Source organism: Emys orbicularis, chromosome 2 (genome assembly GCF_028017835.1).
Source record: "Emys orbicularis isolate rEmyOrb1 chromosome 2, rEmyOrb1.hap1, whole genome shotgun sequence".
NCBI lineage: Eukaryota > Metazoa > Chordata > Testudines > Emydidae > Emys > Emys orbicularis.
This window is the reverse complement of record NC_088684.1, coordinates 289,242,090-289,386,268: the sequence shown is the minus strand read 5'-3', so window position 1 is coordinate 289,386,268 and position 144,179 is coordinate 289,242,090. Positions and strand designations below refer to the sequence as shown.

Genomic DNA, 144,179 nt, shown 5'->3' with positions numbered 1-144,179 from the left:
TACAAAGTGCAAGCTGGTCTCCATATTGGAAGAGAAGGTTCGAGGTCTGGAGAAACAAGTATCGACCCTGCGTTGCATACGAGAAAATGAAGATTTCCTGGACAGACGTCAGGATATGCTTCTACGGGCACAACGTTCTGAGGAATCGGAGCAGGTTGCGCAGAGGGGACTGAGGGACGGTGAAGAAAATTGGCAGCATGTGACCTCCAGAAGAAGAAAGAGGAGCGTCCATGTACCAGCAATGGAGATACAGGTGAGCAACCGTTTTCATTTTCTCTCCACAGGTACTAATGCGGAGAGTGGAGTAGATGATACATCTGAGGGAAGGGAGCAGAAGGAGACTCCACCGATTGGAAGGCATGAGATGCACTGTCCTAGGGATGGGGGTTCCACGACCACCGCTCCCAAGAGAAGGAGGAGGGTGGTGGTGGTCGGGGACTCCCTCCTCAGGGGGACTGAGTCATCTATCTGCTGCCCCGACCGAGAAAACCGAGAGGTCTGCTGCTTGCCAGGAGCTAGGATTCACGATGTGACGGAGAGACTGCCGAGACTCATCAAGCCGTCAGATCGCTACCCCTTCCTGCTTCTCCACGTGGGCACCAATGATACTGCCAAGAATGACCTTGAGCGGATCACTGCAGACTATGTGGCTCTGGGAAGAAGGATAAAGGAGTTTGAGGCGCAAGTGGTGTTCTCATCCATCCTCTCTGTGCAGGGAAAAGGCCTGGATAGAGACCGTCGAATTGTGGAAGTCAACGAATGGCTACGCAGGTGGTGTCAGAGAGAAGGCTTTGGATTCTTCGACCATGGGATGGTGTTCCAAGAAGGAGGAGTGCTAGGCAGAGACGGGCTCCACCTAATAAAGAGAGGGAAGAACATCTTTGCAGGCAGGCTGGCTAACCTAGTGAGGAGGGCTTTAAACTAGGTTCACCAGGGGAAGGAGACCAAAGCCCTGAGGTAAGTGGGGATATGGGATACTGGGAGGAAGCATGAGCAGGAGAGTGCAAGAGGGGAGGACTCCTGTCTCAGACTGAGAAAGCGGGACAATCAGCGAGTTATCTTAAGTGCCTATACACAAATGCAAGAAGCCTGGGAAACAAGCAGGGAGAACTGGAAGTCCTGGCACAGTCAAGGAACTATGATGTCATTGGAATAACAGAGACTTGGTGGGATAACTCACCTGACTGGAGTACTGTCATGGATGGATATAAACTGTTCAGGAAGGACAGACAGGGCAGAAAAGGTGGGGGAGTTGCATTGTATGTAAGAGAGGAGTATGACTGCTCAGAACTCTGGTATGAAACTGCAGAAAAACCTGAGAGTCTCTGGATTAAGTTTAGAAGTGTGAGCAAGAAGGGTGATGTTGTGGTGGGAGTCTGCTATAGACCACCAGACCAGGGGGATGAGGTGGACCAGGCTTTCTTCCGGCAACTAGCAGAAGTTACTAAATCGCAGGCCCTGGTTCTCATGGGAGACTTTAATCACCCTGATATCTGCTGGGAGAGCAATACAGCGGTGCACAGACAATCCAGGAAGTTTTTGGAAAGTGTAGGGGACAATTTCCTGGTGCAAGTGCTGGAGGAACCAACTAGGGGCAGAGCTCTTCTTGACCTGCTGCTCACAAAGCAGGAAGAATTAGTAAGGGAAGCAAAAGTGGATGGGAACCTGGGAGGCAGTGACCATGAGATGGTCGAGTTCAGGATCCTGACACAAGGAAGAAAGGAGAGCAGCAGAATACGGACCCTGGACTTCAGAAAAGCAGACTTTGACTCCCTCAGGGAACTGATGGGCAGGATCCCCTGGGAGAATAACATGAGGGGGAAAGGAGTCCAGGAGAGCTGGTTGTATTTTAAAGAATCCTTATTGAGGTTGCAGGAAAAAACCATCCCAATGTGTAGAAAGAATAGTAAATATGGCAGGCGACCAGCTTGGCTTAACAGTAAAATCCTTGCTGACCTTAAACGCAAAAAAGAAGCTTACAAGAAGTGGAAGATTGGACAAATGACCAGGGAGGAGTATAAAAATATTGCTCAGGCATGCAGGAGTGAAATCAGGAAGGCCAAATCACACTTGGAGTTGCAGCTAGCAAGAGATGTTAAGCACAACAAGAAGGGTTTCTTCAGGTATGTTAGCAACAAGAAGAAAGTCAAGGAAAGTGTGGGCCCCTTACTGAATGAGGGAGGCAACCTAGTAACAGAGGATGTGGAAAAAGCTAATGTACTCAATGATTTTTTTGCCTCTGTCTTCACGAACAAGGTCAGCTCCCAGACTGCTGCACTGGGCAGCACAGTATGGGGAGAAGGTGACCAGCCCTCTGTGGAAAAAGAAGTGGTTCGAGACTATTTAGAAAAACTGGACGAGCACAAGTCCATGGGGCCGGATGCGCTGCATCCGAGGGTGCTAAAGGAGTTGGCGGATGTGATTGCAGAGCCATTGGCCATTATCTTTGAAAACTCATAGACTCATAGACTCATAGACTCATAGGCACAGGAGCCGGCAAACAGGGCTGCTAACAGGGGAGTTTGAGTGGGAGTTTACAGGGGGAGGTGGAAGGGGAGGCAGGAGGGCGCGGTGTCCCGTGTGTTGTGTTCCCCCAGGTGCGGAGGGCACAGGTGAGCTGGCGGGCTCAGACAACAGCAGCCATGAGCCAAGCAGCAGGGGACACAATGCACATGATTGCATGTGGCAGCTGCGGTATGTACATGGTCCTAGCGGGGGTGACTGAACAGAGGTATGTCTGCATGAAGTGCCGCCTAATAGAGCTGCTAGAAGAAAAGATCCGAGGGTTGGAGATGCAGGTAGATACCCTGGTAGAGTTTAGAAGGGGGTTCGAGCAGCTGATGGAGCAAAGGCAAGGAGTGGCTGAAGGGGAATGCTCAGGGGTACAGGTGGAAGCAGGGGCAAAGGCCTGTGAGGGGGGAATGCCGGGGGGAGAACAAGGGCAGTGGAAGCATGTGACCATGAGAAGCAGGCCAAGGAAAAGGAGGGCCAGTGAAGGGGAAATAGAGCTCAGGAACAGGTTTGGGAGTTTGGAAAACGAGGAAGGGGTACAGCAGGTGGTAACTGAAGGGGGGAGGGTGAGGAAGAAGAGAAGAGCAGCTAGTCCCATAGAAAGAGGGGAGGAGTTGATGGAGACAGCACCAAATCTGGGCCCCGGGAGGATACAGGATGGCATAAGGGGGATTATAAGGGAAAATAGGAATGGACAGGGGTTGCAACTAGAGGGAACAGGGGATAGATTAGTAGATCGCACTGTCACCAGGCAAAGGCATATTTACGTGATTGGGGACTCCTTACTGAGGAGGTTAGACAGGCCTGTGACCAGGGCGGACCCAGAGAACAGAAGGGTGTGCTGTCTACCGGGCGCTAAGATACGGGATGTGGACCTGCGGTTGAAAAGGATCCTAAAAGGAGCAGGTAAGAACCCCTTGATCATCCTTCACGTAGGAACAAATGACACGGCTAGGTTCTCGCTGGAGAGAATCAAGGGAGATTATGCCAGGCTGGGGAAGACACTTAAGGAAATCGAGGCTCAGATCATCTTCAGTGGGATTCTGCCTGTTCCTAGAGAAGGGCAGGAAAGGGGTGACAGGATTGTGATGATAAATAGTTGGCTAAGGGAGTGGTGCTATAAAGAGGGCTTTGGGATGTATGGCCACTGGGAGGCTTTTGGGGACAGAAAACTGTTCTCACAGGACGGACTTCACCTAAGTAGGGAAGGAAATAGACTTCTGGGAGGGAGGCTGGCTCATCTCATCAAAAGGGCTTTAAACTAGGAATCTGGGGGAGACGGTTGGGAGATGTCCAGTTAATCTCCACACCAGATTATAACATTGAGAGGGAGGTCAATGAGATAAGAACAGTTACAGTCGGGGGGAAGAGATTGGACATAAGGAGAAGGGGGGGGATGGATACTAGACTAATAGGTCATACTGGAGGTACGGTGTCCATACCAAATTGGATAACAAATGTGAAAGAGGCCAAACGGCATAAATCAAGATGTTTATACACCAATGCGAGAAGTCTAGGTAACAAAATGGAGGAATTGGAGCTCCTGGTCCGAGAAATGAAACCGGATATCATAGGAATAACCGAAACGTGGTGGAATGGTAGTCATGACTGGAGTAGAGGTATGGAGGGGTATGTGCTGTTTAGGAAAGACCGGAACAAAGGTAAGGGTGGGGGAGTAGCATTGTATGTCAACAATGAGATAAACTGTAAAGAAATAATAAGTGATGGAATGTATAAGACGGAGTCTGTCTGGGCAATACTCACACTGGGTAAAAGAACTACTAGAACCTCCCCTGGGATAGTGCTTGGGGTGTGCTATAGACCGCCGGGATCTAGCCTGGATATGGACAGAGAACTCTTTAATGTTTTTAGGGAAGTAAATACTAATAGGAACTGTGTAATCATGGGAGACTTTAACTTCCCAGATATAGATTGGGGAACAAATGCTAGTAACAATAATAGGGCTCAGATTTTCCTAGACGTGATAGCTGATGAATTCCTTCATCAAGTAGTTGCTGAACCGACGAGGGGGGATGCCATTTTAGATTTGGGTTTGGTGAGTAGTGAGGACCTCGTTGAGGAAATGGTTGTAGGGGACAACCTTGGCTCGAGTGATCATGAGCTAATTCGGTTTAAACTAAATGGAAGGATTAACAAAATTAAATTGGAGACAAAGGTTTACGATTTCAAAAGGGCTAACTTTAATAAATTAAGGCGACTAGTTAGGGAAGTAGATTGGACCAACATATTTATGGATCTAAAGGCGGAAGGCGCCTGGGATTATTTCAAGTTGAAGTTGCAGGAGCTGTCGGAGGCCTGTATCCCGAGAAAGGGAAAACGGTTCGTAGGCAGGAGATTTAGACCGAGCTGGATGAGCGAGCGTCTCAGACGGGTGATTAAGAAAAAACAGAAAGCGTACAAGGAGTGGAAGATGGGAGGGATCAGCAAAGAAACCTACCTTATTGAGGTCAGAGCATGTAGAGATGGAGTGAGAAAGGCCAAAAGCCGTGTAGAGTTGGACCTTGCGAGGGGAATTAAAACCAATAGTAAGAGGTTTTATAGCCATATAAATAGGAAGAAAACAAAGAAAGAAGAAGTGGGACCGCTTAAGACTGTAGATGGAGTGGAGATTAAGGATAATCTAGGCATGGCACAATATCTAAACGAATATTTTGCATCGGTCTTTAATGAGGCTAATGAAGGACTCAGGAATAGTGGCAGCGTGACGGATGGGAATAAAGGAGGGGGGGTTGACATTACCGTATCCGAGCTAGAAGCCAAACTCGAACAGCTTAACGGGACTAAATCGGGCGGACCGGATGATCTTCATCCGAGAATATTAAAGGAACTGGCGCGAGAAATTGCAAACCCGTTCGCGATTATTTTTAATGAATCTGTAAACTCGGGGGTGGTACCGTTGGACTGGAGAATAGCCCATGTGGTTCCTATTTTCAAGAAGGGGGAAAAAAGTGACTCGGGTAACTACAGGCCTGTTAGTTTAACATCTGTAATATGCAAGGTCTTGGAAAATTTTTTGAAGGAGAAAGTAGTTAAGGACCTTGAGGTCAATGGCAATTGGGACAAATTACAACACGGTTTTACAAAAGGTAGATCGTGCCAAACCAACCTGATCTCCTTCTTTGAGAAAGTAACAGATTTTTTAGATAAAGGAAATGCGGTGGATCTAATATACCTCGATTTCAGTAAAGCGTTTGATACGGTACCGCATGAGGAGTTATTGGTTAAATTGGAAAAGATGGGGATCGATATGAAAATCCAGAGGTGGATAAAGAACTGGTTAAAGGGGAGACTTCAGCGGGTCGTACTGAAAGGTGAACTGTCAGGTTGGAGAGAGGTTACCAGTGGAGTTCCTCAAGGTTCGGTTTTGGGTCTGATTTTATTTAATCTATTTATTACTGACCTCGGACCCGAATGTAGGAGTGGGCTGATAAAGTTTGCGGATGATACAAAGTTGGGAGGTATTGCCAATTCGGAGAAGGATCGGGATATCCTGCAGGGAGATTTGGATGACCTTGTAAACTGGAGTAATAGTAATAGGATGAAATTTAACAGTGAGAAGTGTAAGGTGATGCATTTAGGGATGACTAACAAGAATTTTAGTTATAAGCTGGGGACGCATCGGTTGGAAGTAACGGAAGAGGAGAAGGACCTCGGAGTCCTGGTTGATCGCAGGATGACTATGAGTCGGCAATGTGACGTGGCCGTGAAAAAAGCTAATGCAGTCCTGGGATTCATTAGGCGAGGTATTTCTAGTAGGGATAAGGAGGTGCTAGTTCCGTTATACAAGGCACTGGTGAGACCTCATTTGGAGTACTGTGTGCAATTCTGGTCTCCCATGTTTAAAAGGGATGAATACAAACTGGAACGGGTACAGAGAAGGGCCACTAGGATGATCCGAGGAATGGAAAACCTGTCGTATGAAAGGAGACTCGAGGAGCTCGGTTTGTTTACCCTAACCAAAAGAAGGCTGAGGGGGCATATGATTGCTCTCTTTAAATATATCAGAGGGATAAATACCAGGGAGGGAGAGGAATTATTTCAGCTCAGTACTAATGTGGACACGAGAACAAATGGATATAAACTGGCCGTCGGGAAGTTTAGGCTTGAAATTAGACGAAGGTTTCTAACCATCAGAGGGGTGAAGTTCTGGAACAGCCTTCCGAGGGAAACAGTGGGGGCGAAAGACCTCTCTGGCTTTAAGATTAAGCTTGATAAGTTTATGGAGGGGATGGTTTGATGGGATAACGTGATTTTAGTCAATAGGTCAATAACGTGCCATCGCTGGTAATTAGTAACAATGGTCAATGATGGGATATTAAAAGTTACTACAGAGAACTTTTTTCCGGAGGGTCTGGCTGGAGAATCTTGCTTGCATGCTCGGGGTTCAGCTGATCGCCATATTTGGGGTCGGGAAGGAATTGTCCTCCAGGGTAGATTGGCAGAGGCCCTGGAGGTTTTTCGCCTTCCTCCGCAGCATGGGGCAGGGGTCGCTGGCTGGAGGATTCTCTGCGACTTGAAGTCTTTAAATCATGATTTGGGGACTTCAACAGCTGAGTCAAGGGAGAGAATTATTCCAAGAGTGGGTGGGTCAGCTTTTGTGGCCTGCATCATGCGGGAGGTCAGACTAGATGATCATAATGGTCCCCTCTGACCTTAAAGTCTATGAGTCTATGAGTATCTCAGAAATTTTCATGGGCTAGAAAACCATTTCCTGCCCTGTACTGCTTGTGTTCTGGGGGCAATGGCTGTCATGTATTAATGCATCAGAGTTACAGGGAGAGCTAAATCATAGAAGCATTTTATATCCAGTGTGCAGTCTCTGTCCACTCAGGCTGACCAGTGCTATCAGACAAACAGGATGTGAGGTCAGGCTCTGGTTTATCTTCAAGCCAGTTGCTCATGAAGCTCTCTGCATGCTCTAGCTAACCCACCCCTATCACTCAGGGAACACTAGTGGTAGCATTCTGCCTGAATTCTGCCTATGTGCTTCCATTTTCTGTCAGTGCCTGAGACCTGCCCAGGTCTACACTCAGACAAGAATCTGTCAGTGCCTAGTGTTAGATAATCCAAAACCAGCAGCTTGCAGATTAGGTTGCCTGATACCATAGCACTTCCCCTGCTGAATCTACACTGAAAAGGCTTTTAATCTATGCCAGCTAAAAGCATCACTGCCATGTAGAAAGATTTGCAATGTGTGGGAGAAAATAATTATAATGCACATCTGCAGAAAGTATGTTTTACCCCAGTGGGTTTATAACAGATCTCTGTTATAGATGTCCACTGTTAGGGGTCTAAATCCATATTTAGATTCTGCATTTTAAATTAGCCTGTGTTTTCAATAGAGCTGTGTGAATAACGGATATTTTGGTTTGTAGCAATTTTAAAAAGTCAGAAAAAAATCATTTGAGGTCATGCTGAAAAGGAATTTATTTATTTGAAATTTTCAGCAAATCTTAAAGTAAAAAATATATATATATCTCAGGGTCAAACAGAATGGGATTTTAACCTGAAACAAAATGTTTTGTTTTCCTTTTGAACATTTTAAAATGTTTAATAAAAAAATAACGAAAGGAAATGTTGGAACTACAAGTCATGTCAAACTAAAAAGATTTTGGTGTTGCTGAATCTGCATTTCTCCTGGGGAAAAAAAATGCAATTGAAATTTTTTTCCAGTTCTAGTTTTCAAAGGTGATGAGTACAAGAGCTCCCAGTGATGTCCGTGGGATCAGGAACAGAAAAGCAGGGCTAGTGAATGAACTCTAGACCATTCACTGGTCTCTCTATATATTCACTGACTTCCCTTTTCATACGGAACACTACCTTTTTTTGTTGCCTCTGACTGTATAGGCTATCAGGTTGGAAGCACTTTAATACACAGTATGTGCTAATTCTCAGCATGACAAAGCCTTATCTGTAGTGGACAGTGTGAGTGTAATGCAAACAGTGCATTCCCTAGGATTGTCCCCTGATGTATTCCCACTGCCTCGGGTTGGTACAATATTTCATGAGGGAAGTCAGAATGAGTGTGAAGGATCCACTCTTGGTCCTTTCTTGGCTCCTGTTTAATTGTACATTTCACTTTTCCCCTGTAAAGGAGATCATGGTTGGAAGAAATGGCGGAGGGAAATCACACCGTGGTTACAGACTTCATTTTCCAGGGATTCATGGATCATCCGGAGCTTCAGGTCCCCCTCTTTGTGTCGTTCCTAATGATCTATGTTATCACCCTGGTGGGGAATCTAGGGATGATCATGTTGATCAGGTTCAACTCCCGATTCCACACCCCCATGTACTATTTCCTCAGCAATTTGTCTCTTGCCGATGTTGGTAATTCCTCAGTTGTTGCTCCCCGGTTGCTGATGACTTTTGTGGTTCAGGCCAAACCCATTTCTCTCGCTGCATGCGCAACACAGTTTTTCTTTGTCTGTAACTTTCTGACCAATGAAGCTTGCCTGTTGGCGGTAATGGCATCTGATCGCTTCATAGCCATCTGTAACCCCTTGCTCTATAGCTTCGTCATGTCAAAGAGACTTTGTGTATTACTAGTGGTTGCCTCGTACATATGCGGCTTTGTGCATTCAGTTGTTCAGACTCCATTTATATTTACCCTGTCCTTCTGTGACTCCAATGTCATCAACCATTTCTTCTGTGACATCCCCTTAATCCTTAATCTGTCCTGCTCCGACACCCACAACGCTAACATGGTGCATTTCACCTTGTCCAGTATAGTGGTCATGACTACTATTCTCATTGTACTATTCTCCTACATGTACATCCTCGTTGCCATCCTGAAGATCCACTCTGCCAAGGGCAGATGCAAAACCTTCTCCACCTGCGCCTCCCACCTGACAGCCGTCACAATTTTCTATGGGACTGTGATCTTCATGTATTTACGACCCAGTTCCGGCTACACCACAGACCCAGACAAGATCATCTCTGTGTTTTATATACTCATAATTCCCATGCTGAACCCCCTGATCTACAGCCTAAGAAGGACGCCTTTAGAAGGACAATAAACAAGAAGGTTTTTTCATAGTTAATATAATGATTGGGATTTGTGCTTATCAATAAACAATTGGTGAATAAATAGTGAATTCTCTGTGTCATAGCTCTGATTTCCTTTGTTTTAACTGTATTCTGTGGCTTGTTCCAAAAAAAAAAAAAAAAATGGAATCCAAGCCTGTTCATCTTGGAAATTCAGGTTCCCAGGTTCAGGAATGACCGTGAGGCTGCAAAGAATACATTATCGAAAGGGAGCATTTGTCACAGATCCCCTTCAGCTCCCCTTGCTGGATACCCATCAGCTTATGTTGAGGGGAATCCCAGCTTGGATCCCCAGATGTTTTAAGCTGCCAGAGACTGAATGGAGCCAGTCACTGATGCAGTCTCGGGGTTCCTAGGCACACAATGAGGGTGCAGGCCCTCTGCCTAGCGCCCTTTCTGGAGAGCTAGAACCTGATATCTAGCTGCCTAGTCCCTGGGCTCAGGGGTGACTGTTCAGACTCTGCCGTAGCTTAAACACCCCTGTCCTAGAATGCCACCGAGCAGCGTGAGCCTTCTGGGTTACAGCTGAACTCTCCCATAGGGCTACACAATATGTGTAAAGAATGTAACACAGAGAGAGACACTCTGAACCGGAATCTAACACTGTAGAGCTAATACTTCACCAATAAAGCACAAGCTCATTTAGAAAAAGACACACATCCTAACTTCAATGGGCCTCACTAGCTCATCCTTTCCTTGGGAGTCCCCTGGGGTATCCATCTGTGTTCAGAAAGTCTGCTCCTCCCACTCCTCATCTAGCTCCTACATGCAGCTCCTCTCAGATCTAGCAGGTCAAACATGGCCAGGTAGAACCCAAATAGAGCAGTTTCTATCCTTTTATAACCATCTTACTCTCTGTCAGGTGACCTCATGATCAGCCTCTTCCAATGACCAGATACCAGGCAACCACTCCTTTTCTTCCCCATCAACAGAAAGTTTAGATGGAAATTTTTCAACCAACCCCAACAAGAAACAGATCCCAAGCACATTGAAGCCAATGAAAAGACTCCGATTGAGTTCAGTCAATAGTGGTTCAGACTGCAGGAGTTTAAGTGGGGATATTCAAAAGGCACCAAACTCCCATTCCAGGGAGTTGTCCAGGGAACTGGATGTCTAAATGCTCATTGAAAATGTGTATTTGCTCATGGGCAGTTGTAGATTGCACTATGGGGTTTCCAATCCTGTATTAAAGTGTTGAAAGGAAAATAGCAGTGGAAGCAAAATGACTTTGGCCCACACACATATTCCCAGTTTAAGAACATCACGATGTTAATCAATAGAGTAACTTTGACGTCCTTGTATGTTATGGCACTATAGCGCCATTCCATTTTGCACATACATGGAAAAATCATAAGCAGTATTCCTAGGAGCACAAGAAGAGGATTTAAGTGATCGATGATTCAGACAAAATTTCCCTGGACTAACCAGAGCATATCCAGTATGAATATTCAAATGTCACCGTGTGTGAGCAAGCTTGCTAGTGCTCTGAATATCGATAGCCCCATCACACTAGTACTTCATAATGTGTACTAGTACATCACAATCATACAGCTTTATAAATTGATTGGACTACATTCGTTCTTGATCTGTCCCCATATCATTCTCTCAACTCAAGGGAGTTACTTCAGGGATGAACTTGTCTCAATGTTTACAAAGTCCAAAGAAAGCCAAACAAAGCAGACCATTGATATAATTTCAGGATTGCCAGAGAAACTCTTTCATAGGTTGGAGAGAAGATAAATCAATAAAAGCCCTACAGAAAACGGCAACAGTTTTCAATGAGTAAAACCAGTGGTTCTCAACATTCTCTGGCCTGTGACCCCATGTTAAACAGAAAAAAAGGTTTGAGATCCTGTAGCGGGGTGGCTACCCCGCTCCTGCCTGAGGGGTTTAAAACAGCCCTGGCAGAGGGCTGGGGCAAAGGGAAAAGCTACTGGGCTGATTGGGGGAAGTGGCTGCAGCTGGGCCACGCCCCAATCAGGCCCCAGCTGGCCCTATATAAGAGGCTGGGAGCCAAGCAGCTCAGCAGTCTCTCTCTGCCCTCAGAGAGAGAAGGGCCTGGCTGCAGGGAGCTAGACAGGTTACCTGTAGTGGAGCAGGGCTGGGGAAAGGCTGAGGAGCTGGGGAGCTCTAGCCTGGATAGCCCCAGGCTGCGGCCTGGTAATAGGCCAAGGGGTACTGGGGGTTGCAGAGGGCAGCCCAGGACTAGGCCAAGGCAGCAGGTCCAAACCCCCCTTGCCAGTGATGAATGGCCTATACTGCAGTCTGCCCCAGGGTGCGGGGGCTAGATGGTGACTGGCAGTGGCCTGGTGCTGAGGCAAGGTGGGGATAGTGGGTGGGGGTTCCCCAGGGAGGGGAGACCCAGATCTGTGGGGTACTGCCAGGGGGCAGCATCCCAGTAATAGGGGCACCGGGTCCTGGGAGGGACACAGGTGCCAGCAGAGGACAAGGCAGATCACCAGCCTGCAGAGGGTGCTCCAGAGGCTGGTGAGCTAATTCCCTGGACGACCAGTAGGTGGCGCTGCAGGGGTGAGTCCGGACCCTCTTACAGATCCCTATTAAGTTTTGGGATGCTCCCTTTCCATCTAACCATGAAGACAGGGAGGCTGGTTGTGATGACTGGAAACAACCTCCTATGTTGAGAACTCAAGAGTAAAACAACATCCTCTTAATGTCGGCATGATGCAGCGGTGAGAGAAGATGCTCTGATTTGGTGCAGGCTAGCTCTGCGTGGTAAAGGTCAACTCTGCATTATTCAGACTAAGTCCCTAAGCTCACCGGAGAGGACTTTTCTGGGGAATTTATCATTACACATTCCGATAACATGACCTATCTACCTAAGCTGAGCTTTAATAATCGTTACCTCAGTTTTGGTTGCTTTTATTCTGTATGTTTAACAGTGCCCTCCACTGGATGAAATCTCAGAACTGATGAAGGATACATACAATCTTCTCATCCTCTCACCTGAACTCCAACCTGGCCTAAAACATAACAGGCAACAGCAATTGTCCTTTAAGCCAAATGTCAGAGCACCTTGCTGATTCTACATAGTGTCACAGACCCTCATTCATGGATCTTAAAAACACCAATTTCTAATATTGTATTTGACTGGGTTCCATTATATGATTTTTCTGTACATCACATGGAGTGGCTGAGTCATAGAAATAAGGACAATGATACAGACAGCTCACTCTTATTCCATCTACTGTTTATTGGTTAAAATATCATGATTATAATGACCAAGAAAAATTCTTCCTGTATATCACCCTTTTAAAGGCATCATTTACCTCCTTGTTTCTCAGGCTGTAGATCAGGGGGTTCAACACGGGGATCACAAGGGCATAAAACACAGAGGTAACCTTGTCTTGGTCCATCAAGTAGCTAGACCTGGGTCTTAAATATATACATATCAGCGTCCCATAAAACATAGTGACGACTGTCAGGTGGGAGGCGCAGGTGGAAAAGGTTTTGCGTCTCCCCTTGGCAGAACGGATCCTGAGAATGGCCACAAGGATGCACATGTACGAGATTAGGACACCCAGGAAAGTAGTCGTGACAATTACAGTAGAGAAAGTGAAAAGTACAAGTTCAGTGACATGGGTGTCGGAGCAGGACAGCTTCAGCATGGGGGGCACATCACAGAAGAAATGGTTGACAACATTGGAGCTGCAGAAGGACAGGCTGAATATAAATAGAGTTTGCACAACTGAATTCACAGAGCCACATACATATGTACAGCCACAAACAGGACACTGTCTCTTGGACATAATGGCTCTGTATAGCAGAGGATTACAGACAGCTTTGAAGCGGTCATACGCAATCACAGCCAGGAGGCAACATTCATTGGTCACAAAGAAACAGACGAAGAATAGCTGTGCCACACACTCAATTAAAGGAATGGTTCTAGTCTCTGCTAGAAAGATCATTAGCAACCTGGGAGCTATGGCCGTGGAATATCCAATATCTACAATGGACATCTAGCTTAGGAAAAAGTACATGGGGGTATGAAGTCAGGTTTCAACCATGATTAACGCTATCATCCCAAGATTCCCCATCAGGCTGACCACATACATCACTAGGAACAACATAAAGAGGGGGATCTGTAGATCTGGATGATCTGTGAATCCTACAAAAATGAACTCGGTTACCGTGGTGTGGTTTCTCTCTGCCATTCATTCCAGAAACGCTCTCCTCTGCTGGTGGAAAAAAAAAAAGATTACAATTAATCATGGGCCAATAAAGTAATGAGTACAGATCCCTCATAATCCCTGTGATTGTTCCTGTGAAACAGTGTATAAACATAATACAGCTGAAATACATCAAAGGACACTCCTAGGGAATGTTCTCTTTGGGGGAGGGATAGCTCAGTGGTTTGAGCATTGGCCTGCTAAACCCAGGGTTGTGAGTTCAATCCTTGAGGAGGCCACTTGGGGATCTGGGGCAAAATCAGTACTTGGTCCTGCTAGTGAAGGCAGGGGGCTGGACTCGATGACCTTTCAAGGTCCCTTCCAGTTCTAGGAGATGGGATATCTCCATTAATTTCTATTTCTATTCCCCACATGCTTTCCATTAGAGATAGGACATGTTCCAGCTGCAGAAATATTGTGTACTCTGTGTTAGGGTGACCAGATGTCCCGATTTTATAGGGACAGTCCCAATTTTGGGGGCTTTTTCTTATATAGGCACCTATTACCCCCCACCCCCATCCCAATTTTTCACACTTGCCCTCTGGTCACCCTACTCTGTGTTAATATGCATGAAACCATCCAGTGGGTCAAATCTTCTATAAAATAAGAGATATATAGATTGGAAGTGTTTAGTTTAGAAGGGAGGCAAATAATCTCCTATCAATGCATGCAAATAATCAATGCTATAGAGTTTATTCATAGTCATTGGTTTTCTCTTCCTAATTCAAATGACCTCAAAGGGCACAAGGGATGCACAGTGCCCCTTTTATAGAGGTGCCTAAATATAGATTTAGGTGCCTAATATGAGGCAGCCCCGGTGGAAACATTTGGTATCACTGTCTGTGTAGCTTAAAGTGTCAGTGTTCTATTGGAGTCAGTGTATGTTTTACAGACATTCTTTGTAACCACATGCATTATTTTTCCTCCCTGTTACAAATCCTCCTAGAGGTAATAACACTTGTAGGTGGTGTGGACTGTAACTGATTCTATGATTACTTTTGACTTATAGAGTCACAGAGCCTAGAAATGAGAAAATGCATCTCCTAGGGATAAATACTAAGTTAACCTGTGGAACTCCTTGCCAGAGGATGTTGTGAAGGCCAAGACTATAGTGGGGTTTACAAAAGAACTAGATAAATTCATGAAGGATAGGTCCATCAACAGCTATTAGCCAGGATGGGCAGGATGGTGTCCCTAGCCTCTGTTTGCCAGAAGCTGGGAATGGGTGACAGGGGATGGATCACTTGATGATTACCTGTTCTGTTCATTCCTTCTGGAGCACCTGACTTTGGCCACTGTTGGAAGACAGGATACTGGGCTAGATGGACCTTTGGTCTGACTCAGTATGGCCATTATGTTTCTATGGAATTTCACTGCCACATGCACAAAGAGATGCTCAAAAGAGAATAATAATTGCATTTCTTACCAGTCATGGTGTAGGTGTACACTCAGTAAATTCCATTGTGGTTTGCATTTTGTGGAGGAAGATATGGGCTGGTTTGACTCCTCATTAACCAGTTGACTTCAACTGAGCTACTCTACATTCACACTAGTGTGACTGAGATCAGAATCTGGCCAGTGACACGGTAACACAATGTGAGATGTGTGCTGATAGGAGCAAAGCATCTCATGTCCGTTTGCAATCTTTAGGATAGAAAGAAAATGAGGTGGAGATAATTTAGGAGTTTCCTAGTTACTGGAAAAACACAGGTCTCTGGATTCTGCATATTCCCTCTGTCTTTACACCTGTGCTAGACAAGTAAAAAGAAATGAAATTATTTTTAGTAAATATAGGGAACATAGGAATTTCCATACCAGATCAGACAAATGATGCATCTAATTGAGTATTGTCTATGCATTGGCAGTCTTTGCAGTGTGCTTCAGATAAAGGGGCAAAGACCTCACAGTAGGAAGTTGTTCAATAACATGCCTATAGGGGTATTTTCACCCTACATCCAGGCAATTAGTGGTTGCCTCGTGCTCTGAAGCATGAAGGTTTACATCCCTTGCAAATGTCTGTGTCATACCTAATGTAACGGTTCTTAATATTTATACTATGAATCAACCTCTCCTCTCCCCCCCCCCCCCGAAATAAAACATACAAAAAACCCTGCTCAAAAGACTTTAGTTAGGTTGAAAAATTCCACAATTGAAAATTAGGAAATGCCAGATTTGTGGTTGCCATGCAATCTTAATTCTGCCCTCTTAGGTGTTTGCATTATGATAGTCTTTAATTACATTATCACATGCTGTTTTTTCTTAGAACCACTGGATCCCTGCCTTATTCAATGTATAGAACAGACTAACTTTTGGGTGACTGAGTAGACAACCTAAATGATGTTCTGCTAATATAGTTTTGCATATGTAATTTCCTGGGTTTTAAAAAAGGCAAAACTCAATTCTGTCACAACACCTCCATTCTGCATCCTCTTGGTTTGCACCTGTAACCACCTGCAGTGCATTACAGACTTCTACCACTTGCGCTACAGGCCTTTGCAAGAACAGGCTGTTTTCCTATAGCTGACCGGGGAGATGTGTAGGATCTGTGGGGAGGCTGGCCAAGTATTCTGCCTCTCTCTTCCTCTGGGGAAGCTAGGGGAGAACCTGCCCACATAAAATCCCTAGAGAAGGGAATGAATCATTGGGCCATGTAGGTAATGCAGAGGTGGCTCTCTCCTGCCCAAATCAACTCTGGTTGAGCAGGTCCAGAAGCAGTCACTATTCCAGGTGCAACATTGTCAACATCTGCTGCTTTTTTTGGTGGTAACACAGGCCCATCTGTTTAGAATACAGGTATTATACTGGCAGAAAGCTCAAATTTTGCTCACAACTGAAGCAAGAAAGGGGTGACAGTGGTTGTCAAAAGCTATAACTCAGCTAAACCTGAATAGAATTTCACGGGGAAAAAACAAAAAACAACAAAAACAAAAAATGCTCTTCTCAAGTCTGAGGGCTTTCTCCCAACTGAATTTCAAAAACCCATTCTGCAAACAATAGAGGTGTTTTAGCTTCTCAGAAACAAGAATGCAAGAAGCTGTTAGAATGGAAAGTGCTCAGTAACCTAATACAGGGAACACGACCAGCTTCTCCAGTAGTAAGTGCAGGATTCTTTTTTTGATTATTAAATATACAGCTGATAAAGCTTGATTGTGTAACCTAAGCTCACACTCCATAGTTCTCTGTCCCCCTCCAGAGGCTGGACCACACACAGCTAACAAAAACAGACATTTTAAATCAGGTAGTTCATTTTTTTAGATCCCGAGGTCCTGGGCTTGATCCCCAGTGTCAGTGACAGAACCAAGAGTATTGTGTTACAAGTGATATTAAGCTGAGGCAGAAATATTATGTTCCTCCCCAGAACAGGCACACAACCAGGTGTGTGACAGAAAGTTTTCTGAGGACTCTGTGTCTGGTCCTCTTACCTGCTGGTGTGCATCAGCCTTGCCCTGCAGACTGTCAGGAGGAGATGTAGTATTGTAGACTGGAATCTTGAGTTGCCTTTAATTTATGCTGTACCCATTCTGTGTGTAAATAGAGAATTTCAGTTCTTCAAATTGTCACTCCAGCACCAGATCTGCTCTAGAATTTTTGAGCTAGCACCACAATTCATCATGCAAAAGAACACATTTGAGACTAAATAAATGAGATGACAAAATAAGACATAAGAAAAGAAGAGATTATATTTTATGGTTTTCCCTGTCTGCTATTTATCTTACACTATTTGATTTTTCTGCAAATAGATACTGTCAACATAAGCAATCCTGTAGCATTATGTACCTTTTTCCACTGTGTTTTATTCTGAAGCAGAAAAGCCAAAAATAAATATCAAGTCAAAATATCTGAAAAGCTAATGACAGGGAATCTAATTTAAAGTCCAAAAGCAAAAGATTGAGAGAATATTTATTCCTATTCTGTCAAAAATGAGTGGATTAAGCCTACCTGTGGAGAAAGAGGTATGTTATCACTGATCCCAGTAGAATGGTGTGTGGCTGACACAAGTGATTCTTATTTGGTTCAGTGGCAACTAGGGACAATATCCCTGAAGCAGCATGAACCTCAGAAGAGAGAGTTAAAATGTCTTATGTCTCCTGGAGGTTGGGGATAATAAATCAGAGAGTCCAAAGTAGAACAAAGTCCAACAGGAGAGACTGAGGGAGAACCACACCAGAATATCCCATACTACAGCGGCTAGAGTGCCCACAGGAGAGGTGGGAGACCCCTGGTCAAATCTCTTCTCCTGTGAGGTGGAAGGGCCAGGCATCTCGATGCTCAGAAAGAAGTAGCCGTGTGCATACTCAGAGGCTGAAACAGGCACAAAGGAGCTTTTACTGCAAAAATGTAGGTGCCAAGTGAGTTTAGGCACCTATAGGGTTTGGCCTCAGCGGAGTGGGGATTTCAGGAATAGCAATGGGGCCTGGTTCTGGATTTAGATGCCCAAAGTGGCAATTAGATTTAGGAGTACAGGTTTCATCTCTGCCACGTGCCAAAACTTAGATCTGGCATACAGCTGAAAGATGTAGAGGTATTGCTAGATCTGCTAGGGATGTGCTTGTCTACTGATATAGTTATACTGGTATAAGCATCAGTGTGGATGAAGTTATAGCAGTGTAAAGGTGCCATATACTGGAATAGGTCCATAGATTATAGGCCAGAGAGGACCATTGTAACCAGCTAGTCTGACGTCCTGTGTAATACAGGCCATAAAGGAAATGTTGAAAGGCTTGATTCAGGTGAACCCCCAATCTTTGCATCACCATCCCCTTTAGCAGGGATCATGGACTAGCCATTGCACCACAAAGCTCCCTATCACATTGCATGAGTGCTTTTGCCCTCTTGCTACCCTAGAATAAAACACCTTTACCCTGCTGTAACTGAGGCTATGCTACAGGGTAGAGCAGTGTGAAATTCAGCATTTCAATGCCATGGGAAAAACTGACTTTTCAACATTTGTTTGCATCCCAAATCAAGGCAAAAACTTAAAATATTAACATTTTGAATGGAATGGAAATTCTGAAAAATGTCCATTTGGAATTGTCAAACTGTTTTGTTTTGAAACTTTTGATCAACATGAAACACTTGGACATTCCAAAATTGAAATGTTTCATGTCGGTGTCTTGACCTGACTTAAAATGCTGCTGCCTGAATTGATTGAAATGTATTTATTTGGAAAATTTCAGCCTGGTTTGCCATTTCTGAGACTGAAGCTAGGGGGAAAAAAGACATTGTTTTGCCCACATTAAATAAATATATATATATATATATATATATATATATAGCTGATGCCTTTTCCTCTGAGAAGCTCTGGTGACCCCCAGCTTTGCAGCAGTGACTTGAAATTTGATAGGGCCGTGCCTTATGCAATTCCCATGAAAACCAGCCCAAATTTGACTATTTGAAAAATGGCTGTTCACACAGGATCAGTAGAGATTTGCTAGAGCTTCCCAGTTTAATCCCCTCAAGATCCCATCTGCCCTGGGCAGGCAACATCCCAGGGGCTGAGCAGGATTTTCCCAGCCATTCCAGTTCTGGGCTGTGGCAGGGTCTCAAATTAGGCACCCAAAATTAGTGGCAAGTTTTGACTTCAATTTCTCTGTGCCTCAGTTCCTTACCTCACAGGGGTATTTGAAAATAAATCCAGACACTATAGTGATAAACACCATGGAAAAGCACACAAACAAATGATAAATTCTGTCTTCAGAGCAGGGTTGGAATCGTTTAAATAAGACCTGGTATAGCACAGCCTTCTTGGCTCCTGCTGGGCTGACAGCGTCACTCAGAGACCCTGAGGTTCAGTAACCACTGGTGTCATTCATTTACAGGGTCTGTTCCCACCACCTTTTTGCCATACACAGCTTGGGGTCTCATATCTGCACCCAGAAGAACTGTACTATCTCTACCACCACTCCTTAGCCTCCCCCACTTTTGCCTGCCTTCCTCACAGCCTTTTCTATAGCTCCAGGCTAATTGAGTGGGTAACTGTCTCCCACTCACCAATTAGGTGCAGGTTTTTCTAGCCAGCTCCCCTTTGCTTCCCTTCATGGGAGCTGGCTTGACCGAGGGCTGAGTCAGCAGCTCTTGCCTAGTCTCCTGTCACACCTGGGCCCACACATTGACTGATGAGGCTAAAACAAAATCCTGAACAGCTGCTCACAAAGTGGGCCCTGTCCATTCTCTGCACTCAAGCTGGCTGGGAACTTTTTAATAAAATGGATTTTCCACCAAATGAAATGTTTTAGTTGGAATGTCTCCGTTTTGACTGAACATTTCTCCGGTTCAGGATGGAATTTCTGGTTAATCTCCAGAGACATAGAGAGAGTGACCTCAGAATAGCCAAATCCCAGCTATCAGGGCACTCACCTGGGATGTGGGAGACCCCTAGTCAAGTCCCTTCTCTGCCTAATTAAGAGCAGGAAAATAGAGTTATATTTCCAATATCACAGGTGAGTGCCCTAACGTCTGACCTATTTTCCATTCTATGGTGCATCTCTGTCTCTCAATCTCTCCTGTTGGAGCTGTTCCACTTTGTATGAATAATAAAGGATTCATTGGGACAAAGAGAGAGAAAGTCTATCTTGATAGCCCAGTGGTTGTAAGCCTGATCTGGGACGTGAGACCCAGGTCCAAGTGCCTGATTTGGAACGGGGTTTTGAATCTGAATCTCCTTCATGTGACAGTATGAACCACATGGGGGAACAACAACAACAAAAAAATAGAAGCCAAGCAGCTGACTCTAATTATCTACTCCTTCCAGTGGCTGTTGTGAGTGGAGGAGTCTGGGGATTATATAAGCCAGACCTAACTCAGTCCAGAAGAGTGAGGAGTAGAGGCAATGCCTAAGTAGACTGAAGGAATGCTAAGGAGGGAAAAATAAAACAGCTCTCGAAAGGGGAAGAAAGAGTTGTGATCGCCTGAGGGGAGAATATTGAGTTTGGGGAGTGTTGGGCATGGCCTCAGGACCAGTGTCCACAAGAATGCGTGGGTTTGCCTAGAGGGAAGAGAGCTATGGGGAATGGCACTGCAGATGATGGACATAGAATCATAGAAGATTGGAGTTGGAAGAGACCTCAGGAGATCAGTGAGTCCAACCCCCCTGCTTGAACCCCAACTAAATCATCCCAGCCAGGGCTTTGTCAAGCCGGGCCTTAAAAACCTCTAAGGAAGGAGATTCCACCACCTCCCTAGGTAACCCATTCCAGTGCTTCACCACCCTCCTAGTGAAATAGTGTTTCCTAATATCCAACCTAAACCTCCCGCACTGCAACTTGAGACCATTGCTCCTTGTTCTGTCATCTGCCACCACTGAGAACAACCGAGCTCCATCCTCTTTGGACATGGATGGTGACAAACCGTTGCACCCCTTTGTATAAGTGTTACTACATTCTCCCCAGTATCCTTTCTCCCCCAACCTTTTCTGTGGTGGTCAAGTCATCCTGACCCACCAGGCAATTGCTTGGTGGCATTTTGAGTGGTGGTATCTGAGGCTTAACTGGAGGGCCAAGTCACATTAGTGATGGTCAGCTGGTCTCCCTGAAGCTGTTGAAAATCCACCAGTTCATCCCTTATCCTAGATGAGTGCTGTAACCACTGGGCTCCTGACTATTCGTGGGTTGGGCTTCTCTATCTTTCATTTTCTGTGAAGTTTTTCCCAAAGACCAGGTTTCATCCCAATATAGAATGGGAAAATATTTTGAAATCTTGAAAATGTTCAGGGGATGGGAAAAGGTTTTCCCATCTATGTCTACTCTGTATCCACTGCCATAGGGATTGAGGAATATCCAAGCTGAAATCACACCTTGGAATGGCGCGTAGATATACCCAATCAGAGAAAAAAACTATTTTTAGAACCTGTTATGTTCCTTATGTTAGCTATCACTTATGGTCACCTAAATGTATGATTGCCCTTTGATGCCAGTGACTCTCTAAAGTTGAGCAGATCTTTCCATTTAATATCTAGCCTTCAGGAAGACAAAAGACATTCAGTGACATGAATGTCTCTACAGGTACATACTATCCCTGCAACATCTTTCTGCTGGGGATTCCCAGCGTTGGACACACATCCTTCATAGGACCCTTTCTCTGAGTTTCAGTGGTGCAAAGTGCCATCAACTCCCACTGCCATTGTTGGAAGCCGGAAGAGAAAACCAGTGTAAATGAAAACATCCTACACCATTCATTATTGTCTATACATTTACAAGAGATGATTTCCCTCCTTTCCAAACTAATCTGACTTAACAACAGAGAGGGTGTGTGGAAGAGACAGGGATGGCAAAGCCCTGTGCCCTAAGGGACTTTTCTGTCATGGGAAGGATTCAGATTTGGACAATCTCTCATATTGTGGCAGAATCTCTGCACGTATTTAATTGAATGCAAAACAATGCACAGTGTGCTGTGTTTCTGTGAGGAGACAGTGCACTAGCTCCGGGGGGAAGTGTGTGCATAACCCACAGTACATTCCCCAAGACACACTATTTCATGGGAGCAGTCAGAGTTGTTACAAGGTATCCACACATGGTCCCTTTTTGGCTCCTGTTTACTTGCAAATTTTGCTTTCCCCCCTTCATACCAATGTGACAGAGTTGATTTTCCTGGGATTCATGGACCACCCAGAGCTGCAGGTCCCCTTCTTCATGATGCTCCTACTGAGCTACATTATCATCCTGGTAGGGAATCTTGGGATGATTCTTTTAATCAGGATTGACTCTCAACTTCACACCCCCATGCGCTTCTTCCTCTGTAATCTGTCCATTGTAGCTCTTGCTTATTCCTCTGTCATTGCACCTAGGATGCGCATCAGTTCTGTCGCAGAGTAATAGAATAATTTCATTCACTGAGTGTGCTGTGCAATTTTTCTTTGTGTCTTTGTGACCAATGAATGATGCCTCCTGGCCACCATGGCCCCTGACCACTTCAGTCCTCTGTAACCCATTGCTCTAGAGAGTCATTGTGTCCAGGAAACTCTCTGTGCTGCAGGTAGTTGTGTCTTTGTCAACTGCCCAAACAAACTGCCCATCCTTAACCTGTCCTGCTTGGACATACACAGCACAGATGTTATTCATTTCACCTTGTCGACTCTATTTGTCATTATTACTATCCTAGTTGTTCTAGTCTCTTATATGTACATCCTCATCCCCATCTGTGGTCAGATGTTGGCTGGTTGTGTGTTCTTTCAGTGTGCTGTCCCCCAGCTCTGTGCAGATAGTGGAAATAGCAGACCTCAATTAAACAGCCCAATAAATCCACAGACTCGATTTTCAGCGAAGGCACCCAGCCAGGTTTACTGTCAACAAAGCAGGGTAGTAGCATCTGGATGGAGAGTAAAACATGTATGCTCGTGACAATGGACGCAGCTCAGTCAGTGGCAGGACTTTCCACTGCTCTCTAGGATGGCCAAAGACACTCCCTCTGAGATACAACTTTATACACCAATCCAAACAAGTTACGTATTGCCCCTGACGTATCAGAGTGACACCCTCTGTCGTATTAGGGTGCCACCCACTGACGGATCCAAGGGCTGCCCATTACCTTGTACATGTTGGTTTGATTAAAACGTCTCTATCCATCATGCTGTCATCCTGACCTTATCCTTACGATGGGCCAGCGTGCTCCTGTTATCTCTGGGGAAGGTGTTTGGTATCAAGGTGTTCTGGTGCCATCTTTCTGGGATGTGTTGGCGTATGTATTCCTGTGCCTAGCATAACTTAAGCATGTGTGTTTCTGCAATATCAGCCCTGTTCTTGCCAGATTCTGTGAAAGGGGCCTGCCTCTTGCACACAGCTTGGCTTTGCTTTATATCTGCAAAGTTTTGACTACTTTAGCTCAGGCCTCACACCAGGCCTGTGATACACAGCCTTATGTTTCAGGCCGTCTTCTTACTACATCATCCTGAAGATCCACTCTGTTAAGGGAGACTCAAACCCTTCTGTACCTGTGCCTCTCACCTGACAGCTGTCACTACCTTCTACGGTACTCTGATTTTATGTGTTTATAACCCAGTTCTGGTTACACCTTGGACCAAGACAACGTCTTCTGTGTTCCCTATGTTGAACCCTCTGAGCTACAGCCTGAGAAACAAGGTGGTGAAGGACGCCGATAGAAGCATGATATACAGGAAGATATTTTCTCAATAAATGTAATAAACAGCTGTGAGAGAGGGGCAAGTTCTCTGTGTCACCATCCTGATTTCTCTGATTGCACCATTTCTTTGATTTGCACAAAATGATTGTGCATAACGAGGGCTCTTTAATATTGGCAATCCCAATAGGAAAATAGGACTGGAAGTGCACCCCCCTCCCCGGGTCATTGAGTCCAGTCTACTGCTGTTGCAGGCAGCAACATGATAAAATCCCATTCATAAACTTATTCAGCTCCACTTTAAATCTAGTTAGGTTGTATAACTCCACTGACTCTAGTGGGAGGTTGTTCTTGAATGTCACTCCTCTGATGGTTAGAAACCTTCTTCCACTTTCCAGACTAAATTTATTCATGGCCATTTTATACCCATAAATAAGAAACAGGCCAGGGCTAGCTGACCCTGGTTTCAATCCACCGACCACTGGGTTATGATGGGAGTAGCACACTTCCAGCGTTCTACTTAGAGGTTGTCTGCAGTTTGTTGTAATCAATAAGGCCAGACCTCAAGAAATTCTGTTTGTAAATCACAGGCCTCTTATACTTGATGTAAAGGTGAATTGCAGTTATCATTAGTGCTTTAGGTTGGGTGCCCTTTGTAGATTGAAACTCAGGTAAAAGGATGCTGACATAAAAGGGGTCTGAAGACCACCTGCATAGCTTTTCCATTCTGTAACCCCTCAAAAGCAGAAAAAGGCAACAAAAATGATTAGGGGTATAGAACAGATACCATATGAGGAGAGATTAATAAGACTGGGACTTTTCAGCTTGGAAAAGAGACGACTAATGGAGGATATGATAGATATCTATAAAATCATGACTTGTGTGGAGAAAATAAGTTAGTGTTATTTACTATTCATAACACAAGAATGAGGGGTCACCAAATGAAATTAATAGGCAGCAGATTTAAAACAAACAAAAGGAAGCATTTTGTCACACAGTCAACCTGTGAAACTCTTTGCCAGAGGATGTTGTGAAGGCCAAAACTGTAACAGGGTTTTTAAAAGAACTTGATAAGTTCATAGAGGATAGGTCCATCAACGGCTAATAGCCAAGATGGGCGGGGATGGTGTCCCTAGCCTCTGTTTGCCAGAAGCTGGGAATGGGCAACAGAGGATGGATCACTTGATGATGATGATCTGAAATCATACAAATACCTGAGCTGTTCTGAAACTGCAACTCAATAGAGGACACTGTTAAATATACAGGCCCATACATTTTATATTCTCTCTCGTTAGACTATGCTCAGCTCCCAGTGTGCTAAGATCACAGAATCTCAATTCCAGCACAACTGTTACAGAATTTTAAGGAGGCCAGGACTGCAGAGAACAGTACATCTCAATCATGTGGGATCAGAGAGAGAGAACTCAGGGCCTGGTATGCGGAAAATATTTCCATAAACTCATAGATCATGTGAAATTCACTCTGATTCCAGTGCAGACTCAGATATGGACCTATAAAAAGTCAGGGACAGTTATGGAGAAAGTTGACAATGCAGGTGATTCTTAGGGAGATTAAACAACGTCAGAATAACCACTGAATAGGCCTCTGATAAAATGCCAAGATGGAAACAGACCATCACCTAATATACCATTGTTTTCATTCTCCAGCTGGTGGAGACTGAATTGTCTATAGCAGGTAGATCAAGAATGTCTCCTCTCCGGTCTCATAACACAAGAAACGGAGAAAAATCAATCAAATTAAAAGTTAGGAAATTCAAAATCAAGACAAGGAAGTCAATTTTCACAAAATGTATGGTTTTTCTAGGGAACTCATTGCCACAAGAAGTAATTGTGGTCAAGAATTTAGTGAGGTTCAAAAAGCGATAGGATATTTATAAGCATATGCAGAATATTGTCACCGAAATATCGGGTCCGCCTAGCTGAGAGCCAATAACAGCCAGACAGGGAGAAGGAAAGGTTGCTTTATTCTGCAGAAGAAAGGAGAGCTTTGCACCTTGGTACAAAAAACTCTGTCTTAAACACATTTTACAGATCCTTTATACACATTCAGACAAAGGCCCTTGCTGTGTTAACACTTGATTGGTGGTTGCCAGACCCATGCTTCTGTTATCTGGTCAGTGAAAACCAGTTTGGGACCAGCTCCAACTACCTCAAGGCCTTGAAAGGGAAGACAGTTGAAAAGTTCAGGCTACTGTGTACTTGAGGTGTCTGCTTCCCCCTAATGGCCGCTGGCTGCCATAACGGCTGCTAGCTATTAAGCGGGGGAGTCGCTGCTGACTGTCACAGTCCCCCCTTCGGGCCTGACAAACCCAAATTGTCAGGCCCATTACGCAATTTGCGATCAAGCTGGAGGGAAAGATACTGTGTTTTCCCACGGGCGGCAGAGCCCTTAGTAACAGCACTACACAAACATCTTGCACATTGAAACATTACCCAAATAACACATAGAAAGAAAAGAAGAAAAATAATCCACTTGACAATTTTTCGGAAGAGCCCCGTGAACCATGACCCAAGGTCTGGGAGGAAGTTCTCAAAACTAAAGGTGTGATCAAGAGATACAGCCTGGAAAAAAAAAGCAGCATTCTTAATGGCTTGTAAATCCTGCTCAATTAAGCCGGAATGATTAACATAGAGACAACATTTTTCCCCGATGCGAGCACAAGCCCCCCCTAATTCAGCATTCATGGCATCTAACACACACTTATTTTGCAGCATTATTTCTGCTATTTCATCGATTTCTCGTTGTAACTTCTGGAAAGCGTCTAAAGAGGCATTAGCTGCCTTTTCAAGCTCAGCAGAAATATTTACTACCGCCCTTTTCAACTCTGCTACTCCCAGCCCAGGGATAAGCGCACGAACAAAGGAATGAAATCCCGTTTGCCTGACTACTAGGGGGTTTTCGGCTCGTTTAATTCGAGCTCCTTTCAAGGGGGTGAAGAGCTTATGAGAATAGGTTCCCAGGTTGAGGATTTGGCGTGAGTCTAGCATGGTGTTTACAACCATTCTTAAGGGGCAAAAGGTTCCATTCCTAACACTAAACCGAAGGATTTGATTACAGGCTTCTAGGGGGAGGTAACCCATTTCCCTCCTGGTTCCTTTAGCATTCTCCAAACAAAGGGGCAGGTTATACCCGATCCCAAGAACTTCAAAAAGAGGGACCCCCTTAGCTGCCCAGTAATAATGCCAAACTTCAGACCTCCTCCCATATTTGTCATATTGATATTCCCCAACCCATGCCCATTCCGTTTTCTGTACTACCTGTAAGGAGAGTACTTCAGAGAGATTTGCAGGTACAGCCCACAACCCTATTCCTTCCTCAGAGCGGGTTTTGTGACACAGCCAACAATCAGACAAGTGTCCCAAGGTGGCCATTCGCTGAAGAGGTTTAGCGGCTGGGTGTGGGTTAGCTTGTACAAGGGGCAGACCCAAAAGTAATAGCCACTGCAGCACCGTCTGAGAACCCATAGTTATAAAGTCTTAGGACTTTGTTCGCCGGAACAGAAGCTTTAGTCCCTCGAGAGGTTCAGCTTTCCAGGTATCGTCTGCTTCTGGCTCTTCTGGGTCGCGGTGGGAAGAGCTCCCTCGAGGTCCGAAGTCGTCTGCTTCTGGCCCCGTCCTACGGCTAGCTTGACTCGGGTGTGGTGTATCCAAGTGTCTCGCTCTTTCACTCGAATGGCAGTGTGAGAGGTAAGAAGGACTTGGAAGGGGCCCGCCCACCGGGGTTGGAGAGGTTCATGTTTCCACTCTTGCACATAGACCCAGCCCCCTGGCTTGATCCGGTGAGCAGGTACCTCAGCAGGTAGGGTCTGAAACTGAGCTGCATACCTGTGGAGAGATTTGAGAGTGGTTTGGAGGGAGTGGTTAGCTCCTCGTCACCCCAAAATCAGTGGCTAAATCAGTTACAGATCCTGGATCAGCAAATCCGGTGTATGGCCTGCCAAATAAAAGTTCAAAGGGTGAGAGACGGAGCCGGCCCCTAGGGGCAGTTCGAACTGCCAAGAGGGCCGAAGGTAGAGCCTGAAGCCACTTTAACCCATTCTGTGCACACAATTTGGAGAGCTTAAGCTTTAAAGTTTGGTTCATTCTTTCCACTTGTCCAGAAGATGGTGGTCTCCAAGGGGTATGTAGAAGCCAGGTAATACCTAGGGCCTTAACAATGTGTTGAATAACCTGGGCGGTAAAATGAGTCCCTTGATCAGAATCAATAGACCTAGGAGGGCCAAACCTAGGGATGACATGGTTTAATAAGGTCTTTCCTACTTCCAAGGCGGTTGCTCGTCTAGTCGGGAATGCTTCGGTCCAGCTAGTCAGTTGGCATACAATTACAAGAAGGTACTTGTAGCCTTGGTACTTAGGCATTTCTGAGTAGTCAATTTGAAGTCGCTTGAAGGGTGTGTATGCCCATAACCTGGCTCCGGGGGGGCCTTTAGGTTCCCCCCTTGGATTGAATTTTGCACAGATGTCACAAGTAGCAAGGACTCGTTTGGCTTCCTGGAATACCCCAGGGGCATACCAAAGTCTAGTCACAGTAGCTGCCCTGGCCTTTGCTCCACCGTATGTTTCCTGGTGTAGTTTAAATAGGGCAGGTCACAGAGCAGCTCGGAGCAGGGCTCTTCTCTCGTCAGGTAGTTGCCATTCCCCCTCTGGCATCTTGGTGGCCCCCATGCTTTCCCAACGCTCGACCTCTAATGGCTCAGGGGTAAAAGGGGCTGGGACTGGAGTTGGTGGGGTGGAGGATGTGAGTACCATCTGGTTGGTGACATAAGTCTGTAGGGAGGCTGCTTTTGAAGCTGAATCAGCCAGCCGGTTCCCACAGACGGTGGGATCGTTTCCCTTCTGATGGGCCCGAACATGTATGATGGCAATCTCGGATGGCAGGTGTTTGGCTTCCAATAATTCCAGGATCAAGGGCCCATGTGCTATATTAGTGCCACTGGAGGTAATAAACCCACGCTCTGCCCAGAGTTGGCCCGTGGCATGGCAAACGCCAAAGGCATATTTCGAGTCAGTATATATATTTACAGACTGACCTGCTGCCAGCTCACATGCTCGGGTGAGGGCTATCAATTCTGCCACCTGGGCTGAGGTGGAAGGTCCCAGGGGAGCAGACTGTAATACATCAAACTGAGTAGTTACTGCAAACCCAGATACCCGTTGGCCCTCCACGACCCATGCCGAGCCATCTGTATACAGCTCCTGTCATAACTATAAAGGGAAGGGTAACAGCTCTCCTGTGTACAGTACTATAAAATCCCTCCTGGCCAGAGACTCCAAAATCCTTTTACCTGTAAAGGGTTAAGAAGCTCAGGTAACCTGGCTGACACCTGACCCAAAGGACCAATAAGGGGACAAGATACTTTCAAATCTTGGGGGGGGGGGGGAAGGCTTTTGTTTGTGCTCTTTGTTTTGGGGGTTGTTCGCTCTTGGGACTAAGAGGGACCAGACATCAATCCAGGCTCTCCACATCTTTCTGAACAAGCCTCTCATATTTCAAACTTGTAAGTAAACAGCTAGGCAAGGCGTGTTAGTTTACCTTTGTTTTCTCAACTTGTAAATGTACCTTTTACTAGAGTGTTTATCTCTGTTTGCTGTACTTTGAACCTAAGGCTAGAGGGGGGTCCTCTGAGCTCTTTAAGTTTGATTACCCTGTAAAGTTATTTTCCATCCTGATTTTACAGAGATGATTTTTACCTTTTTCTTTAATTAAAAGCCTTCTTTTTAAGAACCTGATTGATTTTTCCTTGTTTTTAGATCCAAGGGGGTTGGATCTTGATCCACCAGGAGTTGGTGGGAGGAAGGAGAGGGGATGGTTAATTTCTCCTTGTTTTAAGATCCAAGGGGTTTGGATCTGTATTCACCAGGGAATTGGTGAAGAGTTTCTCAAGGCTTCCCAGGGAAGGGAATTAGCTTTGGGAATGGTGGCAGCGGACCAGATCTAAGCTGGTAGTTAAGCTTAGAAGTTTTCATGCAGGCCCCCACATTTGTACCCTAAAGTTCAGAGTGGGGAAGCAGCCTTGACAGCTCCAGTTCAGCATTTGGAATGGGCACATCTGAAAGATCTGGTCGAGGTTTTTCTTGATGATGCACTACTTGAAGACCATTTAACAAGGGAATAGTGTCTGTTTCGCATGTTACATATCCTTGCGGTAGCCGAGTCCAGGTCAGTTGTTCTGCTCTCCCAGTTTCTGGGTCCGTTCATGTAAATGCAAAGATATTCCAGCTGTTCTTATTTAGAGGAATACTAAAAAAACCATTACACAAGTCTATTACCGAATAACAAGCAGTACCTGTTGGAATGGCAGTCAGGATTGTGTGGGGGTTAGGTACCACATTGTGTCTAGCTTGAACAACCTTATTTACTGCACGTAAGTCCTGGACAAATCGGTATACCGGTTTTCCCTCTGAGTCCATGTCAGGTTTTCTGACTGGCAGAATGGGAGTATTGAAAGGAGACTTGGTGTGAACCAGCACTCCCAACCGCAGGAATGTGGTGATAAGACTCCGGAGGCCAAACAGAGCTTCTCGGGGGATGGGATACTGACGAATTCGAGGAATGTCAATGCCTGGCCTCGGGGTTATTCGTACCGGCTCTGTCTGGAGAGTGCCCAAGTCTGCTTTTGAAGTGCCCCATAGGGAGGCTTGTACATCCTGTCTGACTCGCTCGGGTAGGATCAGGCCCGCAGGCAGGATCGAGTCCTCTGAATCCTGGGTCAATACAGCACACAGCTGGGGAAGTTGGTTTTGAGGTAACCGGAGGACGATCCTGTTGTCGGGGACTCTAACCCGGACGGCACGGTTCGTTGTCTGACCGCAAAGAGACAGGCAACACCAGCAAGGTCCAAACACAAGCTCTTTATTGAGGAGTGCACACAACAATAGAGAGCGGCCCGTCTCCAGAGAGAACCAGCCACGGTTTTAACAACTAGTAGGGTTATATAGACAGTTCCGTCGCGTCATAGTTAAAACAACCCAACCCCCCTTTATTAGTTAGAAAGCTTCTAATATTCATGCATATCTATCTTCTTTGACACTACAAACAATTCGTGATGCCTCAGCAACTTCTTATCAGCTTTGTTGTCATGCACCAGAAACTAGGAGAAAGGAGGGAGTTAAGAACAGATGAAGAACAGAAACAAGGAGTGGAGACTGCAAGTATCCATATGTCCAAACAAACTGTTCCTAGCACATTTGGTACAAGAATGCGGCCCCCCCTCTTATCTCGTTCTCTGCAGCTCAAGCAAGCATGTCCTCAGGTTTCACAGAGAGACAGGAATGGCCCAGCAACTACTGTTAGCCTAACTTTGGCTAAGCTGGCCAAACAATGTTCTATACTCCATATTTTTGGGCCTAACAATCCCCCCTTTGTCCCTGGAGTGCCTTGGAGGGACTCCTGGGACAACTAGCTGCTATGAGTGGTGAGCTTGGAGTTGATTCCTTTTGGATGGAACACAGCTTGGTACCCATCCAACATCCAACCTTTATCATAACATACAAAGCTAGCAGGCCACATATAATTACAACGGCACTTTGGAGTACATTATGGAGCCAACCACCTATGTTTGGAATCCAATTGAACAGGTTACTCCCCCAGGATTCAACCCGCTCCCCTCCATGGTCCTTTGCTACTTGTCTGAGGTGGTTTGCTCTGTCCCAGGTGGCATTATAAACATCAGGAACATATACGCAGCATTCTTGCCCAATTAGTGCACATGTTCCTCCCTGAGAGGCCAGTAAGAGATCTAGAGCCAAGCGGTTCTGAAGAACCATCTGCCTTAGTTTTCTCTGTGCGGTTGCCAAGTCCACCAGGGCATTGGCGGTAGTCTAATTTCCCAGATGTCTCGGTGAATTACCCAATCCCACATGCATCCTCCCCATGGACCCGGCAGGATTCGGTATGTGGGAGCCCACACCCCCCCAACCGGTCCATATGCTTGGAAGGATCATTGAGAACGTCCGCACTTCCACCCAGAAAGTCTCCAAGTATGTCTCATGGCCACAGATCAGATGGTACTCCTGATGTGTCTGTAAGGGCAGTGGGCCAAGCCTGAACATGCTAGAGCCCACTGCAATGCCTTCCCAGCCTCAGTGATATTCAATACCATCTCTGTCAGCAACTTCTGGGTCATAGAACTAAGGGCAGAGATAACATGTAACTCACCAATTCCAGCCTGTACCTGGGTTAGCTGTGCCCCAGAAATAAGGCTTGTGGCCTTCTTTAGTTGCCCCAATTTCTTATCATGTTTTTGGTTCTTAAAAATATTTCAAACTGCTGCTGTACTATTGGCCCCATCCCATAGGGATCCGGTCAAGTCTCTCTTCTTTCTAGAGGAAATAACCCAAGCCCTCTGTTGTGCTAATCTAATAGCAGCCCCTTTTGAACAATTTGGGTATGTAGAGGTGATCTGGAAACTGGATAAGGGCAATGAAAATTTAACAGTCCCTAGTGTAGTGTTAATCACAGTCCATCGATATCCTAATACATTTTTTTTTTTTGGTGTAGTACTATACCACATTTGTTGGTTGAACACCTTTATGTATTTCCAGGAGGCATTGATATTAATGGCATAAGAAGGGGTGTATTGCAATAAGGTACAGGTAACATTATTAGTCACTGGAATAATTTCTATGCAGGTAACATTTTCAGTGGCAGAACAAACTCTTTGGGTATTCGTTTGATTATTTACTAATTGGGTGACCAAATACCAATAAGGGCCTCTCTCATTTAACACAGTGCAAATTCCAGGAACAGCCATCATATCTACTTCACTACAGAACCCATTAATTTCCATTAAAAATTCTTGGGGTTCACTTTTAGTGATATCATGTATTTTTATCTCCACTGATCCATTCTTTTTCATTCAATTGTTCGCTTATATGGGATATCCTGAACCTTAAAAATAATTTTTTCAAACAATATTTAAATAAATTACTAAAGTTTGAAGGCCTTGGCCATTGGTTTTATCAAATATATGGCATTGTCTGTATTTGGATGTGTTACAGGGGTAATAGTGTAATGGAGGAGATAGCAGGGACAGTGGCAACAAGGTGCCTTTGGTACTTGTCATTTAAAATCCAATTAGGGAGGGCAATACATGCTGAAGGACTTATCCAAAACACAGGGCGCAGCCTGTAGAATAAACCCCAAAATCCAATCAATACCACATTCCTAAGCATGGGTCCCACAAGTTTCTTCCTGCCAGTGTATAATTCTTTGTTTCTTTACCAGGGTCAGTTCTTAATGTTTTTTGTAGTCAGGAATCCCTGGACTTTGGTGGTTTCAATGGAGCAAGTGTTCCTTCTTCTCTTTTTCTGAAACAGTGTGGTTCAGCATCATACAGGGGAGAGGTTACTAGCACATCACCCTGTAATGGTTTTGCTTCTTCCAGAAAAATCCAAAGGCACAGTAGGTCTGTCAGTGGACAAGGGAGAGGTTACTAGCACTTCACCTTGTCTTTTTTTTCTTTTTCCTGCTGTCCAGAAGGCACAGCAGAGCTAGAAGGAGGAATAGGCTGATCATCAGTCGGAGAGTCCTCCCGAGGTGGAGGGGTCTTTTTTGCAGTGAGAAGCATGGGTCCAGGTAGGCAGTCCTTGGCACTTCACAGCAGTGTTGGTGGTTAACAGGACTTGGAAAGGGCCTTTCCAGCATGGAGTCAAAGCAGTCTTTCGTTGATGGACTTTATGTAGACTCAGTCTCCTGGTTTCAATGAATGGCAGGGCTGCTAGGGTCTTTGAGTAGTGCTTCTTTACCTGTGAGAAAAGAAACCTAACACATTTTATTAATGCCTGGCAGTGTTTTGCAGATCTCATAGTTGCTTGGGCACATTCAGGCCCCCCTTTTCTTGGCTGTCAGCCAAGTCTTAGCTGTGAGCAGTGTCATTGGATGGAGCCAGCATCTTATCTTTGGACTGAGCTTGCTAGCTATTTTTTTTTTTCAGATAACTCGTTCTGTTCTTTTTCCTTCTCCCCTTTTTGGCTTCTTTTAACCTACAAAGTAAACTTCCACTCTTCACTCATACACCTTTTCCCAACAATGAACACATACACATTGCCATTATACAGTACATTAGTCTTATTATTCAATGTATGCCATATACACCCTTCCAGTAAAATAACTTATATACGGAGCTTTGGAGCAACAGACCAGGACAAGCACTCCCACTTTTGAGGAGTCCACTTGGTACAACCTCTGGTGTCCAATAGCTTTTCTCCCTCCCCAGCCCTCTGGCTAGAAATCTGAGGTAGCCAGAAGGATCCCATGTGCAATATGGGGAGTGGGTTAACCTTCCATGTCCTTGCTTCCAAAGACTGTTGATATGCAAATTTTAACAACATTTTTTTTTCAATTAAAAGATCTGACCAATGAAGTTTCTTTTTTTTACTTAAGCAAATGTATTAGACTTTAGTATATCACATTTTTCCTGATTTATCCAAACACTTTGTATTTCAAGTTGAGTAAAACAAGTATCTGCTTTTTTATTTAACCCTTTTATTTAATTTTGAACTAGACTGTCTTATGAAAATATTAAACACAACAATTCTGGCCACAAGACAAACACCACAAGACAGGACATAGAACACAAAAATAATTCCTATTGTACCAGTAAATGCATGGTACATTGAATGCTTTTCAGCTGGCATCCGTTTTCTCTGATGATTTGAAAGACATTATTTACTTAAAATATTTCCTTTATATACACATACTCTTGTTGATTTTAGGCAAAACAGAGGAATTACCCCATATTTCCTTGTATTTGTTTTATAGGCAGCCCAGGTTTCAGTGGCTTTTACCTTATTAGTTAGATAATTTGCATTAATACAGATGCTTTCTGGCTTGCTTCCAGATCCAAAGCTATCCACAGCTTAAAGATTCTTACTTTAAAAAAAGGACACAATTAACTTTCCCAGACTTTTGATTGCCTTTTACTTCTAACTCCTGCTTTCAAACGCACAGTGATCTGAAAAAGACAACACAACCTATATTGGTAGGTTTGCATTTCTTTTACCTCTGCTACAATATACACTGCACATGTTCTGGGGAAAATGCACATCCTCTCCACAATTCAATTTCCACAATTCAATTTCCACAACGCTAGCCACATTAATTTCTACACAAGGTGTATCTGTTTCTTTTATGCTTACAAAATCTCCATGCACCCACAGCAAAGTGACAGCTCGACCACACAGAGCCTGGGGCACTGTCCTTCTCTCTCTTTACCAGATCTTTTATCTGCTATTTTGTTACCCAAAACCAAATTTAAATCTTTTATTCTCCTGGCTTTGACTACCCTGCTGCAGCCACAACCTTTGGTCTTTATTTAAAACATTTTAAATCTTGTAGCACTAAGTCATCTTAAGGATTAAATGCTAAATACCTTAAACAACACTAGTTTCCTGTGCCTGGCAAAAGTATTCTTGGTTTTGCAACTTTAAACAATACCAATTCAGCTCAAACTTATAAAATACAGATTGTACACAGCAGGAGTGTTCTTCAGCAAATTCGACTAAATTATTCATAGTCGAATAATTCCACTTAAATAACCTCTTGCCTGGATTACTTACAGACATTCTTACCAAGTTTCACTGCTTAATTCCCTCTAGCAACTATAGAGTTAACTTCTCACTCTCTCTTTTTTTTTTTTAAAAATCACTTGCTTGTCTCCCAAAACGACACCCAATCAACTCAGATTTTACCATTCCAATTATTGTCCTGGGGATTTGAAATCGCCATGCTTATAATTACTTACTCCTTTTCTTCCACTATGCCCTTAAAGTTTCCAACATGTTTTCTAATCTATCTGTTGACTGCCCACTTGGGCCCGATCCTGCTTTTCTCGCTGAACCGTCCCTTCCATGAGCACCGGCTTGTTCCACTATCAATTTAGCTAGGAAGGTGGGCTTCTCAACTAGCCCCCACCCTTCCTGGTCTCTTCCCTTAAACATTCTTATTCACAAGGCTACCGGAGTCCTCCCTCGTGAGGCTTGCCACTTGGGCAAAAACTCATGGCCCATTGGCGTTTAACTATTCAATTTTTTTTTGTGTGGCAAACACACTGCTGTTACAGCATATGCAAACACAAATGGTTAAATTCTGACAAGTCCCTGAAGGACCGGTACTTGCTTAGCCAGTGCTTCCTTTTCTGCGTGGAAGTCCTGTCTCAAGGCTTGCAACTTGCCCTGGGCGTAGGTTTGAGTTGCTGCCTGGTTCATGATCTATGCTCTTAATTGCTTAATTCTAGTTATCAAGTACACAACTCTTCCCTTTTCTCCAACTTCTGTATTGCCCAGTCCTGCTACGACTGGGGTAGATCCACCTGACACCTTTCCCAGTCAACCGAGGTGGAGAAAGGAATGCTTAACCCCTCTCCGGTTCTCAGACTTACTGCGGCTGAGAGTGGGCACACTTTCATACTCACACACGTACGTCCAGACTGGCCACGTCTTTGTATAACGTCCAGAGAAGGGGGAAAGGTGGACGGGAGATTATCCTGTATACAGCTTGTCCAGAATCTCTGACTTGCTTCCACTCTTGGGAGGGCTGTTCTTTTACACCCTGGGGTCTCCTGCGGCATCTCTTTCAGAGATTCCAGTCCAGGCCGGCTGCCTGTGGCTTCTTCACAGCGTCCCCAAACCACGTCAGCTCCAGGGTCTCAAAGGCAGACTGTTGGATCTCACTGGACAGTTAAGCTTTGCAAATGTAATCTCAGCACTGTAACTTGTATTGCCTTTGGTTTGCCTCTGTCTATATTTTTTCACAGCCAGCTGGGGCCGAAAGCAGTTTTTCTTTTGGTTTATAGTTATACCATACAAATAAATAATCCATTTGTCCCGGTCTAAGGTCAACCAGAATATCCCTGAGGGAATTCATCCTGTCTGCAGAAAAGGTTCCGCAACTCGGCCAGTCCTTAGTGGGGGACAAATGAGTAGTAAAGGAGGGCCATTGAATTTGGCATAAATTTCGCATCTTAGATTTAGTCAAAACGGTTGTTCCAGAGATTTCCTTCCAATCTCTGAGTACCAGAGACAACGGGGCGTCCCCCGGGCATTTACTGCCAAATTGTCCCATTTAGACTGTAGGGCCTCTAACCCCAACCTGGGGCCTCTAACCCCTATCTGGGGCCTCTAACCCCTACCTCTCAATACCTGGCGATCACTTACCTTATCCAGGGACTCGAACCCCGAAGACCTGGATCCTACTCAACGGGTAGGCGGACGTTGCTGGGTTTCTACAGGCTTCAGCTGGTTCACAGGACTTGCCTTATCGCCAACGCAGGGATCAGGTTACCGGGCAAGGCTCCTCGAAGCTGGAGGATGCACGCTGCGTTGCTTCGGAGTCTGATCCCGCACCGGAGAGTCAGACGAGTCCCGGCGGAGTCGCCAAATTTGTCAGGGACTCTAACCCGGACTGCACGGTTCGTTGTCTGACTGCAAAGAGACAGGCAACACCAGCAAGGTCCAAACACAAGCTCTTTATTGAGGAGTGCACACAACAATAGAGAGCGGCCCGTCTCCAGAGAGAACCAGTCACGGTTTTAACAACTAGTAGGGTTATATAGACAGTTCCGTCGCATCATAGTTAAAACAACCCAACCCCCCTTTATTAGTTAGAAAGCTTCTAATATTCATGCATATCTATCTTCTTTGACACTACAAACAATTCGTGATGCCTCAGCAACTTCTTATCAGCTTTGTTGTCATGCACCAGAAACTAGGAGAAAGGAGGGAGTTAAGAACGGATGAAGAACAGAAACAGGGAGTGGAGACTGCAAGTCTCCATATGTCCAAACAAACTGTTCCTAGCACATTTGGTACAAGAATGGGGCCCCCCCTCTTATCTCGTTCTCTGCAGCTCAAGCAAGCATGTCCTCAGGTTTCACAGAGAGACAGGAATGGCCCAGCAACTACTGTTAGCCTAACTTTGGCTAAGCTGGCCAAACAATGTCCTATACTCCATATTTTTGGGCCTAACACTGTCATCTGAAAAGAAAATCTGAGCACGCAGTTTACACAACAGGTCTCTGCCCAAGAGATTAACTGGGGAATCAGGAGCTAGCAGAAAGGCATGGGAGGCAGAGACACCAGAGATCTCTACAGTAGCTTCCTGTAACACAGAACAGTCAAATGGCTTTCCGCCTATACCCATTACCGGAATACTTTTAAACACTGGGTAAAGGCCATTTACTTAACATATAATTCAAAGGGCTATCCTTAGAGGGTTTTACCAGAGACCCACCCATCTGCCTGCTGACACTCTAACAGAGAATTACACAGAGAACAGAGGGAATTATGGCCTAATAGGATCCTATTACAGGAATTTCTACTAATACTGACCGCTACAGGGGACGGGACAGAAGGATCCCAGTTCGACCTCAGAGCTTCATCGCACGCAATGGCTTCCACTCTGAGGAATTACGAATGAGAGGCTCAGTTCCGTTCACACACCTAACGCCCAAATGTATAAGACAGAAATTCATTAACCAGTTAACCAGACCAGAACCAGAACCAGATAGTGTCTCCTTATCCTATTAGGACTCACCTTATTGGAGCACGAACCCCAAGGGCTGCGGTGAAGCAGTGAAAAGGGGCAAAACACCCTGTTGGCGCCGTTCCCAGTTCGCCGCAGCCGTCTGGAGTCCAATGTCCGAGCTAGGAGAGTCTTGGCGGAGTCGCCAGAAACTGTCACCGAAATATCGGGTCTGCCTAGCTGAGAGCGAATAACAGCCAGACAGGGAGAAGGAAAGGTTGCTTTATTCTGCAGAATAAAGGAGAGCTTTGCACCTTGGTACAAAAAACTCTGTCTTACACACATTTTACAGATCCTTTATACACATTCAGACAAAGGCCCTTGCCGTGTTAACACTTGATTGGTGGTTGCCAGACCCGTGCTTCTGCTATCTGGTCAGTGAAAACCAGTTTGGGACCAGCTCCAACTACCTCAAGGCCTTGAAAGGGAAGACAGTTGAAAAGTTCAGGCTACTGTGTACTTGAGGTGTCTGCTTCCCCCTAATGGCCGCTGGCTGCGATAACGGCTGCTAGCTATTAAGCGGGGGGGTCGCTGCTGACTGTCACAATATCAAGAGTTATAATTAAAGAAAAAAATTGGGAGAGAGATTATATCTCATGCTTGAAGGTTTAAACTAATCTCTAACTATTGGAGATTAGGAGGAGACCTAATGTTGGGGGCAGATTCTCCCACATCTGCCTACTGTGAGGTTCTTACACTTTCCTTAGAAGCATTTGGTATAAGCCACTGTCATAGACAGGCTATTGGACTAGATAGACCTTGTGTCTGATCCTGTCTGGCAATCCCTATGTTTCTGTGACAAAGGGGAACTGGTAGCTTCTACAGGTTAGTTCAGTCATGGAACAAGAGTCTGCCCCAGAGCTTTTCAAACTCTGCAGGGTTATGGTTATGGCTAAGGTTGGGCAGCTGTGAACACAAGACAGTTCACACTTGCCCCTGTGGATAGATAATTTGATGTGCATCTGTAACACTAACAGACCTCGGTAGGCAGGATTGAACCTAGGACTTCTGCAGCTTAGTGCATGAGCCTCTACCACATGAGCTAAAAGCCACATGGCTCTAAAGTAACTAAGGCTGTAGGGCACACTCATTAATATCTCTCTCTAAGTGGTCTCAGTGCCACCAGGTGGGACAGAGCACCACACCCAGGAGGTGTGTGGGTTATATATCTACACCAGGTTACAAGTTAAGGACATGATCTGCCAATTGGGTATAACGAGCCAGACCACTGCCCCAATAAGGGGCTTGTGCCCCTAAGTCATTTATGTGCTTTGGGAAATCCTATGAGCATAAGGGCCAGATCCTCCTCTTGTATAAATGTACGAAGCCCCACTGACTTCAGTGGAATGACACCAATTTTGACCAGTTATGGTTCTGGTCCAATGACTTCAGTAGAGCTCCACCTATTTACTAAAGCTGGGGGTCTCACCCATTAGCGCCAATGGAGCTAATGCTGATTTCCACCCGCTGGGGATCTGGTCCCATTGATTGCAATGTAGTGATGCTAGCTTACACCAGCTGGAGTGCAATTGATTTCAGTGGAGCAAAGATGATTTACACCCGCTGGAGATACAGCCACATCGATTTAAGTGGCACTCTGAGTTACATTAGCTGGGGTTTCTGGCCCATTAACATCAGTGGAGCGATGCTGATTTACACTGGCCAATTGTGTTTCACGTAACCATCAGCTTCACACTGATTTATATTAATGTTGCATTGATGTAAAACACTCAGGATTGCACTGTTTTTTCCAGATAAATAGGAGATTCTGGTTATTTCCCTAACATAGTTTTTTGGCTTTTTAATAGCAGATTTTGATACCCTTACCCACACTTTTTCAGCAGGTAGTCCTGTAGAAGTCACTAAGACCAATCTCAGAGTAAGAGGCTATTCAGTGTAAGGACATCAGAATCGAGCCTATAGTTTTGAGATGCCCTAACATATTGTTATGTATCGGATAAAGCCCCTTCTTGTCTTTCTTGTGTGCATTAAAATTCTTCTTAGTTTATTTGGAACCTAAGCCTATCTTGCTTTACTTGCTCTGAGTAGTACTTGAGCTCAATGAGGCTACTGGTATGAGTAAGTACTAGTCAATGTGAGCAAGGATCATAGACCCATGCCCGCAGTGACCTGGTTTGATTTGTCATGACTTTGGACACAATGGGCCAAATGTTGCCCTGGCATAAAAGAATGATGCCAGAGATGAATTTGGCCAGAAAGTGAAGATATTGAAAGGAAAAAAGGGAAAGAGAGTAAATGCTATTGTCCAGCACTGGTTATGCCAGTAATGTTCATGTTGACATAATTCCCCAAAGTTAGGAGAACTTTGTAGAAAGCATCCATTATTATAGATTATAATAAGCTGCTGTGGGCCTCATTAAAACATTGTTTTTTGAGCAATTCTGTCATTATCTAATTAGGCAAGAAAACATATTGGGAATAGTTAGGAAAACAACATATGACTCATTACACAGAAATAATGTCAGTATTAACTCTTGCTCTGCCAGAGTAATGAATAAGTAAACATATTTGTAGTTTAACTGAAGTTAAGAAATTAGCTGAGACAGTTTGTACAAGGGCACCTTCTCCCGGAGAACAGCTTTGTATAAAAAATAGCTGTCCCTTCTCATTAAAATCAATCTGAAAAAACTACCAGCCCCCTTGTCATTCATTAAGGGCCCTAGCATTGACCATTGGACTCTTTCCATGGACTCCAGGGCATATTAGTTCAGTACCATAGATCCCAGTCCTGGGCATTCTTATGTGAGTGCTTCAATTTACGCATGTGAGTAATTCCTTTGACGTCAATTGGACTACTCGCATGAGTAAAATTAAGCACATGCACATGTGTTTGCAGGATTAGGGAACTTGGAAAGCACAAACAAGGTGGTCAACACAAATGCTTCAAAGACAACCTAAAACAGAATCTCAACTCATGCAACATAAATATAGATAAGTTTGAAGACACAGCCAAGGAGAGACCTGAAAGGACAACAACTATCAAACAGTTTGAGAAAGACGCACAAGAAAAACTGATTGAAAAAACAGTCAAGCATCATGCCAAGTCTTCATCGGGAGCCTGCATATTTCTAAGTGACATCCATTAAAATCTTGCTCCTTGCAAATTGGGCTTTACAGCCACGAGGGAGCATACGAGATGCCATGATGTCATTGCTGGATACAATGGATGGCCATACATTCTTTCCCCAGATGTGTTCAAAGCTAATGTCTGATGTTCAGAGAAATTTTAAGACATTTCAGCTAGATCCACAAAGGCACTTTAGGTAACTAATTGCCATTTGAGACGTATAAGTCCAACATTTAGGTGCTACTGAGGCTCAAAGGCACAAAAGGGCTGTTAGATACCTAGTTCCCACAGATGCTCATTGGCAGCTGAGTACTTATCTAACCTTTGTGCTTTTGGAATACCCCTCCTTTGGCTATGTCTACACTTGTATGCATACTTGGATAGTTGGCTGTGTACATGCTCCTGCATATTCCTCAGACCTGCTTGTAGTGTCCACATATTCTGTGCTGGAGAGAGGTAAATCCCTGTGTAGACGGATATACCTGCATCTACACTGCCACTTTTGTTATGCCAGAGCAGTGCTACCACTTCAGAGGCAGTATCCCAGGGTTCTGTGCCTCACAGGAGACACTCTATGAACTGCCTTTCTGAGTGCAGTTGCCATGGCCCATCCCTTTTACACATTTGCCCATGGCAGTACCAGCTCATCTCTCCTTCTGGCCACACTAGGTGGAAGACATGGAAGGATGGTGGTTCTGCTCCTGCTCCTCGTTAGCAGGCTTTCCCTTCACCCTCTCACTCCCCCGGTTCTCGTTATACAGACAGAAAGCTGACCAGAAGTCCGAAGTGCAGATAATGCAATGTTTATTGGGTTTAGTTTCCAGAAAACATGTCCCATAACTCTGAGGTCACTGAGCCTTGTTTTCCAGTGTCCTGTTCCCCACCTCCTCAGTAGGCATAATTATACCTGAAATGCACACCCACAGTCCCACCCCTTACAACTTATGGTCATGCTCCATTTTAGGGGGTCATGGGTCTGGGATCTACATCCCACCCCTTTTGTGCCCCAAGGGAGGGGTAAAGAGTGAGGTTATGCTACATTCAGGGACAGACATTTCTCTGGCCTTTTAGTGTTTTGCCTTCCCCAAAACCCCCTTTGCCCCTCCCGACTGGTTGCTTGACCTTGCCTCAATTCCTATCTCAAGGCAGTCTTCAAGTGTGTGCTCATATATTACACACCCACCATGCCCAGGACCACTTTTACTGCTCTTATCTGTTCCCATTATACTAACAAACCCATCTGGCTTAGGTAAAAGCAGCATACACAGTGTCTGCCTTTATCCTTAGTAAGGGTCCCTTTATTCACACATATTAGTAAGAATGTGTGTGCGTGTGTGTGTGTGTATAATATCTATCTATCTATCTATATAAATCAAACAGGCAAGCAAAATTTAAAATACTATCTCAGGCGAAATTACAAGCCAGGATCCTACATTGGCATTTGCACTCCTAATACCCCTTCTTGAGGGACAAGTGTTCATGCGGTGGGGTGGGCAATTGGCAAGATGCTGGGTGGAATCTGGACAGAACTTTCTGACATGACGAAGATGGCTGACCATGATGGGTGACTGACAAGCTCCTCTGGTTCCATGGAACAGATATGGTGACTGCCAGTATTGCCAAGGTATGCCCATGGATGGACTTCCACTTCTGGTCCAGGAGAACCAGCATGGTGTCGTGAGATTGCATAATTTTGGAAAACTGGGATGACGAACGGTTGCTTCAGAACTTCAGAATGTGTGATGAGATCACCCCAACCCTCGAGTGCCACAAGCCTCGATTTAGGAAAGCCATGCCAGTGCCAAAGCAAATAGTTATTGCCCTGTTTTCAGAGTAGCAGCCGTGTTAGTCTGTATCCGCAAAAATAACAGGAGTACTTGTGGCACCTTAGAGACTAACAAATTTATTAGAGCATAAGCTTTCGTGGGCTACAACCCACTTCTTCGGATGAGGAAGCTGGCGATACCTGACCAGCTCAGACAACTTTTTCAGTTCCGAGGAAGGACTGGAGGCTAATAATGGTAAGATCCAGGTAGTACTGGTTTTTTTAATATAAATATTTACATTGCCTCCTGGGGGTGGTGGGAAAGGGGTTTGGTTTCTTCCAGGGGCTGAGAAAACCATATGTACGCTCAAAAGCTGGTCTCTCTCTCACCAACAGAAGTTGGTCCAACAAAAGACATTACCTCACCCACCTTGTCTCTCTCTCAAGTTGAGAACTGGAAGCCTGCAAGGTGTACGAGTACTTTACATTCATAAGTGAAAAATCAGTTATTGGCTCGGCTCTACTTATATGGCCCCATCACCAGAGTATCTCAGAAGCTTTAATATATTTATCCTCACGACATGCTTATGAGGTAGGGAAGCATTAATATCCCCAATTTGCAGGAACAGAAAGACTAAGTGGTTTGCCCTATGTCACACAGGAAGACTGTGATGGAGAAAGGAAATGACCGTGTCTCCTGAGTGTCAGGCTAGTGTTCCAGCCACCGGAGGGATTGTTCAGGTTTCCTGCCTGAGAAAAATAGCTGGTTCACTTTGAAAAAAAGAGATAAAAGAATCACCAGGGAGTTTGCACAGGTTTTGTAGGCAACACAATTATGTGCGGTTATTCCCAGGGGACATGAAAGATGGTCTAATAATCCCACCTGTGCCTGGCCTCATGTTCAGATTCGGCAGCACTCCAAGGATTCTGTCCCAATATGCCACCAAAACAAATATGAACAAACCCTCCGACCTCCAAAAACAATCCTATTTGGGATCAAGAACATCAGACATCTCCCTCTTGTAGAGTATCAGAGGGGTAGCCGTGTTAGTCTGAATCTGTAAAAAGCAACAGAGGGTCCTGTGGCACCTTTGAGACTAACAGAAGTATTGGGAGCATAAGCTTTCGGGGGTAAGAACCTCACTTGCATCTGAAGAAGTGAGGTTCTTACCCCCGAAAGCTTATGCTCCCAATACTTCTGTTAGTCTCAAAGGTGCCACAGGACCCTCTGTTGCTTCTCCCTCTTGTAGGTTTGTCGTTTAAGCTCCGAAGGAGATGGTATAAATTTTCTCCTTTGGTTCCGACATGTGGATACAATTGTCATTTAGAGCTAATTCATGTGGAGATCAGACTCACTGAACTCAGAGTCCTGATTATCTGAACAGCACATTTATATTGTTTTTTCTGTTGCAGAATAAGCACAGTGACAAGGGAAATGATGCCCATGCCTCTCGCATTCTGAGAAAGGGAAGCGATTACTTAGGTAAGAATAACATATTGCAAAATAGGCATCTCAGAGTATTAAAAGTTTTATTTCTATTTTTTTTTAAAATGTATTTTGATTGTAAAGAAATGTGTCCAGTCGGCATATTTGCCACGTGTCTGGAGATCAAGGATGTGGATTGTTTCATTAATTTTGTACAGTGATGAGGTGCAGGTGATTCACTCTTCTGGAGGTAGATATTCTAAGAACACTAGATCCTTAGCTGGTGTCAGCTCCAATGTAGCTCCCATTCATGCTAGATAAAGATCTGGCTCCACACTCTTTATCCACAGCTGAGTCAGCAACCTCCCACTCTACCCTGTCCATTTCCTAGATTTATATTCTCTAGATGTGGGACTAATCACACTAGCAGACTGCTGAAAAAGAGGAGCAGTGTTTTAGGGAAACCTTCCATTCTCACAGCCAGTGCATGTTCTGGTGCATGGCGTAGGAGATGCACTTTCAAAAGCCATCAGTCTAACTTTGTCCCTGTTGTTTTTCAGGATGTATATCAATCTTTAGAAACATCAAAACTAGAGATGGTCAAAACAATTTTGATGGAGCAATTCTGTCAGAAAATGCAAATTTGACAAAAAAATAACATTTTGCAGGAATAAGTTGATTTTGATTAAATTTTGGATGGGAACGTGTCTAACGGGTCTTACTTTCTCATTTTGGTTTGATAATGTCAAAATGTTTTGCTATGATAAGGTAAAAATGTTTCATTTTGAGTTTATCGTATTGTTTTATTTCATATTTACTTTTATATTATATTAAAACTTTAATTTAATCATCTATATTATATTAAATATCTTACATTACATTATCGTTTTAAAATTACTGAAAAAAATCAATATTATCAAAAATATCTTTTCGATGTTTCTGAACTGAAATTCTTGTTCGGAATTTCCATTCCTGAGTAAAGTTTGAAACCTCAACATTTCATTCTTATTTGGAATTTCAAAATTTGGATTTACCCATGGAATGGAAATTTCCTTTTCTAATGAGCTCTAATTTAAACCAATAAAGAAAATGTGTAAGGCCAGATTCACCAAGGGACTTAGGCTTTGGAATGCTCAGTGTTATACTGCCTAACTTTTAGGTCCCTAGAAAATTTTCAGGATTCACAAAACCTGAGTTAGGACCCTGGGTCCCCTATGCCATGAGGGGGGGAGAGAAAGCTGACTAGGAATGGGGTCCACAAAAGCCAGCATGCTGACTGGGGAGCTCGCCAATGGGAGAATGTCCTAAGCGCTGTCCCTCAGGAGTTCAGCACCTAAGTCCCGACTGCTTGTGATCGATGACCAGGAGGAGGGTCCCATAGACCGGCACCTAAGATGTTTCTTTTGAGAAATGCTAGGGAAGGAAGCGTTGGTGCTCATGCTGGCATCGCCAACCTTCTAACTTTTATTCTGGTGGTAAGAGCAGTCATCCAAGGTGTGGGAGACCCAAGTTCAATACCCCGCCCCCAGCTTTGTGGGAGAAAACATTTAAACGTTGGTCTCTCATCTCTCTAGAGAGTGCCCTAACCACTGGGCTATGGGGTATTCTGATGAGGGCTCCTTCAGTCTGTCCGAATGAAGCTGTTCCACTGCGTACAAATACTTAAATAGACAATTAGCCAAAAGAGTGTGAGAATGATTCTATAGCTTGATAGGTTGGGCCCCCGGTATAAGGAGTGGAACAGGAGAAATAGGGTAAAATTTTAGGAGGGAGTTAATTGTGTGTGACATCAGAAACTCTGAAGTACAAACAAGGGGCCAGGCTACTTGTACACATACTCTAGAAGCTCATTGTGGCAACTCAGTGTGGTGAATACGGATCCCTTTCCTACAACTCTGCTTGCCTGACACATACCTTATTGTATGAAACAACTAGCCTGGCCCCATAAAAGGAAGTGGACAAGCACCTATGGCCTATATCCTCACCTTAATAGCTTGCTGTACAAAGAGTACCACTGACCAGGGGTGGAATTAATAAACCTGGGTAACTGTATTTGAATCTAGTCATAATAAATTATATTGTAATGAGACAGCACTGGGTGAGCTCTTGGCAGTAAGCACTGAATTTGGGACTTCTATCTAGTCGAATGATTTCAGAGCCTCCAGTCTCTCGCGTAACTTTAAAACATACTGCAGTATATTTTCAGCTCAGTATGCCTGGCTTTCCCAGGTTTCCCATACCAGGTCAAGTACACCACTTGGCTGTTGTCCATATAGCAGTTTAAAGGGTGAAAACCCAGTTGAGGGTGTCTTCTTCAGGCTCCTGTGTTAGGGTCTGGAGACCTGCATATTGTTAGTTCTGTGGAGAGTTGTTAAGGCTGCTAAGTTGTTACTGATGCCAACGTTGGTGATTTTGGAGCTTTGATGTTAGCTGTATTGGCAGACCGTGCAGCATGTTAATTAAGGAGACGTTGATGTTACTTATAAAGAAAGACCCCAGGGTCAGTCCGGTGGTGATGACGCTTAGCCAAGTTTTATTGTTAGCAAAGCACAGTACTAGTGCGTTGTCTAATGCATCACAGGGACAGTAACACATGTATGCCCGTGACAAGGTAAAGGCTTACATGACAAGGTAAAGGCATACAACCAGGACACCAGGTTGCTTTCCCCTCAACAAGTACAAAGATGCTTTTTTGATTATTTTTTTTTAAATACATTGACATAAACAAGTTACATACTACACTGCAGACGTTGTTAGTTACTATTTTTATTTCTGTATATGCTAGATTGAGTAAACTATTTTGATTATTTTGTTATTTTTTATTTTATGAACAGTCGATGTGTTTCTATACTATTTTTTAAGAATGTTTTTCTGTAGTTACTTGAGAGATTTGTTTTTTTTGTTTGGTTGGTCGGTTTTGGTCAGGAATGTGCTTACTTGGTTAGCCAATATGTGGTGTGTTACTGTTTTGCCAAGACCAGGCCTACTCTGGTTCACAGCCTTTGGTTTACACGGTTAGTTATGCCTATGGCTCCAGCAAGGCTTACATTGCATACTCTCATGTGGTCTTGGTTCCCATCAACAGTCAGTCTTATTGTCGTGCTGGGATACCATAAAATATCTCCATGGATGCATTTAATAGGGATTTCCCCTTTCTCACATTTCCCTACTCTTCGACTGTCTGTTCGTGGACACATGTCTGGTCACATTCCAAGTCCCCAAGGGCCAGTGTCTTCTGACTATGCACCTGAATTGTGAGTTTCCGTGGGCTTTTTTTCTGGGCCCTATTCTCTCCTGTCCAGACCTGTCTGAAGTTACACTCCATGTAGGGGCAGTCATGAAATCTATGCTCCTGTTGTCCACAAGAATAACAGTCTATCACATCTGTCCCTTGTTTTACAGTGACTGGGTCACCCTCTTTCTGAGATTCACTGGGTCCTTGTTCCTGAGTAGACATGGGGCAAGAATCTTGTGGGGGCACTTAAAGTCGTGAGCCTACTGTCTTGAGGAAATCTTACCCATGGACCTTGAAGTGCTTGCCTACCCCCATCCTTCCATCAACCAGTCAGCTGCTTGCGTTTGCTTGGGATTTACCCACGAGGGGCCACCACCCTTGTCTCCCTGGTCCATTTCCTTCTGCAGTGTATATGGAGCCATTACTTCCTTAGCAGAGGGTCACCGAATGCTTGAGTGGTCATATTGTCCTCCATGAGGTGTGTGGCCTCAGCTAGGCTTAACGGTCGGTGTCTTCAAACCCAGTACTAGTTCTGCCATGCAACAACTGCTGCCATCTGTTCAAACAACTGTTGTTGTTGTGCTTGCAAGCCAGCCAGTCATTGCAGCAGCTGATTCACCTCCATAGTTCTCTTGTATGTATAGGAGGGAAAAAAAGGAAGGAATGGGTTATTTTGTTTGTTTTATCAGGCTTCTCTTTTCTGCCGAGATGGTTAAATGTAACCCCACTTCTGGTACCACGTAGTCATCACCTCTCAGTATATGGTCTTTCTATGGGTCTCAGCATCTGTCCCCTGGTTGCTTTCTTGGAGACAGCCTGGTGTAGAGCTGCCACCCCTTTGATCTCTCCGGTCTTTCTGCCTCCCTTTCCCCTTTATAGCACGTCTTTTTTTCTCTAGTGGTCGCAGCTGTGGGTGCCTGTCTCAAGAACTGGCAATTCTGATAGGTGCGTGGGGGTTGTGATCAAGCTGCTTGCCTGTAAGCAGGAGAAATTCTCCTCTCCTTTCTGCCTATGCTCAGTATGGGGTTTGTAAACCTCATTACAGGGCCCTTCTGGTCTTAAACTCAATGAAACTATTTCAATTAGCCTGAAAGAGCTGGACAATACTGCAGAACTTTCCCCACAAACGCTATTTGAAAGTTTTTGTAATTAATTTGATTTAACTGTGCTCACTACCCCCTTTTGCCTTTACTTTCCACAAATACATTTCCGGGGCGGGGGAGGAGGCAGGGAATTCACTGTTTTGACAAATGTTTCAAGTGATTCTTTCACAATATTCACAAATTTTGAATTCATAATGGCAAGTATCCACACCAGAAATCTATTAAAAGGAACCATGCTCGTCCAATCAGAGCATACGATGCTCATCCAATCAGAAGCATGCCATGTGACCTGTGTCCAATCTGAAGCTTTTGAATTTCAGATGCTTGCAATGGTTTGTTCATGAACAAGCTGCAGGCCAAAAATTATCCACCGGTGACTAATTCGAAATAATGAAGTAAAGTTATAAAAGAGTGATCTTGTCTCCGTAGACAGCATTGGTAGGACCACTCCTAGGATACTGTGTTTTAGTCTGATGTCCAGTATTTTCATATCCTTCTTGAAGTGTGCAGTTCAAAAATGAGAGCTTGTCATAACTATAAAGGGAAGGGTAACAGCCCTCCTGTGTACAATACTATAAAATCCCTCCTGGCCAGAGACTCCAAAATCCTTTTACCTGTAAAGGGTTAAGAAGCTCAGGTAACCTGGCTGACACCTGACCCAAAGGACCAATAAGGGGACAAGATACTTTTGAATCTTGGTGGGGGGAAGGCTTTTGTTTGTGCTCTTTGTTTTGGGGGTTGTTCGCTCTTGGGACTAAGAGGGACCAGACATCAATCCATGCTCTCCAAATCTTCTGAACAAGTCTCTCATATTTCAAACTTGTAAGTACAGCCAGGCAAGGCGTGTTAGGTTTATCTTTGTTTTCTCAACTTGTAAATGTTCCTTTTGCTAGAGCGTTTACCTCTGTTTGCTGTAACTTTAAACATAAGGCTAGAGGGGGTTTCTCTGGGCTCTTTGAATCTGATTACCCTGTAAAGTTATTTTCCATCCTGATTTTACAGAGATGATTTTTAACTTTCTTTCTTTAATTAAAAGCCTTCTTTTTAAGAACCTGATTGATTTTTCCTTGTTTTAAGATCCAAGGGGGTTGGATCTGGACTCACCAGGAAATTGGTGGAGAAGTCTCTCAAGGCTACCCAGGGAAGGGAGTTAGTACTTGGGAGTGGTGGCAGCAAAACCAGATCTAAGCTGGTAATTCAGTTTAGGGGTTCACATGCAGGTCCCCATATCTGTACTCTAAAGTTCAGAGTGGGAAAGGAACCTTGACAGAGCTACAAAAATGTCCCAGGGGCTGGAAAACAAGCCTTACAATATAAGTTTTAAGCAGCTCATTCTCTTCAGAATATCAAAGAGAAGGTTGTCAAGTATCAGGGAGTAGCCGTGTTAGTCTGTATCCACAAAAACAACAAGGAGTCCAGTGGCACCTTAAAGACTAACAGATTTATTTGGGCATAAGCTTTCATGGTAAAAAAACCTCACTTCTTCAGATGCATGAAGAAGTGAGGTTTTTTTACCCATGAAAGCTTATTCCCAAATAAATCTGTTAGTCTTTAAGGTGCCACCGGACTCCTTGTTGTTTTAAAGAGAAGGTTGAGAGCTAACTTGATCACTGAGTATAGATACCTGCACATGAAAAAGTTACCCAATAGTGTGCAAAGGTTTTTACATTTTGCAGGCAAAGGCATAGCAAGATCCAATATTTAGAAGTTGGACAAATTCAACCTTGTAATAAGACTCAATTTCCTAGTAAAAATAACAGGAGTACTTGTGGCACCTTAGAGACTAACAAATTTATTAGAGCATAAGCTTTCGTGGGCTACAACCCACTTCTTCGGATGCATATAGAGTGAATCATATATTGAGGAGATATATATACACACACATACAGAGAGCATGAACAGGTGGGAGTTGTCTTACCAACTCTGAGAGGCCAATTAAGTAAGAGAAAAAAAACTTTTGAAGTGATAATCAAGATGGCTCAGTACAGACAGTTTGATAAGAAGCAAGTGTGAAAATACTTACAAGGGGAGATAGATTCAATGTTTGTAATGGCTCAGCCATTCCCAATCCCTATTTAGCCCTGAGTTGATTGTGTCTAGTTTGCATATCAATTCCAGCTCAGCAGTCTCTCGTTGGAGTCTGTTTTTGAAGTTTTTCTGTTTTAAGATAGCCACCCGCAGGTCTGTCAAAGAATGGCCAGACAGGTTAAAGTGTTCTCCCACTGGTTTTTGAGTATTATGATTCCTGATGTCAGATTTGTGTCCATTAATTCTTTTGCGTAGAGACTGTCCGGTTTGGCCAATGTACATGGCAGAGGGGCATTGCTGGCACATGATGGCATATATCACATTGGTAGATGTGCAGGTGAACGAGCCCCTGATGGTATAGCTGATGTGATTAGGCCCTATGATGGTGTATGCTCTAATAAATTTGTTAGTCTCTAAGGTGCCACAAGTACTCAACATCACTTGCCCCATAACCTCAGCCATGCTGACCTCAATATATGATTCACTCTATATGCATCCGAAGAAGTGGGTTGTAGCCCACGAAAGCTTATGCTCTAATAAATTTGTTAGTCTCTAAGGTGCCACAAGTACTCAACATCACTTGCCCCATAACCTCAGCCATGCTGACCTCAATATATGATTCACTCTATATGCATCCGAAGAAGTGGGTTGTAGCCCACGAAAGCTTATGCTCTAATAAATTTGTTAGTCTCTAAGGTGCCACAAGTACTCAACATCACTTGCCCCATAACCTCAGCCATGCTGACCTCAATATATGATTCACTCTATATGCATCCGAAGAAGTGGGTTGTAGCCCACGAAAGCTTATGCTCTAATAAATTTGTTAGTCTCTAAGGTGCCACAAGTACTCAACATCACTTGCCCCATAACCTCAGCCATGCTGAACACAACGCCATCTACAGCCTCAGAAACAACCCTGACATCATTATCAAAAAGGCTGACAAAGGAGGTGCTGTCGTCATCATGAATAAATTGGAATATGACCAAGAGGCTGCTAGACAGCTCTCTAACACCACATTCTACAGGCCATTATCCTCTGATCCCACTGAGGATTACCTAAAGAAACTACACCATCTGCTAAAAAAACTCCCTGACAAAGCACAGGAACAAATCTGTACAGACACATGCCTAGAACCCCGACCAGGGACATTCTATTTGCTACCCAAGATCCATAAACCTGGAAATCCTGGACGCCCCATCATCTCAGGCATTGGCACCCTAACATCAGGCTTGTCTGGTTATGTGGACTCTCTCCTCAGACCCTACGCTACCAGCACTCCTAGCTATCTTCGAGATACTACTGACTTCCTGAGGAAACTAGAATCCATCGGTGATCTTCCAGAAAACACCATCCTGGCCACTATGGACGTAGAAGCCCTCTACACCAATATTCCACACACAGATGGACTACAAGCTATCAGGAACAGTATCCCCGATAATGTCACAGCTAACCTGGTGGCTGAACTCTGTGACTTTGTCCTCACCCACAACTATTTCACATTTGGGGACAATATATACCTTCAAGTCAGCGGCACTGCTATGGGTACCCGCATGGCCCCGCAGTATGCCAACATTTTTATGGCTGACTTAGAACAACGCTTCCTTAGCTCTCGTCCCCTAACGCCCCTACTCTACTTGCGCTACATTGATGACATCTTCATCATCTGGACCCATGGAAAAGAAGCCCTTGAGGAATTCCACCATGATTTCAATAATTTCCATCCCACCATCAACCTCAGCCTAGATCAATCCACACAAGCGGTCCATTTCCTGGACACTACTGTGCTAATAAGCGATGGTCACATAAATACCACCCTGTACCGGAAACCTACTGACCGCTACACTTACCTACATGCCTCCAGCTTCCATCCAGGACACACCACACGATCCATTGTCTACAGCCAAGCTCTAAGATATAACCGCATTTGCTCCAATCCCTCAGATAGAGACAAGCACCTACAAGATCTCTATCAAGCATTCTTAAAACTACAATACCCACCTGCTGAAGTGAAAAAACAGATTGACAGAGCCAGACGAGTACCCAGAAGTCACCTCCTACAAGACAGGGCCAACAAAGAAAATAACAGAACACCACTAGCTGTCACCTTCAGCCCCCAACTAAAACCTCTCCAGCGCATCATCAGAGATCTACAACCTATCCTGAAAGATGATCCTTTACTCTCACAGATCTTGGGAGACAGACCTGTCCTCGCTTACAGACAACCCCCCAACCTAAAGCAAATACTCACCAGCAACCACACATCACTGAACAAAAACACTGACCCAGGAACCTATCCTTGTAACAAAGCCCGATGCCAACTCTGTCCACATATCTATTCAAGTGACACCATCATAGGGCCTAATCACATCAGCTATACCATCAGGGGCTCGTTCACCTGCACATCTACCAATGTGATATATGCCATCATGTGCCAGCAATGCCCCTCTGCCATGTACATTGGCCAAACCGGACAGTCTCTACGCAAAAGAATTAATGGACACAAATCTGACATCAGGAATCATAATACTCAAAAACCAGTGGGAGAACACTTTAACCTGTCTGGCCATTCTTTGACAGACCTGCGGGTGGCTATCTTAAAACAGAAAAACTTCAAAAACAGACTCCAACGAGAGACTGCTGAGCTGGAATTGATATGCAAACTAGACACAATCAACTCAGGGCTAAATAGGGATTGGGAATGGCTGAGCCATTACAAACATTGAATCTATCTCCCCTTGTAAGTATTTTCACACTTGCTTCTTATCAAACTGTCTGTACTGAGCCATCTTGATTATCACTTCAAAAGTTTTTTTTCTCTTACTTAATTGGCCTCTCAGAGTTGGTAAGACAACTCCCACCTGTTCATGCTCTCTGTATGTGTGTGTATATATATCTCCTCAATATATGATTCACTCTATATGCATCCGAAGAAGTGGGTTGTAGCCCACGAAAGCTTATGCTCTAATAAATTTGTTAGTCTCTAAGGTGCCACAAGTACTCCTGTTATTTTTGCGGATACAGACTAACACGGCTGCTACTCTGAAAAATTTCCTAGTAGTGATGGTAAATAAACATTGCAACAGCTTACCTGGAGAGATGATGGACTCACCATTGCTTGATGTCTTTAAGACATGATTAGACATTAGACATGCTTTCATCCAGCTTCTGGGGAAAATTCTACTGCCTGTGTATACCAGAGGTCAGACTAGATGATCCAGGTGGTCCTGTGACAGGGTGCTGACAGCGGCTACAAATACAGCCCTTGGGAGGTCAGCACCCTGGTCACTTAGACCATCCAGGACATCAGGTGTGTTTAGAGTGGGAGGAAGTCTGGTTGCTTGATTGGGTTTGGAAAGGTAAAAGGGATCACTTACACCTGTAGGGAGCCTGATAAGCTAATGAGGTAATTAGCTCACCAGCTGGGGAACCCAGGGAAGAAAGCAAGCAGTATAAAAGGAGCAGGAAGGGGCCTCCATCCACCTGTTCCTATACTGTGTTGTACCTGGAGCTTAAGGAAGAAACAATAATAAACACACTTGGTGAAAGAAACCGGGGGGTGATGAGTGAAGTATATTTCACCAGGAGGGTTTATTAGCCTGGGTTTGCTGGAGGTGAAGCAGGAGCCTGTTCACAGGTTTCTTCTGGCCTGAGAGTTTGAATCTTTTAATCAGCTAAAGAAAATCATATGGACTATTTGCAAACAGGAAAAGAAGTGAAATTTACTGAATAAATTGGAAATTGTTCACCTAGCTCTAGTCTTTAATAATGTCCATTGAAGGTACAAACAGAATAACTCCAGTTCAAGCAACTTAATGGTACTTTTGGGCAGCCTGACAGTTTTAAGTTCTTTAAACCAAATACTATAGGTCTGGACTTGTTTCCTGATTTTGATTGCATGTTTTTTTAAGGGTTTATTATTTAAAAAAAAAAGGGAAATGAAATGCAAATAAATTTTCAAACTCTCCATTACATTAAAACTATTTAAGAGCTCCCAAGTTATGTAATTCCAAAATGTTAGGCTTCTCAGCTACATCACCAAATTGCATATATACGATCCTTCATATTCCTGTTGTCCTTGTTATATATAAACTCCAGTGCATTCTTTTTATATAACACAAATATTTGCATCTCATCAAGTTAACGTTGTGTGAGAAACCTTAATTTTCAGAATTTAATGTTGCAGTAACACTTTTTTTTGCAGTTAATTGTAATAAACTTAAGGCTGGATTTGCACATACTTCCTAACAAGGAAGGACAAGTGATTTAAGAATATTTTCCTCCCACAGTTGATTTGTTATATAGAATTATATCTAGTAACATAGTCTGAGTTATATAATTGAAACATATGGGACTGTGCTCACACTGTTCCTTTTTTAATAAAACATATTGTGTAAGTATATTTAGCTCTCAGAATGGCACTAGCTTATGCTCCATATGTTGTACTGGAATGTTTCTGCAAATATTTTTAATAACAAAAATGTATAGAGGGCAGAACAATAAAATACATGATCTGATCTTGTGAAATGTACAAAAATAAGACAACAGGGTTACAATGATCTAGTCTGGGCAGTTTGGCCCAGTGTATCAATACTGCGCCTATTGATCCATTTTTGGAATACTGTCATGTTTAAATCTTAAGATCTTGGTGGATACCCCAAAACTTTGGGTTATCAGGGGCTAGTAATGGAGCTGTGCCCATTAATCCTGAGCAAAGGGTTTGGTTTGTAATGATATGGTTACCTACAGTTATATTATTCAACTACCATTGTATCGGCGTTCTGTACAACATTCCAAATAGGGCATGGTCACTGGTAAACAAAGGACACAGAGCTGGAACTCAAGCTGTGTGGAACCCTTTTTGTGTGTGTCCTGAGTTTGTAGCTTTCTATTATAATAAATGCCTCCTCTTTAAGACTTTGATTCTATATATCTTGACAGAATTCAAAACTAGGGGTCACCAAATGAAATTAATAGGCAGCAGGTTTAAAACAAATAAAAGGAAGTTCTTCTTCACACAGCGCACAGTCAACTTGTGGAACTCCTTACCTGAGGAGGTCGTGAAGGCTAGGACTATAACAGTGTTTAAAAGAGAACTGGATAAATTCATGGAGGGTAAGTCCATTAATGGCTATTAGCCAGGATGGGTAAGGAATGGTGTCCCTAGCCTCTGTTTGTCAGAGGGTGGAGATGGATGGCAGGAGAGAGATCACTTGATCATTACCCGTTAGGTTCACTCCCTCTGGGGCACCTGGCATTGGCCACTGTTGGTAGGCAGGATACTGGGCTAGATGGACCTTTGGTCTGACCCAGTACGGCCGTTCTTATGTTCTTATGTTCTTATGTTAACTACCTGAAAGGGGGTTCCAAAGAGGATGGATCTAGACTGTTCTCAGTGGTACCAGATGACAGAACAAGGAGTAATGGTCTCAAGTTGCAGTGGGGGAGGTTTAGGTTGGATATTAGGAAAAACTTTTTCACTAGAAGGGTGGTGAAGCACTGGAATGGGTTACCTAGGGAGGTGGTGGAATCTCCTTCCTTAGGGTATGTCTACACCCAGCCGCTAGTTCGGCGGCTGGGAATCGAAGTTCTGGGTTCGACTTATCGCGTCTTGTCTGGACGCGATAAGTCGAACCAGGAAGTGATCGCTGTCGACTGCGGTACTCCAGCTAGACGAGAGGAGTACCGCGGCGTCGACAGGGGAACCGCGGCGTCGACGGGGGAGCCTGCCTGCCGCGTGTGGACCGAGGTAAGTTCGAACTAAGGTACTTCGAACTTCAGCTACGTTATTCACGTAGCTGAAGTTGCGTACCTTAGTTCGAATTGGGGGGTAAGTGTAGACCAAGCCTTAGAGGTTTTTAAGGTCAGGCTTGACAAAGCCCTGGCTGGGATGATTTAGTTGGGGATTTGTCCTGCTTTGAGCAGGGGGTTGGACTAGATGACCTCCTGAGGTCTCTTCCAACCCTGATATTCTATGATTCTATGACTGAACTTCTCCAAGGTCCATTGCCTCAGCGAGGAAAGGTAACTATGCTTAGGGCTCTGAGAATCAGAGCATGATGAAGACAGGATATCCCAGAAATGGAGGGATAAGAAACCTTGAGTGATATAAATGAACTTTGGTTCCCAGATGTTTCATTTATTTTGAATTCGGACTGCATGGGAATTGCTTCATCCTAAAACAGCCCAGATATTGCTCTAATAGGGGATTTTGGAGGGGGGGGTTGCATTTTAAGTTTTTGTTAGTAAGTTGTTTAGCGCGCGCGCACACACACACACACACACACACACACACAGGGAAAGGATAAATTCCAGTATATTTGGCTTCCACAAAGTGGAGTCAAATGTAAATGAGACCATGCTCAGCTGTATACACATGCTCTTGCATGCACGCAAACAACTGGGAAAACATCATACCTAGTGGCACTGTCATGCTCCCATTTAAGTCAATGGGAAAATGCCTATTGACTTTAGTGGGAGAAGTATCAAGCCCTAAGTGTGCATCTACATGGGTAAGGAGGACAGTGCACCAGGGAAAGTAATGCATGATCCTTTCCATTACAAGCAGAGTTTTACAGTAACCAGAGCCTGCTTTTTCCCCCAGCTCCAATCTTCAGCAGCTTCTGTTCAGTCTCAGCTCCCAGGGCTGCTAGGCAGCTGTACAAACGTATGATGATACTGTCCCTCCCCTGAATAATTTAAAATCTAGGAGCTAATCCAAAAGTCCACTGAATTCAATAGAAAGATTTCTATTGACGTCAGTTGGTTTTGTACCCAACACTAACTTCTTCAAGATATTAAAAGGTCACCAGGAGGATTCAGGAATAAATCCTGTCTTTCCCAGTCTAACGTACTGAACAATTAGTTGTTTAATGCCTTCTACTGCTGGCCACTGGCTGAGACAGTATTCTGGTTTAGGCCCCAATCCTGCAAACACTTAGGCCTGGTCTACACTACATGGTTAGGTTGACGTAAGCTGCCTTGTGTTGACCTCGATGTGGAAAAGTGTTCACTTAAATTTGGCTCCCAGCAACGTAAGTGCCTCTCTATACCGATTTAGTAACACCACTTCCCCAAGTGGTGTAGCGTCCAGGTCGATGTAAAGAGGTCGATGCAGTGTCAGTGGAGATACTGCGTTGCCTACGTCAACTGGAACTGGCTTTCAGGAGCTGTCCCACAGTGACAATACAATCGATACAAGCACTTGTGGTGAGGGCGCACACCGCCGACGTGAGCAAAGTGTAGACACGCACCAGTGATTTAATAACTGCGATGGCTGTATGCTGATGTAAGTTAGGTCGACCTAATTTGGTAGTGTAGACACGGCCTTGGATGCTTACCTTGAAGCATGTGAGTCGTCTCATTCAAGTTAATGGGATTATTCACATACTTAAGGTGATGTATAATTGTTTGCAGGATAAGAGCACTAGATGTTCACAGTTCCTGCAACAGTTCCTGGGTCTCTGGTTCCTTTGCTGCCCGCTGAGCATGTGATTCAGGGACATGGCTCGGAGGGCGAGGGAATGCCCATGTGTCATCGCCACAGCTGTGTCAACATAAAGTGTGAGCATAGCAAATTCCATATTACACAAAGGGTGGCTTTTCCATAATGAGTCCCTCAGTAATTAGCAATGGACCTATTTGTTGTTTATCTGCTTCGGCTAAGACTTTAGCTGGAAGTGTTATTTGAATAATACATACCCTGATCTTTTCATTCAGTGTGACTAAAAGGACACTCTCAGAAGCTGTTAGTCGGCTATACAATTTTCTTTTGTATTTAATCTCGGCTGGAAACTAATTTTCACTGATGCTAAAATCATCCCTTCCCCCCACTCCACAAAAAGAGTGTCTCTGACATCCTAGTTTTCATGATCACAGATGGATTTTTATACTGGTTTTATTTTTGAGACTCTATTATACTGCAGAACTTCCATGAAATTCTGCAGCTTGCTGAAAGTGCTAGTGCATTATTACTACTTAGCTGTGTTATGGTAGCACTTAGAGGCCTCAAATGATATCTAAGCTCCACTGTGCAAACACATAGTAAGGGACAGTCCAGGTCCTGAAAAGCTAAATCCACAAGACAAAGATTAGGGAAAAGGGAGTATTGTTATCCCCATTTTACAGATGGGGAACTGAGCGATGTAGAGACTAAGGGTAAATTTTTCCAGTGTCTCTATATGATTCAAGAAACTCATTGGACTTAGGTTTCTAAAGCACTAAGGCCTGGTCTACGCTAATGCTGTAAGTTGATCTAAGTTATGCTAGTTAAGTTACGTAAATAACGTAACTTCAGTCAACATACATTAGACCGACATACAGCGGTGTCCACACTATGCTGTGTCGATGGCAGACACTCTCTGGGCAACATAGCTTCTGCCTCTCATTGAGGTGGATTACAGACATCGACGGGAGAGCGCTCTCCCATCAACTTAGCACATCTTCACCAAACCCGCCCAATTGACGCCACTGCATCGATCTGAGTGGTGCCGATTTAGCTGCATAGTGTAGACATGACCTTAGATGCTTTTGAAACCTGTACCCTTGATCTTTGGCTCTCAGTTCCCTCTCTGTAAAATGGGGATAATTAACACTCCCTCGGTCCCATCTCTCCCACATTACCTCGGCGCTTTTGGAAACATTACATGTGGGGTAGGTCTTACAGCCTGCAGCTGGGATCCTCCACACCCGGGTTGACAAGCTCGCGGGGCTCACGCTACCACACTAAAAATAGCCCCACAGAGTCGCGGCTCAGGCTGGAGCTCAGGCTCTGGAGTTTAGGGAGGGGGCAGGCTTCAGAGCCCAAGCTGCAACTTACAAGTGCTGTGTCTATACAGTAGCGTGAGGCCCACAAGCCTATGTCTGTTGACCTGGGCTTAGAGGCTCGCTGCCGTGAGCTGTCATTGGCTGTGTAGACGTACCCTTAGTGACTTATCCAGTCTTACACAAGAAATCTGCAGAGGGGCCAGGAATTGAGTCTCAGTCCAATGCCTTAGCTAGCATCCTTCCTTTAAATTTAAAATTTAAGACCGCCTATAAAGAACCTGGTTTTGTTACAGCAACATTCAAAAATTATGAGACTGACGTTGCTAACGTTGGTCACCCTGAAAAAAGCAGTAATTTTATCTGTTTAACAGCTGGCATTCATCCTTCCCTACGGGTTTTCAGATGGGTTAGGTGGATGCCAGAAATGTAGTCCATCAAACTACTTTGCTGGGGTAGTCTGTATTCAGGCCCCTTATTCGAGAAATCATCTCTACTCAGGTAAGCATTTAAGCATGTGCTTTGCCGAACCAGGACTTTCTCTAGGAGACCTGTGAGAAAAACCTACTTGCTTCAGGAAGTGATACTGACATGTCGGTGGAAGACACTTCCAAGAATTCAAAGGCCCTGAGTGCTCACGGCTACGCTGGAGAATGCTGGCCCTAGTAGTCCACCCGGAGGCTTGAGGATCAGAAAAGGTTATGATTCCTGCTTTGATTTCGGTTGTAGTTTTCTTTATCTCTAGTTTTCACGTGTTGAAATGATGGCCCCTGGACTGATTGGGTCATTTACAGCTTACCTCTCTCTTTCACTAGCTTTTCCGGGGGCTGGTCCAAAGCCTGCCAAAGCCAATAGACCTGAAGAAGAGCTCTGTGTAACTTGAAATCTAGTCTCTTTCACCAACAGAAGTTGGTTCAATAAAAGATATTTCCTCACCCAGCTTGTCTCTCTAAAGTCAATGGGAGTCTTTCCAGTCACTTCAATGGGCTTTGGGTTGGGTCTTTCAGATGCCTATGGCACATGTTAAAGTTAAACCAGCTTTTCTGCTGCTGCCTGTACCCATCAGGGCCATTTTATATGACTACCTTTAGGGGGAGATTTTCAAAGGCACAAGGAGAGTTATAATTAATGGAGATATCCTATCTCCTAGAGCTGGAAGGGACCTTGAAAGGTCATCGAGTCCAGCCCCCTGCCTTCACTAGCAGGACCAAGTACTGATTTTGCCCCAGATCCCTAAGTGGCCCCCTCAAGGATTGAACTCACAACCCTGGGTTTAGCAGGCCAATACTCAAACCACTGAGCTATCCCTCAGTTGAGCACCCAACTCTCAATGGGCACAGCATACCTAACTGCTTTGTACCTCTGGAAATCTTCCCCTTCTGTTGTAGTACCTAGAGGTCTCAGCCAGGCCAGAACCGCATGGTGCTAGGCACTGTACAGTCATACAGTAACCGACAGGCCCTGCCCAAATGGCTTGCAGCCTGGAAAATTCATAGATTCTAAGGCCAGAAGGGACCATTGTGATCACCGGGTCTGACCTCCTGTATAACATAGGCCTTAGGGTGTCTCCAAAACAATTCTTAAAGCAGCTCTTTTAGAAAAACACCCAATCTGGATTTTAAAATTGTCAGTGATGGAGAAGCTCCATCACTGAAATTGTTCCAAGGGGTGATTACCTCGCTGTCAAACATTTATGCCTTATTTCCAGTCTGACAAAAGAAGACATAACAGGTGGATGAGACCAACAAATGGATGGAGGGAAGATAAGGACAGCATAGCAAAAATCAACAGGATGTCTTAGCACAGATTGGCTAAGAATTGGGCCCAGAGGAGCCAATCAATAACAATAAGAACAACTTGCCACCTGCTCAGCCAATACCTTGTCTTCCATATATGATCCGGTATCTGGTTAAGGAATCACTTGATTCCTCAAACTCATAGGTTGGGGTTTTAAGTCACTCACATGCATCGTCTGACTTACATTCCCTTGGATGATGAAGGAAAATAAATGTCTCTCAGAAGTAACATTTTTTTCCCTGCACATTCCTGCTCATTCACCTGCACGTCCACCAATGTTATATATGCCATCATGTGCCAGCAATGCCCCTCTGCTATGTACATTGGCCAAACTGGACAGTCACTACGCAAGAGGATAAATGGACACAAGTCAGATATCAGGAATGGCAATATACAAAAACCTGTAGGAGAACACTTTAACCTCCCTGGCCACACAATAGCAGATGTTAAGGTAGCCATCTTACAGCAAAAAAACTTCAGGACCCGACTCCAAAGAGAAACTGCTGAGCTCCAGTTCATTTGCAAATTTGACACCATCAGATCAGGATTAAACAAAGACTGTGAATGGCTAGCCAACTACAGAAGCAGTTTCTCCTCCCTTGGTGTTCACACCTCAACTGCTAGCAGAGCACCTCACCCTCCCTGATTGAACTAACCTCGTTATCTCCACACTGATTTATACCTGCCTCTGGAGATTTCCATTACTTGCATCTGAAGAAGTGAGGTTCTTACCCACGAAAGCTTATGCTCCCAATACTTCTGTTAGTCTTAAAGGTGCCACAGGACCCTCTGTTATTTTTTTTCCTGGGCATTATCGCATTACATCTTACAAGTATCACATCTTTTCATCGTCCTCTTTTTCCCATGAATATATACTGGTGTAACCCTCTGGTGAGTGTGTGGCTGACATTAGCCCATACACTTGTAACTGTGCTGGCTTCACAAGGCAGCGGCTGCCTTTTAGCTACTTTCTCTGCTGCCTCAGTGCCATTTTGTAGACAAGATTTCCGTACACGTGCAGTGAAATCGGAGGCAGGAATTGCTTTATCTCCTGTTCCATCTCATTTCACTGAGGTAAATGGAGCAGGTAAAGGTGAGTGTCTGCCCTTACAGCTGCTACGGTTTTGGCTGGGAATAGCTAGAGAATATCAGGGTTGGAAGGGACCTCAGGAGGTCATCTAGTCCAACAACCTGCTCAAAGCAGGACCAATCCCCAGACAGATTTTTGCCCCAGATCCCTAAATGGTCCCCTCAAGGATTGAACTCACAACCCTGGGTCTAGCAGACCAGTGCTCAAACCACTGAGCTATCCCTCCCCCTTATTTGCAAAGCTGGGCTAACAGGGTGGCACTAATAGCTCTGGACCTGATCCAGAGCTCATGGCGGTCTTTCCATTGGCTTCGGATCAGGCTGCGTGGGACTATCTTCACAGCCAGAGGTGAAAGTGGACCAGTATGGCGTAGTGGTAAGAAGTGGCCACCGGTACGGGTCTGCCCGCAGCCGACATTAAAGTGCTGCCACGGCAGCGCTTTGAGGACCCTCTAACATCACTGCCCCTTTTGCCCCCCTGTCACCCTTCTAACCCATCTAACATAGTGAATGTCAATGAAAATGAGGTAGGATCAGAGGCTAAAATAGAGAAAGAACAAGTTAAAATGTACTTAGACAAGTTAGATGTCTTCAAATCACCAGGGCCTGATGAAATGCATCCTAGAATACTTAGGGAGCTGACTGAAGATATATCTGAGCCATTAGCGATTATATTTGAAAAGTCATAGAAGACAGAAGAGATTCCAGAAGACTGGAAAAGGGCAAATATAGTGCCCATCTATAAAAAGGGAAATAAGGACAACCCAGGTAATTATAGACCAGTCACCTTAACTTCTGTACCTGGAAAGATAATGGAGCAAATAATTAAGCAATCAATTTGAAAACATCTAGAAGATAATAACATGATAAGTAACAGTCAGCATGGATTTGTCAAGAATAAATCATGTCAAACCAACCTGATAGTTTTCTTTCACAGGGTAGCAAGCCTTGTGGATGGAGGGAAGCAGTAGATGTGGTATATCTTGACTTTAGTAAAGCTTTTAATACTGTCTCACATGACCTCCTCATAAACAAACTAGGGAAATGCAACCTAGCTGGAGTTACTATAAGGTGGGTGCATAACTGGTTGGAATACCATTCCCAGACAGTAGTTATCAGTGGTTCACAGTCATGCTGGAAGCAGGGCCAGCTCTAACTTTTTTGCCGCCCCAGGCAAAAAAAAAGAGCGCCGCCCTGCCGTAACCCCCACCCCGAGCGCCGCGCCGCCGAAACCCCCCGCCCCCCCTAGCGCCGGGCCACGCCGCCGAAACCCCCACCTGCCCCCCCCGAGCACCGGGCTGAGCCGCCGAAACCCCCATCCCCTCCCCGAGCGCCGTGCCGCCCAAACCCCCACCCCACCCCCGAGCGCCGCGCCGGCCTGCCCAAACCCTGAGCACCAGGCCGGGCCGCCCAAACCACCGGCCCCCCGGGTGCCGGGCCGCACTGCGGCAGGCCACCCAAACCCTAAGCGCCGGGGCCGCGCCGGGCCGCCCAACCCCCCCCCCGAGCGCCAGGCCTCGCTGGGCCGCCCAAATCCCGAGCGCTGGGCCGCGCCGGGCTGCCCAAACCCCAGTCCCCCCCCCCCCCGAGTGCCGGGCCGCCCAAACTCTGCCCCCCCCCGAGCGCCAGGCCTCGCTGGGCCGCCCAAATCCCGAGCGCCGGGCCGCACCGGGCCGCCCAAACCCCCGCCCCCTCCCGAGCACCAGGCCTCGCCAGGCCGCCCAAACCCCGAGCGCTGCGCCGCGCCAGCCCCCGCCGCTCCCCAGTGCTGCGCCGCTGAAACAAAAACAAACAAACAAAAAACCTCGAGCGCCGCCCCACCGAACCAAAAAAACAAAAAACCCCGAGCGCCACCTGCCACCCCAAGATTGGCCGCCCCTTCCAAGGTGCCGCCCCAAGCACGTGCTTGTTCGGTTGGTGCCTGGAGCCAGCCCTGGCTGGAAGGGCATATTGAGTGGGGTCCTGCAGGGATCAGTTCTGGGTCCGGTTCTGTTCAATGCCTTCATCAATGATTTAGATAATGGCATAGAGAGTACACTTATAAAGTTTGCGGATGATACCAAGCTGGGAGGGGTTGTAAGTGCTTTGGAGGATAGGATTATAATTCAAAATGGTCTGGACAAACTGGAGAAATGGTCTGAAGTAAATAAGATGAAATTCAATAAGGACAAATGAAAAGTACTCCACTTAGGAAGGAACAATCAGTTGCACACATACAAAATGGGAAATGACTGCCTAGGAAGAAGTACTGCAGAAAGAGATCTGGGGGTCATAGTGGACCACAAGCTAAATGTGAGTAAACAGTGTAATACTGTTGCAAAAAAGCAAACCTCATTCTGGGATGTATTAGCAGTTGCAAGCAAGACACAAGAAGTAATTCTTCCACTCTACTCTGCGTTGATTAGGCCTCAACTGGAGTATTGTGTCCAGTTCAGGCACCACATTTCAGGAAAGATGTGGACAAATTGGAGAAAGTCCAGAGAAGAGCAACAAAAGTGATTAAAGGTCTAGAATACATGACCTATGAGGGAAGATTGAAAAAAATGGGTTTATTTAGTCTGGAAAAGAGAAGACTGAGGGGGACATGATAACAGTTTTCAAGTACATAAAAGGTTGTTACAAGGAGGAGGGAGAAAAACTGTTCTTCTTAAGCTATGAGGATAGGACAAGAAGCAATGGGCTTAAATTGCAGCCAGGGAGGTTTAGGTTGGACATCCTGACTGTCAGGGTGGTTAAGCACTGGAATAAATTGCCTAGGGAGGTTGTGGAATCTCCATCATTGGAGATTTGTAAGAGGATTAGACAAACACCTGTCAGGGATGGTCTAGACAATACTTAGTCCTGCCATGAGTGCAGGGGACTGGACTAGATGACTTCTCGAGGTCCCTTCCAGTCCTATGATTCTATCAATTCTTGGTGCTATTTATTCCGTTCATTTCCTTTTATCTTCCACCACACTCAAGGATACAAGTACTAAGAGGGAAGGATAAAGTGTTGCAGACCTCACAGGGATATGTGTAAAAAGCAACAGAGGGTCCTGTGGCACCTTTAAGACTAACAGAAGTATTGGGAGCATAAGCTTTCGTGGGTAAGAACCTCACTTCTTCAGATGCGTTTCCAAGAGAGACTTAAAGGGGCATAGGATGGAGGGATGGCAGACCAATGTACAAGCTGGTTCCAGGCACAAAGAGCTGTGAGGAAGAAGGCCTGGAGATGAGTAGAAGAAGATGATTAGGGGTTTATTAGCTTAAAGATGGGGGTACTGGAAGGGACCAAGAGAGGTGAAGCAGGAGGGGGTACATTGGGCAGGATTCTGAAGGTGATACAGAAGGTGAAGGAATATGAGTAGGAGCTGGACCTGTTCAGAGCAGCTGGCAAGACAGATGAGCTTTTCAGCTATATTCTGGATGGATTGAAGGGGGAAATGTTGGGTTGCCCTGCCTATGGTGCCAATTTATCTCTAACCTGCTTGCCTAGGTGTCTGTGATAACATCTGCTAGTACCATGCTTGCCACATCTTTATCCATGGGACACCACTAACCTTTTTGTTTGTTTGGGGCTATAGTTCTCCCAGCACAAAAAGAAACAGAACAAAAAAAAAATTACTGTTAGGAGGAAGAGAATAGCAAAGCACCAGATGCTCAGGAGAGAACCTGACCCAAAGCCTTCAAGACTGTGATTTGCTTAGGAGACTAAGGGAGTTAGGCAGCCACATACCTTGTTGAATTACAATGAGAGCTGAGCAACTACCTCTCTTAGGCTTCCTTGAAAATCCCAGACTGACCCCATCAAACTGCCTCTCCCTGACATGCTAAGCATCGATCATAGGCAGCGTTTGCAAACACAAGTGCAGTGACATCTGCATGAAGGAACCCACTTCCAATAGGAAACCCCCAGTCTTAAGCAGCCCATTTATAGCTTTCCCAACAATCACATTCAACCTTTTGTTGAAGACACAGCTCTGCGAGGCATTTGTAGCTGGCTCCATGGGTAACTGCTTACGACTAGTCTCACTATTTTCCCAATAATTTTTTTTTAATTATCTTTGGACTGAAGAGGTTACAGTCAATGATTTCCTTAAACAGAAGCATATGCACACACACACACACACACAGAGAGTTCAGCTTCCTCTACCTTTAATAACCAAGTGAAAGCACATTTTATTGTGAAGCATATCATGCAAGGCAAAAATATCCGTAAGTGGGTGAATTAAGCCTCTGATTTGTTTAAAGCTATAAATGAACTCATATTAATAGTAACCTCTGAAAAAAGATTTCGAACATCATTCAATGCGTTATTTACTTTGCTCAAATGGGAGGTATTGCTGCATATGCGTAATGCAAATGTTAACATAATGCATTAAGCCGACTTGAAAGAGAGTTTCTGAGGTGTGGGTGGTCAGGGGCCTGTTCTGTGTTCCACAGCAGTGGGTGATTTGGTATCTAGTTAGCAGCGTTGTGCTTTCTGAGCACTGCCTGGCATTGGGCGGAGGGCACTGTGTCCCAGAAGAGGCACAGTACCTCCAGGAGTGCCCCTCCACATGGAGCACTGAAACTGCAACCCCTGCTGATGCCGCTGCCTCCCATGTTGTCCTTTGCCTTTACAAGGAGGCGGTGTCATCCAAACCCACCGAAAGGGACAGTCCTTGCCATGAGCGATATGCACAGAAGAGTTGCTCGTTCTGAACGCTGTACTGTGAATGGGGGTGAAAGTAACATAAAAGACTTACTGGTACGGGGCCTCGGGTGGAAGGGGTGAGGCCTCGGGCGGAAGGGGCGGGGTTGGGGAGTCAGCCTCCCACAGCCAGCCCTTCCACCCTGCCCGCCCTGCCCCACCCAGGGCTCCGGCGGCAATTTAAAGGGCCCTGGGTTCTGGCCGCTGCCGTGGTAGTGGGAGCCCTGGCCCTTTTAAATTGCCAGGCCCCCGGGGCAGCTGCCCCTTTTGCCTCCCCCCACTGGTGGCAACATAGTTTTGCTCTCCCCCTCCGCCCCGTCACCCTTGTGCAAAAGAGTAGCATAAGGTCTGTCCATTGTTTAGATCCTCCTGACACCCTATTTTGAAGACTTAACCAGGACTTAAGAGGGGCATAAGCCTCAGGCTGGCACTCACTACAGGAGTAAATGTCACTCTTAGGGCTAGATTTCAGTTGGTTCAAATCAGTGTAGCTCCATTGACTTCTCAAAGCCAATTTTGATTGACACACAATTAGGGGAAAACACCAGGCTGGCTGAATAATATGATGCATGGAAAAAAATATTTCTGAGCACAGGAACAGTTGGCTGCCAGCTCTCTGGAGGCTATTATTAGGTATTGAAGATTGTACCAAGAGTCACTGGAAAAAAGCAACTTCTCTCAGATTTGTAGGAAGGGTGAAAAGGATGCAGAAGAAATATAAGGGCTCGTAGGCAGCTGAGAAAAATGAGACAGACTGAGAAGATTAGAGCCTTTTGCTTTAGAAAGGGGTCAGAAAAGAGGGGCTGTGGCAAGATCTAAGGAATTTTTTTCCAAAGCTTCTAAGGGTATTTTCACATTCACTTACAGCGGTGTATTGACTCCCTACACTGCCCGGCCCCCCTAACGTGGGTATAAATATTAGTATAAACAGTGAGGGGCTGCTTAGGTGAGTAGAGTAAAGACACCCCAGAACCTTAGGGTCTATATACACTATACCCTACATGGCTCTCTACACGCCCAAGCATGGCCTCCCCCATCTACACTGCTATTGTTAGCAGTGTAGTGTCCCGTTGCCTCCCTGCTGCTGGATTCGGAGCTTTTGCCCACTGCAGGGAGCTGCTGGAGCCTTTCCCCACTGCTTCCCCCTTGCCAGAGCCTTTCACTGCAGCATGTAGCTACCTGTACCCTATGCGCCACCAGTGTAGACAAGGCCTTTGTGTCTTAGGCATCTAACTCCCAGTTTTAAAAGTGACTTGGGCACTTAGCAGCCTACATCTCATTGATAATATGTCTTGGGCTTCTAAGGGCCAGATATTCAAAAGTATTTAGGTGCTTAAAAATACTGCTTGATGTCTCATGGGATAAGCAGGTTCGGTGCATATCTTTGATTTCAATGGGAGTTAGCTGCATCTTTAGGCCTCTAAATGCCACTGGAAAACTGGCCCTAAGTCACTTTTGAAAATGGGACTTAGGCTTCTAAATGACTTAGGCCTGGTCCACACTAACCCCCCACTTCGGACTAAGGTACGCAAATTCAGCTACGTTAATAACGTAGCTGAATTCGAAGTACCTTAGTCCGAACTTACCGCGGGTCCAGACGCGGCAGGCAGGCTCCCCCGTCGATGCCGCGTACTCCTCTCGCCGAGCTGGAGTACCGGCGTCGACGGCGAGCACTTCCGGGATCGATTTATCGCGTCTAGACAAGACACGATAAATCGATCCCAGAAGATCGATTGCCTGCCGCCGAATCAGGAAGTAAGTGTAGACGTACCCTAGGGTCTGTCTACGCTGCAATCATCAGGTGTGACGGCAGCCTGTGTGGACATACCAAGCTAGCTTTAATGTAGCTAGCTCAGCTAACAATAGCAGTGAAGGCACAGCCGCAAAGGGGCTGTATCAAGGAGATTAACCAACACAGTGATTGCACAAAGGTGCTGCTGTAACACACTCTGGAGGGGATGGGTCTTTGTCCTCCCACATAAGAGGTTAATGAGCCTACCAGAGTTAGCAGCTATGGGACTTAGTATTAGCCCATGAATGAGTGGCCCTTTCTTTTAACTCTATAAGCCCCAGGATTCAAACCCCACTGTTGGCCCAAGTGAGTTTGGTTATATTTATTCTTTGTAATACTGTAGTGCTTAGGAGCCCTTATCATGAACTAGGGTAACCAGACAGCAAGTGTGAAAAATCGGGATGGGGGTGGGGGGGTAATAGGAGCCTATATAAGAAAAAGTCCCAAAAATCGGGACTGTCCCTATAAAATCGGGACATCTGGTCACCCTATTATGAACCAAGACCTCATTGTGCTAGGCACTGTACACACGCAGGACAAAAGGACAGTTCCCACCCCAAAGAACTTCCAAACAAAGTAGAAGACAGACAACAGACAGATACAGACAGATGGCGGAACACAAGGAAACAATGAAGCAATACTGGGCATCATGATTGATGGTGGTCACAACATACCAGCAGCCTAGCCATTGGTACAGTGGCACACAATGGAACTGGTCTTCATTTAAACTCCTGTGAAGTTGGTGCTGAAGGTGAGTTTGGGGACAGGCCAGGGAAGGGTTTCTGGAGCACTGTCTATGTGGATTCAGTGACCCCACTACACTGGAGGGAAGGGGCTGCGGATGCTACTCCAGCTCATAAAATAGCATAACAACCACGAGGAGATACTTGTCCAGAAGTCCCCTGTGCTGTCATTGCGGGGGTGGGAATTCCACTTCCCTACATTGAGCCCAAATATGCAGGTGGAGTCAATTTCCCCCAGACAGACTAAGAAGTGCATCACATAGTTGCCGTGGTTGCAGGGCTAGCTGCACCTCGGTCCCCTTTCAGGTCTCTCTGAGTGCAACCCCTCAAGCCTCGTGCCTTTACTTTTCTGGGGACGGAAATCACGATCCTTCCACTTTTAGACCAGACTCTGGGCTGCAGTACCCCGTGTATCCACCATGCTCACCCAGCAAGTCCAACTGGGTTCAGCACCTGTGGTTCTTCCCTTCAAGAGGCTGTGACTAGTGGTATATACCGAGACCCACAATGGAGATTGAACATAGGATCCGTTGCGCCAGCATATCCTTCAGAAAGTTGCTCCGTCATGTCGTTATTGACCGAGATCTGCAGATGGAAACTAAGACCCTGGTCTACAATGTAGGGGTCATCCCCACTCTTCTTTATGGTTGCGAGACATGAGTGACATACCAAAGCCATCGTAAGCATCTGGAGTGGTACCACCAGCGCTGCCTTAAGAAGATTCTCCATATCAGATGGGAAGATCATCGCACCAATGGCAGCATTCTCTCTGCAACTAACATCACCAGTGTTGAGGCAAAGATTATGAAACATCAACTACGCTGGGCTATCCATTGCATGAGGGTGGCTGGTACTTGTCTTCCGAAGCAAGTCCTCTTTTCTCAACTTAGTCATGATAAGAGGACCCATGGGAGACAGAGGAAATTCTACAAGGACACTCTGAAAGTATATCTTAAGAAGGGAGGCATTGACCCCACGAATTAGGAAGAGCTGGCTGGCCATACACTGCAATGGCGTCACATCATACACCAAGCCTCTCCCCGTTTTGAAGAGAATCGCCTTGCTCAAGAGGCTGAGAAACGGCAAAGGAGGAAGGAAAGGATACAGCGTCCCGGCCAGCAGTTGTGCTCTCTCCAAGCAATTATCTATCACATATGCAGAAAAACCTGTAAAGCACGAACTGGACTCCTCGGCCATCTTAAGCCTCATCAATGTCTTTTCCCCCTGGCAGACATCATCCTCATATTGAGTGGTAGCTGCTGCTGCCACCGACAATACAGAGCCACCTTACAGCCTCCAAGTGTTTGCTGAGGGGAGGGCTTAGCTGAAACCCTTCTTTGCCCTTCCAGCTTTTTCCTTACAGCCCCTAGTAAACTAACCCACCACATATGTAGAGTAAACATAGATGTATAGACGCATAGACTTTAAGGCCAGAAGGGACCATCATGATCATCTAGTCTGACCTACTGCACATGGCAGACCTCAGAACCTCACCCACCCACTCCTGTAATTGACCCAGAACCTCTGGCTGAGTTACTGACGTCCCCAAATCTTCATTTAAAGACTTCAAGTGCAGTGGGGGCAAAAAACCTAACTGGCTTCAAGACTGAGCTTGATAAGCTTATGGAGGGGGTGGTATGATGAGACTGCCTACAATGGCATGTAGCCGAGCTGCGACTGCTAGCAGCAAATATCTTCAATGGCTGGCGATGGGACACTAGTTGAGGAGGCTCTAAGTTACTACAACGAATTCTTCCCCAGGTGTCTGGCTGGTGGGACCTGCCCACATGCTCACGGTCTAACTGACCATCCCAGTAACCAGGACAACACATAGCATTCATAAATTATCACAGGGCAGCTGCACTTCCATTGCAACACAGCAAAGCTCATTGAATAGATTATCCTTGCCCAGCTCTGAGTGTTCCTCTTTCTGTGCAGAATTCCATAACTACTGTGAACAAATCTACAGCAGCATGTTTCTCCAGCTGCCTTCACTTCTTCCTTCCTCCCCTCCCCAGCCCAAAGGGAGCACCAACAGATGTAGAGTTTAAATTCTTTTTATACACCTTTCATTGACTTATTTTTAAAATACCATGAAACATTGTCTTTAATTATAGCTGCACTATGTTGGTCGGTAAATTTCACATTCTGTCTAAGCATCGCATTAGGCGCACCCAGTAATTGCAGCCTTTCTTCCATCCTTTCCGTTTTTTTAATTTCAAACCCATCAAAACACTGGTTAGCAAAGTCACTTGTATTCAACTGATTCACCTTCATGGATTCGCTAGCTTCTAGGTCGCATTGCAGCACCGTTATGGAGTGTCACGCTCCTCCTTTTGAAGCTCTGTAAATACGCGTGAGGGGAAACAGTTACATTGCTGAGGATTTTTGTTATGGAAAAGTCAAATTAAAATAGAATGAGTTCCAGATAATTTCAAAGAAAGCAGGTCGGCTCTTATTAACATTCAGGGGAGCTGTGTAAATGTCAAGACATTTTAATTAAATCAGCACTGATACACTCAGAACTTCTGGGATATGTGTTAGCAACAGTCCCAAGACATCGGCATTGACTGAGATTCACACATTCAGAGGGGTCACTTACTTGCACTAATAAGACATTTCTACCCACTTCTGTGTAAGCTTGCAGGGGGGGTGGGAGGACTATCAAGCCATAAGAAAATTGAGTCAGTCCTTATCTCAGATGTGTTATTCTGTAATTGCTGCAGAAGGGATTGCTTAGTTACAGTCAGTATCAAAGGCAGAACTATGTATTTTTGACAAGCGCTAGCACAATCACTAAGGGCAGGTATTACATGATTAACCCTACGCTTAGTTCCCCACCTTTGTTGATGGGTGTATTTTGGGCACCTAGAGAAAAACAGAAAGGACTGGAAGCAGGACCAAAGGTCCCATGGAGGAAGGCAGATAGTATGGTTAAAGTACTGGACCAGGACTCAAGAGGTCTGCCACAGCCTTCCTGTGTGACCTTAGGCAGGTTGTTTAGTCTGTTGTGTCTCACTTCCCCCTCTGTACAATGGGGATAATGACATTCTGATACTTGTTGTCTATTTTTCCCATTCAGACTGTAAGCTCTTTGGGACAGGGACTGTCTCTGTCTGATTGTAGAGCACCTAGCGCCATGGCCAGATTCACAGTTATGTTGACACAAAGCAGCCATACCGCTGGCTTATGCTGCTATTCATGTTTCTCTCTGTGCACCACTTCACAACTCTTCTGATTAACCAAGGCCTCAGTAGGAAGTAACTCTCACTCACCAATTTTACGGGTACGATAATAGAGAGTTTGCATGAAGTCACTTCAGGTAGAGCTGGGGATAGACCTCAGGTTTCTAACAGAACAGAGCTGAGTCTCCGCCATTTTGGTATGCTACCTTTCAGGAAGGATGTGCGAAGTTATGTATTTGTGTAACCCACACTAAAATAGTGTGGCTCTCTGTCATTTTTTACGGGCTAGACCATAGGTGGTGGTTTACTATGGGTCCGATAATGGCTCTCTACTAACAGAGCTGGTTCTTTAGCTCAAAGGGAAGCAGGTTGTGCGTTTACACCCAGAAGTCACAGCCTCTGTTCTGCAGATGACCAAAACAAAGGTGGTATTACACTTGGCTATGTTTTATCTGTAATTACTAACGCACACTCTGCTCCCACAGCCAGGAAGAGAAATCAGGAATCCTGATGTCATCCAAGATGAAACTCCCCATGGGAACTGTTAAAGATGACATGCAGTAACTACTCCCAGAGAGTCATTAAGGGTATCCTCTAGCCCTTTCTGAGCTTCTTTTCCCTTGCAAAGGCACTGCACAAAAAGAGGATAGTCCCACAGGTCATGTAGTGGGTTTAGATGAGGTGTTTTCAGCTAGAACGTTTTTCCCAGATGGAACAAGGCCTGTGGGTTAAGCAATCAGTTTGGGGGTGAGTCTAATGTGAGATGGTGGAGAAAGACAGAGGCAAGAGAGTTGCACCTGGGAAAAGGGCGGTGGTCATAGAAGATTAGGGTTGGAAGAGACCTCAGGAGGTCATCTAGTCCAACCCCCTGCTCAAAGCAGGACCAATCCCCAACGAAATCATCCCAGCCAGGGCTTTGTCAAGCCGGGCCTTACAAACCTCTAAGGATGGAGATTCTACCACCTCCCTAGGTAACGCATTCCAGTGCTTCACCACCCTCCTAGTGAAATAGTGTTTCCTAATATCCAACCTAGACCTCCCCCACTGCAGCTTGAGATCATGGCTTCTTGTTCTGTCATCTGCCACCACTGAGAACAGCCGAGCTCCATCCTCTTTGGAACCCCCCTTCAGGTAGTTGAAGGTGCCTTAGTGGGGCTTTCTACAAGAGGGAAGGAATTACCTGGGTGCTGTTTGTTACCAGCACTGTGCCAGGAAGAAGGACTTGTGTACATTTTGTAACTAAACAAATCACACAGTGCCTGACTTTGCCACACCCATTTTCTCTCCAAATGAAAAAGGCCCGCAAAATCTGCTAATGTTTGGCAGAGGGGCAATAATGTATACGTGGCAAAAGTTAGCATCACTTTGGACTGAACTGAAGACCCTGGAATAATTGGAGCTATTGGAGTGAATTTCTGTTGCAAAACACTGTATTCAGAAGAGAATTTGGATGGGATGTTAATATTAGCTTTGTTGCATTTTAGTGTTTATTTTTGATTAATGGGTTGATTAATGGGTGGGACACTTTACTGTAGCTTGTGTTTTGAGGCCGGGAGTAGTGTGCAGGAGACTATGCCTCTGTGCATGTAGAAGGTGGAAGATCCTGCCTGTGCAGACTCCAAAAGGATCAGACGTTGATCTGATACACGTATCTTTCCATTAAGCAGCCTCTTTCTTAAAGGTGTACTATTACACTTAGGTGGAAGTTTGATGCCTTGAGGCATTGCGAATTAGCAGGAGAGCCTTCCAGGTCTAAGCCTGCCCAGCTCAAAAGGGATTAGAAATGGTTTCCATAGAGTGGATGTTTGGTGGTCCCTTCTGAGATGAGTCCATGTTTGTTCAGTGTCCAGCACAAGGGAAACCTGATGGAAGTTGGATCCTTTAGCAAGTGCTCCAGCAGCAGGGGCCAGTGTCGCCTGGCTGGCTATACATTTGTGAGAGCTGGCAGTGGAGTAATTGTCACACGCCCTGGGGACGAGCAGGGGGAGTTCGGAAATCAGACTTAAAACCCTGGCTTGAGAACATCTCTTGCTTTTTTTGGCCAAGCTCATTATCCTTGGGCAGGGCCGGCTCCAGGCACCAGCCCACCAAGCATGTGCTTGGGGCGGCACCTGGAGGGGGGCGGCCCGAGAGCGGGGCCGCGACTGGGCTTGCGGCCCTCCCCGCAGCGCTCTGGCCGCTGGGGAGAGCGGAGCCACGGCGGGCTCGCCGCCCTCCCCCCGGTGCTCTGGCCACCGGGGAGAGCGGAGCCGCGGCCGGGCTCTCTGGCCGCCGGGGAGAGCAGAGCCCCGGCCGGGCTCTCCACCCTCCTCCCGGCGCTCTGGCCGCCGGGGAGAGCAGAGCCCCGGCCGGGCTCTCCGCCCTCTCCCCGGGACTCTGGCCGCCGGGGAGAACGGAGCCGCGGCGGGCTGGCCGCCCTCCCCCCGGCGCTCCGGCCGGTTGGGGAAAGCGGGCCCGCGGCCCGGCTTGGCGCCCTCCCCTGCCGCGCTCCCCACGGGGGTGGGGGCGGCGGGAGGCTTTTTTGCCTGGGGCGGCAAAAAAGCCAGAGCCGGCCCTGTCCTTGGGGAGGGCGAGGGTCTGACTCAGCCCTTTGACTGAGTGTTGGCCAGACTGTGGGACCTCATACGCTGGTGAGCAGTAGTCACTCTGAACGGGCTGGCGGGCTGGAGGAGCTGATTGACTAATGCTGGATCCCAGGGGCTGCTCCACATACAGCCCTGCAACCCCCTGCCTGGATTTCCTCTCTTTCTTCCCTTCCCCCATCTCTCCTATTCTTGCCCCTTCCTGGGATGACTCCTTGACTCAGTGCATGGAGATGGCCTGACATAAAACACACCCACTGCCTGACTCTCCTGTGCTCGCTGAGCCGAATGCAAACTCCCCTGGTTTGGAAGGAAGGAGAAGGTGCAGTTTGTGCTTCTGTTGTCAGGTAGCTTCCCCCGACACACACACACACACACACACACACACACACACACACACACACACACACACACACACACACACACACACACACACACACATATTTTGGCATGGTGGGAGAGAATCTGGCCTGAAGCTCTATTACTTAATGACCTTCTGGTACATACAGCAAGGAGGCAACACCCCCCTTCCCCTCCCCCGCAGCCCCAATTTCAACAACGGAGAAGGGCAGCATTTCAGCATCAGCTTATTCACTTTGATGCTGAATCCTGCACTCGCCCATAACACTGTGGATGAGGATAAATGATTAATGACATGCAAATCGGCACTGAAGTCAATTTTATCTTAAAGGGCCCCATACAGCGTAGCAGAGCATGGCTTAGTGTGCTCATGTGCTGTGCTACACCCAGCTACAGCCATTCCACTGTAGGCTTCTGGGGTGGGGTGGGGTGGGGCTGGGCAGGGGAATCTTATGAAGGGTGAGGCTAGAGGCATCCTGGGAAGTCCTCAGAGGAGTGAAGTTTTGGGAGCTTAGGATCCTGCAGAAGGGGGAAAGGAGCATCTGGCATGTTGTGGGGAGAGGAGAATTTGGCAGCTGGGTGAGTTTCTCTGGGAGATGTTGGGTCTTAAGGAGGTATTGAGGGGGGCAGGAGGTCATCGGCCCCAGGAAAATGAATAGGATGTGAGAATTTGTGGGCTCAAGGAGATCTGAGAGATAAAAAGACTGGAGGCGTTGGACTAGGAAGGGTGGAGGAGGATGTAGAGATTCAGGGGGCTTGGGTCAAAGCTGGATCTACTTGGATCCTGCCATATGTTCTACCCAAGCTCCTAAATTGTCCCATCAAAGGAGAAATTCTAGCTCCGCTTTCTGTTCCAGACACTCCAGATGCCGATGGAGCCTGGCAGAACCATATGGGAAAAACCCAGTTCTGGCTCCTGCACCCCGCAGGGTCCTGCCAGTGTTTTGCCCCTCTCCTCCCAATCCCACCGGCTAAATAGAAAACAAGGATCACGATTCCCATTGCTCTGAGACATTCCAGGCATCAGGACATCTTGTGACAATAGCCTCCCGGATCCCTGGATGGATCCAGCCCTGGGATCCCTGGATGGATCCAGCCCTAATCTTCCACATTTCACTGCCTACAAGCTCAGCGACTCCAGCTGCCCCCTACAGCTCCAGACCCAGAGGCTCCCTCAGCGCCACCACAGCTGGGATCTGGCAGCTGGTTCCTGTCAGACCCTGCAAACCCAGCCAAGAGGCCATCAGAACAGAGAGCAAGGATGGCTGTGTGAGCCCGGCTCAACACCTCTGGGGCACGGTGGGTCCGGGGCCAGGTTCTTCCAGCGCTGCTGTCTTGATGTGTGTGTGTGGGGAGGGGGAGCTTTGTGGGGGTTCAAAGGAGCAGTTCCTTGTTTTTGACGGCCCAAGTCGCGGGCTGGGGGGGGGGGGGGGGGTCAAACCTCGGCAGGATCCAGGGGGACCCAGCGCGCCCCTTCCCCCCCAGCCTCAGGGTAAGGCGAGACTGGCGAGCGGGCGCTCTGGGGAGGCTGGGAGGATTTGGAGTGGGACTCGCCTAGGCGCAGGGAAGCTGGGGAAGGACCCTTGGGGAGGGAGCTGCAGCGCGATCCGGAGGAGGCAGGGGCGGGACTTGGGAGGTGGGGACAGGCTGAGCCCCGGCTCCGGCAGCCAGAGCTCAGAGGACGCGCCAGCGGCTGCTGAAGATGCTAAGTTTCTCCTGGGTGCTTCTCCCGCTGGTGAGTGCCGTGCGCGCTGCGCTGCGCTGCGCTGCGGGCGGGCGGCGGGGTGATCTCAGAGCCGGGGGCGCTCCCATCTGGATGGGGCACTTGTGCTCCGGTCCCCACATTTGGCTTTCTCCCACTTGCGCTCACATCTGGATGGGGCACTTGGACTCACATCTGGATGGGGCACTTGCGTTCCGGTCCCCACATCTGATTTTCTCCCACTTGCGCTCACATCTGTTCTGGATGGGGCACTTTCCCTCTTCCCTACGCATCTGGATGTTCCACCTCGCTTGTGGGTCTGGTGGTTGTTGTACAGATATGGTGTCTATCATCCTAAGAGGGGAGGAGGTGGGGAAAAAAACCCAAACCCTACCATGCTGGGAATAGGCAGAAACAGGGCTGCAGGGGGGAGGGGGCAAGTGGGGCAATTTGCCCCAGGCCCCCACGAGAATATAGTATTCTATAGTATTGCAACTTTTTTTATGGAAGGGGCCCCCGAAATTGCTTTGCCCCAGGCCCCCTGAATCCTTTGGGCGGCCCTGGGAAGAAAGGGCAGAAGAAAGGAGAGATTCATTTGTCAAATGCTAAAAAAATTGACTTTACAAGTTAGAGTTATCCAGTGCTCCACTTCCCCAGGGGGGAGGCTTTGCATGTGATTTAGGGTTGATAAAGCCTTTGATTAGCTGTATATTGTCCAATCAGTTAAAAAAAAACAACGGAAAAGTATGCAAAGCATCCACATCCCAAGTTCAAGTGGCCTGAAGGGGACCCCCCTGGGCTATAGTGATCATGAGGAAGAGAACTTTGCTGCAAAACCAGAATATAACAGAGGTGTGTATTTCCTTAGAGAGGTGCAAAGCACATGCAAGTCCGTAGAGCACTGATGCTGTTTTGCTGAATACCTTTAGTGATATCAAGCACCAAGTTGTGCTATACTATGTCTGAATTCACAGAGGCGTTGGCATCACTTTCTATGTGCCCACACAGTGAGCAGTAACACCTGTGTGCTGGATTAGAATCTGTGTTTATAAACTCTGTTCCCCAGCGTTGGTATTAGAATTTCCTGTTTCATGTTAATCGTGGCTGGGGTGAATGATTACACTGCTCTACAGCCAAAATGCTTCTGAAATAAATGTAGTCAAACTTTACTAATTCTGGGTCACTGAGAACGAAAATGATGCTTAAAATTGTTGATTGGCTCTAGTTTTCAATATATGCTATTGGGTCAGTATATACGACCCTTGACTTGGGAATGGCGGAGGATAAGTGAGTTATAAAGGGAAGGGATCTCAATTTAAACCAGAAATGACTAAAATACATCTTTGACTGGATCTATGAATAAATCTATGACTGGGTTTGGACAGTACTTGCTTTTTAGGCAAAACAATGAATGATGCAATCTGAAGCTGGTATTGCGTCATACATGATATGAATTGCATCATGTTATTCCTAGAAGTCATGGATGATGCAATCATAACGAAGCTTACATCACTCTGCTGAACAAATTGCCCTATATCAACTCTAGAAATCATACAGTGTCGTGCTCTCTTATTTGTCAGCGTTTGATTTTGCAAAGGGACACATTTCTGTTTAGCCAAAGTGAGCAGAGATGCCTCGTACTTGTGTGAACAGTGCAGATAACTTCTGCTATGTTTGTGGTGAAGTGATTTTTGCATCACAAAAGCGCAGTATAACCACTATGGTTAAGAAAGCCTATCACCTTTATTTTGGCTGCAAAATTGGAGATCAGGACAAGAGGTGGGCCACACATATGCTGCAACACTTGTGCAACAAATCTTCACCAGTGGTTGAACAGGAAAAGAAAATCTATGCCTTTTGCAGTGCCAATGATTTGGAGAGAGCCAACAGATCATACCAGCATCTGTTACTTCTGCATGGTGCCTCCAGGTGGGAAAGGTGTGTCAAAGAAGAAAAAGTGGACTGTGCATTATCCAAACATTCCATCAGCTATACGCCCAGTACCCCACGGAGAAGGACTGCCGGTTCCTGATGCACCAGAATCATTCTCACTTGAGTCAGACGAGGAAGAGGAAGAGGATGAAACTTCTGGTCCTGACCCATCAATGTCACAGGACCCACATTTTCTCCCATCCTCCTCCTCTGAACCACACCTCATAACACAAGGTGAACTGAATGACCTTGTCAGGGATTTGGAACTACCCAAGAGTAAGGCAGAGCTGTTGGGCTCCAGACTACAGCAGTGGAATCTCCTGGCAGGTGATGTTAGGGTTTCCATGTTCCGTGACCGTCAAAAGGATCTTGTCCCATTCTTCTTCATGGAAGGTGATCTTGTAGCCTGCAACAACATCGATGGTGTGATGGCAGCCCTCAACATCGTTCACGATCCAGATGAGTGGAGACTGTTCATTGATTCATTGAAGAGGAGTCTTAAAGCTGTTTTACTGCATAATGGCAATGTTTTGCCATCAATTCCAGTTGGTCATGCAGTCCATATGAAGGAAACCTATGACAACATGAAACAACTTTTGAGGTGCATAAACTATGACCAACATCAGTGGCAGCTTTGTGGCAATTTGAAGGTTGTTGCTCTCTTGCTTGGTCTGCAGACTGGATACACAAAGTACTGCTGTTTTCTCTGCGAATGGGATAGTCGTGCAAGAGATTCCCACTACATCAAGAAAGATTGGCCACTCCGACAATCATTGGAGCCTGGGAGGAAAAGTGTTCAGCATCCACCACTTGTTGAATCAAGGAAGATTTTGTTACCACCCTTACACATCAAGCTGGGTCTGATGAAGAACTTTGTCAAGGCCATTGACAAAACACAAGCAGCTTTCAAGTACCTCCGTGGAAAATTTCCAAGGTTAAGTGAAGCTAAGATAAAGGAAGGTGTCTTTGTTGGTCCTCAGATTCGTGAACTTCTTCGAGATGATGCATTTGACCATGCACTGCATGGCAAGGAAAAGACGGCCTGGAAAGCCTTCCAGTTAGTGGCAATAAATTTTCTCGGAAACAACAAGGCAGACAACTACAGGTTGTTGGTGGAAAACCTCCTCAAGGCATACAAAAGCCTTGGTTGCAACATGTCACTAAAGATACATTTTTTGCACTCTCATCTAGATTTTTTTCCACCGAACTGCGGAGCAGTGAGTGACGATCACGGCGAGCGATTTCACCAGGACATTGCAACAATGGAGAAACGCTATCAGGGCAATTGGAGCCCATCAATGCTTGCAGACTATTGCTGGACAGTGACAAGAGATGCTCCATTTAATGAATACAAGAGACAAGCCAAGAAGCGCCGAGTAGACACTGAATAGGACTAAACTATGTACAGAATAGTTTTTTGCTTTTTGTTTCATAATAAATTTTATTTATATAACCCTTTTGCTGATTTTTAAAGTGTTACATACACAGGACAGGTGAAATATTATCATGTAAAGCAACCATAAACACATGAAAAGACCTAGGTTTACAATTTATGATTAAAACTCTACTATCTACACAATATACATAGACATAAAATGTAAAAACTTAAATATCTTAGAAACAGTAGCCAATCAGTTGTTTTAATTGTCATATTTGAATTCGGCACATCAAAATACATAATAAATAGCACATTTTATCTCTGAAGCAGACGACTTCTCAAAAATTGTAGACCAGTGTTATCAACAGCCAGTTACAAATACTTTAGGAGCTGAAGAAACACCTTATTTCCAGCCAAACAACTAAATGGCTGTTGGTTTTTTTTAAATGTAAATTGCAGTTGATTTTCAAAGTAATCATTTTATTACTGCTTCTAAAGTTGTTTGTTGTGCCAGTGCAGTGCAACATGCAATATATTTGAAAATGTAAAAAATTAAAGAAGCATTGTGTTGAATTCTGAATAATAGCAATTCAGAAGCGTGTTCCTAATGTACAATAATGAGAGATGCTATTTTAGGAGGTGATCATGCTGATTTTAAAAACATATATTTAAGGTTACCCGTTGTCAAAGCATAATGGGTGAAAATTAACCATTGCTTATAGCGTGTCTTCATTTTCTTTTTATGTTAACTCTTTAATTCTCTTTCCATTCTCATATTAGGGCATGTGAGCCATCTCAGAGGATTTTTAAAGATGAAGTCTTGTCCTTTTCTCTAGGTGGATATTATTGTGCAGTTTTAACTGTTTATGTGGGCAGTAAAGTTTCCATTCAGGCTAAGAACAGAATCCTGATTTCCCGTTAAATTGCGTTGTTTATTGACAGCATTCCATAAGCCTATAAATCAACTTCCGGTGACAGGATTGGTATAATAAAAGACAAGACTGTACTGTACTCTCAAAGTTTTGGGGGGCTTAGGGTGGCTTTACAGTCTTCAGAAATGTCTCAGTAAATCTACAATCTGTCACTTAGATTAAATCCGTATTTTCAGTGCTTCTGGGTGGGTTTTAAATAGGCCAGCTTGCAAAAGGCCAAATCGTGTTGCCTTATTGGCTTCAGCTGAATGAAACGTTTGGTGCTGTCAATACGTAGCTCTCAGATACTCTGGTTCCAATACTCCTCTCACGTATACTTGTTTTACGCTGTGTAACTCCACTGAGTTCCGTGGAGTTACTCCTGTTTCACACCAGTGAAAGAGCGTGGAGAATCAGGCCCTCTGTCAGTTTGGTGGAGACCATTTGAAAATCCGAATAGGATCAAATTAAATTGAGCGCACAAAGATTTGTTCCAGCACCACCATCTGTCTCCCCTTTCCTTCCTGGCCTCCTCAGGCTCTGGTGTAAATAAAGTAGCTGTCGGCAGGAAAGCTGGCCTGGTGACTAGGGTAATAGAGTGGGACTCCAAAGTTCTTGGTTCAGAGACTAGCTCTCCCGCAGATTTCCTGTGTGACCTGGGGCAAATCACTTAGCCTACTTTACGCCTCAGTTCCCTCTCTGTGAAATGGGAGGAGTACCTCAGATAGGGGGGACCACCCCCATCTTGAATTGGGTGGAACAGTCCCAAAATGCAATGTTCAAGTCCTGGTCCAGGACTGAATGACTCTGGGACAGCATTTGTCCCAAATTTCTTGCAGCGTGGTTCTGTGCCTGCCCGAGGCTTAGGGGCAGCACCAGTCTCTTCCCAGTAGTGGGGGTTGGGGGGCTGAGGTGGGCATTAGCCCGCCCCCTCACTATGAAGCTCCACCCCCTATTCTTTCTCTCCCCCTCCTTGTGGACCTACCCCCTGGCCAGGCCGGAAGCTGCAGCTGGGAGTAGTAAGCGCTGCCCAGGGAGTCCAGGCTGCTGTGTCCCCACCCTGCCCTGGGTGGCATGCCCTGGGGGGTGGGGACAGAGGCAGGGGCTTGCTCTGCCCTCTGCAGTGGGCTAGGACTCGGGGGGGGGGAGAGGAAGAGGAGGAGCCGGGGGCGGAGCCACAGAGGGGGACAGGGTTCCTGCTAGTGTCCTGCTTTTGCCTTTTGAAAAGGTGGCCACCCTCCCCTCAGGATGTTGTGAGGATAAAACCCCATAAAGGATTGTGAACTGATATCACCGTAGTGAGGGCCGATCGAGTCATGGCCCAGAATACCACTTTGCTGCACTGTTCTTAACCATGATTTCACTTCTTTCAGCTTAGTAGGAGAACTTCAATGTTGTGAGTGTATGGATACCCCTCATTTTTCCTGATGTATACATTGATACTATGTTTTTAAATATCTGGAGATTTTTCACTGCATCCCCATAAATCTCTCGCTGACTTTAGTGGGAGTGTGGGGGTTCCCAGGGGAGGCAGGGTCACACCTGTTTGTTATATTAATGTAAAATGTATATCAGATTTCAGACCATAATGAAAAACTCTTCTACTACTTTACTTCCCGCTGCCCGTCTTCTGTGTAAGTAGCATCATGGCCATTAATACAAACACATGCGCTCAGACCCCATGACTTCACACCATGGCTCCTCCTGGATGGAATTGCTATTGGGAATCATTTGGATTGTGCTGGCCCCAATTGGGATTGGGATCCCATTGCACTGGGCATTGCACAAACATCGAGCAGAAGGACAGTCACTGCCCCAAAGCGCTGACAGTCTAATTTCATAAGCACCAACTCCGTGGGTGCTTCGGGGCTGGAGAACCCACGGGAAAAAATAGTGGGTGCTTAGCACACACTGGCGGGCCCTGCCGATCAGCTCCTTCCCCCACCCCAGTGCCTCCTACCCGCCGCTGAACAGCTGTTTTAGGCATTGACAGACCTGAGTTACATAGTGCTCAATATCCTCCTTCATCTGGGGCCAACAGAAATGGTCTCTAGCAAGGTGAATAACTCAGTCAGCACCTAAGAGGCCCACATTTTCATGAACAACTGTTCAGCGGCGGGCAGGAGGCACTGGGGGGGAGGGGGAGAAACGGAGGCAGGAAGAGGCGGAGCGAGGGCAGGGTGCACTCGGGGGAGGAGGCAGAGCAGGGGCGAGAAGAGGCGGGGTGCGGGTGGAGCAGAGGCAGGAAGAGGCAGGGCTTTGGGGGAAGGGGTGGAGTGGGGGCGGGGCCTGGGGTGGAGCGCCCCCGGGAAATCAGAAATAATTGCATTAAGATTCTTAAGAACACCCATGCGTAGTTAGCCATGTGTCAGCAAAGGGGAGAGTTATTCGCAATGCAACCTGTTAAATCGCACCCACCATTTCTATCTATCTCTTGCCCAGGTTGCTTCTATCCACCCGGAATGCAAGATATTCCAACAGGTGGTGAAAGACCAGGCTCTATGTTTAGAAAAAAATGAAGCTACTTTACCCAACTTAAAAGGTGAGAGACATAGGCCCTATGTGGCAAAACCTGACATGAGCCGTCTTTGTTTGACTTCAATAGGGCTAGCCACATAAGCAAGGACTGCTCTCTTGAGTAAAATTTCGGAAGGTTTGGCCTGATTTTTCTCATCACTTGTGCTCTGTAAAGAACTTGTATCTTGCAGCATCTATTATTTCTTTTTGATTGTAGTGGTGTTTGATGTTGATAATACACTTTATCTGTGCATTGCTTACATTCATAGCCAGTATTATAACCTTAGGTGGGGCACATCCTCTGCGGGGGTAATTTGTCACATGACCATTGGCTTCAATGGAGCTATGACAATTTATGCTAGTTGTGCTATCCTCACATCACCCCTGTAAGTAGGCAATTACTATTATTCCCATTTTACAGAATGAAACTGAGGCACAGAAAGTCTGACTAGTCCAGGGTCTTGCAGGAAGTCTGTGCTAGAGCAGGGAAGTGAACTGAACCTGAGATTCAGACTTAACCTGAGACTTAAAAGACCTGATTTCAGTTCCCTGCTCTGTCATGACTTCCTGTGACACTCTGGGCTAATCATTTAGTCTTTCTGTTCCTCAGTTTCCTACCTGTAAAATGGGAATACTAGTAATTTCCTACCTTACAGATGTGATGTGAGGATAAACCCATTAGCAATTTTTCTTGTTGCCCAGTTTTGTTTTACTGACTAAAAGAGCTCCTTTTTCAAGATGATTGTACAATTTTAGGATTGCATTTGCTTGACTCTTATGTCCACTTTCTCAAGAAAAGAAAAGAAACAGATGAGCTGAAAAATGTATATGTGAGAGACTGTGTCCATGACTGTAAAACAGAAATACAATGTCCCCCTAAATTTGTGGAACTGCATGGGATTTAGCACAACCATGTGTCAGGCTGCCGGGAGTGGCTCATGACTGAGAGTGCCAACCTTATAGTGGATTAAGAAGCAGGACAGAGATCCCAAACTGGTTGTGTGTTCTATAATTAGATTTCACCAATAGCAAGTGTGAACTCCTAAAGCACTAATACAGTCTTACCATGGAGTCACAGACAGTCCCCTTAAGCAATCCAGTCTATTTTGCCACCCAGGCAAGCTGGACTTACTGATAGATGGTTGCTATACATCAAAGATCACAACATATTCAAGTTACTCCAAGTCCCAAAGGACCAGTCACTTACCCCAGATCAATTTGTACCTTAGATCTCACACCAAAGACAATACTTATAGCCAATTCTCTAGTAAACTATCTAAGGATTTATTAACTAAGAAAAGAAATGAGTTATTACAATGTTAAAGCAGGCAAGCATAAATACGTAATTGTGGTACACTCTATGGTCTTACAAGGTGACAGAGTTGCAGGAATCTGTCAGCTCCAAATGTCTTTTAGGCCAGGGTTAACCCAGTTTAATCTATGCTTCAGATTAGTAGCTCTCACAGGAGAGTCCAGACAGCAAAAGAAATAAAAAAAAATTCTTGTCAGGGCTTTTTATTTCTTTCTTCCAGAATCCAAGCTGATGGGCTGAGCCCTTTTGCACACAGTCTCTTCATGAGTTCAAGGGGGCAATTAACAAAGTCTTTGTATTGTGATGTCCCACAATGGCCCATTTAGTTTTGATAGGCTTGCTTGTTGTGCAGGCTGATTGGGTTCACAGTTTCAGAGCAAACATTTTTTTTCAGTTACATGCAAAAATGTAAATATTTCCTTATGGCAGGTGACAAGGAAAGTATAAGTGAGATTAATGCATACAGCAATTTACAAGCATTTCATAAAGTCTGAACGCTAAAGACGTTGTTATAAGCCCAATACCCATCTTAACCAGTTACTAACACACACCTAAAGCCTTGGCAAGAGCTGGCACCTGGTCTGCCAGCGTCACACCATGCCATTGTGAATCTGGGCTAAGTAAGAACTGCAGCTGAGTCTTGCACTTGGTCCACTGATAAAGACACGGGCAATCTTCCGGTAAGCGATTGCAAGACTTCTGAAATGCCTCATTCTGCAGGCGTCTCTTTAATTTCAGACTCTTTTTCTTTCCAGGATGCCCAGGGGATTGGGATGGACTGAGTTGCTGGCCCAAAGCCACTTTTGGAGAAGTGGTAAAAGTTGCATGCCCGGGTTTCTTTGAAGAAATCACCAACACACAGGGCAAGAATGTTTTCCCCCCCCTGTTATTAAGGCCATTTAAAAATATGCATAAGGGCTAAGATACTAAAGCAATCAACATTCATGCATCAGGGCAGAGTTGGATCAAGTTCTGGGGCCCTGGGCTGGAGCAAGTGAGGGGGACCCGGCACCAGAACTGTGGCCCTGCCCCCCACTTTTGCCTGTGGCCCCACCCTTGTCCCACCCATGGCCCTGCCCCATTCCACCCATTCCCCTGCAGACCCTTCCCCGTTCCGCCCCTTCCCCCCGCATCCCTGCCCCCCACTCGCTCCTTTCCATGCCCCGCCCCACCCACTGTGGCACCGAGACTGGAGAAGCTCTGCTTCCGGGCTGGGGCGGGGGGAGATTTTTCTGGGGGCCCCAAATTGGCTGGGGCCCCTGGGCCCAAGCCCCATTGGCATATGCAGTAATCTGCCACTGCTATCAGGGCATAAGGTTACTGGTGTCAGGAAGAATTCTTTTTCAGGGTTACATACATTCATTAGGTACATTTTGGGGTGGGGGTGGGGGGGGTTCTCTAATGTATCCTACATGCACCAATGTCCATGACCAGATAATGGACTGGATAAACCATTGATCTCCTTCAGTACATGAATACCTTCACTTGGACAGCTATACCTTCACAATCCCTTTGCCCATTCTGATTTGGTCTGATCTCAGCCATTTGTAAAGAGATGGAGAAAAGTCAGTAAAGAGTGATTTTTTGCAATCATCTTGGGAATGCACTACTACTTGCAATGGTATTGAAAGCAGTAGAAACGACATGCACAAATACAAAGGACATATTTGGCCCTTATGCACAGTAGCTTAGAAAAAAGAAAACTCTTCCTAATTTGGCCCATTTTAGCAGCCCCAAATTTGGAAGACAGAAGCACTTCCCAGCATGAATATGCTGTAGATTAGAATTGCATTTGAAAAGGCTGTGTTTGAATTTGATGTGGAAAATAAAAGGCCCTGAGCACCCTTACTCAAAGGAATAGTCCCTTTTAAAATAATCCCATACCCAATTATGCAGTCTGAAAGTTGATAAAGTTATCATTAAAGCTGGTGGAAACTAAGAATTTGTGTTCTATGGGAAATTCTGACCTTTCGAATTTAATTTTTGTTCCAAATTGGAATAAAAAAAAGAGTGATTGAAATTTCTCACAAAACTAAATTTTTTGGGGAAAAAATAGTGTTGGGTCATTTGAAATGTTCCATTTTGATAAAATTGAAATGTTTCGTTTGCATTTTGACTTTTTATATTTGCTATTATCATTAATAATTTAAAATAAAAAATTCAAAATGAAAAGTCATTTTGAAACGAAAAAGTGAAATGGCCCATTCCAAGAAGATTGAAATGCTTCTTTTCGATGGGTTTTTTTTTCCCCCTTAAAAAAAATTTCATCAAAATTGACAAATTCCTGCAGTAAGTATCCATGTGGCTGAAATGGCATTTTTCAACAGTGAAACATTCATTGAAAAAAATATTGGCCAGCTCTAGCAGTAATCCCTCTCACCATTTAAAAGCAAAAGCCAAATGCTGTGACAATCAGTGGGGAGTATCTTGCTAAAATAGTGGCATCATTTGTATGACTGGAAGGATGGGAGCCCAAATGTCAGAGCCCAGATAACTTTGTCTATCCTACTGTAATTGAGAGGCTGGATGGTTTTGCAGTGGGATCCTTGGAGCCAGGATTCCTGGTTTTTATTCCCGATTTTGTTGCAGATCCTCGGTGACCTTAGGCAAGCTACTGATGACTCCGCTAACATACTCCTCTTCAAACTGAACTACATTAAATGTGAACTAGGAACCTTTTAGTTTGTGCCCACAACATCCATATGGAGGAGTTATAGTGTAGCACTTTGGTGCACCCAGTTATTCACATCCGGGGCAGTGTAGACATAGCCTTAATTTCTTCATCTATACCTTCCTGAAATACTGAGAGGCTTAAGTCTTTCAGGCTTGGAAGTGATCAGAAATTATATGTGCTTTGGGATCCTTGGGTAAAAGATATTACAGAAATTCAAAGTATTGTTATTAATGCTATAAAGTGGGTATACAGTGTTGTTGTAGCCGTGTTGGTCCCACCTTGTGTCTCTAATCAACAGGGCCGCCCAGAGGGTGGGGCAAGTGGGGCAATTTGCCCCGGGCCCTGCAGGGGCCCCGCGAGCCCTGGCCAAGAATCCCTTTCCTGGCTAGAGGCGCCTTTTTAATTTTTACTCACCCAGCGGTGGCCTGGGTCTTCGGCGGCACTTTGGCGGCGGGCCCTTCAGTCGCTCCGGGTCTTCGGCGGCATTTCGGCGGTGGGTCCTTCAGTGCTGCCGAAGACGCGGAGCGACTGAAGGACTCGCTGCCGCAGACTCGGAGCGCCACCCGGTGAGTAGAAGCGCCACAGCGGGTGGCGCCTTTTTTTATGTCCGCTCCCCCGCTTTGCCCCAGGCCCCCTGAATCCTCTGGGCGGCCCTGCTAATCAACTGAGTAGTCATATGTCTTAAGACCCAAACTGGTTCTTAAAGGCACGATTTGGATGCATGACTTAGGTGCCTCTGTATAAAAATTGAGCTCACAGTATGCAATTCCTATATAAACCTGGAAGCTGCTTTGTTACTTTCCCGTTCGTTTGAATATTTGTCTCAGCCTTTCACAAGGTAGATAGCTAAAGTAGCTTTAATTCTGTATAGCCAATCTTGCTAAAAGCAGTTGGCACATCCAGAAGTATAGATAAGTAATAAAATAGATCTGAGGATTTGGGCACTAAGAATAAACTGTTTCTTGTCAGTGCTAAACAACATGGGTCATTTGCTGATGTGTTTCACTGTTTCAGGTTTTCTGCAAAGAAACTGTACACAAGAGGCATATTGGTCAGAACCGTACCCACCGTACTCTATTGCCTGCGGATTTGATGAAGGTTCCAGTAAAGGCCCTGAAGATCAGGTCAGTATTGGGTTGGAGATGCACCTAGTAGGAGCAAACCCAGAACTGCCCCCATGAAAACATCCTGAGGAATGCTGAATATACATAAGCCAGATTCTCTCCTTTGCTCTGACCCTACACCACGTAAGTGGTGCAAACGGCTGAATATTGACTGTACTGTCCAGCTGAGACTTCCCTGGGTGCTGGGGAGGAAGCTACCACAAGGCTGGTGGAGCTGACCCCTCCACCACCCCAACCCAGCCCCAGCATAGGTGGGGGTATCAGGGGCAAGGAGGGGACTAGGGCTAGAGGGGGATTGCACTCCGGCAGTTCTCAGCTGTCATATGGCCCCTTGGCCTAAATGACATCAGGGCTGGATCTGACGCAATGCAGGGTGGAGAATCGGGGAACCAGTTATGGCCCCCTCATCCTGCACTGAATGGATCTTGGCGTAGAAGAGTCTGGCCTGCTGTGTTCTGTATCTATCTGGATGGAGAAGATAGCCTGCTGCCTAACCCTTTGCTTCCCTGGGGGAACCCTGCATACAGTGAAAGGGGAAGAGTCATCTTCACAGTTCCTTTGAAATTAGGGTTCCAGACACTTGTGTTCAACAGCCTTCTCTGAAGGTAGAAAGGATGGTCCAGTGGTTAGGGTACGTGGCTCAAGTCATTACTCTGCCCATGTGGCTTTGAGAAAGTAGCTTAGCCTCTCCGTGTCTCAGTTCCCCATCTGTAAAACAGGGACACAGCAGCACTGCCCTACCTCACGTGGTGTTCTGAGGTTAAATCCATCAAAGATTATGAGGTGCTCAGCTCCTGTGGTAATACCAGAGACGGTGTATAAAACACTCTACGGGAGAGATAGTGGGGTAGTGTTTTCTCTGTGCACTCAGAACCCGAGTACCCTTTTCACCCTCACCTGTTTGGACTCCGCTGCTTACCGTGCTTCTGTCAGCTACCCCAGAAGGGGAAAGCGCCTTTGGCCCACCCGCCTGCCCAGGGCCATCCCTAGCTATTCTGGGGCCCTACGCAGCCCCCTGCAGGGGGCAGGCCTCTGTGGGGAGGGGGGCTGGCTTGAGGGGCGGGGGAAACCACCTCCCAGCACTCACCAGTGGCACAGCTGAGGCCAGGTCCCTGCACTTCCTGCCGCCGGTGAGTGCAGGCCCAGCCCTGCTGCAGTCCTCAGGGATGGGAAGAGGCAGGGCAGAGGCTGGAGCAGCACGCAGCTGCGCAGGGCACCAGGAAATTTGGTGCCCTAAGTTTCCTGGTGCCCTATGCAGCTGTGTACTTTGTGTATGGTAAGGACGGCCCTGCGCCTGCCCTACTCAGGGCCGGCGCAACCCATTAGGCGACCTAGGCAGTCGCCTAGGGTGCTACAATTTGGGAGGCGGCGACCGCGGCGGTATTTCGGCAGCGGGACCTTCCGCTGCCTCTGTGGGGGGCGGCATTTCGGGGTGGGTCCTTCCGCCGCCTAGGGCGGCAGAAAAGCTGGCGGCGCTCCTGGCCCTACTGAACAAGCCTCCTGCTTTCCATCTTTGTGCCGCATATTACATAGAAAATGTTAGGGTGATTTCACAAAATGCCAGGATGATTCTCCGATGGGCAGGTTTACTGCCAATGTTTCTGGACCTATTTAAAATGGATAATGACTGTCTCAGCCTGGAGTTGTTGGCATCTCCTCAGCCTTTTGATAAACGAGGTTAGGGTTAGGATGAACTGGTGAACAATGTGGCACTTGCATCTGCCCTGAGGAAATTTGACTGACCAGCAACAAACTAAGGATTTTGATTCCTTACGATTTGGAATAAGCAGGTGGCCCTGTAGTGAAACTGAAAACAATTTGCACAGGCAAAGCTTGCTGGTGCTTCCTGTTTTTCTCAGGCTACATCAGTACGCAACATGCCAAAATGAACGTCGTGGTGTTAAAGTGTAATATCAAAGAGGCAATAACACTTGGGCCTGGTCCACACTAACCCCCCACTTCGGACTAAGGTACGCAAATTCAGCTACGTTAATAACGTAGCTGAATTCGAAGTACCTTAGTCCGAACTTACCGCGGGTCCAGACGCGGCAGGCAGGCTCCCCCGTCGATGCCGCGTACTCCTCTCGCCGAGCTGGAGTACCGGCGTCGACGGCGAGCACTTCCGGGATCGATCCGGGATCGATTTATCGCGTCTAGACAAGACGCGATAAATCGATCCCAGAAGATCGATTGCCTGCCGCCGAACCAGGAAGTAAGTGTAGACGTACCCTGAGGGTCCTCTGCACTGCAATCAGAGGTGTGACTGCAGCACATCTAAACCAACCGGAGCTAGCATAACAATAGCTGTGAAACCACAGCAGCACGGGCTGTACACGTCCACTCGGGACCCTGGTTATATTCTTGAGCGGCTAGTCTGTGCAGCCCCGGCTTCACTGCTATTGATATTCAAGCTTGCCGGATCAAAGCTAGCTTCGGTATGTCTATGCATGTTGCAGTCACACCTCTGATTGCAGTATAGAAATACCCTTAGTAGGTTGAGTTTGAAACTAGGAATTAAGGACTCTGCGTCAGAGCTCAGAAAAGAACCCCATTAACACACCGTGTGATGTTGGGTCACTCTCAACTCCATAATGTTTCAGTTTCCTCATCTGTTATTTTTTGCTTAGCTGTACCTACTCGCTAGAGGCTTGATCCATAGCCCATTCAAGTTCATTAGACTCCCATTAGTTCTGATGGGCCTTGCATGTGGTCCTAGGTATTGAAACAATTAGTGACAGAATTTGCAAGGTGCTGAACACTGGTGACAGGCTGAGTGACTTCACCTCCCATCAGCTTCAATGAGAGTTGTAAAAGCTCAGCACCTTGAACCATCGGACCTTCACTGAGGATTTGGGATAGGCCACAGCTAGGCGCGTTTATCCAAATACTCCCAAACATTGGTGCTTCAAATAAATGAAGTCCAGCTGCCAGACACTCCTTGTTTTGTGTCGCAAATATAAAACCCAAGCCGCAAGATTTTGTAAAACCAAGACATATCTTAACAATACTTAGCTCTTAGAGTGAATTGAGTCTTTCTGGTAGCTTCAAGGGGCTTTGGATCAGGCCCATGTAGCACATTTATACACATCAAAGCCCTTTACACCGGGGGGAGGGGTACGTGTCACTGTTAGAGGTGGTCAGAAAATAAGGGCAGTGTTCTGCAGAAAAATTTGACGTTTTGTCAAAACATTGAAATTTTTCAGCCAAAATCTGAAAATTTTCTGGTATTGGTTGAAAGCCTTTTTGGGTGTGGAATGGAAAAAAAACAAAACTTTCCTTGTAAAATAGACATGTCACAAGAAAATGTGTTTAATCAAAAACCCAGTTTTCTGCTGAAAAACAGTTTCAAAGGAAAGATTTCAATGAACCCAAATCATTATCTACATTTTACAGATGGGGAAACTGAGGCACAGGGAGGGCCAATGCCTTGCCTAAGGTCACCCAGAAGCAGGGGCAGCTCTAGCTTTTTCGGCAGCTTGCCTGCAGGAGGTCCCCGGTACCGTGGCTGTGGCGTACCTGCCACCGAATTGCCGCCAAATCCGTGGAGCACTGGTGTCTGGAGCCGCCGCTGCCCAGAAGATCAGTTGCAGAGCCAACGCTAGAACTCCAAGTCTCCCAAGTCCCAGTCTAGAGCCCCTATCCACTATAAAGCACTTTGGAGAAGTAAAGTATATATTATATGGCTGAGGTGGCTGGGAAGAGAAGTGTTCTCAGCACCAAAAGAGCTTCTTTTGTAACTATTTACTGAAGTAAATTGAGCCTTAGTAAAATGGGCACGTTGGGATGAATGCTGCACATCCATCTATATTTTTCTATCTTTTCTTCTTCTCATAGAAATCATATTATTCTGCATTTTGGCATGTCTACACTGCTGGCTATGCGACATCTCTGACTTCACTCATTACAGCTCTCGTTATCTTTGCCATCTTCAGGTAAACACTCGCAGCGGCCTTTGAGGTATTTCGAGACACTGTTCAGCTTCACCCTAATTCTCATGTCTGTGACTTGTCTCTCCAGTGGTTTTATTTTCCAGTTTTTGCATTCTATCACAGACACTATATTTCCATCCATGGTAACCTATTCTCCATCCCTTAAGGTGTGATATTTCCCAGCAGACTTTAAAACAGAAGACTTGAATGTGTACCCTCTCACTATTCCTCCTGGAGGTTTTTTTTTTTTTTTTTAATGGGACTATGGTTTGTGTCAATGCTGCATAACCACCTCATGATGGCTTACAGTTCACATAGGGTAACTACTTTCCCCATGCTTAGCAAGGACATTCTCGCCATAAACTCCCGTCAGATGTGCCTGTACCATCCATTGAAGATTATAGGAGCTGTGCACAGAGATTGAGGGGAAATAAATTGCACAGTCAAAAAAGAATTAAATAAATATATGGAGGATCAGTCCATCAATGGCTATTTGCCAGAATGGTTTAAGGATGCAACCCCATGCTCTGGGTGTCCCTAAACCTCTGACTGCCAGATGCTAGGACTGAACAACATGGGTGGCTCACTTGATAATTGCCCAGTTCTGTTCATTCCCTCTGAAGCATCTCGCATTGGCCCCTGTCGGAAGACAGGATACTGGGCTAGATGCACCATTGGTCTGACCCAGTATGGCCATTCTGATGATCTTATGTGTGCTGAGTTTGGATGATAGGGGGCAGAACCTTTTGATTTTAGGCCACTAGTACAAATCCAGCCCTGGGTGGTAATGAACGGAAATCATTACTATTTATCATCAACACAGTGACCTGTGCAATAAGAGACCAATCCAATATCCACTGGAGTCAAAAGGGGTGTCTCTCCAATGAGCATTGAATCAAATCACAAATTGTCTCAGCCTGTTTCCCAGTGGATAGGCATAAACCCACCACACTTTCCATGGTAATAGCAGTAGAGGTCCAGGAACACAGAGAATGAGCTCACCTATTGCCTTCCTTCTAGAGATGGCTTCTCTAGTTCTCTAGTTCGAGTTGCTGGGGCACGACAGGGAAAGCGTGCCCTGCTGTACTTGTTTTGACTTGCTGAGTGATGTCTGAAGACAGAATTGATTCCTGTTTGGTTTTTAGATGGGGCAGACTGAAATTTCTCTTTGAAGAGTGATTTCCCTTTTTTATTTTCTCATTTCAGAAAATTCCACTGTACACGGAATTACATCCACATGCACCTGTTTGTCTCTTTCATCCTCAGAGCCACTGCTGTTTTCATTAAAGATGCTGTTTTGTTTGCTGATGAAAATATGGACCACTGCTTAATGTCAACGGTATCAATCTTTTCTTCTCTCTCACTGTATTTGATTTTACTGGTTAATCCTTGTTACAGAGGTAACGCTGAGATTTCCTGTATTTTGGTTTTATGGGGGAAAAAATGGGTCTGAGTTCATCATACACCTCTACCCCAATATAACGTGACCCGATATAACACGAATTCGGATATAACGCGGTAAAGCAGTGCTCCTGGGGGGGGGGAGGGCTGCGCACTTCGGCGGATCAAAGCAAGTTCGATATAACACGGTTTCACCTATAACGCGGCAAGATTTTTTGGCTCCCGAGGACAGCGTTATATTGGGGTACAGGTGTACTTTAGGTGTTATGTTTATGGCATACACACAGACAAATTAGAGTATTTATGTTTTTATCTTTCGGGAGGGTTGCAATATAGCACTACTTTATTGAATAGAATTTAAATAATTAACACACACAAAAACCCCAAACAGAGAGACAAAACAGGATGCTCCCTAAAACAGAGAGGCACAGCTCACCCCACTTTACTTGAGGCTGTCTGTCTTCAGACTCACTCTGGTAGGCCCAGATCCCATGCTTTCCTACAAGGATCCCTAGCCTGCAGGCAGGATCAGGAACCATCCCCACCCTCTTACAGTGATAGCTTGCAGTTCCAAGATGGCCCTCAATATACCAAAGTAGCAAATCACATCAGACGCAGAAAGAAATACCAAGGGCCAAACTCAGCTCTGGTGTATGAGGGTACAACTCTGTCAACTCCAGCAGAGTTGCATCCGCTTACATGAGTAAGGAGTTTGGCCCACAATGAGGCCCAAATTTTCACTTTCAAACAACTGTACACAACTCACTAGAATTGTATAATTTATGGGTGTAACCCAAACCCCGTTGATGTCAATGATAAATCTACTGAGTTCAATAGGCTTTAGATCAGAACCTGTGTAAGTGCATATTTCTCTTGGTTCACATTTTTCCAGCTTTTTCCCAGTACCTTTAAGATGTCTAACTTCAGAGACTGCAGCTAATATTCTCCTTTTCCTGTATGTCTCTAGGTTGCATGTAAGGTTGCAGTGGCATTCTTTCAGTTCAGCATTTTAGCCAACTTCTTCTGGCTCCTGGTAGAAGGGATGTACTTGCAAACACTGCTGCTGTTGACATTTGTTTCTGATAAACAGTACGTGTGGTGGTTCATTTTGATTGGCTGGGGTTAGTACACTCATGTTTTCTCCCTTTGTTTGTATATGTGCCTTCTTACAGTTATGCCTAGAGCTCTGAAAAACATTTGCCGTAAGATGCATTTTCTATGAGCATTGACAATTCATGAGGTAGCACATGTTCAATGCAACTGCAGCATTTTATTTATTTTTGTTCAAAAATTCCCAGGTGGAAATTTTGTCAATCTCTAGACACCCCATGAAGTATCTGGTGGTGTGAGTGTAATGCACTAATCAAGGGATGGGCAACCTTTGGCACACGGCCTATCAGAGAGACCCACTGACGGGCCGGGCTGGTTTGTTCACCTGCCGCATCTGCAGATTCGGCCGATCGCAGCTCCCACTGGCCGCAGTTCACCATTCCAAGCCAATGGGAGCTGCTGGAAGTGGCGTGGGCCGAGGGATGTGCTGGCCGCTGCTTCCAGTAGCCCCCATTGGCCTGGAACGGTGAACCTCAGCCAGTGGGAGCTGCGATTGCCCGAACCTGCAGACGCTGCAGGTAAACAAACCGGCCCGGCCCACCGGCGGATTTCCCTGATGGGCCGCGTGCCAAAGGTTGCCAATCCCTGCACTAAGCAGTGTGGCTGTATAGGTCTGCGAAACTGGAACTCATGAGTTCTAGTCTGATCTTTGCCTTAAGAATACTTTGGACTAAGATAAAACTTCACCTGAATTATTTTCATCAGGCCACACAATGCCCCCAAGAGGGAGATAAACGTAATTATCCTCACTGCTCACCTGTGGCGACCGGCTCTGCGTATCAGGTTGGGTGTTCCAAAATGGAAGCACCCAAAATTAGTGGACACTTTTGAAATGTTTGCCCAAAAGTTGAAATCCAGGCCCCATTGAAATCAGTAGGAGTTTTGCCACTGACTTCACCGAAGACAGCATTTCACATTAGGGGTCTAACACCGGGCACTCGGAGTCTAGGGCAGTGGTCACCAAGTGGTAGATCACGATTGACTGGTTGATCCTGGAGCCTCTGACAGTCGATCGCGATCTCCGACCACTAAAAGTCTGGTGGCGCAGCAGGACTAAGGCAGGCTCCCCGCCTGCCCTGGCCCCACGCCGCTCCAGGAAGCGGCCAGCACGTCCCTGCAGCCCTTCGAAGTGGTCAGGGGACTCCGTGTGCTGCTTCTGCCTGCAAGCACCGCCCCCACAGCTCCCATTGGCCGGGAACGGGGAACTGCAGCCAATGGGAGCTACAGGGGCGGTGTTTGCAGGGAGGGGCAGTATGCAGAGCCACATTCCCCCCCCCAGGGGCCACAGGGGTAAGTGCCGCCCAGCAGGAACCCGCACCCCTCCCACACCCCAGCCCTGAGACCCCTCCTGGAGCCAGCACCCTGTATCCCCTTCTGCACCCCAACTCTGCTCCAGCCCTGAGCCCCCTCCCAGAGCAAGCACCCCATACCCCTCCTGCACCCCAACACTCTGCCTGAGCCTGGCGCCCCCTCCTGCACCCCAACCCCCTGCCCCAGGCTCAGCCTGGAGCCCCTCCCACACTCTGAACCCCTCAGCCCCAACCCAGAGTCCCCGCACCTCCTCCCCCACCCCAACCCCCTGCCCCAGCCCGGTGAAAGTGAGTGAGGGTGGGGGAGAGCAAGCGACAGAGGGAGGGGGGATGGAGTGGGCAGAGCCTCAGGGAATGGGCGTGGCCTCGGGGAAGATCCTGGGGCGGGGTAGATCCTGGGTTGCACTTAAATTCAAAAAGTGAATTTGTGCATAAAAAAGTTGCAGACCACTGGTCTGAGGCATTTAAAATTAGAGACAACTTTTGAAAAGATGGCCCTCAACCTTTGTGAGCTTCACTTTCCTGATCTAGGAAATGAGAGTAAATATAGTTAGCCGTCTCATAGGGATGTTGTGAGGCCCAGCTAAATAACACTTGTTAATAGCTATCTAATTGCAAACTCTGATTAAGGCCAGGAAAGAGCAGAAGTGGGAATAGATATCACAAATTTCTTGATACCAGTTATTAGATTATTAGAAGGAAGTTAACTAGGGTGGTGTGCTGCCTCTTATGCTCTTCATGATGGAAATATACAGTCTCCCATGTGTTCAAAGAGTTACATTGGAGGAGGACTACTGCCCAGAGTAGTCCAGAATTGCAATAACTATAGGTAAGTAAGTGATTTCTGCAACCATACAAAAGCTTAGAATTCATAGGCAGGCCTTCGTCTAGCTCTCTGCCTCAGTGGCTCACCAGCCTTTCCTAATCCCCTTTTAAAATATGTTTTTTCTCTCTTGCTTATGTCTCTTGACTTCACTGTTCTTTTATTGAACTGGTGCCTAAATGCGTTGTGTGCAAGATCACTCAACACCGTTGTTTGGCACTTATGCTATATCCCGTCTGCAGTTTTGTAACCCTGTAAAGCATTCAGACTGGAAATAAGATGTATCATTTTCATGGTGAGAATAATTAATCCAATTTACCAAGGGTTGTGGTGGATTTCCCCATCACTGACCATTTTAAAATCAAGATGGGATGTTTTTCAAAAAGCTCTGCCCTAGGAATTATTTTGGGGAAGTTCTCTGGGTTGTGCTAGGCAAGGTGGGCCCAATGGCCCTTCTGACCTTGGAATCTCTGAATTTGGGGATCAGGTTTGCATGGAACTCACTGTTGAAAATAAAGCCATGTTGTATTCTACATTGACTCTTCTAGGAACTCCCAGTGTGGTGATGTGTGCTTGGATCCTAACCCGAATCTACAGACAGAATACAGGGTGAGCCAAAATCCTAGTGCGGCTGGGCATTGCCTTTGGCACAGTAAATGTGACTCATCAAGAAGGGAGAGTTAAAAAAGAACCAAAGATTTTAAGCCTAAGAATTTGCATTTCTGATCTTTAAAATTCAGAAATAGGCAAATCGGTTTGAGAACTATCTCCTGATTTACATCTGACTGCAGCGGCAGCGTTGCCAGCTCGTGATTTGATCAAAAGTCTCACAATTTTGAGATATTTTTCTGAAAGCCCCCGCTGCTGCAATCATGATATTGCAGGAGAACCGTGGCTTTCGTTTTAAAATACATGTCTCGCCCTCGTGGTTGCAGGGAAAACTTGACAATGTGAAGCAAGTGCCCCCTGCAGCCAGAAGGCAAATAAAAAGAACCAAACCCTTATTATTTTTCTAGAGGTGGTGGTGGGTTTTAAGGCAATCAAATGACTGGGGGGGGATTGGACTCTGTTTTTGAACATCTGGGGTTGGCAATACTGTATGTGTGAATTCTTGCATTTGAACGATTATGCTGTGTATTGAACTGTCTTGCATCTGGCACTCACCTCCTCTGTCTTTTCACACAATCTCACCACTCCTGGGGCAAGAGTCTTATACCCTGAAGCTCCTACCATCTGGAACAGCCTTTCTCTATCTCATCAACTTTCTACCTAGTCCTTGTATCAAACAGTGCACGCTTCCCTATAGCACCTGGCTAGTAGGCTTCAAGTCTGGTTTACTATTAGGAGTGGAAGATTACTTCCATTTTCATCTCCATTCAAACCTTGGTTTGACCGCAAAGCCTCTCAACTTGAGGGAGGGGGGAGGGCAATATATCACAGATTCTTGGTTATTAGGAGCTGAACTTTAGTTCTCCAATTCACTTCACACCGGCCACGAGATAGGAACAACTTCTACTCCTTCCCAAGCTGGGAAAGATTCAGACCAATGACCTAAAGGTGAAAGGCTGTCTAGCCCACCTCCACTCACCTGACCCATGCAGTCCGCCTTGCTCCATTCATGTTCATGTGTGCTATCCAAATATATCAGTAGCAAAATACCTCATCATTGTAGTTTGTGTAAATGGTGGGGGGATGTCAGTCTCCACCTTCTCATGGCACATGCTCCTCTCATGTAGCCTCTAAGGTATAAGGACGAATTCAATGTCCTTCTTTTCCCGGGATCTCCTCACGTGGAAAGACTGCAAGCAAGCAGACAAATTACTATTATCCTGCACTTATTCCATATGCAAAAATTCCTTTGATTTCAGTGGCAGAACCAAATCTGGAAAAACTGTACTTGTCTTTGATGATAAAAGGGGTTCAGGGAATGGTGATAAGAACAATCAATGACCTGGAAAAACTCCCCTCTGAAGAAAGATTGAAAAGATTGGGATTTTTTACCTTACAAAGGAGATTAATAAAACTGGACATAAAGTATATAAAATACCAACTACTCTAGAGAAGGTGGATCGGAAGCTTTTCTTGTCCCTGTCTCATACGCAAGAACAAGACCCTCAATGAAATTGAAAGGTAGCAAATTCAAAACCAATAAAAGGAAATATTTATTACACCCTGTGTAATTAGACTCTGGAACTCACTGCCACAGTATGTCGTCGATGCCAAGAACTTAGCAGGCTTCAAAGAGGAATTGAACATTTGTGGATAATATGAATATCCAGATTTATGATCAGTTATATCCAGATCAGTTACTGCTGACAGAAATGCCTTGATTGGCATTAAACCTCCTGCGTCAGGGCTTAAGCCAGGCCTGCACAACTCATAAAGCGGCGAGGGCCATATTACTCCAAAGAAAACAGCTGAGGGCCGAAACCTCCCGGCCCCGCGGAAACACGCCCCCCCCCAGCACCGCCCAGCCCCGCGGAAACAAACCCTCCTTCCCCAGCACCGCCCCGCCGAAACAGCTAAGGTTTGGGGGGGAGGGTGTGTGAAACTTTATTAAGAATTTTTCAATTAAATCAAACAATTTTTTAAATTATTTTAAATTTTTTTATTAATCATGGAAAAATTAAAAACATCTGTTCCGTTGAAAGAAAACATTTGTACTTTTCATAATTACCTTGCAAATTTAATGAGAAATATTACATCTCTTTTCGGCAACAAGCTTGTCGCATTTGGGGGTCATATTTGAAGTGGATATTTTCATAATGTCTTCCAAATGGTCGTCAGTCAGAGAAGAACGTTGCTTGTTTTTATTCATGTTCATGATGGAAAATGTTTGTTCACATATGTAAGTGCGTCCAAAAATGCTGAACGTTTTCAGTGCAACTTCATTGTCCAGACTTTTGTAGAAGTCCCGCAAGCTGCTTTCTCTGTGCTTATTTCGGTAAACTGCTGAACACTGAAGTTCAATAACCTCCAACTGCAAATCTAGTGGCACTTCCTCTGGATCCACAGAAAAGGGATCTTCAATCAGCTTCAACTGGACGTCTTCTTCTTTAGACAAAGTAAGTCTTCTGTCAAATTCTTCAATCAAAAGAATGATGTGCTTTGCGTATTTTTCTCCTAACTCGGCGTGTTTGTGCTGAGGGATACGCTGTGCACAAGTGGGAAAGTGACACATTTCACCTTTTGACAGCTGACTTCTGAAAAGTTTCAATTTCATTTTGAAAGCTTTCACTGCTGCACACATTTGAAATATAAGTTGATTTTTTCCCTGAAGTTGAATGTTGAGATCATTCAGGTGTGCTGTAATATCACAAAAGAAAAAGAGATCTTGATTCCAGGACTCATTTTCAAGCTCTGGGAATTTTATTGGCCCATTTTCTAGGAATTTTGCTACCTCCTCTTTCAAAGCAACAAAACGCTGGAGCACTCTTCCTCGACTCAACCACCTCACTTCTGTATAGTAGATTAAGTCATTGCACTCGGTGTCTATCCCTTCAAGAAAGGCTCGAAATGTCCTATGTTTTAGTCCTCTAGAACGGATGTAGTTTACAATGGAAACTACCACTGACATTACATGCTCAAATTTTAAGACTTTGCTACACAAAACCTGCTGATGCATAATGAAGTGATGTTTGGTTATTTCTCTCCCGATAAATTCTTCAAGAAGAGTAACTGCTCCAACATTTTTTTGGCACATAGCTGGAGCACCATCAGTACAAATGGCCACCAAGTTTGTGAAATCTAATCCCGACTTATCATTCGTGCACTTTATCACTTCACTGGAGATTTCTTTTCCGGTTGTGCGACCCGTCATGGAGCACATGCCAGCAAGTTCTTCAGTAATTTCAAAGTTTTTATCAATACCTCTAATAAAAATAAGAAGTTGGGCGGTGTCTTTTAAATCGGTGCTTTCATCCATAGCTAGGGAGTAAAAGCAGAATTCACTGACTCTCTGCTTTAACTGATCACTTAAATTGGTAGAAATGTCAGCTATTCTTCTCCGTACAGTCATGCGTGATAGACTGACATTCTCAAATATTCCCCTCTTTTCTGGACATAACTCAGATACAGCAATCAACATACACTTTTTTAATAACTCGCCTTCTGTCAAGCATTTCCCAGCAGCAGCAATTTCCTTAGAAATTTTAAAGCTTACTTTAGTAACTGTATCGTTCTCAGTGCTCACTTTCTTGAAAATTTGCTGTTCTCTACTAAGGTTTTTCGCTAAACTGGCTGCTTTAATTATTTTTTCATTTGGACTCAATTTGGCGAGATTGGGATGCTTAGTTTCAAAGTGCCTCCGAAGGTTGTATTCTTTTGGAACGGCTAACGTTTCGCGACACACGAGGCACAGTATTTTGTCTTTGGAAATAGTATATAAGTATTTATTCGTCCATTCAGTGTTGAAAACTCTGTGCTCTGATTCTATTTTTCTCTTTTTCTTTTCACTCATGGTATCCATTATGAAGCTCAAGATTTTGTTGAATAAATTCACACACAAGGGAAACACTCACAGTCACACACAAAGAGAAGAGATATCTCACGGCGCATGGCACACTAGCAAGGCACTGACGGTGTGTGGAAGCCTGTAGGTCCAGGGTCACTATATTACTGCACACAGCAGTCAATCAATGCAGTTGTAGATAAATCTCTGCATTATGCATTTTTGTATAACTTTTATATGACTTTGTATTGAACCTTGGTACTATGTTATAGGAGGCTCCTAAGATAGTATAATTAAGGTAAAAGAAAAATTTCTTCTGTGCAAATTTTTGAAGCAGAGTTCAAATTTGTGTGCCATGAGGCAAATGCGCCCAAGTGAGTAAAATGCTTATACATTTAAAAAGTTTTAATTTGCAATTTGTGTCAATTTATATGGGTTTTCAGATAGACATCATAAGTAAAAAAAGAAAAACAAAAGTTTGTGTTTTAAATTGAAAATTTTCCTAAAAAATATCAATAAATGATTATCAGCCAAGAATAAGATATGCAATTACAAATGCATTTTAATTTCCTTATTGGTCGAAATGTCAAAGACAGCTAAACTAACCTTACTGTTTTTCCCTGCGATCTTTTTCATTTGCCCATTCAATATAAACTCTGTCCAGATCTATCAGTCCTCAATCCAGCTGGTAACTCTTAATACACATCAGCACCCAACATAGAACCCCCCACTCGCTAGTTTCCCAATACACACAGATTTCTCCTCCCTCCCTCCCAGTGCCCTTCCCCCACAGCCCCACCACCACAACTAAACAATGCCCCACACAGACCCCCAGTGCCCTGACACACACAGATCTCCCTCACTGCCCAGCACCTCCCAACAGGCCCCCACTGCCTAGCACCCCAAAACACACAAACCTCCCCCACTGCCCAGCGCCCTCCACACCCTCACAGCCCAGCACCCCCCGCACATCTCCCAGACACTCACTCCACCACACCCTTCCCCCTTCCCTGGCCGCACTCACCAGCCCTGCTGGGAGGTCTCTGGCTCCTAGGGTGAGAGCGGCAAGGGGAGTCTCCAGTGGTGAGCGGGAGCCGGTTCGCACCGGTTCGCGGGAACCAGTTGTTAAATTTAGAAGCCCTTTTAGAACCAGTTGTCCTGTGCGGGACAACCGGTTCTAAAAGGGCTTCTAAATTTAACAACCGGTAAGTTGAAGTGACCAGGACCGTAGCTGGGGGGGAGCAGAGGGAGCGGCTGCTCCCCCGGAGCACATTATCCAAAAGTAGCGCCTTAGGAGCCGACCCCATGGGTGCTCCAGCTCTCCGCCCCGCTCCCCGGCCCCAGCTCACCTCCGCTCCGCCTCCGAACACTCTGCCCCGCTTCTCCCCATCCCCCCCCCCCGCTTCCCGCGAATCAGCTGTTCGCGCGGGAAGCCTGGGAGGGCAGAGAAGCAAGCGGTGGCTTCGCGCTCAAGCCCAGGGAGGCGGAGACGGAGCGGAGGTGAGATGGGGTGGGGGGAGCCGCCCGCGCCACAGCAGGTAACCCGGGGGGAGGGGCGTGGAGGGGAACCGCTCCCCGCCCCAGCTCACCTCTGCTCCGCCTCCCTGGGCCTGAGCGTGAAGCCGCCGCTTGCTTCTCAGCCCTCCCAGGCTTCCTGCGTGAACAGCTGATTTGCGGGAAGCAGGGGGGCTGCAAGCTCAGCCTGACCCGGTGCTCCAGGCACTGCAGGGTGGCGGTGTGGCCCGGCTCCAGCCGAGCGGCGTGGCTGTAGCGCCGCCAGCCACCTCCAGGCAGCGCGGTAAGGGAGCAGGGAGGGGGTGTTGGATAGAGGGCAGGGGAGTTCAGGGGGGTGGGGGGGGCGGATAGGGGTCGGGGCGGTCAGATGGCAGGGAACAGGGGGATTGAATGGGGGCAAGGCTCCCGGGGGGCAGTCAGGAAGGAGCAGAGGTTGGATGGGGCGGTGGGAGGCAGTCAGGGGCAGGGGTTCCATGGGTGGTCAGGGGACAGGGAGAAGGGGTGGTTGGATAGGGAATCAGGAGAGGAGTTGGATGGGGCGGCGGAGGACAGTCAGGGGACAGGGAAGGGGGTGGATGGGGCAGGGGTCCCAGGGGGGGCCAAAAAGCGCTCAGGACGGGGGCGGTGGCTGAGCCCCGTGTCCCTGCTGGGGGGGGGGGGACGAGGGCACGGTGCCCGTGTCCCGCTTGGGGCGGGGGGGGGGGCGGCAGCGCGCGAGGGCTCCCTGCCCGTGTCCCGCTTGGGGCGGGGGGGGGAGGCGCCGCGGCCGCTCGGGATCTCCCCCTCCCTCCCGGGTTTGAGATCCTGGGAGGGACGGGGAGACCCCGAGCGGCCGCGGCGCGCGAAACAGCTGATTCGCGCGCCGCTGCTCCCCCTTCCTCCCAGGCTTGAGAGTGAGCCCCCGCGGGCCGCACAGTGAGCCCCCGCGGGCCGCATGCGGCCCGCGGGCCGTATGTTGTGCAGGCCTGGCTTAAGCCAATCTCTACCTATTAGAGATCAGGAAAGACCTAATACGGTATGTCGACACTTACAGCGGTGTGCAGAGTACAAACGTCACATTCCCAGCCAGCATGCGTATAAGTAGCAGTGTAGATGGTGAGAGATGGCTTAGCTGAGTAGAGTAGCACAGAGTGCCCTACATGTCTGAACCCCCAGGGTATAGTCCCTACGCAGGCTCTCTTCACACCCAAGCAGTGCCTCCCATAGCTGCTTTCAGCAGTGTAGTGTCCTGCTGCCTCTCCACTGCCAGAGCCTTTCCCCATTGCAGCAAAAGGCCTCAGCAGCGGGGAAAGGCTCCAGCAGTGGGGCCTGAAATGATATATGCTTGCACTCTATATGCCGCCTTAAGCATAGACATAGACCAAGGGGACCGGTTATCTCATACCTTCCTATCATTCAGTTCTTGCACCTTCCTCTGATGCAGCTATTGCTGGCCACTGCAGGAGACAGGATGCTGCACCAGATGGACACTGTGCCTGATTCAGTCTGTCTGTTCCTACGTTCATTGTAGAGTGGCTAAACCAACGGAGAAAATAAAATCCAGACTGGATACATTTCCCTTCATCCCAGAGGCCCACGCTCTGCTAGTTGTTAACACCACAGCACATGCACCTTTTAGATGAAGGGGGAGGGATAGCTCAGTGGTTTGAGCATTGGCCTTGTAAACCCAGGGTTATGAGTTTAATCCTTGAGAGGGCCACTTAGGGATCCAGGGCAAAATCAGTACTTGGTCCTGCTAGTGAAGGCAGGGCACTGGACTCCATGACCTTTTGGGGTCCCTTCCAGCTCTATGAGATAGGTATATCTCCATATATTAAGCCCTGGCAAAGAAGTGAGGCGTGCTCTGGATTTACTGCAACTGAATCCAGTCTCTCTTCTTTACCCTGAAATACAGCTACACACAGCAGGGGAGAGAGAGAGTATTAATGAGCAGCCTGAAATCAGGATAATGTCCCCTTCCTTGTTCCACTTTGGCTATGTCAACATTTACAGTGGCGTGTAGTGTGCAGCCATGGCACGTCCCCCTAGCATGGATATAAACAGCGGAGTAGATGGAGAGGCACAGTTTACGTGGGTAGAGTAAAGACATGCCAGATCCTTAGGGTATGTGCCCTGCATGGCTCTCCAAAACCCCCCAGCAGTGCTTCCCACATATACACTTCTATTTTTACAGTTAGTGTCCTGCTGCCAGAGCCTTTCCCCACCGTAGTGAAAGGCTCCGGGAGTGGGAAAAGGTTCTGGCAAGGAGGAGGCAGCAGGGAAAGGCTCTGGCCTTTCCCCCTGGCCTCTCTGCTGCCAGAGCCTTTCACTGCTGCATAAAGCTACGCACTGCAGTGTGAATTCAGCCTGTTTTTCACTGCAGCGTGTAGCCACATGTACCCTAAACGCTGCCACCTCCTCTACCTTTGCCTCCTGCTGGATAAGCCTTCTTTGCATTAGGCTATAGAGCAACCTTCTTGGGAGTGAAAATCCGGAAGAACTTTTGGGAGATGCTTTTAAATTGCTAACAACAAGAGTTAACGACAGCCACTTTTCTGTACCAAGACTTGAGTCATTTAATATTCAGCACAAACCAGATCAGGTAATTATTTAGTTTCCTGTTTCAGATGCTGGGATGATGAAGATGAGAATACAGCAGTGTTATGGATCATCAGGGGACCCATACTGCTATCTGTATTAGTGAGTTTTGCCTTTGATCTGTTGAATCCTTTGAAGAACTGAAAGCTAAGCACATATCTCTTTTCAGTCAGACAGGGATGCAGTACCGCATACCGCATTTAATTTGTTTTGAATTTTAGGAAGCTGGAAATTGTTGCATAACACTTGCTATATTGTGAGTGGAAGAGAGACAAGCAGCAGTGAAATGTGTGAAAATGACAAATGAAGGGCAGAATGTTGCCCTGGGACATTTGTCTTGTACTCTATTTCAGCCAATGTAAGCTACATGCGTGCAGCCAAAATTGGCAATAGTGCAAGATCACACACAGGTGATAGAAGGCTAATTACTCAGAGTTTAATGCTAGGAACATGCCTAAATAAGGACACTCCTGCATCATCTATGCATGATCATTGCACATTTGCAGGTACAGGAACATTTAGCCTTAAAGGCTCATTGTGAAGAGTAATGTGTAAAATCATCTATTTTCTGTCACTTACTCATGCATCTGGCCACAGCATCCATCTCCAAAATGTGAGGATGTACTTAGATTGTAAACTCTTTGGAGCACGGGGTGTCTTTTGTTCTGTGTTTGTACAGCCCCTAGCACAACAGGGTTCTGCCCACGACTGAGGCTCCTAGGAGCTACCACAATACCAATACATAATAATAATAAAGGGCTTGTGACATGCCTGTACTTAGTCATTTATCTTTCCCCTGTTTTTATTCTTCTGTTTTCTCTCCAAACCACTGAACAATATTGCCCCTCTACCCAGACTCTCATCAGTCTTTTCTCCAATTTTATGCGAGTGCATTTTGCACTTGAGCCTTTAGGATGCATATTTAGGACAAAATTTGGCCATTGTATATGCAAGCAGGACTCGTACAGACTTCAGTTGTGTTGCAAGATCTGTTTTGTGGAACGTTATAGAAATGAGCATCAGTCAAAACTTTCAAACGGGTGCCTAACGATTAGCACCTACATCCATCATTAGGCATAAAAAAAAAAAGACCTGATTTTCAGGCTCTGAGCAGGTAAACCTCCTATTCAAAGTCATTGTGGAAGCACATCAAAACTGAAAATCAGATTGTTTACTTAGGTGCCGAAATAAGGATTTGGGGGTGTCGCTTTAGGCATCTAAGATAGAAAATGTTGCCCTTATTATTTATTTGATTGTGTAAAGATTGAGAACCAGATATTCAGTTGGCATAAATTGGCATAGCTGCTTTGACATGGATGGATCTACGTTGATTTGCACCCATTTAAGATCTGGCTCCGTCTCCTAGGAAGCTTAGAAACCCCTTCTTCTCTTTGCAGATTAACTTTATTATATTTGTCAATGTGATCAGAATTCTGGTGCAGAAATTACAATCTCCGGAAGTCAGCGGCAGCCAGTCTAGTCATTTTGTGTAAGTGATGATAACTTTTTTTCTATTATCTCCTGTTGGATCTGGTTTAAGATATTGTTTCCTGGGGGTGTCCCCCCTGTGGCCTCTTCCTCAATAGTGGGGAAGGTAACTCCCAGAACAAAAAAAAACAAAGTCGAGTTGCCGCCTTGTTTCTAAGGTATGAGCAGGTAAAATTCTGCCCTCTTTTTCTAGAGGCCCCCATATAAAGTCCTCTCCATGCTAGGCCACCAACCAGGCCCAACTGAAAGTCCTGCACCTAACAAATTGTAATCAAGTTAACACGCTCTGCTTAGGTTGGCTCCATGCTTTGCCACACAATTGGCCCCTCCTCTCTCTCTTTCACCGTTCTTATTTTATGCACATCAGCTATGCCCTGTAGTTTAATGAGCTCCAGATGGATCTGGTTCCCAGATATTTAACTCCTCCCATTCTGGTTCCATACCCCCTGGCATATCATGCCCTTCCTGAGAGACTCAGCCCTGCCAACCTCGGAAATGGTCTCTTAGAACCGCTCAGGGGACTGGTTGGCTCATGGTTTTGGTAAGGCTGGAGAATTTCAATACTAGATTGCCAGTCCAATCCAGCCCAAAAGGCATGTTTGATTATCTATGTGAAAAGAATTGGTGCATCCATTTCAAAATGGACAGATGGCCCCATCAGAAGAACCACCATCATGAGTACCACAGACTGGCATCCATGCCCGCCGACACAGGAGAGAGAAAAAAGATTGCAAAGGCATAGAGAACGAATGACCCTATCACCATTAGACGCACATTGGCTTTGCACGTCGACGACAGACCGTGCCTGATCTGTAGATAAATGGAGGATTTAGGTCTTGTCTACATGGTGCAGCCTAGGGCACTACAGCGGTGTTATTGCTAAAGCGCATTAATTGGTCCGTGTGAATCCTGATGGTGCACACTGAAAGTTCCCTCATGCACTTTAACTATTACACACCAGCAGGGTCTACACAGACCAATTAATGTGCAACATATTAGTGCGCTTTAAAAATCCCCTCCCCCTCACAGTGTGCGTTTCTACGCTGTGTGCACACGCCCTCAGTCTCAGTTCTGTTAGTTTCCCACCTTCCATTAAATTCATTGAAATGTTGTCAAGTCTGTCATGTTTGTGTTTTTTGTTTTTTTTTTCATTTCCCAGGAGACTAGCTAAATCCACCCTGCTCCTGATCCCACTCTTTGGAGTGCACTATATCGTGTTTGCGTTTTGCCCAGAAAGCACTGGATTGGAAGCTAGACTTTATATTGAGCTGGGCTTGGGCTCCTTTCAGGTATGATAAATAAAGATAGAATTAAGAACTGTCTTGACCTTGCCCACTCCAGGGAGGGTGACTGAGTGCCTTACCAGGTGTCTCATGAAGGCTGGGGTGTGGATCAGAATGAGCTGGCTGACGTTCCATCCAGATAAAACAGGCGATAAGAGTAGGTTAGGAGAAATAACATCAGTCTCTCTCCTTCCATTGTTAGTGCACCCACCCTTCAATTTGTAGTCTGTGGGTCCGGTTAGACCAACAACTGCCATTACGTGATGAAGTAGCAGCTGTGGCCAGGATTGCTTTCTCTATCTTCTCATGGCCAGAAGAGTATGGCTCTTCTTTTGGATGTAGACCTTGCGTCTTTCATCCATGCCTCTGTCACTTTGCGATTAGATGACTGCAATGCACACCTGATGATGCTACACTTTAAGTGTATTCAGAAGCTTAACACTGGACTGGGATACGAACTGCCCATGCCGTGAACATTACACCAGTGCTCCATGCTCTCATGGCTACCTGTTGGCTTTGAGACAGAATTTAAGTTGTTGCTTTTGACTCAGGTACACTTAAATTACCTGGGACCTGCCTATATGAGAAACTACCTCTCTTGTGTCATTTTGCTGGGGTTGCAATGAGTCACCATGCACTAGCTGGCACTCTCTGGTTCTTGGCAGGGTTTTCTCCCTGGAATGGTCATCCGTTCTTGGTCAGAAATAGCCTGAATCTCTTAATGTTCTGGGCAAGCTGCCAGGCACTTGCGGGGCAGGGGGGGCAGAAGGAGAGCGGGCATGAGACAGGCTCTCTGGCCTGCTCTATCATGGCTGGATTTTGTGCCATGGTTTATTGCACAGTTTTGTAGGCAAACTGAACTATTGGCAGGATACACAGGGCAATGGAGAGGCACCTCCTTGGCCTTAGAAATAGAAATACACCAGAACTGTAATTTTCAAAACTAAGTCACTTAGGAGCACAAGTCCCATTGAAAGCCATTGCTAAGTCACTTAGGAGCACAAGTCCCATTGAAAGCCATTGCTAAGTCACTTAGGAGCTGTGGAAATTCCACCCTGAAGAAATATTTTGCCACAAACAGTGTCTATAAGGGAAATTGAAGTTTTTATAGTGTACTATTTTTCAGCCTCTTTTGAATCAAATTATAGACACCGGCTGTGCACATGTACTTACTGGTAAACTTGCAGCCCAAAGGAGAAAGCATGAGGAGGAAATGTTGACCCCCGAGAATGTAGCTGTCCTTATCCCATGGTGTGTCTACTCCAGATGCTCTCTGTGATAGGCCCCAGGGAGGATTAGTCCAAGGGAGGAACCAGGGGTCAGGGTCTGGTCTGATTGTTGCAGAAAGATATTTTCAGGCTTCTGGGAGAACATTTAGGGGTGTATGAGCAGAAGCAATTGTCTGTTCCCTTTTGGAAAATATCACACTCAGGTACTTAAAAAACACACTTTCATTACATAGCTGTGATTACATGACAGGTTTCTGATGATCGCACTGATGACGGTCTTTGCCTTATTTATAAAGATGCTGTCAAAACCCGCTGTATAATTATAGTCTTATAATTCACGGCTACATAGTTTTAAAAAAAACCTTGGCTGCCTAGGATTTCATGCTATACACGCAGGATTGCATGCCAAAACAGGGCTAGAACTCAGATCTGCCTGCTCCAAAACCCCCAGATCCCTTCTACTTGAGCTAAAGGAGAATTTTGGTTAGCTGCTAGCAGTACAGGGCCCCTCTCACACAGGGGAGCAGTTCTGATTATATCCATTAGAGGTCAGTGGTGCACATATACAATATCAGGTCCATGACATTGTTTAGTCTAAATACGAAAGTCATATGAATAGTGTCATGCCACCAAAATACTGATTGGAAAAATTATGTTATTGTGTGTCCTAATCAAAGTATTAATTAGGCTGACATCACTCTACAATTATCTGTGCTCCAAGGCCTGTTGTGCTGAAGTTCACCTTTTTTAGAAATAACCTTTTTTTCCCCCTTAATTCCCTAGGGCTTTGTTGTCGCCCTTCTATATTGCTTCTTAAATGGAGAGGTAAGTAGCAAGACATGCGATTGCATAAGACCTTTGAAACTCAGGGGCCTCCATTGTTTTCCTTGTGTTCCAATTTCCAGAATAGGCCATTGTGAATTACTTTGATCTGCTCCTGAAAGCATGAAATAGCTTTATCGGTCTTCCTGCCTGTGTTTCTCTACTTTGTCTAAATACATGTAATTCTGGTCTGCTACAGGAAGGCACAATATCAGCTTTGAGGTCGTGACCCCTTGACAAGGGGTCAGGGATTCCCCTGTCATGAGAGAGTCTGTTCAATTAGTGTCTCTGGATACATATCGAACCTCTGTTCAGCTTTTATTTCCTCTAGCAAGCTCTTTTCTTCTCCAGGGCAGCCTGTGTGGTTCCAGATACTCTTGTTCAACCTTATGCTTCATGTTCTTTGATTATTGTTAAGACTCTATGATGTACTTTGGAAAATGTAGCCAAAAGTGCCATCTGTTTTAAAAAGTGGCCGTTTTCCAAGGGAAGATGCGGGATTTTTTTATACTATATATGTGCTTTATGGAGCTTGCAGTGTGAATGGCCAGAACTTACCTGAATTTGCCCTGTAAAAAGAGTATTAAGAAGCCAACTAAGGCATAAGCAAATATGGATGTTTCAGGTGGGATTTTTCAAAAGCACCAAAGCAACTTGAGAGCACGGGTCCCATGGACTTCCAAAGTGATGGGTGTTCCTAAGTCACAAAAGGGGCAGATTCACGAAGGTACATAGCACCTAGTGGCCTCCTTAGGCACCTAAGTCCAACATTTAGGGACCACTGACATTCTCAAAACCGCCACTCAGTTCCCACCCAACCCTGCAGGTGCCTTAAATTCCCACTGGTGGGTACGTGCAAAGTTGCCAAAGCCCTGATGCCACCGCACAGCTAACCCAGTCGTCGGGATCAAAGATGGGACCTCTAGAGCTAAATACATGAGCCTCTACTGCATGAGCTAAAACCCACATGCCTCTTAGCTAAGGCTACAGCAGAGTCATTAATCTCTAAGTGGATTTGGTGCCATTAGAGGGGACAGAACACCACACCCAGAGCATCACACCCAGGAGTTGTGGGGGTTAGACTGATATTGCCCTTTAGCTTACATAGTGGTTCACCCTCCCTGGTATTTAACCCCACAATGTATTTATAGAGACCAGCCATATCCCTCCTCAGCCTTCTTGGCACATGCCTACAGGATTGGGGCCCACACAAAATGCAGCTCCGGGAGTGGGTCTGGGTGTCCCAATAGCCGAGTGATTAGGCCACTCACAAGGGCCGTGGGAGACTTGAATTTGACTGCTGGGACCATTGGGCTATAGCATCAATCCCCGACCCCCTCTGGCCAACGAGTGAGTGCCCCACCCCAGAACACGCAGTGCAGGCTGGTTGGGGTATACAGCTGGGATGTAGTGACCAGCGTTCATGTCCGTGCTCCAAATCAGGCAGCGTAGGGATTTGAATTCAGGTTTCCCAGGTGAGTGCTTTAGCCATTTGGCTGCTGGTTTGATGGGATGGGGGGCATAGGTGCCGACTTTGTAATGTGCCGGGGGGGGGGTGCTCCCCCTGGCTTTGCCCCAGACCCCGCCCCCGCTCCACCCAAGACGCCACCCCCACCTGCCTCTTCCCGCTCTGTTCCGCCCCCTCCCACGAGCGTGCCCCACCCTTGCTTCTCCCTTTTGCCCCCCCCCCGAGCGCCTCCTGCACACCATGGAACAGCTGATTGCAGCAGGCAGGAGGCGCTGGAGGTGAGGGGGAGGTGCTGATGGGGGGGCTGCCAGTGGGTGCTCAGCACCCACAATTTTTTCCCATGGGTACTCAGCACCTATGGATGGGGGGGTGGCTTTTGTGAGAAAGGGCTGACCTGGCTTAGGCGTCTAACTCCAGGGGAGCATTCACAGCTGCGAATCTCAAGCAGAGAGAGTCACTTAGAGGCTCAGATCAATGGGCATTAAATAACTAAATAGCTAAGAGGATCTAAACCTCATCTCTTTCCTCTGTGTTAGCTAGCTCCTGGCTAGCTTAGGCGGCTCCCCACTCAGCGTGCTGGCTTCTGAGAATCCCTTTTGTAGGTACCTAACACTCCCCATACAATTCATGGGGAGCCTGGATACCTAATTCAGGGCTTTGTGAATTTTGGAAAATTCCACCCTGATACGCTCCAGTTCAACCACAAGTTATGGGCTTGATGCAGGAATTAGTGAGAGAGGTTCTCTGGCCTGTGTGGAGCAGCAGGTCACACTAAATAACCATAATGGTACCTTCTGGCCTTAAAAGTTTTCTGCAGTTCATTTTAGGTTACACTTTACATGGGATCATGCTAATATTGGGACTATAATGACGGCAACGATTTAGTCATGGGTATTTTTAATAAGTCATGGACAGGTCATGGGCAATAAACGAAAATTCATGCCCGGTGACCTGTCCACGGCTTGTACTATAAATACCCCGACTAAATCTTAGCTGGGGAAAGCCGCTGCTCTAGGGGGCCCCTGGTGGGTGGGTCCGGGGGGAGCTTCTGCTCTGGGGCAGGGTGGGGCAGCTGCTGGGGGCCGCTGAGCAGCAGCTCTTCCGGCCACCCCCTGCGTCCTGAGCGCTTTTGAAAATCAATCCACTTGTTTAGGCACCTAGATTAGGATTTAGACACCTAACATTGGGCAGGCATTTTTTTGAAAATCTTAGCCTAAATGTCTGTGAAATTGGAATAGCCACATTCGTTCTATGTCGCCCTCTCCCCCCTCTTTTCGTTCTTTTCCTTAGGTTCAGGTTGAATTAAAGAAGCGACTGCGCAAGTGGCAGTACCAAGAGTACCTGAACTTCACCCGCAAACCTCGGCGCATGTCTAGAGAAAACAGCCCCGTTAACTATGTCACTCAGTTATCACTGCTTGAAAAAATCAGCCCTAAGAGGAAAACCTCCCTCTTCCGGAATGGCACATCCTCCGTGTGAGCCTCCCAGAGCAAGCTCAGCTGTTGCAGTATTGTCTCCTGAAAAATGAACGGAGGGATGGCCAATATGGAGTCTCTGTAGGGTGACCATATTTCCCTATGCTGAATACGGGACACCGAGTCAAGCGAGGTCAGTGGCAATCAATCAGCACTATGCAGTACGAATGTTCAAATGAACATCAAGTTGACTGAGCCCCCGTTAAAAAGAAATACTGCGGAGTTGGATTCTTTTTATTTACCTTCTTATCTTTAAAGCTCTAGGGGCCACACAGGGAGGGGTGACTCACACACTCCTACCCACCCCCACACACAAGGAGAGGTGACACCCATACACCTCTCTCACAGCGGGTGGGTGACTGACTGACCGCACAGTGTCGAAAGGCAGCTAACACCTCCAGGCTGCCGCTGGCCATCGACATAACCCAGCTGCCTCCTGTCCTCCTGCCTTAGGGCTGGAAGGGGTTAAGCCCTAAGGATGCATTGTGCACCAGGGCCCAGGGAACGTCACTGCAGGGCCTTCAGCAAACCCGGCCAGAGATGTGGCTCAGCAGGGGAGGGGGCCTAGGAGCACCCTAGGGGATGGAGCAACCCTGCGTGCCCTGGGGGCAGGACCCAGTGTGTGGCAGGGTAGGGGATGAAGATGGTGGTAAGCCCCTGCCTGGGGAGCTGCGGTGGAGCCTACAGGTTCAGGGCATAAACAGGCTGGAAATCGCTTCCCCCCATCTCCAGAGCTTAGCCGAGGGGCGGAGAGGCTTCCCCGTGCCAGCGCTGTGTGGGGCTTTGGCACATGCAGGGCTCGGCTCCTCCTGGCCAGTGCCCCGGGCCAGAGGGTCTTGGGCTTTCCTGGGGTGCCAGCCCAGCCAGAGGCAGTGGGGGAAGGAGCGTTGGTGTTGGTGAGCTGAGCGTTCCCACCAGAGGCTGGTTCTCCGCACAGCGCTGGGAGCAGGACGCGCCCGGCTGGTAGGGATATGGAGGAGCAGCGGGGTTGGGGGTGGGTGAAGGGGAAAGCGGGGAGAGGACAGCGAAAGGGGGAGCACGTAAAGCGGGGGTGGGCAGCAGAGGTGACACGTAACTGGCCACTGCCTGGCACCTGCCCGCACTCACCAACCATCACAGCGCGCAACCAGTGCCAGCCGGAAATAGGACGGGGAGCTGGGCCTTGCTGGCTGCGAGCTAGCATGCAGCAGGGGCTGTGCTGATGGATCAGCAGGGGGAGCGGCCAGACCCACATGCTGCATCTTTGCCCCGCCACCAACCTTGAAGACCCACCCCCATCATTGGCCACGGGACCCTCCCCACTCCCCACTGGTGGGAGGGCGACTGGTGAGCAGGGATCCGGCCAGCAGCAGGACCCACCAGCACTAATGGGGTGAGACAGAATATATGGAACAATTTGCCCGTTTTTAAGAAAAAGTCAGGACACCTGCAGGAGGGCTTAAATATGGGACTGTCCCTTTAAAAACGGGACGTCTGGTCACCCTAATTCTCTGTGGATCCTCATGGTGGAACTTCTTGTCCCAAACATCTCCCACTCCTCACTCCTGGTGCAGAGAAATTAGGGACCTGATCTTTCATTCCTTGAGAATTCACTCCCTTAGGTACACTGACCCCAATCCTAAACTACTGTAACTCAACCCAGTGCCTTTGGGGTCAATGAAATGGCACCAAATTACACCAGAAGGGGAGCTGGCCCCACCTAGCTACATGATTTTGGTTGCTCAGCTTGCGATAACTTAAAAGATGACTGCATTTCAGAAAGTACAGAGCATCCATCTTCTGAATACCAGTCCCCTTTTACATGTCTCATGATTTTTAGTAACATTTACAAATCTTGGCCCTAGACTGTTCAGGTTCATCTGTTGGGGAGATTCTGCGTTAGATCGATCATTAGTTCGTCTATCATGGCCATTTCTATATTCCCGGTTTTGTTGTGGGTGGCATTCTCTCAGTTTGCTAGGTTTCAGCTGAAGATTGCTTCCTGTTTCACTGTCCCCGGCATCCCACAGTATCTGTGTTAGTGGTATGATCTAGCGGGTAGGGCAGGGAATTGGGAGCCAACACATCCTAGTTGAGCGATGGCTTCACGGGGTAACATTGGTCAATCACAACCTCTTTGCTTTAATAGTCCTCTCTTTAAACAGGAGGATGGTGCTTTGGCCAAAACTTGAAGCCCTTATTCAAGGCTGGGTTGTCCCCTTCCATGGTGAAACTCCCAGGATTAAGCTAAGGGGAAGGAAATCTATATGAGGATTTCCCTTGGAGGGTTCCTCTCCCATGGTTCAGTTGAGGGTAGAGTTTTATTTTCAGGACCAATATGCTGCAAGGCCTGCCCCCAAACCTGGCTGCAGGAACCCATGACCACTTGGGCAGGTGCCCGAAGCATCCATGGAGTGAAGAGTGGTCCAGTGTTTAGGGTTCTAGATGTAGGAAGCCTGGGTTCAAGGCCTTACTCCACCACAGCCTTGCTGGGTGAGTGGGCCTCAAGTAACTTGTCTCTGTGGGTAATGTCATACAGGCCCAAATAAGCTCCCCAGAATGAATGACTATGAGCAACCCCTCCCCACCCAAAGCAGGGCCTCCCATTCCCTAACCCCAGCCAGCCCTGTCCCCATCTCCTTCTCACTCCCATACAGAGCTTGACCTCACAGAGCGTCCTCTTCCAGAGCCCAGGGAGGTAGTGGTGGGGAGGGTGCTGTCTCCTATTTCCATGTAGACTGGGACTCCTTGGCTGTAGGTTCCCCTCTAAGCGTGGGTCTTGTTGGCACAAGTCAACACTCAGATTTTATTCAATTAGCTTCTCATTGCAATGAGTAGGAGTGTGCCAGAGCAAAGTCCATGTCTCAGGATTTGGGCCTTTGCATTTACTCCAGTGATCTAGAACTGCAAAGCATGTATTAACTCTTGTTGGAAGGCATCATCACAATATGGCCCTGCCCCACAGCCCAGTCAGATCAAAGGGAGCAGTTCCAAAGGCTTCAAGCCGTACAATACTAGTTCCCTCAGTAAAACTAGACTGTACCTAGCTAGACTCCCAACCAAGTAATTCGGATCATCCTTTTGTTAATTACAATCTTACCTTTCAGTTCTAGCGACCCTAATGTTCTCTGTAAGGGGCCATCCCCTTATGCTATGTCTACCCTGGGCACCGCATCAGCTCTTCTTGTAAAAGAGCATCATTTTGATCCCTTGTTTAAAATTCTCATTGCTTAACGTGAGCAACTGGAAACAGATTTGTGGTTTCTTTATACTGCAGATGTAGACACATAAAATAAAAATAATAATGGCTGGTGTGGCCTAGTAATATTTAGATCTTCATGACGCTATAGTTCAGATGGAAAATTAAATGAATAGCCATATATTTTTGACTATGGATCAATTTTAAGGCAAGGAAATAAAGATTTACAGCTATGACCTCTTCACTGTAGACAAGATTTTCCTACAAAAGCCCCCTTGCAGCAGTTGAAGTCAATGCAACTGCATGCCATCAATGGGGCACCACTTAGATGTGTGTTAGAGGACTTATTCCTTCACCCTTTCACTTCCCTGGTCCTTCTCCCATGAACAGAGAGCAGCAATAACCGAAGTCCGAAGGTGCGAACAATTCAATGTTTATTGGGGTGAACTTCCAGCAAGCAATGATTCCAATTTCCTTCCTCGGTGTCCCCCTTCCCAGCCCTGACGTGACAGAGCCTTGCCTGTGTTCCTGTTTCCATTCCCTGTTCCCATTCCCCCCTTAGCAAAACATGATTCCAATTCCCCCCCTCTACTTCCTGATTGACTGCAGATTATATAGTAAAACTTGAGTTCTGCTTAGCTATACCTTAACCAATCATTTTACTGAAATTTACCTAACCAATCCTAACATATTGTTACAGAATTCTCTCACCAATTATACCCCACTACCCTAATTAACTTACACCTAGCAAAATTAATTGTACAGCAGACAGAAACAATTAGAGAACCAGACAGATTAACAATAAAAAGTGGGGGCCATAGAAATAAAACAATACAGAAATAGGGGTTTCACAACCACAACGATTGACAGGGGCGGCTCTAGGCACCAGCAAAGCAAGCAGGTGCTTGGGGCAGCCCATTTGCAGGGGTGGCAGGGATCCAGCATGGAACCAACAGGGGGCCCTGGGAGCTGTAGTTCCTTGGTTAGCTCCCTGCCTATAGAGCCAGCCCTGGAGCAGGGAAAGAACTACTTTTCCCAGCATTCCCTCGGCCAGTACCAACAGGAAAGAGGGGGAGGGAGTGAGGAAGCTGAGACCTCACGCTGCAGCCTGCTATGAATGGAGAGCTGCACTGGGAAGGGCAGGGATTCCATATTTTAACATTCAAAAAATAGGACACTCCATGGGGAGGGAGGGTAGCCCCACCCTGCCACCATCCACTCCCTCTGACTGCCCCCCACAGAAACCCCAACCCGTCCAACCCCCCCTGCTCCCTGTCCCCTGATCACCCCCTCCCGAGACCCCTACCCCAACTGCCCCCCCGGACCCCACCCCCTATCTAAGCCCCACTGATCCTTGTCCCCTGATTGCCCCCTCCTGGGACCCCACCCCCTATCTAAGCCCCACTGATCCTTGTCCCCAACTGCCCCCTCCTGAGACCCCCCCAACTTCCCCCCTAGGACCCCACCCCCTACCTGTCCCCTGACAAACCCCTGGGACTCCCATGCCTATCCAACTGCTGCCTGTCCCCTGACTGCCCCCCCAGACCCCCTGACTCATCTAACCCCCGACCCATCTAACCTCCCCTTCTCCCTGCCCCTGACTGCCCCCCCGAACCTCTGCCCCATCCAACCCCCCCGCTTCCTGTCCCTTGACTGCCCCCCTGGAACCTCCTACCCCTTCTCCAACCCCCCAGCCCCCTTACCGTGCCACTCAGACCAGCGTGTCTGGCTTCGCGCAGCGCCAGACACGCTGCTGCATACATGCTGCCGTGCTCCCCTGCGGAGCCACAGCTCCCTCCCCCCCAGCACCTGCCTTCCAGATTTGAACACCTCAAAATTCAGGAGTGCTCAAGCTCAGTTTGGGCAGCTGTTACTTCATTTCTCCCAAATCAAATATACTGATCCACTGTAACTTGCTATAGAAAAAGTAGGATAAAATTGAGCAAGAAATGCTTCCCAGTGGTTATTAGGACTGGAATTGCTATTTTCAACAGCCATTGCCTTTTTTGTTTGTTTGTTTGTTTGTTTGTTTGTTTGTTTGTTTGTTTGTTTAAAAGGAAGACAGTGATATTGCATTGGCAAATTCCCCATGAAAGAAAGAGTGGAACAAAAGAATAATAAAGGCACCTCAACTTTTCCTCATTTATGTAGGACAGTCTTATAATATGCATCCAGATATCCTCCAATCACACAAGCTGAAAATTGTTCCACTTTACTGCAGTTCTGTAACCATATGGGAACCAATCCTGTCTGTGTTCTGTGCACATCTAAAATTCCTGCTGAATGACCCGCCCTGGGAGCGAGTTACCAGTTACCCAGGGCTGTGGTGGAAGGAGGGTGCAGGTGGGGGGGGGGAGCCCAAGGCTGGGGCGGCAGGAGGTGTGTGTGTGGGGCAATGGTAGGAGGGTAAGGGGGAGCCCAGAGCTGGGGTGGCAGGGGATGTGTGTGTGGGGGGAGAGCCCAGGGCTGGGGCGGCAGGGGGGTGCAGGTCAGGGGGGAGAGCCCAGGGCTGGGGCAGCAGGGGGGTGCGGGTGGTGGGGGAGAGCCCAGGGCTGGGGCGGCAGGGGGGTGCGGCGAGGAGCCCAGGGCTGGGACGGGGGGCAGCCAAAATTTTTTTTGCTTGGGGCGGCAAAAAACCTAGAGCCAGCCCTGACTATTGAGAAGTGATTTCTTTCCAGACAGGCTGTTGTCAAACTAAGTTTTCTTTAACCATCTTTATTTGGTGGTGATGGGCACTATCAGGACAGGATTGCATTCCTAACAGCCCAATAGCACTTTATTTCAATGTGACTAGTTTGGAATGAGAGGATGTGACCGTAGGCTTCCCAGCTTATGGCTGCCTCTGCTGCTTAGCCGAAGGCCTTAGCTTAAGAACAGGGCCTCAGACTGTCACAGTGAGAGAAGGCCCATACACAGGGAGACAGTGATTTTGATTCTTTCTTTTATACCTCTATAACTAGCTAAATGATAAACATATACCTAAATTCTTAAAATATAGGCCTTTACAAGCAGGCTTGCATATCTATATCCTAACAGTGTGCACCCACTTGTAATCAATTGCAGGATCGGGGCCATATGGCAGACACCTAGCTGCATACATAGGACTGGAAGAGACCTCTTGGGTCAAGACCAGCCCCCTGCTAGAGCCACTGCAAGCAACACCCTCATCTAATTCCATTCATAAACTGATCAAGCTCCTTATTAAAACTAGTTCGGTTTCTTGCCCTCACTACTGCAATTGGGAGGCTGCTCCAGAACCTCGCTCTTCTGATGGTTAGAAACCTTCAAATTTCCAGCCTAAATTTATCGATTGCTGTTTTATCCCCATTTGTTCTGAGAGTTGAACCCAGAGTCATGTAGACCCGAAGTGAGACAGCCCTCTACCCCAACACATGAAAGTTTACTCAAGTAAACTGTTACATTAATTTGTATAGGGCTGCTCACGTGAGTCAAGTTACCCATGTGCCCAAGTGTTTGCGGGACTGGGCCCTGATGGCCACAGAAGTTGAGGGGAGCTGTTCCCCCAGTTTCATATGGACCAGTAGTGGGCTCTACAATAATAAATCGTCTGAGCTTTATGGGGTAATGTTCTCCCAAGAGCAGTTTTCCCCCTTGTTTCCTGGTCTTTCCCCTCTTCTCCCACCCATGGCCTATTACACGGGGCTGCCAAGTGTCAGCCATCTTGTGTGACACACGCACCCAAGCCACAATAGTGCTCTCAGAACAGAAAGCTTCCCTGCTGGAGCCAAATACGGAAGGGGCAGGCGTGGAACCGTTGGTGGCCATTGGGACAAGATGAAGAGGTACTTTTCCTGCACCCCGGGCCTCAAGCACTTCCTACGGTGCCCTAGGCCTAGGCAACCCCAACACCATGCTGTAGCCCTAGCTCCCCCCCCCCCAGCCACTCCCACCAGCCACCCCTCACCGAACTTCTTCCAAGAGACTACCACCCTCCCCACCAGGACCCTCAGTTCCCCGAGCCTCCCATCCTGCTTCCCCCAAGACACTGCCTCCCAGACACCATTCTTGCCCCAGCCACCCCAACACACTTCCCCAGCCAGCCCCCCTAAATATCCAGCAATGGTCTTCCTCTTCACCACAATCTACCTAATACTTCCAGACATGCTCCAGCACCCCTCCCCCCAGATGCCAAGTTTTGTGCACCTCTATGTCCTACCCCTGGCACCGCTTCAGGTCAGGGTTTATTGACCATACGCTGAAGTTTAGGGTTCTAAGAATAATTGTTTGCGACTATGCAAACTACCTTAATACATAATTTGCATCAACTATCACACCTGGATCAGTGTAAAACTTGCCCCTGACTGTGTTAACAATCTGTATGACACATCAGGGGGCAGAGACTAGCCTATGATTTGAATGGCCGCTGGTCCCTTCTGCACTAGTGACATGAAAAAATTGGGGAGGGGGGGGTATGAAGCCTCATATCAGAGCCTGAACAATGTAAAAAAAGTTTTTCACAGAGGCTAACACTGAAGTGTGGTTCCTGCGTGTGGGGAGGTGCTACCACCTTGTGGTGTATGTTTGTAAGCAGTTCTAGAATATGCAAAAATACCAGAGACCAATAGACAAAGCTAGGTAGTCAGCCACATTTGGAGTGCCTAAATACAGAACGTGCCTAAATGTCAATAGAACATTGGTCTTGGCATACAGCTGATACGTCAGCGGGGGCGGCGGAGGATGGTCACATGTCTCCCACCTGGCTTAAATAAAATTGAAACAATTTCTTACTGTCAGTCTGTCAACTGGTGGGTTGTGACTCCTGGGGCAGACCATAAAATGCAACAGGGCAGATCAGAAAGTGTTGAAAAATCTAAAGCAAAGAAACTGTTGCTTCTTCAAGGTCAAGCGCTTTCTGTCAAGCTCTCCAATCTCTCTCGCTCACCCCCCCCCCACCCCCCAGTTACATAGGGCTAGCATTGTTAACGTGGAGCAGTTTCGTTTTCATCTTACTTTTAGCACAACTGTAAGAGGGGCATGGTGATTTTTGACAGCGTAAGGTTGTACCCAGCTGAACTGGTTGAATAACAGCCTGACCTAAGTCTTGTGCTGTCCCCGACCCCACCTCCATGGGGTGAATTTTGCCCCAGCCTTGTGGGCAAGCCCTCCTGTCTGACCCAACAGCATTTTCACATTGAGACGAAGGTTTACATGTTACCAAACTGGGCCCTTTTCATCATGCCTCAAGATATAGCCTGGTGTGTAGCTAAAATATAGCACTCATGGGCCTGCCGCGGCTGGGCTGTGCTAAGACAACTTTGCCCAACTCTTGCCAATTCAAAGCTGCTGTGAAGTTGGCTTACCCAGCCACTGGTGCCTGACCCTTAAGAGAGGGGTCCTCAAGCTGTGTACATAACCAGGCCTCCTCCCCGCCACCACACATACTCCCGATACCAATGCCCTACCTGTAGCCAGCAACTGAGGCAGAGGGATGTGGCTGAGGCACCCCTGTGACCTGGCAATGACCCTAGGTTAGAGCCCAGGCTGTGGGCAGTCAGCCTAGTGGTTAGAGTCAGAAGCCAGGAAATTTCGCACGTCCATTTCTCCCTGAGCTGAGCCGACACCTCTTCAGCCATAGGAGAGGGTCTACCCTATATAGTCACAGTCGAGAGGCTTTGGGCGTGCGGCTATATTATTAATGCAGCCAAAAGTGTAATAAGGGAGCTGCGTTGTGGTTTCTTTTACAGAGCATTAATCTCCTGAATTAGATAATACTAGTCTAGATAATACTTAGTCCTGCCATGAGTGCAGGGACTGGACTAGATGACCTCTCGAGGTCCCTTCCAGTCCTACGATTCTATGAATTAGATGCTGCAATATCGCAGCCTGGCCTCATTCAGGCCTGGTTTCACGTAGCAACACTTTGTAGTTCTCCCACATGGTGACTGATAAATAGTCCAGGACTGGCTGCATGACCCGGTATAGGATTTCTTTGTGATGGGCAGAGCACGGGCAAAGCTTGCCCTTTTTCACTTTCTTGTCTGTCATAAGGGTTGTCTGTTGTGTCCAGAAGAATTCACCCCTGAGCAGGGAGCCACTGTAGCATCTAAATCCCATTGGGAAGCAGATTTTCTCCTGACCTCGGCTAGCACAAAACCTAGCCAGTCAATCGCATTGTTCTACTTCAACCGCTATGCCGCTGCAGCCTAAGCTACACCCTTTGGTTTAATTTATGGCCTTTGCATTGTCATCGCTGAAGTCATTCTCCTGATTGTTTAACCAACACGACAGCCTTTGCCAAGCTCAGTAGCTGCCCCAGAAGCTGCCCCTTTGAGAGAGGGAGGTCGACTAATGCAACTCACAGATTATGCCAGAGAGAAAAGGTTGTTGATTTGGGCCGAGATCCTCAAATGTATTTAGGCACCTACCGCCAGTACCATCCTGTCCATAGGACGGACCGGGGCAACTGCCCTGGGCCCTGCACTTTGGGGGGGACGTGCTTTGGGGGGGCCTTGCTCTTTGGGGGGGCATGCTTTGGGGGCCCCCCGTGCTTCAGGATGCAGGGTCCAGGGTGGCCTGGGAGGTTAGCAGGGGGCCTGGCGCCGGCAGCAGCGAGCGACCCAGCCCCAGCTCGTCCTGCTCCGCTGGCTCCCGGCGTCACTCGGGAGAGGGTGCGGAAGCCGGAAAGAGTCAGGGCAGGGGCGGGGGCTTGGGAGAAGGGGTGGAATGGGGGTGAGGCGGAGCAGTGGCGGAGCAGGGGCAGGAAGAGGTGGGGCGGGGTTTGGGGAAGGGGCAGGGAGGGGGCGGAGCAGGGGTGGAAAGAGGTGGGGTGGGATGGAGCAGGGGCGGGAAGAGGTGGGGCAGGGGTGGGGCTTGGGGAAGGGGTGGAGTGGGGGCGGGGACTGGGGTGGAGGGGGAAGTGTTGTCCCGGGCCCTGAATCCCCCTAGGGATGGCCCTGCCTACTGCCAATTGAAATCAATGGGAGTTAGGTGCCTAAATACCTTTGAGGCTTTGGATCTTGGGGCCTTTCAGCTCGGCTATGGATTCAATACTTGTTGTCTCTTTCTTTTAAAGTAAACTGCTAACAGATGACTAGGTGGCTGCATGTTTAACAGTGCTATGTGTGTGAGCTGGCTAGTGTGGTGTAATGTTAAAAGCATTCTATAAGACCAAAAGAATAATACGGGAGGAGAGCAGGCCACCAAAAAATTGGTGATAGCGATTGTCTTGGCAGGACATGTTTAAAGTCCTGGAAAAGAATCTCCTCCATATTATACACCAAGACTTTCGGGCAAACAAAAATGGGAGAGCTTATACTGTCACATATATGCTGTACATGGCTTAGGACTGCTCATGGAGAGGTCCATCCAGAATGGATGGGCCAGATCCACTGACTTCATTTACAAAGACAATCATTATAGCGCTGTTAATATTTGCCAGTCAGGCCTTCCAAACACTGTGGAACGGTGGTAGCTACAGGATGCTGAGACAGGAGCTGGAAAACCAAGATTCACAACGGTGTTCAAATGCCTAACTCCTATTTAACTCAGTGGCGTTAAAGGCAACTCATTGCCTTTGGAGATCTCAGACCTGAGTGCTCAGAGAATTTCAGTAAATTTGGTAATGCTAGTGCAGGGGTCAGCAACGTTTGGCACGCGGCTCGCCAGGGAAAGCACCCTAGTGGGCCGGGCCAGTTTATTTACCTGCTGACGCGGCAGGTTCGGCCGATCGCGGCCCCCACTCGCCGCGGTTTGCCGTCCCGGTTCAATGGGGGCGGCGAGAAGCGGCGAGGGATGTGCTGGCCACGGCTTTCCCCCGCCCCCATTGGCCCGGGACGGCGAACCGCGGCCAGTGGGGGCCGCGATCGGCCGAACCTGCCGCATCAGCAGGTAAATAAACTGGCCCGGCCCGCCAGGGTGCTTACCCTGGCGAGCCGCGTGCCAAACGTTGCCGACCCCTGTGCTAGTGAATCCTGTATATTGGTGTAAAGCAACAATCCATGCATTTTACTGTGATCGTGCTCTTCATGTAAAACTTTCACCATGTAACTTATCTACAACATCTTTTCGAGAGCCCACATTTGCCAAGCACCCGGCCTAGTTATAGGATGTCTAATCTGGCTTGAAGAATTCTAAGTGCAAAGAACAAATCACCTTAGCTGGTGGAATTGGACCCAGCTCCATGGACTCCAACAAAGAGATGTCCCTTTACACCAGCTGAGGATCTGGCCTAAAATATGTGTCTCTTGGCTTGATCATCAGCTACAAACATGTAACTATTACAGAAGGACAGACATTGTTTGAGACAGGCCAAGGAAGGGTAGCTAAAGGAAGAAATTGAGAGTGTGAAGACAGAAGGGAACAGTTCAGAACAGTCTGTTGGCCTGCGACATCCTCGCCAAAGAACGTGATGGGAGCCTCATGTCTTAGCATGTTTCAAACTTGACTGGACAAAAATGCCTGAAATTGTTATGTGCAACAAACCTCTTTGACAGAGAAAGTGGCTGGTTCAAATAATAGCAATAGTAGACCGTATTCAGCCCTGGTCCAGCTCCACTTGATTCCACCTTTGACAAGGTCCCTCACGAAAGGCTCTTAAGCAAAGTAAGTTGTCATGGGATAACAGGGAAGGTCCTCTCACGGATTGGTAACTGATTAAAAGACAGGAAATAAAGGGTAGGAATAAATGGCCAGTTTTCAGAATGGCGAGAGGTAAATACTGGAGTCCCCCAGGGGTCCATACTGGGACCAGTACTAGTCAACATATTCATAAATGTTCTGAAAAAAGGGGTAAACAGTGAGGTGGCAAAATGTGCAGATGATACAAAACTACTCAAGATAGTTAAGTCCAAAGCAGACTGCGAAGAGCTACAAAGGGATCTCACAAAGCTGGGTGACTGGGCAATAAAATGGCAGATGAACTTCAGTGTTGCTAAGTGCAAAGTAATGCATGTTGGAAAACATAATCCCAACTATACATATAAAATGATGGGGTCTAAATTAGTTGTTACCATTCAAGAAAGAGATCTTGAAGTGATTGTGGATAGTTCTCTGAAAACAGCCACTCAATGTGCAGTGGCAATCAAAAAAGCTAACAGAATGTTGGGATCATTAAGAAAGGCATAGATAAAAAGACAGAAAATATCATATTTCCTCTATATCAATCTATGGTACATCCATCTCTTGAATACTGCGTGCAGATGTGGTCACTCCATCTCAAAAAAGATATATTGGAATTGGAAAAGGTTCAGAAAAGGGCAACAAAAATGATTAGGGGTATGGAACAGCTTCCTTATGAGGGGAGATTAATAAGATTGGGACTTTTCAGCTTGGAAAAAGAGACGACTAAGGGGGGATGATAGAGCAGTGGTTCTCAAACTTTTGTATTGGTGACCCCTTTCACTTAGCAAGCCTCTGAGTGCGACCCCCTTCATAAATTAAAAACACTTTTTTATATCTTTAACACCATTATAAATGCTGGATGCAAAGCAGGGTTTTGGGGGGGAGGCTGACAGCTCATGACCCCCCATGTAATAACTTCACAACCCCTGAGGGGTCCTGACCCCCAGTTTGAGAACCCCTGTGATAGAGGTCTATAAAATCATGACTAATGTAGAGAAAGTAAATAAGGAAGTGTTATTTACTCCTTCTCAGAACACAAGAACTAGGGGTCACCAAATGAAATTAATAGGCAGGAGGCTTAAAACAAACAAAAGGAAGTATTTCTTCACACAATGCACAGTCAACTTGTGGAACTCTTTGCCAGAGGATGTTGTGAAGGCCAAGACTATAACAGGGTTTAAAAAAGAACTAGATAAATTCACAGAAGATAGGTCCATCAATGGCTATTAGCCAGGATGGGCCGGGATGGTGTCCCTAGCCTCTGTTTGCCAGAAGCTGGGAATGGGCAACAGGGGATGGATCACTTGATGATTACCTGTTCTGTTCATTCCCTCTGGGGCACCTGGCATTGGCCGCTGTTGGAAGACAGGATAATGGGCTAGATGGACTTTTGGTCTGAACCAGGATGGCCGTTATTATGTTCTTATGTTCATGGTTTTAAACCAAGAATGCCTGTTGCCCATTGATAGCAAAGGACTTGTGCCTGCATACCCCAGGACTAAGTTGGTCAGACAGCAGCCAAAGACTGGTAGGGTGGGCTCTGTGGACCCAGGGACCCATTGGTGCCAACTGTCAGAGGGCACGGGGGTGCGTAGGGGTTTACAGGTATCCCCTGGGTTGGGTATATGCATAATAGTTCACCTAAGGGTGGCATGTGAGGTCTCCATTGAGAGCCAGTAGCCCACTGGTTGACATAATCATTGTGAAATGTATGTATGGCTAATGTTTAAGGGATTATGTATGTGTACTGAACGTTATATTCTTAAGGTCTTGGAGTTAAGTCAGGTCACCAGGAGATGATGTACCTCGGAAATGTTCCTTGTAGGGAGGAGATAACCGATGCCTATTTCCCTGTCTGGTCATTTGATTATCGTCCATTGCAGTGGTAGTCAACCTGTGGTTGGCAGACCCCTGGGTGTCTAAGACAGTCTGTGAAAGGTTGTCATTACCATAGAACAGTGGTCCGCAGACTATGTCTAAGCTTTCCAAAGGGGTCCGCACCTCCACTCGAAATTTTTAGGAGTCCACAAATGAAAAAAAGGTTGAAAACCACTGGCGTATTGGCCCACAATTGTAGGCCTATTTGTATACTGAGTCACAGGCTAAACAAGAGAGTGTGAAATCTACAAGAGGGGAAGTCTGCAGGATGGAACAAACAGCGAGGGGTGTCCTGTTCATGCATAAAGACAAAGGATGAAACCGGTATATCTTGAGAGACAAAGAAACACACTGGGTCCTTCACCTGGGAGATAAGCTGACAGTGTGTCTGTCTCATGAAAGGAGGATCACAGTCAAGTCTGGCGGTAAAATGCTGCAAGGATTCGGGCAAGCATTTCTCTACCAGACATGAAGTCTCAGCTGTAGAATGCATGCTATGATTTTGTTTTATAGGCAAGCATGTATTTCCAATCCTTCTGCTGGCTATCACTTGAATCTCTGTGCTTTGTTAAATAAACTGACACTTGATTTCACTATACATGTATCTGAGTGCTGTGTGTTAAGCCGAGCGGTGATCTGAGGTGGAACTGGTATGCTGGGATATGCTGTCCTTTGGAAGCAGCGACTCGGTGAATCCTGAGTGTGTCCAATGGCCATGGGGCTGGGCACTCCAGGCGGATGCTGGGAAGACTTGGGGGTGGGAGTGTGCCTATCGCTAACTGGTGCAGAGACAGCAGGGCCTCGGAAGCCTAGAGGGGAATGTTTGTGTTGCCGGTGGCATAGGGGAGCTGACCCCCAACAGGCACGGACAAGGCCCTCCTGCTAAGAGCAGGTGGTAGTCTCACAACCCTGGTGCCCCCAGGAAGTATCACTCAGAGGCAGTACAGAGAATTCCCATTCTCAGCATCTTGGCAGGTGGGGCTCACCCCGGGTCATACTAATCACCATTTTCAGGACTGGGAAGGAATTTTCCCTCAGGTCAGACTGGCAGGGACTGAGGGGTTGTGTTGGGTTTTTGCTTTCCCCTGCAGCATGGAACATGGGTCCCTGGCTAGGATCACATGGACCTATCTCACCAAATCATTCTTTGCCATTACAGGGGCCTGAGGCATTGATGCACTTCGGTGTCTCCTATACTTCACCTGTGGCACACACTGGCTTAGGCTCCTGAGAGCTGTAATATTTTACCCTAATCCAGGTAATTTGGCTCAATGCAGGGGTAACTGGCTGGGGTTCAGTGGTTTGTAATCAGGGCCGGTAAAACCCATTAGGCGACCTAGATGGTCGCCTAGGGCGCTAGCATTTGGGGTGCGGCATTTTGGGTCCTTCGGCGGTGGCAGGATCTTCGGCCGCCCCGGTTGTCGTCGGCATTTAGACGGAGGGAGCTGGGGCAGGGGGGCGCGGGGAGGGCCGCCTGTAGCAAGTAAGGGGGGGAGGCGGCACGCAGGGGAACTCCCCGCCCCAGCTCAGCTCTGCTCCACCTCCTCCCCTGAGCACGCCGCCCCGCTCTGCTTCTCTCCCTCCCAGGCTTGCAGTGCCAAACAGCTGATTGGCGCCGCAAGCCTGGGAGGCGGGAGAAGTGGAGCAGCGACGGCATGCTCGGGGAGGAGGCGGAGCAGAGGTGAGCTGGGGAGAGGAGCTGCCGCACAGCTCCCCGGGCCGGGGGGAGTTGCTGCAGGGCGGGGGGGGCACCTTAGTGTGGAGAGCTGCCACAAGGCTTGGGGGGAGGGGCGCAAGGTGGAAGTTTCGCCTAGGGCGCGAAACATCCTTGCTCCTTCCCTGTTTGTAATATACAGGAAATCAAATTAGGTGATCCTTTCTGGCCTTAAACTCTGTGCTTCCCAGCAAACAAACCACCTTCATTAATGAGCGCATCCTGCTAGTTCCCAAAAGGGTAACTTTGCAGTGTTGGATCAGCCCAGAGTTCAGTTTCATAGCAGAACAGACGTGCAAAAATGATAATACATTTATTGTGTCATCTACAGCAGTATACATGTTAAAATCTAGAACTGTTTCTCAGAACACACAAAAAGATTAGTCTAGCAAGCAGCAGTTGACATCTGTGTGTTTCCACTTAACAAAATGTAATAACCCCAAATCCTGTTACTAATGACGATAAAAAGGCCAGTATTAGACCCAGAGGGCCAGTAAATTCATTCCTTGACACCTTCAAAAGCCAAAATACAGCTTTACATACATTAACGTGGCACATCTCTTCTCGGGAGCTATCGCATGTTGCATTGCTACTATAAAGGCAAGAAGTTGGGAGAGAGAATGAAGACACTAACAGGTGTTTTTACAGATTATGCAGGTACCTTGAGAGCTCTGGAGACTCCTGTACAGTGATAAGGTCCATTGGAACAGGTGTATGCAGAGGTCTAGGTTACTTCAGCTACTGACAGACACTGCGAGGTTCATACCACACATTAACTCTTCACACGGATGAATTCCCCACAAAGAAAGCAAATGTGGACTAATACTAATATCCAGGTGAAAGGAACACAAGGGTTAAAACAGGGCATGTTGTTCAAGCTCTGTAGAGCTTGAACCAGGTATAATACACATTTAGCTGAATGTCGCTCTCTACTACAAAAACACATAGAGCTTAACATCAGAGTATCATTAGCTATTACTGCATGCTCCGTACTCCACCGCTCTCTGATAGTAGATGCAATCCGTAGCTGGTTGTGCCTGTCTGACATCTTCAAAGATATTGAGTAAATCCTGCCCTAACTCACTAAAGGTGCCCCCAGGTATAATGCCGCTGGTTTGGTAATGAGGCAGTTAACACAGAGGCATAACCCGGGAGGTTGCAAACAGAGATCTCAACTGTAGCTGACTCAGAGATGGCTCTGCATGCATCACATGTGAAGCCAGCTGGTAGCATGTTTGGGGGCGTGCCCAGGGGAATCATGGTCGATAGCATACTTTTCTCACTGCTACTAGTAGTGTCACTGTGAGCCATAGTGTCTACTGCTGAAAGTAGCATCTACTCAAAAGGACTTGGAGATATGACACCCTTGGAACGGTTCACCAGTGGGTTTGCAGCTACTCAAGATAGTGATTGACTGGAATCCTCTTGGGCTGTTTTACAGATACCCGTGGTGAGTTACAGGCTCCTGTGCTACTTTTCTCTCCCCCTCCCCGCACCCAGGCAAGACAAGCAGGACTTTGCTCACATTAACTAGGGCTGGGTACATTTAAAAAACGTTGGCAGTCAGAGCCCAGCAAACACTCAAATGTTCAGAAGTTTCTCTGAACTGGCCCAGCTTCTGCAGTCTGCAAGCACAGAGCTGTGAATCTCCTGGGAAAACACTATCTCAGTGCATTTCCAATACTCCTGGGCATGGCTAGAAATACCATGAGACCAGCCTTTCCTGTGGTGCTTTGGCATCGTTTGATTTTGGTTGGGAGCAGGAAGTGCAGTGCCAGCAAAATTAAAAGGACGATGGGCGGGGAAAAACCCAGCTAATTAAATGTTTCAAAGCCAAGTCTTGAAGAAAGTGCAACTGGGTTTGGTTCTAAAAATGAGCAAAGGGTCAGGGAGGGTCAGATGTTTTCCAGAAACAATTTAAATAGCCCTAATATGGCAGCATCACTGCAACTGAAAAGCCCCCCTATCTGAAACCCGATCATTCAGGACATAATTCTTATTGTTCCTTTGGGCAAATCACCTTGGGAACATTCTCATTTCAAATGCTGTCTTCATGCAGTAACAAACCTCTCTTAATAAAGTGATTCAAAGGAAGGAAGAGGAAGTAGCCACAGTATAATTGTTGACTTGAGAGACTTATCTAACAAAGGATAAATGCTGTCCTTTCTGACTGGGCAATTGGAGAAGTCTAGGAATTGTAACGTCTCATTTTTTTCTTCTTGAGAGAATCCAATCTATCTAAAACAGCCCAATGGAGTCATGATCTCAGTCGTGGCCTCTCAGCATGACTGTACTACAAACTACTACTAATAATATGTGGGAATGATAGCATGAGCTACCCACAAAAAAAGAGCATAATGTATATAATGAGTGAGCTGCATAACTTCAGAATGTTTGGCTAATTTTGGCGCAGCATCCAGAAAGCTCTGAATTGTATCAAACACTTTTCTGAACCTTGAAATCTTCTGTGAGCAGAGCAAATCTTCCTTTGGCAAGAAAAGCGATATTGAATAGGAAGTGGTGTTTTAGAGTACAGGGAGTAATGGCTATTAGCTCAGATGTTTGAATGAGTGATATGTCTACTGGTAAGTCTACACTTACTTCCTGGTTCGGCGGCAGGCAATCGATCTTCTGGGATCGATTTATCGCGTCTTGTCTAGACGCGATAAATCGATCCCGGATCGATCCCGGAAGTGCTCGCCGTCGACGTCGGTACTCCAGCTCGGCGAGAGGAGTACGCGGCATCGACGGGGGAGCCTGCCTGCCGCGTCTGGACCCGCGGTAAATTCGGACTAAGGTACTTCGAATTCAGCTACGTTATTAACGTAGCTGAATTTGCGTACCTTAGTCCGAAGTGGGGGGTTAGTGTGGACCAGGCCAAAGCATCCACATTTTTCCTGGTGGTCAACATTCAAAATTTTCTTTGACAAATCAAATTTTGGAAAATGTTGACCAGCTCCAATATACAGGAACAGGCTTCATAGGGTGAGTCAGAGCCCACTGACTGCCTTTGTTACTACAAACAGAGCTTCTAGGCTTCAGAGCTGGACAGTCACAGGGTTTGGAAACCAAGAAGATGGTCCCTGAGTGGAGGACTGGCATTGCTAAATGCGAAGTTTAATGTCACCGTATGCATTGGCAGTGGGAAGACCATCCTCAAAAGAGGAGAGGAAAAGAATGGTGACTACAAATAGTAGCAGCAGTGTGACGGGCCAGAGTTCTATATTTGGCAATGTAAGTTAGAGTGTATCCAACTAGATAGAGGAAAAACCTGGAAATATCATCAGGGAATACCGAACCTTTCAAATGGTTTCTAAAACCACCGGATCACATTTCATTATTTTTTGTGTGGACAAGATTTTTAAGACTGCCAAAAAAATACTACTGAAAGAAAGTTTCCTCTCTTATTAACGTAGTAAGCAAAGTACATGATCAAATCCTCTTCTTAGAAGTGTGTGAGAAGTTACAAAATGCCTCAAATTCAACAAGCAGCCTTGAAAAAGTAGCCACTGTGGCAGGCTATGGTGAAATCTCTGCGGGCCATCCGATTGCCCATGGTGGGACTTTTTGAGATGTGTCAGTTCTCCTGATAAGACTGTTCTTTAATGACATGTAAACAGACGGTGTTAAACATTCTTCAGAGCCTTATGTACACGAAGGCTTGGCATTTCAAACACACAAAAATGTATGGGGGGTGGGGGGAGGGCAGAAATCCTTAGTCCTGCTGAAACATAAATGAAACGGGGGAAAATAAAACCTCTATATACTGCTCTTATTTACAAGCATGTAAATCGAATGTGTGTGGCGGGGGGGGGGGGGGGGGGAGTTACCATTTGGATTGTCTTCTAAGCAGCTCACCGGCATGTAGCAAAAAGCTACAGACTATGTTGTGGCTCTTAAATCACAGTATGTGTGTGTGTGTTGGGAGGCTGCCCAAGGAGCACACACCAGGGCTAGTGCTGCAACTTCCTCTAACAGGATGTAGCCTGTGCTTTGCCCTGCACTATCGCAGCTCCATTGGCTACTGCGGAAAGGGGAGGGGCATGGTCACAGCCCTGCCTTTGTCCTGACCCTGATGAAGAATCTAGCTCTGCTGATGAAGAGGAGCACCGAGTCTGATGGTAGCAGGTTAGTCTACTTTGATTTTCCCCATCCCCAGAGCAAGCCACCATAATGTACATTTGGCACTTTCAGAATGTTCTGTTGTGTTAACTAAAGATCATCTGAAGCCATGGAAAACTCCATCAAAAGTTCTATTTAGAGACAGTTTTGCTGATTCGAGGACTTCATGGTGAAGGCATTCACCAGAACTGCAGTTCCAAGCTGACCCTTTCAGCGTTGAGAGATTGCCTCTGGCATCTTGGAAATAAATACTTTTTGAAGCGGGGCAGAAAAAAAAGCAGAACGTGTAAGAGATTCTCAGCAGAAGTGACAATTCAAAGCTTCCCCGAAGGTGAACATTTTGAACATTACACCTTTCCTGCAGGAACAAGAGACAGCAGAGCATACATTGTGGTGACGTGAGTTAAACAAGGAACTGTTATCTGTGTTGAGACTAGACTCTGTCTAGATGTAACTCTAGCTAGTTCCCTTCATTATTTTTGCTGTTACGTCGTTAAATCGTCTGAATGGCTTTGCTGGACTCCCTATATTGTCGGCATTTATTTTCTGGTACGTATGGGCCAGGGAGATCATGTTAAGATCTATACCCATACTAGTCAGAGGTCAGTTCACTTTGGAGTCTAAATTATGGCTGAGAGTCAACTTCAGATTCAACACTGCTGAAATCTCACAAGCTGATCCCGTGACATTTCTGCCAACTCAAATGGTGGAGATTTCATGAGACCTGTGGAACTAATGAGATTCCACCATCTTGTTACAAGGTTTCAAGGCAGCCATGCCAGTTCCGACCTCACATCAGCATAAGTAAAGTCAACAGAGTTATGCCAGATTTACACCGGTGGTGCTGAGACCAGAATCCAGATTAGGGCCTATATTATGGGCCTGTTCAAAGCTCACTGAAGTTAGTGTCAAGACTCCCATTGATTTCAGTGAGCTTCGGATCTGATTCCACAATCATAAAGAGCCTAATTCCATTCCCATTGCAAGGGCAAAACTCCCATAGACTCTAAGCAGAAGGATACTATCACGGTCCAGGTAGGCTTTCTCTTATAATTCCAGCATATTATTATTTACTGTGTTGTAGTATGAGGTCATACTGATCATGAATTTATATATTAGAAGAGATAACGTGCTTGCTGCAGTTCAAAATAATCTTAAATTGATTTTACCCCCTTCCCCCCCTCCTCCCAACTGCTGTCTGGTCCTAAAAGGCACTTGAGGAACCTCTACCTCTGATAACTGCCACAAAAATATAATTTGTCTAGCCCTCTTAATGTAACGACCAGCAATGTAAGCAACATAGGCATAACTTGTCACCTTTGGGAATACACAGAAAGAGAGTTTGAAATCTGAGTTTTACATCCAGAAGAACTTTAGCTTTGATTAACTGATGTCCACGTGCAGTGGGAATCATGGCATGGATCTTCCAAGCAAACCCTAGCCTACTACCTCTACCTCTGATAATTGCCACAAAAATATAATTTGTCTAGCCCTCTTAATGTAGCAACCAGCAATGTAAGCAACATAGGCATAACTTGTCACCTTTGGGAATACACAGAAAGAGAGTTTGAATTCTGAGTTTTACATCCAGAAGAACTTTAGCTTTGATTAACTGATGTCCACGTGCAGTTGGAATCATGGCATGGATCTTCCAAGCAAACCCTAGCCTACTACCTCTACCTCTGATAACTGCCACAAAAATATAATTTGTCTAGCCCTCTTAATGTAATGACCAGCAATGTAAGCAACATAGGCATAACTTGTCACCTTTGGGAATACACAGAAAGAGAGTTTGAATTCTGAGTTTTACATCCAGAAGAACTTTAGCTTTGATTAACTGATGTCCACGTGCAGTGGGAATCATGGCATGGATCTTCCAAGCAAACCCTAGCCTACTTCATGTTGTCCATTGGTTTTAGTGTTCTGGTAAAGCCCTTGTAGAAAAAAATAAATATTAGGATCCTGCAAACTGCTGAACACCACTCAGCACCTTTGATGACTGGTCCCTTAGAAAATAATGGCCCATAACACTGTATTAACAGTGCTGCATGCAATTAGTTCTTTGCGCCAGTACTGTAGGGACACAGTTTCTCATACACTGTATCACAGAAACAACTTTGGGACCGATCTACTTGGGTTGTTCTTCTCTGAACCTACTACAGTAACTAGGTAACTTCCATTAGACCTCCATATCCAATGGGAATCGTCTGCCACAGACTAAAAAGAAAAGCGAGAGTCTTTCCTGAACATCACTGAGATTGCGCCATTAAAATCTTAAGCTCAATTTTTTCAAACATGAGTACTTAAGTTAGGCAAAGCGGATGGATTTTTCACCTTTAGTGCCTCCGAAATTCAGGCTTCTTTTATTGAGGTGCCTAGATTTTGGCACCCAGGGTCTGATTTTCAGAAGTGCTGAGCACCCACCAATCCAAATAAAGTCCAAGCGAGATAAGGGTGCCCAACACCACTGAAAAAATCACACCTCTCTTACACAGTATTTCTTTCAGGATTTTAAAATACATCTCGTAGCAGATCTCCCCATTCAACGGTAGACAATGAAACAGTAGCTCTATGCGCTACAGGCCCACAAAAGCTGCAGTACAGAAGATTTTGTACATTTACAAAAGCCAAATAAGAAAGTTAGACAGGAAATGTATTATTGGCATATTATAAAAATGGCTCAAGGAGCATAGCACACATTTTTTAAATTACATTTTGTTTTAATAACATGTACTTTCTAACTCCAAAATATATTTCACAGTAGAAATAAAACAAACACTGTTACACGCGAATAGATATTTACACACGCTTTGAAGCAATTCTTCCTTTTGGTTCCTTCTATCTTGACGCTTAGTTATGATGGTCACCAGAAGTGGTGACACGCACATCTAGCATCTTCAATTTACATTCGACATAAAGCTACCCAAGAGCATATTTTGTGCAATGGCATTAGAATCTTTGTTTAGATAACTACTGGTTTCTCTATATATACCTGAAGTATGATCTTTCGAGTAACACTGAACATTAGAGTGGCCACATGAATGCCACCCTGTAAGAGTGGTCAGCACTTCCAGTACAAAATCCCACTAGAAGGGATTTGCCTGTACTTTATAGAATATATTAAGTATATAGAGAGCTACAACTTTTAGTAAATTCATTGCTGGTGAATGATACTGGATGGAAAATCTCAAAGACTGAAGTCCTCTATCGGTCTACTGTAGTGGTTCTCAACCTATTTACCATTGTGGGCAGCATATGAAGCTCTCTCTGTGTTATGTGGGCTGCATCCACACAGTATATATACTACCTGTATGGCCCTGAGGATGTTACATGGGCCGCAGCTGTGTGCTGATTGGGCCACAAGCAGCCCGCAGGTTGAGAACTACTGGTCTACTGAACAAGTACAGCATGTAGTGTGGAAGCTTCCAACACAACATCCCATCAACCTGCCTCAATCCTGAGTTTGGCCTCTAAGAATCAAGAGGAGAATTCAGTCTCCAGGACCTTCAGCCCTTGGCCTCTCTTGCTGAGACTTTCAAAAATAATAATAGACCCATGCCAGATCCTCGGCTGAGGTAAACCGACGTAGTTGCATGGACACCAATGGTGTTGCACTGATTTACACCAGCTGAAGATCTAGCCTCCAATGTGTGCCAATTGCAAGAGTGGTTTTGTGATGTGGACTCTTGCCCACAAGGCACTGGACTGAGACCCACCAACTCAAATAGGAGAGGATTTTAGAACTGCCAGAGAAAATCCTCTTGCTCTGGATTGAAATGTGGCACAAAAAAGGCCTCCAACCAGAGGCAAGTTTTAAATATAGTGATCAATGACTGAAAATTGGCTAGTCACCATTCATGCAAAATATGCTTTGTCCATTATTTCTTTTTAGAATACACTTACAGTATTGTCAGTATTAACCTCGTGAAAGTCCATACTACAGAAAATACAAAACTAAATTTCATCTGTTCATTTAATATTAGATAGTTTTGTTTAAAAAATTATAAGTATATATTTACCGGATAGATCTGACTTTACCCCTCTCCCTCTTCAGTGTCTTTTCTGGTCCATTAAGAACATGATTCATTGGGAAACTTGCTAAAATAGCTATTTACAGCATCTGATGAGAGAAAAGTTTCCAATCTATCAGTTAAAAAGTACTTACGTAATTTTTGCACAACGTCTGGAACATAGGGGGCCAAATTCTACTCTCGGTTAGGGTCAACCCCATGCAGAGGACTGGCAAAAAGCCTGTACATCATATAAATCCCACTTAAGACCTCAAAGCACATTTAAGCCGTACATAGTCCTTTTACTGGTCTTCTGTACAGAAGTGAATTTCACCCTTATAGTGGTGTGAATCTGGAATAAATTCTGCTCCTGCACCCACTGTAGTCAGGGCAGCACTCCCATTTATTTCATAAGAACATAAAAACGGCCATACCGGGTCAGACCAAAGGTCCATCTAGCCCAGTATTCTGTCTTCCGACAGTGGTCAATGCCTGGTGCTTCAGAGGGAATGAACACAACAGGTAATCATTAAGTGATCCATCCATATCAATGGATTGCAGGATTGACCCCTAACTCTACTGGGATTATTTTAGATTTACACTGCTGTAACTAAGAGCAGAATACGTCCCATAAAGCACTAAGTGTTAAGTATTATAATTAATACTTCTTTCATAACTTTTCATTACTTTTTCCTTTTAAAAACAAGGAAACTATTTTTTTTAAAAAACTATATTTAAAATGGCATTACAAGTTTTGAACTAAACTAACAATACCCAGTGAAATCAAAATCTCTGCCGACAGGAAAATTTTGTGTCTATATCTTCCCCCCACTTTCTTTTTCATTTCAATTAAGAACAAAGAGCTAACCATAATTTTGAATTCCCTGGTTGTTGTTAGTTTGAGTCCAAACCATCATATTTAAATGTCATTTTGTTTTTTAATACACTCACATATAAATCCACAAAGAAATAAGAGCAAATACAGTCCTTAAAGCCTTTATGCACCACATAAAACCTCTCAAGAAATAATTGACATCATTGATGTTTGACTGAAGTAGATATGTATCCAGTCATGGCTCTACTACAAGGCAAAGTTGGAAAGGACTTTTTCTTTTGTCTCTCTGACATTGGCATTAATGATATCTGTTGGTGAACAAACAAAAGATCCAATGACAGAAGAAACTGCCAGATATGGTCAATCATCCAAAGTCTTTATCATTCCCTTCCATAGTGTCTTACTGTTCAGCTTAGGTGCTCCACAGACACTGAGGACATTAATCTTCCTGCACCACCATGTTGGACCCCTGTTGAGTCTCTTGTGCTCGCAAACTTGAGGCGTAACACTGTCAATGCCAGCCTGGTCGCAGAGGTCACACACACATGTCATGCCACTACCAGTCGCAGTGCAATGATCAGACATTGATGCAGGAGTTTCAGTGTAATTCAGAGGAAGCGAGAATCCTGGAACTGACCTTTGCCTCTTAGTGGGGGGGAGGGAAGGAGGGAAGAAATCTTTGTTCACATTACTCAAAACTCCAACCTATCAACCTCAAAAATATAGATCTCTCTCAAATGGATGGCCCTCTTAGAAAATTCACAGCTTAGCTAGAACCTAAAATAGCAGACCCCATCTCTGCTGCATGGATTCCTCTCTCCAGAATGGTGACAGGTATGCTGTCTCAGACAGTCACAGCAGATGTTCTAAGTCCGCTGAGTTCTTCTGACCAAATCCAGCCATGAAATCCATTTCCAGAGTCCTTGGTGAACTGGCCGGCATTATTAATCCCAACGTTATAGCTATATCCTAAGACTCCAAAGAGACTGAGAATATTCAGACAACAAAGATGGGAATGAGGCATAGTGACAATGCATTGGATTAGAAAAAACAAACAAATCCAGACCCCCAAAATAACAACAATGAAGTCCATGCACAGACAGATTTATATCAGTTTGGCAACCAATGTTCACAACTGCACAGCAATCACTTGATACACTTGGCTGACAATGGATTACTTGCAGATGCTCTAAATGGGTGTGTGGGGGTGGGCTTGGCGTTGTATTGATTTTTTTTGTCAATGGCGTGGATCTTAGTGGTGTATTTACAATGATCGTTAAAAAAATATCCTTTTTTTCTTCTCTGCAAAACGCCAGGGATGTTTTGTTTCATGCTTTTGGACACATCTTACATTAAAAAAATCATAATAATAATCATTAAAAAAGAAAACCCACACCACCAAAATTATGATTTTTTTTTCTTTTTAAAGGGGTGTCTTGGGTTTTATTCGGGGGAGGGGTTATTTAGTTGCTCATGTCACTAGATTCTCCGCATTTATGCTGGACATCCGAATCTGAGAGCTGCTCTTGCTCAGAATGGAGAGTTGTGTCCCCCCGTTCACTCCGCTGCTCGCCAGAGAGGGATGGCGATGTTTGAAATCCACAGCAAAATACCGGTTGACTTTCCAGCTCCTCCATTTTCTCTTTATTTCTGATTGCACCTTTAGGGAGAAACTTTAAAAGGTCATTTTTTTATGTACTTAGCCGCTTGGGTACATGCTGACAGACAATCAAGTTTCAAAAATAAACAATGCTTGTTTAAGACCCGTCTTGAACTTCTCCCCTCAGTGAACTCTAGGGAGAATTCTAGATGTGCACGGGGTGGAGGCAGTGGGGAAATGCAATGCAACCCTATTGTACACTCAGTCTATGCTCACTGACATCAGAGAACATGAGTTGCCACCATGAATCAGACCAGGGGTGCATTGAGGTCCTGTCATGTCCACTGCCTACCATGCTGACTACTGTCTCGTTGATTTCTTGTACTCCCCCAACTGTTGTCTCTTGTCTTACACTGAGATGGTAAGCTCTTTGGGGACAGGACTGTTTTGTTTTTCTGTGTTTGTACAGCACCTAGCACAGTGGGGTCCTGGTCCATGACTAGGATTGCTTGGCATTATGATAATACAAATAATAAATAAAAATGTAACAATAACATTAATAATGTTCCTAAGCACACCGACTCCCATAGTATCTGGGTCATGACTCTGGTCCAGTATCCTGTCTATGACAGCGGCTAATACCAGATACTTTAGAAGAAGCATAGCCATGAAATCCTGTAATGGATAAGTATGGACTCCTCTGCCCTTAAGGGTACTTTCTTCCTAACTCCAGGCAGTTAGTGGTTAGCTTGGATACTCCAGGTGAAATCCTGACCTTGTTGAACTTTGCTATTGACTTCAGTGTGGCCAGGATTTCACCCCCATATCCAGAGCAGAGGGATGATACGGTCAGTGATATTTTTTTTTTCAGTTCTGAAACAATGGGCTGCAACTTTGTGGACCCACCATCCTCAAATCAGATCGGAGTCTTTCCCTTATGAGTGGAAACAATCTGCATCACCATGCTTGCCTTTTTTGCTCTCTATTGCATTTGGCATTTATTGAGTTAATCTTTCCTTGGGCATGAACCACCCCACCCAGTGAAGTCAATAGAAAGATTCCCCTTTGATTGGCATTGACTTTGGATTGGGCCCTTGGCGAACCATTCAAGATGGAATATGCTTCATACACATCTCATCCCCATCTTGTCCCCATCCGCCTTTTGTGGATGTATGGCTAATTAAAACACTGCATTCTCCTCTATCATTTCCCCACAATGGGGTGACAGCAGGCAGATATGAAAGTGTGTATGCTACCCTTTCTAGCATCATCCTGGTATGTCACCTAAATGGCACAATAATAGGACATGCTATGACAGGTACAGTTGGAAGATGAACAAGTAATTAGGTTTAACTCTTCTTTGTTAACCACATGACGCCCGCTGAACTTACTCGGTGTATATATGACATGTACAGAGTAGGGTACACTCACCTAATGTGGCACTAATTGCAATGGGGATGTAAATACAACTTAGCAACTAATCTTCTATCTAAGGGAAACTCACTACTTTAGGAACTGTAACGATGGAAAGCTCGTTATAAATGCTTAGCATTATTAGGATGCTGCACATCAACTAGACAATATATCCCTCAATCTTAATTCATGACTGAGATGCACAGACAAAGTTAGAGCATAGTTTTATTGCATGGAAATTGGATTTCACCCATGCACAATTACTGTAGATTTGCCTATGTAAAAAAGTGCAGAACACTGCCTAAAACTTCCCTGTAAGCAGTGCCTTGTCAAGGCCAGTTATATATATATATATCATTTCCCCCCAAGCAGCCTTTCATCATAGGGCCAGATCAGATAATGTAAATCAGCATCACTCCACTGAGAAAAGGTGATTTACCCCATCTGAGGATTTGGCCCTATATTTTTAATTCTCCCCCCCACATCCATAGTAAATGGCACTCATATGGAAAACCACAATGACTGCAAACCCCAGAGACCAATTTGGGTTAATAACAAACAAAATAACTGTCAAATCTAGGATCAAATCTACAGGATCTGAAAGGCAAGAATCATAAATGCCATGGCCATGAATGCAATTCATTCCTCTCCACTCACTGTGCCACAGGCCAAAATTGAGAAAGTGCCCTTTAAAATAGGACTAAGTTATTTAACAAAATGTAAAGAAACTGCAAATATTACGCACAGCAAAATATCGGAAATAAATATTAAATATTGTGTTGCATCTTTAGAGGCAAAATCCCCCATTTCCATTCAAGGATCTCAAATCATTTTACAAGCAGTAATAAAAATAGCTCCAAATCACCTAGGTAAAGTATGGAATTATTTATTATTATTCCCATTTTACAGCTACATTGTAACATAAGGATATTAAGAACCCAATCCTGCACTGGTAGTAGGAGTCCCAAGTGACTTTCTGAGCAGTTACAGGGTAAGCCAGAGGCAAAGGCAGGAACAGAACCCAGAACTATCTGACTGCCAGCCCAGTGCTTTGACTAAAAGACCATGCTTTCTGCTTTGATGAAGGCAGTCTGAAATTTGGATGCAGTCAAGGAGTAGATAGCTAATGAATTACAGCTGAGAGGTGGGTAGGGTGACCAGATGTCCCGATTTGATAGGGACAGTCATGATTTTTGGGTCTTTTTCTTATATAGGCTCCTATTACCCCCCACCCCCTGACCCGATTTTTCACACTTGCTGTCTGGTCATCCTAGAGGTGGGTTTGAAGGTGTGATCACAAGCAAATGTCATGCTAAACAGATGGGGGCGGAGGGAGAACAGGTAAAAATATAAAAAATCTTACCTCCCCATTCAAGAAACAATAGAGAACAGCAACGACAAAGCCCTGGATAAACAGGAGAGAAAAGACCTTAAATTAAAATCCTCTAGGAACTGATAGAAAATAGCAGGGGGGAAGAACTGCTAGTCTACAAAGCACATACAGTAAGTGAATGAACACACAGTCAAAGACAGATCCATGCATAGCAGTCATAACAAATACAGAGTTCTTTCTTTCTTTCTTTCTTTCTTTCTTTCTTTCTTTCTTTCTTTCTTTCTTTCTTTTAAAAAAAAGCAGAATTCATGGTATAATCACCTGGAAAGATCCCAGTCCCAATTCAAACACTAGTCTCTCCCGTTTACTGACATTTTCAGGAGAAAAGGCAAACACTGTGTAGTGAATTCCAAACAAGGGGATAAGCAGCAGAGTGGAGCGGGCCAGCCTCCTGTTACGACAAATTGAAAGAATGTTAATATATCTTTGCAGGGACAACTTGAGCTTTGATTAACTTTTTGTGGTGTTCCATTCGCAAAAAATAATAATAAATAAAAATAATATATATAAAATTTGCCCATTCGTTCCCATCCCCTGATTTTACCCACATTTTATTCTGCCCCCATTTTCTGACACTTGGTACAGTCTGAGTATGAATATGTATCAATAGTTTAGAACTGTGGACTATCGTATTCTCTTATTTTGCTTGCATGTTCTTCTGGACAGGGACTGTCTCTTACTAGGGATATGTACAGTACCAAACACAATGAGGCTTTGATCTTAGCAGTGGTCTCTGAGTGCTACCATAATACAAATAAAATAAAGAACAATAGCGCCACCTGATTGCCTTCTTTATATGCAGCACCCAGAATCTCCTCTCTGTGTGTTCACCTCTTCTTGAAAGAGAAGAGGTCTCCATTGTATTATGCAATCATGACTCTACTGCTCAGGGGCCTGATTCTGCTTTCATTTACACTGGTGGAAATCATGTGTAACTCCACTGAAGTCAACTATGTTGCACCAATGTAAAATAGTGTGAGAGGAAAATCGAGCCCAGTGGGTCTAGACAAGAATACTGGGAAC

At 46.0% G+C, this 144,179-nt stretch overlaps 3 protein-coding genes and 1 pseudogene across 9 annotated transcripts in view; 2 read left to right on the top strand and 2 right to left on the bottom strand.

Moving 5' to 3' along the window:
* Positions 1-8,645: 8,645 nt before the first annotated feature.
* Positions 8,646-9,548, top strand: LOC135874950 (olfactory receptor 5AR1-like). Its single transcript, XM_065399905.1, has one exon. The coding sequence runs from the start codon at positions 8,646-8,648 to the stop codon at positions 9,546-9,548; it is 903 nt and encodes a 300-aa protein (XP_065255977.1).
* A 3,258-nt stretch (positions 9,549-12,806) lies between these two features.
* Positions 12,807-13,748, bottom strand: LOC135874921 (olfactory receptor 5AR1-like; annotated as a pseudogene).
* A 63,957-nt stretch (positions 13,749-77,705) lies between these two features.
* LOC135874455 (pituitary adenylate cyclase-activating polypeptide type I receptor-like) lies at positions 77,706-114,437 on the top strand. The gene is made up of 13 exons (XM_065399279.1): positions 77,706-77,738; positions 84,369-84,468; positions 86,511-86,618; positions 89,444-89,553; positions 93,388-93,485; positions 94,689-94,821; positions 95,851-96,004; positions 98,675-98,735; positions 106,698-106,770; positions 108,066-108,157; positions 109,316-109,445; positions 111,452-111,493; positions 114,249-114,437. Exons 1-13 carry the CDS (start codon positions 77,706-77,708, stop codon positions 114,435-114,437), a joined length of 1,323 nt encoding a protein of 440 aa, XP_065255351.1.
* Positions 114,438-139,838: 25,401 nt separating this feature from the next.
* LOC135874248 (pituitary adenylate cyclase-activating polypeptide type I receptor-like) overlaps positions 139,839-144,179 on the bottom strand; it is a 184,835-nt gene continuing 180,494 nt past the window's right edge. For 4 of the 7 annotated variants that reach the window (XM_065399023.1, XM_065399027.1, XM_065399026.1 and 1 more), the window contains 3 exons: positions 143,418-143,547; positions 143,127-143,168; positions 139,839-140,423 (listed from right to left, as the gene is read on the bottom strand). In XM_065399023.1, the coding sequence (XP_065255095.1) occupies positions 140,214-140,423; positions 143,127-143,168; positions 143,418-143,547 (382 nt within the window). In that variant the 3' untranslated portion in view covers positions 139,839-140,213. The remainder of the gene's footprint in view (positions 140,424-143,126; positions 143,169-143,417; positions 143,548-144,179) is intronic. The other 3 variants (XM_065399025.1, XM_065399028.1, XM_065399029.1) reach the window with 1 other exon arrangement.

What these genes read in the sequence shown, in the direction of transcription:
- LOC135874455 (XM_065399279.1), top strand. Translation starts at nt 77,706, where the DNA reads ATGCTAAGTTTCTCCTGGGTGCTTCTCCCGCTG. An exon ending in CCTGGGTGCTTCTCCCGCTG is followed by an intron (nt 77,739 to 84,368) that starts GTGAGTGCCGTG and finishes TCTCTTGCCCAG; the next exon opens with GTTGCTTCTATCCACCCGGA. An exon ending in ATCTACAGACAGAATACAGG is followed by an intron (nt 98,736 to 106,697) that starts GTGAGCCAAAAT and finishes TTCCTGTTTCAG; the next exon opens with ATGCTGGGATGATGAAGATG.
- LOC135874950 (XM_065399905.1), top strand. Translation starts at nt 8,646, where the DNA reads ATGGCGGAGGGAAATCACACCGTGGTTACAGACTTCATTTTCCAGGGA.